The 122,835-nt window shown below is 36.6% G+C and overlaps 14 protein-coding genes and 1 non-coding gene across 21 annotated transcripts; 3 read left to right on the forward strand and 12 right to left on the reverse strand.

The window, feature by feature from the left end:
• Positions 1-3,558: 3,558 nt before the first annotated feature.
• On the reverse strand, positions 3,559-8,482 carry LOC103332386 (serine carboxypeptidase-like 27). Its single transcript, XM_008235120.3, has 10 exons — positions 8,342-8,482; positions 7,305-8,204; positions 7,111-7,206; positions 6,846-6,938; positions 6,640-6,725; positions 5,899-6,159; positions 5,033-5,160; positions 4,861-4,956; positions 4,323-4,428; positions 3,559-4,032 (listed from the first exon to the last, which is right to left on the reverse strand). Exons 2-10 carry the CDS (start codon positions 7,663-7,665, stop codon positions 3,892-3,894), a joined length of 1,368 nt encoding a protein of 455 aa, XP_008233342.1. The 5' UTR covers positions 7,666-8,204; positions 8,342-8,482; the 3' UTR covers positions 3,559-3,891.
• Positions 8,483-17,555: 9,073 nt separating this feature from the next.
• Positions 17,556-25,301, forward strand: LOC103332387 (Duplicated homeodomain-like superfamily protein). The gene is given in 6 exon segments (XM_089053310.1): positions 17,556-18,164; positions 18,693-19,556; positions 20,199-20,257; positions 20,260-20,988; positions 20,991-21,375; positions 22,049-25,301. Coding segments are annotated over 6 exon segments (5,166 nt in total). The 5' UTR covers positions 17,556-18,001; the 3' UTR covers positions 25,015-25,301.
• An 86-nt stretch (positions 25,302-25,387) lies between these two features.
• Positions 25,388-30,520, reverse strand: LOC103332388 (Pseudouridine synthase family protein). Of its 2 annotated transcripts, none has more exons than XM_008235123.3 (14): positions 30,279-30,520; positions 30,039-30,096; positions 29,847-29,874; positions 29,711-29,757; positions 29,509-29,599; positions 28,823-28,901; positions 28,205-28,292; positions 27,936-28,020; positions 27,425-27,500; positions 27,143-27,210; positions 26,725-26,794; positions 26,452-26,530; positions 25,740-25,833; positions 25,388-25,646 (listed from the first exon to the last, which is right to left on the reverse strand). In XM_008235123.3, the coding sequence occupies exons 1-14, from the start codon at positions 30,382-30,384 to the stop codon at positions 25,521-25,523; spliced, it is 1,095 nt and encodes a 364-aa protein (XP_008233345.1). In that variant the 5' UTR covers positions 30,385-30,520; the 3' UTR covers positions 25,388-25,520. The 2 variants fall into 2 exon arrangements, with proteins under 2 accessions (XP_008233345.1, XP_008233344.1); XM_008235122.3 differs by having other exon boundaries at positions 28,823-28,988.
• A 586-nt stretch (positions 30,521-31,106) lies between these two features.
• On the reverse strand, positions 31,107-33,683 carry LOC103332390 (uncharacterized). The gene is made up of 4 exons (XM_008235124.3): positions 33,451-33,683; positions 32,519-32,675; positions 32,097-32,375; positions 31,107-31,925 (listed from the first exon to the last, which is right to left on the reverse strand). The coding sequence occupies exons 2-4, from the start codon at positions 32,651-32,653 to the stop codon at positions 31,299-31,301; spliced, it is 1,041 nt and encodes a 346-aa protein (XP_008233346.2). The 5' UTR covers positions 32,654-32,675; positions 33,451-33,683; the 3' UTR covers positions 31,107-31,298.
• Positions 33,684-34,372: 689 nt separating this feature from the next.
• On the reverse strand, positions 34,373-37,556 carry LOC103332391 (Transcription initiation factor IIF, beta subunit). Its single transcript, XM_008235125.3, has 6 exons — positions 37,182-37,556; positions 36,584-36,692; positions 35,884-36,011; positions 35,707-35,781; positions 35,390-35,536; positions 34,373-34,821 (listed from the first exon to the last, which is right to left on the reverse strand). The coding sequence occupies exons 1-6, from the start codon at positions 37,437-37,439 to the stop codon at positions 34,702-34,704; spliced, it is 837 nt and encodes a 278-aa protein (XP_008233347.1). The 5' UTR covers positions 37,440-37,556; the 3' UTR covers positions 34,373-34,701.
• Positions 37,557-38,173: 617 nt separating this feature from the next.
• Positions 38,174-44,093, reverse strand: LOC103332392 (alpha-taxilin-like protein). 5 transcript variants are annotated; one of them, XM_008235129.3, is made up of 13 exons: positions 43,904-44,093; positions 43,176-43,392; positions 42,933-43,100; positions 42,714-42,802; positions 42,353-42,461; positions 41,860-41,927; positions 41,001-41,078; positions 40,492-40,556; positions 40,106-40,172; positions 39,812-39,994; positions 38,942-38,998; positions 38,717-38,812; positions 38,174-38,565 (listed from the first exon to the last, which is right to left on the reverse strand). In XM_008235129.3, the coding sequence occupies exons 2-13, from the start codon at positions 43,384-43,386 to the stop codon at positions 38,431-38,433; spliced, it is 1,326 nt and encodes a 441-aa protein (XP_008233351.2). In that variant the 5' UTR covers positions 43,387-43,392; positions 43,904-44,093; the 3' UTR covers positions 38,174-38,430. The 5 variants fall into 5 exon arrangements, with proteins under 5 accessions (XP_008233351.2, XP_088909438.1, XP_016649824.2 ...); XM_089053312.1 differs by having other exon boundaries at positions 42,933-43,097; positions 43,176-43,399; XM_016794338.2 differs by having other exon boundaries at positions 43,176-43,399.
• Positions 44,094-49,720: 5,627 nt separating this feature from the next.
• Positions 49,721-60,356, reverse strand: LOC103332393 (E3 SUMO-protein ligase SIZ1-like). 2 transcript variants are annotated; one of them, XM_089052040.1, is made up of 19 exons: positions 59,971-60,356; positions 59,790-59,889; positions 59,458-59,538; positions 58,687-58,729; positions 58,312-58,390; positions 57,925-58,087; positions 57,529-57,659; positions 55,503-55,571; positions 55,149-55,236; positions 54,952-55,027; positions 54,515-54,588; positions 54,046-54,153; positions 53,422-53,583; positions 52,830-52,934; positions 52,664-52,744; positions 51,442-52,570; positions 50,928-51,078; positions 50,694-50,826; positions 49,721-50,490 (listed from the first exon to the last, which is right to left on the reverse strand). In XM_089052040.1, exons 2-17 carry the CDS (start codon positions 59,811-59,813, stop codon positions 50,933-50,935), a joined length of 2,559 nt encoding a protein of 852 aa, XP_088908166.1. In that variant the 5' UTR covers positions 59,814-59,889; positions 59,971-60,356; the 3' UTR covers positions 49,721-50,490; positions 50,694-50,826; positions 50,928-50,932. The 2 variants fall into 2 exon arrangements, with proteins under 2 accessions (XP_088908166.1, XP_088908167.1); XM_089052041.1 differs by having other exon boundaries at positions 50,912-51,078.
• A 12,531-nt stretch (positions 60,357-72,887) lies between these two features.
• LOC103332394 (transcription factor GTE6) lies at positions 72,888-76,725 on the reverse strand. Its single transcript, XM_008235131.3, has 9 exons — positions 76,526-76,725; positions 76,315-76,440; positions 75,774-75,971; positions 75,365-75,442; positions 74,376-74,600; positions 74,120-74,218; positions 73,951-74,009; positions 73,569-73,719; positions 72,888-73,451 (listed from the first exon to the last, which is right to left on the reverse strand). Exons 2-9 carry the CDS (start codon positions 76,438-76,440, stop codon positions 73,224-73,226), a joined length of 1,164 nt encoding a protein of 387 aa, XP_008233353.1. The 5' UTR covers positions 76,526-76,725; the 3' UTR covers positions 72,888-73,223.
• A 936-nt stretch (positions 76,726-77,661) lies between these two features.
• LOC103332496 (transcription factor GTE1-like) lies at positions 77,662-79,594 on the reverse strand. The gene is made up of 5 exons (XM_089052964.1): positions 79,304-79,594; positions 78,832-79,044; positions 78,686-78,763; positions 77,989-78,207; positions 77,662-77,834 (listed from the first exon to the last, which is right to left on the reverse strand). The coding sequence occupies exons 1-5, from the start codon at positions 79,460-79,462 to the stop codon at positions 77,784-77,786; spliced, it is 720 nt and encodes a 239-aa protein (XP_088909090.1). The 5' UTR covers positions 79,463-79,594; the 3' UTR covers positions 77,662-77,783.
• Positions 79,595-81,210: 1,616 nt separating this feature from the next.
• Positions 81,211-82,222, reverse strand: LOC103332395 (uncharacterized). Its single transcript, XM_008235132.2, has one exon. The coding sequence runs from the start codon at positions 82,101-82,103 to the stop codon at positions 81,408-81,410; it is 696 nt and encodes a 231-aa protein (XP_008233354.2). The 5' UTR covers positions 82,104-82,222; the 3' UTR covers positions 81,211-81,407.
• Positions 82,223-85,375: 3,153 nt separating this feature from the next.
• On the reverse strand, positions 85,376-85,447 carry TRNAP-AGG (transfer RNA proline (anticodon AGG)). The gene has a single exon. It is a non-coding gene; the product is annotated as a tRNA-Pro (tRNA).
• A 104-nt stretch (positions 85,448-85,551) lies between these two features.
• LOC103332397 (uncharacterized) lies at positions 85,552-87,555 on the forward strand. Its single transcript, XM_008235134.2, is given in 3 exon segments — positions 85,552-85,710; positions 86,737-86,910; positions 86,913-87,555. Coding segments are annotated over 3 exon segments (723 nt in total). The 5' UTR covers positions 85,552-85,637; the 3' UTR covers positions 87,389-87,555.
• A 1,716-nt stretch (positions 87,556-89,271) lies between these two features.
• Positions 89,272-92,101, reverse strand: LOC103332399 (elongation factor 1-alpha-like). The gene is made up of 3 exons (XM_008235135.2): positions 91,965-92,101; positions 90,555-91,024; positions 89,272-90,456 (listed from the first exon to the last, which is right to left on the reverse strand). Exons 2-3 carry the CDS (start codon positions 91,014-91,016, stop codon positions 89,575-89,577), a joined length of 1,344 nt encoding a protein of 447 aa, XP_008233357.2. The 5' UTR covers positions 91,017-91,024; positions 91,965-92,101; the 3' UTR covers positions 89,272-89,574.
• A 112-nt stretch (positions 92,102-92,213) lies between these two features.
• Positions 92,214-115,094, forward strand: LOC103332400 (uncharacterized). The gene is made up of 2 exons (XM_008235136.3): positions 92,214-92,383; positions 114,146-115,094. The coding sequence occupies exons 1-2, from the start codon at positions 92,214-92,216 to the stop codon at positions 114,915-114,917; spliced, it is 942 nt and encodes a 313-aa protein (XP_008233358.2). The 3' UTR covers positions 114,918-115,094.
• A 933-nt stretch (positions 115,095-116,027) lies between these two features.
• On the reverse strand, positions 116,028-121,237 carry LOC103332401 (Noc2p family). The gene is given in 15 exon segments (XM_008235139.2): positions 116,028-116,325; positions 116,328-116,421; positions 116,717-116,809; positions 116,893-116,982; positions 117,448-117,654; positions 117,754-118,077; positions 118,254-118,556; positions 118,941-119,471; positions 119,632-119,697; positions 119,855-119,955; positions 120,055-120,106; positions 120,211-120,319; positions 120,511-120,574; positions 120,873-121,000; positions 121,126-121,237. Coding segments are annotated over 14 exon segments (2,217 nt in total). The 5' UTR covers positions 120,985-121,000; positions 121,126-121,237; the 3' UTR covers positions 116,028-116,254.
• Between the last annotated feature and the right edge of the window lie 1,598 nt (positions 121,238-122,835).

Genomic DNA, 122,835 nt, shown 5'->3' on the forward strand with positions numbered 1-122,835 from the left:
ATCGATGGGTTCAACCGAACAGTGCTCAGATTTTCAACATTATATCTACTTTAACAAATCAAGAGTCAATAACTAAAACCAATCAGATATAATTAAACAAAACCCATGTAAATTACTTTTTTGTTAAGAATACTAGCACCTATGCAAATCCTTCCTTGGTTACACTAGCCAAATTAACCCGGAGTCAAAATCAAGAACGATTAACATTATCCCAACAAAATAATCTCATAATTATACCAGAATTACCGTGATATAAGCAAAGGCTCATATTTTGCAAATATCAAGATTCAAGAGACACCTAAGATCAAAATCAGCAGCTACCAAATCGATGGGTTCAACCTAGAATAAGAGCTGTCACAGTGACAAAAACTATTTTGGAATAAATAAGTCTTGTGGTATTCAATTAAGACTTTTAAATAATCTAAACAAATTCAACCATGTCCAAATCTAATGGCCAGATTTTAAACAAGTAACAAAAAGTCTTTTGGTATTCAAAAACTTGCGATGGATTTTTTTTTAATACAGCTACCTCACCCTAACCCATAAGACTTTTCACGTGAATATCTGCTAAATGAACAGCTCTTCGTGAAAATACCAACAAGGTATTGCTTCTCACGCGAAACTTTATTTGCAAGAATTGTATATGGTCTGTGACTGTGCATGGTCTTCGTGGGTTTGCAATATCACCTGTGTTTGTACCATACAGACCATTAGTCTGCGCAATATACCAAATTTTGTAAGTTCAGCACTAGGATTTTTAAATAATAATTATTTGCTGATTGGCTAACTGAATTTTGTTTAACAATTTGCTATCACGTGAAGATTAAAATCAATGCCAAGGAGTCTACTTTTCAATAACTTGCTAAATCACCAATCAGATTCTCATATGATCTTGTCCCAACCAAACATTCTCGGTATTGGCCTGTATTTGTAAACAAAACCGAGTGGTATATATTTTTTCAACGTTCATGTAAATTACTCTTATTTGGTATGATACGTATTCTTGTAAAATAACTAATAAATTTCTTAATACGTTGTAGTAGTAATTTAAATGGGGGCAAGGAAATAATAAAGGAAAACCTATGAATGGACCATGGACGATACCAAATGCACCTCTTGTGTTATCATTCTACATAACTTTCTTGGAGTGTCGTTTCTTACACTAGCCAAATCAAACTCAAGAGCATCAACAAGAAGATGCTAATGAATGGAGGGCTAGAACCCGGATGTCAAAATCAAGAACGATTGAACGTTTGCTTTTATTTACATTTCTCTGTTATCTTATCATTGGCTTTTTATTTATGGTTCCATTCCATTTAATCAATTGACTTTCAAAACAACAAAATAATCTCATAATTATGCATGCCTCAAAAGAAAACATCGTCTATTGCATTTGTATGCTTGTAGTTAGTACAATGCTTAGGTTATCAGAATGAAGAAAAGTCAGATAACCAAGGACCGTTGGAAGTCAATTGGTTAAATTGGAACCACAAAGTTAGTTGGTTAGCAACATAAAAGAAAAAAATCCATGTGGTCCTTTCAAATCTTATAAATTCTTATGATACAAATGTTTTAAAATCCAAACATAAAAAATCTTGATTATAAAAATCTTTTAAAAAAAATGTTTTAAGTCATTACATTCATAAATAGTCTTTTAAAATCCACTGAACTTATTTATCTATAAATAGTCTTTTAATCTCAAAGTACACCCCAGCACAAAGCCACCTGGTATCGATGTGAGGCGACATCATTGGATCGTCGGAGTCGTTGTCGATAAACTCATAATCCGCAACTCCAGATTCGTCGCTGTCCATAGCGACGGCTGCGTCGTCGTCGCCGCCACTATAGAAATCCTCGTCATTGTCGCCGTCATCATTAGCGTCGAGCATGTCGAAGTCTTCGTCTGATTACATTTCGTGGGTTTTCTGATGAAGAGGATCAAAACCCTAATTGGGAATCAATCCTAATTGCATTGAACAAAGGAGGGTTGGGGTTGGGGTTGATTGGAAGAAAGACAGAGAGAGCGGGAAGTAGGTAAATTAGAGGAGAAGGGAGGGTGAAATTGCTAATTTACTTTATTTAAAGAGTATGGCCGTCCGGCTATACTATTTTTTGGTTTTTAAATAGTATAGCCGTGCGGCTATACTATTTAACTATTCGAATGCATTTAAAAAGTATAGCCCGCCCGGCTATACCATTTATGTTATACTTTTTTTTAAAAACAGTATAGCCGCTCGGTTATACTATTTTTTGGTTTTTGAAACAGTACGGCCGTGCGGCTATACTCTCTAAACAGTAGCCCCAAGTCTTTCCCTCTCTCGCCTATTCTCTTCTCTCTTCGCTCTTCGCTCTCTCCTGAACGACATGTTCACCTCATCACACCAACGACAATTCCTCCCTCTGCCAACTCCACCAATTCCAACTCAAGATCGAATAAAAAGTGGCCATTTTCACAGTCCTATCTCCTCTCCCTTATTTTATGCTTTGATATATTGAACAGAAGCAAGGAGATGAAAGCTTATATAAATATAAGTGCAAAGTGTACAAATAGGAGTGGTTAAATCGCTGCCCCTAACAAATGACTTTTGAATTTTAAACGAATTCCAATTAGGAAAATCTTTACATGTTTTGCAGCGTAACGCAGTTGAAAATAATCTAATTAAAACACAAAGTCCAACGAGAGAGGAGAGAAATGAACCTGGCCATGCCTGAGCATCTGTACGATGAGCAACAGGATCAGGATTTGTTGCAATGAAAAGACATCCAGGATTTTCACGTACAGAGAGTGTCCCATACCTTCCATCACATAAACACTGACTGCCACCAGAGAAGACCAAATGCAATACATGTAACAAATGCACAGCATATATAATAAGACCATAATGTTTATGTGGTGTTGGCACTTGTTATAGTAACATGTATATTACCTTCCATTAATACTTTGTAAACATGTATATTACCTTTCATTAATACTTTGTAACACAATGTTTGCATATACGCCTGAATTTGAGAAAAAGTACAGTCCATAAAAAAATAAAGAAAAAAATATAGTGAATCGTGGCAATGCGATCTAAATAATAATACCCGTCTTAATATTCGTCTTTCGAGATCAAAGAATCAAGTTCTGAATTCATAATATTAAAATTCAAATATGCTTCTATTGCAATGCAGGCATATGTATTTTCAACTGATAGACTGAATTGCTAGGGGGACAAACTGGCAGCTTGAACATGATCCTTCTTCATTAAAATAAACAATTCTAGGTTTTGAGAGACGAATAGAATTCTTAGCGTACCTCTCTTTTGACTTGTGTGTAACAAGTTGCATTGATATAAGCAACCAGCAAGCAAGTGGCCAATGCGGATTTAAATCATCTTAAACCCTCCAAAATATTATTCATTATTCGGCGCTGGCCGGAAGAAAAACGACACATTGTTTATTTCTTGGATCGGAAGATAACAACGCAACGTAAGCATCTAATCCGCCGTGTACTTTGGCCATTGCTTTAAACGACAGATTCTTTATCATCATTTTCTTTTTGCCAATTAAATAAATATATAAATAATAAGACCTTTATCATAAATCAAATACCAATAATAAAGAATATATTTCTTCAATAAAGAATCCACATAGATATGTATGGAAGAAGTCCAATTTTTTTACTCTTAACTAGTCAGTAATTTTTCTTCTCATGGATGGTATTTCCAGAGAGCAACAGCTAAATAAATAAAACTATAAAATGGTGCTGCCTGGGGGGCAAGAATGGAGGGGGCACTCGAGAGGAATGCTTGTCTTATTTTGCTTTTCCCAGATTCTGTGTATGAACAATTGCTGCAAATCCCATATGTTTGTGCTTATTCATCAAGAGTACGTGAATAAGATGGAATGAATCTAACTTTCCATGGGCTTGCCTTCCAAAAATGATCTGAAAACAATAAAAGCCTGGCGAGGTCGATGGAGCGGAACCTCATGCCCAGCTCCGGTCACGGTCACAAATGTCAGCCCCTTGTATATTTGGTTCCAGCCACCAACCTATATGACAAAGGAATGAGAGCGTTTGAGGAGACGAGAGATTATATAGTCGACCGCAGATACAACAAAAGGATACGGTAGAAAAAGTCTATATACAGTTAATCACGGATATGGTTGTCATAAGCACATAAAGTCTATGGCGCAAAGAAGAGTAAAGAAGGAATGTAAAAGGCTACCCATTGTAAGAAGAGAAACGAGCCGTGTAAATATGGACTGAAGTTACAATAGGAAAACATAAAATTGCAATTCGACTTAATGGTTGTGAAGAACATCTCTTCCATGGATCTAACCTTGCCATTGTCATACCACGGGGACCAGTTGGTAATTGTTGGTAGCTTCAGGGCATCTATGGAGTAGCGAGTTGCAGTCACAGGAACCACTGCATCAGTGTCTCCACTGGAGAAAGAGTTCATCAATAGCAATGTCAGCTACAGGAAGCAAAATTGAAAAACAGAAGTACAGTTCCAAAGAGTACGTCCATAAGTATATTCACGAAATTATACAACAAACAGTAACATCTTGTTCATTTTTTAGTATTCACACGCTACAAACTCTTCAACATGAAGTACAGTACAATAAAAACCTTTAGTGATTTTTGCGCAAGTAAATACTTAATGGAAATATAAAACAAGATTGCTTCTATGAACAATGCACATTCAATTTACCGCCACCATTACCATTACTGCTGCTAGTAGTGCTAGTTTATAACATCAAGTTCCCGAACAAAAAACAAAACATCTGTCACTTGAATTACAGAAATCCAGGGAACCAGAATCCTCGAAATTCAGGGACCTGAGGGAAAAAGGAGTTGCAGTATGGTGAGTCTACCTGTATACCCATATCCTAAGACCAGCAGCAATGAGCTCTCGATAAATAGGAAGCATAGACAGTGGAGAATCCGCCCAGTAGGTTCCAACTATATCACTGCAGAAAAACACATTATCTAAGAACTCTATTGCAAGACATGCAAGAAGTTAAATATTGAAAACAAAATACCTACCTGCATGTTTGCCATGGATAAGAAATTCCAGTTACATTGGCATGGAATGCCCTTTGAACTTCTGGATGGTTGAAGTACACTTCGGAATACCTCTCAGTGCAGGGATCATATGCTCTGGACATCCATGGCTGAGTTTAAACAGCGTAAGATTAAATAACACAGACCTTTCAAATGATTTTTAAAGAAAATATGCAACTAAGCAAATTCTAGACTGTGAGGAACACATTGATGCTAATGTAGTAATGAAATATAAGCAAGAAAATTTTAACTACTTGTACCACCAGTGACAAAATTCAGAATCAAAATTTTTCATCTTCACAAAATATAAAGATATTGCAAATCATAGTTTGAAACTTTAAGGGCAGGGAACTTAAAAAACAAAAGAAAATATAACTTTGCGTCTGGAAAAGCAATGCAATGAGATACATATGTTCTCAATAGAAATTGTTCAGAAGAATTTCGTATATCAAACAAGTATATGAAGTATTTTATATCTAATGTAAGGGTGAATTGAGTTCAAAGGTTAATTATATCAATTAGTTATTAAAAAGCCAAGTAATCCCTGGTACACTAACTGCATGGGGAAATCACCAAAACAGTGACAACTGACTTAAACCTATAAGCAACTAAAAATTACCTATTCCTTTATTACTTTTTTTAATTCCTAGGTCTGTTAGACAACCACAGTACCCTGGAGAATGGGTTAACAATGTATGTGAAGCTAACACCTTCCTCACGTGCAGTCCTATCTGACACGAGGAAAGGCAAACAGAGAGAAACATATACATGCAGGCTGCACCTTACAAGTTAACAAATAAGTAGAGAATGATGACTAGTGAGGAAAAGAAATGTTCAGTAGAACTTACGTAATGACCCCTCAAGTTGTGCTTTAGTGACTCGGTGCTATTGCAAGGACGGGTAAAAATGCTGTACGGATCAATGTTTCCCTGCTCCATTTCTGCTATTTTAAGGGCTCTCATACATTCCACTGATGGATGCTGAGTGGATCCAAAGTCACAGGTTACTCGTAGCATCCGATAGGTAGAATCAGAAATTAAACCATGGGTCCACCAGTATTGAAATGTGCCAACATAATCATGGTAATCATCAGTCACAGCATTTCCCACCTGGGAGAAAGAAATATATCAACAAGATAAATACACCCATGTAAATAGGTTAGTTGCCAGACATTTCACATGTTATAAGTTCTCATAAAATATATGGAAAACTACAACTGTGTGATTTAAATTAGTTCATGATTGAATGTACTTAATTTTAAGGATTTCCTTGTTAGCAATTAATATAATTTATTTCATTTTATGGCATCCTGAAAAAATAGAATAAAACAGTCTATCTACAGTTTAACTTCAGCTTATTTTAAAACAACATAAGTTGCTCAGTTCAACAGGTTGATAGACAATTACCTCAAAAGTACTAAAAAAATCAAACAATATTTCAATCGTGGAAAAAGTAAAATATCATTTGATATTGGTAATTCTTCGAACAATAAATAAAATCTTTTACGTTGTACCAAGCAACCCTTCAGGAAAGAGGCAGAAACTAAAGTTTGCACATAGTTGCAATTCAAGATAATCCTACATTCTTACCAAAAATCCCTTAAAATTTATAACTGGATTCTGAATTCCCTTGTTTCTCTCATAAACCAATTGAGACAACTGAGGAACATAGTGACCTGAAAGTGAAATTTTGAAAATGAACTCATTATCATCATATCAAATGTGCAGGGAAACCATAGTAAAGATAAAATTGGAAGAGGAAAAGGGGGAAAGTAGGCTGAGGAAGTAATTCACACCTGCGTAACTTTCTCCAGCAATGTAGAAATCTCGGTGCTTGTACTGTGGGAACCTTTCAAACCAATTGATTAGAAATGCATATGCATCTTCAGCTACAGACACAAGACACCCCAGTTATCAAAAATATTCAGCAATGTCAAAATAAACTAATTTGTAAACAGAGAAACAGTATTCACACAACCCATGAATCTTCCAAATGCTAGCCCCTACAAACTGAGAAAACTATAAATTCAATAAAGCTACAAAACTAAAGTGAACAACAACCTGTTCTCTGGTCTCCGTTTGTGTACAAATCTGTGGTCGTATTTGAGTATGAAAAACCAACACCAGCTGGAGATTCAAGGAACAGCAAATTTGCCACTGCCCAAATATTTGAAAATCAATCAGAATTAGATAAAATAAAAAAGATGACAATTTTGTAACCAATTAACAGAATATGCACCAAAGTTTATACATACAATTGTTCCAAGTATAGGGATTCAAGTAAAGGGTCTTCCCATCAGGTCTAATGCGAAAAGGTCCAATCTCTTCAGCTGCTCCATAAGCAACAGAAGAACAACCTGGACCACCATTGAGCCACAACACCAGCGGTCTAGACTCAGGTCCACGGTTTTTTGGGGATTCAATCAACCAGTAAAACAATGCTCTACCAGCTTTCTTATTCACCGTCACATAACCAGAGAACTGCGCAAACCCCACATTTGGCTGTCCTGGCAAATTTGTGATTCTATCCCTCACTTGATCTTGAATAGAAGCAAAACAAGCTCCAAAGAAAAGGAGCAAAATGCAAAGAAATGCAAATGGAGAGTGGTCACCCATTTCTTAACCAGTCAAGCAATAACAAAGACAAAGCAACAAAACTCTAAATCATAAGATTCAGAAGCTGTAAGCAGAAAGAGACTTAAAAAGCATTCAGTGAAGGTACTGCAACAATAGATCAATTACAACAAACTCAAATGAAACCCAGAAGCACAAATCCCAACACTGTTATGGGTTCCCAAGGAATTTATCTACAATGCACTAAACAATAAAACCCAGATCCCAAAATATATCTGGGTCTGCAATGAATTACCTAAAAAGACTAAAAAAATATGAGTGACAGAGAGAGACAAAGAGTGCTTGACATTTATGAAGACTTGGCCTCTCAGGCAGAATGCCAATGATTGTGATTAGTTGTAATGGAGTGTGAATGGTCTGCAAGCCATGCAATTTTTTTCTGCTTTAAAATTCCAAGCTGTGGAATTTATTTGCTTCACTCAGTCAATTGGCCGAACAGGTAGGATGCGCACATGGGGTTAGCTCTAGATTTTTCAAGCTGCAAACTTGAGGTCTGCAGCTAACACCTGAAAAAAATGAATCTAAACCAAAAAAGCACATGAGCTTTCCTATAAGTATCTTATTTTAAGCCAAATAAGGGAAAGCAATTAGTGACTAATAATGGTGAAAGAAGTTCATAAACAGAATCAAATAAAAAAGATAAGCAACAGCACTGTACAGGCCAAAGTGTTAAGTAATAAGAGTGGGTGGCGGTAATTTTGTTAGCTGCAGTGTCCTGTAATCTGTTGGCGACACCTTGAAAAACTCAGTCCAGGGATGAAGGAATCAAATTGGTTGTGGGCTTGGCTGCAGCTTGACTTGGTCTCAAAGCATTTTTTTTTTTTTTTTTTTTTTTTTTTTTTCTTTTAGGAAGTTTCATCATATCCTCTGAATCATGGACCATGGGCTATCAGTTGGAATTCTGATTCATATTTTCTTTTGTTTTAATTTGATCCTGCCAAAAATATCTTTTAAACAAAAACAGAAAAGTATTTGCGTCATTCGAGTGGGGTGTGTTATTCAATTTTAGACATTAAGTCATGCACTCAATTATAACTGAAAATTAAATCGTGCGTCTGATCCCATTGTAGACATTAAAAAATATACATTTAATCATGACTGAAAATACATCACACGCAACTAATGTTAGTACAACTCTTCACATAGTTGGTGATCGATTTTATATTAATAGCTTACTAAAACAATAATGAAGGATGACATTGAATTTATCTTACTTATACATATTTACAACTAACTTTTAATCTAGCGATATTTCTCTTTCGAATAATAAAAAAGGAGATCTAAATCACTTATGTGGATTGATTAAAAATTGTATCTTAGAACCCTAGAATTCAATGAATGGAAATATCCCATAAATTGTTGTTTTTTGTAAGTGCATGTGGTAGGTTACTCGAGAAGATAGGTTCTGTTGTAATGATGGCTGTGCATTTCAACAGTTGCGGCTTGGTGGAAGAGTCAAGTGTGAGAGTTCGTAGCATAGAGTTAGAGTTACGTACATAATCAAAGAGAGGGATAAGAGAGTTGGAAGAGAGGACCTACCATGTTTCGAAGATAGGAAAGTAGACCATGAAAATGATGGCCATTCAATTTTAATATACATATATAATTGGAGAGCATGGACCAAAACGTGGTTCCACACTCATTTCTTCTGTTTCTGACACTTTTTCTCTTTCAATTTCTCTATGTTCAACAAAGAGATTTTTCTACACGCAAGCCCTCGGGTGTAAGAATAACTGCTATTATCTAAGCTACAAGCCCCTTTCAACGATAGTAAATGCATTTGTAGAAAAAAATGCAACTTTCTTTGCTTGACCATCTTCACCTAAGATATTATATATAAGATCCGAAAAGGAAGAAATATGAAAAAAGCAAAGTCTAATGTGGAAGAGGTGCTTTTTACCGCTATAGTTATGAACCCCCTATTTGATTCGTTTTCTGGATTCGTATCAATATGAGACTTTTAGACATAGGGGCAGGGGAGGCCTTTTTGAATTATTAAAATAAAAATATTAGGGCCAACATGTAAATCCTTCTTGGGATATTTGGGTGATTCAAATGAAGTGTATTTTAATAAATAAAATTAGAAAAACAGAAACTACTATTTTACATGATGTGGTATGTTCAAATCAACTGTCACATCATATAGTATGAATTGTGGTATAATAATACGGTACAACTAGTATTATTCTAAATTTTAAGTGCGGATAGACATTTTTGGGTGCCTATAGAATCACCCAACATTTGAACCCAAAGATAGGGAGTGAATTACGTTGAACATGGACTCTACAATACAAAGCTTGGTTCTTAGACCTTATAGGCTTTATATTATGTGGTGCCATCACCAATCATCAATTACCTTTAGTTTTTTTATAAATAAATAAAAATAAGTAAAACTTAGGAAGTGTAATCCGACTCATAGAATTATTCATACCATAAGGGCGTCCTCAATAAAATCAAGAGCACCTCTACCCATACCAACGAAATCTCTTCAAACAAATCAAATTTTAGCAAGCCTATGTGCAACGCTATTGGATTCTCTAGGACTAATTGAAACGAATACTCAGAGATCATTTGTAGGAGACTCTTAACATCTTCAAAAATAGCCCTAGACATATCATTGCATCTTCTTCATCAATTACCTTTCTTTTTGCTTGGTGTGATCAAATTGTAGATGTATTTTTCATTAAACAATTACACGATATATACAAATTTTTCTCAATACTACTTAAAACACAAGAATTCTGAGATTACAAGTTACAATGAAAGCCAAGCGCCTTACCATAGAAAAAGCACTTATTTAGAATCATCAAAACACACACGACTTTTACTTTCTTACAGAAGATTTATCTTTGTGTTAGATGACAAGTCATTATGTAATTGTCTATTTTTACTTTCTTACAGAAGTTATGAACCCACCCACCCCTGCTCTGCTTCCGTGCATGCACTCAATAAACACCATGTCGACGTCTGATATTCCTTAATAAAAAAGATAAATGCAAGGAGAAAAAGAGAAAGAAAAAAATCAACTTGACCAAAAAGCCTTGTTGCTTTTTCACTGTGTTACCTTACTTCTCCCCTGGAATTTTCACTCCAAACAAAATCCACCATTAGAGAATTCTTTATTTGATAATTCCACATGCTCCAAATCCAGCTCATTTATCTAATGCGTATAAATATGCTTTTTTCAAAAGTTTCAACAATAAGCTTTTGACTTTTTGGGCAGTGGCCAGTTGAAAAAAGATCCTGTGCTTCTTTAAAGAACGATACTCTTTGATTGTGAAAACAACAAGGTAACCTTATTTTTCGCTCTTCTTGTCATCATCCCACGAGTTTAGAGGTTACATCTACACCATGATTTTTTTTAAAGAACCATCATACACAACGATTGAGCATAAAAGAATTGATCATATATTCTTTTATAGAGTTGAACATTTAATCCTTTTCTTTTTGTCAATAGTTAAACATTTGAACATTTACTACACCCCTTTCAATTATACGAAAGTTTTATTTTGTTTAATTGAAACATCAAACTTAAATTAACATGAATTTTTACGGCGTCATTTCATATTCCTTTCACTCTGTTAACTCTAAGTTAGGCTTCACATGCTTATTTCGTATACATTTTATTATTTTCTAATAAAAGAACGATAATATTTTATTGATAAGATTTAAATAAATTATAAATTAATTTTTTTTTTAAAAAAAAAGCAAGTACAAAGCAACTAAGGTGTTGAATATGGATACAACTTCTCCAGTAACAAAACACAACAAGTTGAATTGATCTAGATAGAATACGCATAACCCAAAAAATTATTAAAATCACCGAATCAGTAATCAAAAGCATATGTACTCAAACATCAATAAAGATTTGTCCGTATCAGAAACATCAAAGTATCAAAAGCCAATTATTATAAAAAAATAAAAAAAACCACATCAAACTCCTATAAAGTTCATGGGAATTATTAGACTAACACAAACTAAGAAACAAGACCACCACTCCACATCATCTCGGGCAACCTAAAGAAAGCAATAGTGTCATACTGACTAAACCTATAGTGTCGCACCAACTAAACCCGAACCTGACATTATCCACGCTTCGTAGCTTCAAATCTGTATGTAAGGGTAACGACTTGAACCAATCTTGTATGTCTAGGCCAAAAGACAATGACTATATTATGGCTATGACAATGTCTCATGATAATTGCTTCTACATCACAAAATAAAACAAAAAACAAAGAATCCATAGGAAAAAGTGTTAAATTCATAGAGACGAGACAACGACCCACTACTAACAATACGGATATTGTTCCCAATTTAATCACCTACAAAGCCCAGTAGGTGTGGAGTTTTATCACAAAGGGCATCAGTGATATTAGTAGTGGAACAATTCATTATATCTTGTATTTTATTTAGTCAAGTTTCAGATATGGAACTTATATTCTTCAACACTCTCCTCACGTGGGACCACCATATAGTGGGCCACACGAGGAGCCAAGTCAACATCGAAGTAAAAATTTAAGCTCAACACATGAACACCACATATTGGGTAAGGGGTATGGGTAAACATTTAAGCTCAACATGTGAACATCACATAGTGGGTAAGGGTAAAGGCCCAATTCAGCTTAGTCAATCAACTCGTTCGATACCATGTTAAATTTTAGAGAGACGGGCCTACAACCTCACTACTAACAACACCGATATTGTCTCAAACTTAACCACCTATAAAGCCCAGTAGGAGTGAGGTTTTATCACAAAATGCCTCGGTGATATTAGTAGTGAAACTATTCATTATATCTTAGATTTTATTTAATCAAGTTTCCAATATAGGACTTATATTATTCAACAAAAGGAAGGGAATTATAGGAAATGTGATGATAGGAAAGAAAATGGATGGAATATTATGGGTGGCCGCCAAGTTGACAACTAGGGATTTTGCTTTAGGGTTTTCTTCATATACGTCCAATTCTAAGTTGGCATTTAGAAATTTAAATTTTTGAAGTATGAGTTGAAATTGTGAGGTGTTCAATTTGAACAAGTTAACGTTCTAAATTGAAAAATTACCAAATTAATTCAATTTAAATTAAACTCCAATTCTGATTTTCTATTCTAGATTGATTCTCCAACTCTTCTGTTTAGAAATGACATTAGGAGAGGGAGAAATTAAACTTAAAATCGTATATGTAGGAATAAATAATTTTAACCACTTTCCATTACAAGTCCCTTTACAATCCTTTTTCACTCTATCCCATCTAACTTACCGAATTGCTTGTATAAAATAAATAAATAAATAACAGAAGGCACCCAGAATTTATACTATTTTTTATTCTGACAGCATGTGTTTGGTTACTATTATATCTCCAAACGAGCATTTGCCAAACACGACAACAAGTTACGTGCGTTGGCACGTGTCCCGGTTGACGTCTGCATTCCGTAGTTTACTGCTTTGACTCCGTCTCGACTCTCGCTCGCTGCCGCTGGCTGAACTCCACTGAGGTGGAAATGCTTGCTAGGCGACAAAGTTGGGTTTTCTGTATAAGCCCTTGTAGTTCTACATATTTAGGCAGAGGTCCTCTGGGACTGAGAGTTGAAATGTCATCACTTGGGTTTTCACTGATTAATAGTTATTTTAAATTTATTTTATATCAAATGACCGACTAAAATTAGATTGTACATAGTGATCACTCCACATCACAGTCTGCATCACAAAAATTTAGTCGTAATTTAATATGGTACTATTTTTCTAGCGTTTCAAGAGGTTTCACGTTCGAATTGCTCCCTCTTTCGTATATTTTTTAGTAACATTTATTCTCCGAATAATCAAACAAAAACTTCGGTATGTTAACTTGTGGTATTGTTGGACCAAATTAACATAACCATTTCTTTTTATGCGACTTAACGTAACCATATGCAACGAGTTAATTTGTTTAATTACCAAAAACTCCTCAAAGGAGGAGTTGGTTCTATGTTTGATGTATAAAATCAAACCACCATTGGTGAAACATTTTAAAATTTTAGACTATCGTCTTTTACAATGTAATTAACTAGCAATATTTTGTGAGTATAGATTTTTACACTTATATGAAAAGTTCATATCCATAAGTTAGGTATTGCATTCCCAACGAAGTATTTACCAAACAAGTGAATGCAATTCCATACCTATTCCAAAGCTCTAAATCTTGAACCAAACGACCCTTTAATTTTGTTCATTTATCCCTTATTTTTATATTTTGTCTTTTTTTTCATTTATTAAATTGCAAATAATAAATATAAAAAGAAAGGAGTTTCACTACTATGCCGAATATAGGGGTCCAAATTATAAAAGAAAACCTACATGAAATAGACTTTATAAACACACCCAAAGTCCATTTACAACATAACAAAGAGGCTTCAAACTTCCTATAAATTAAAAAATTGTCATCGATTTATAAAAACAAACACAACCCCAAAACCTCAAAAAAAAAAAAAACCCAAAACACTCGACAAGGCATCAAAGTAATTTAATAATCAAAATTAAATTCAATAGGGCAAGATGTCATTTTTTAGGTTTGTTTATAAAAATTAAATAATATAGAATTTATCTATATCACTAGTGCTAAAAATAGTATATAACTAAATACCTCTAAAAAGAATGAGTGCACATGCATAAAATATGAGTGAAAATCGCCATCCTATAAGCTTTGTAGTTAGTATCTTAGGTTTAAATTTCCAAGTTTCAATATTCCTTTTATAAAAAGAATGTAAAATTATATATCCACATATTGTTATATTCCTTTTTTTTTCCTTTTTCTTTTTTGGCTAAGAAGATTGTTATAAATATACTAGCCTCTCTGCATGCACTTTTGCTAGAGACATTTTTTTAAAAATAAAATAAATTATTTTAGAATTAAAAAAGATAATGGGTAGTTGTGTTCCATAAAAATATGATCTATTATCTGATTTTTCTTGTAATTTTAATTTTTGTAATATGGAAAAGTGAATTTACCATATTATCCTCATTTAATTAATAATTTCAATTCTTAATGTTTGTATTAACCAATGACATTTTCTGGTATTTTAAATATTTCATCATTCTATGCCTTTTGCTTTATATATATATATATATATATATTACGATATGACATTCTAACTTTAATTCTCAACATAGAACTTTATAATTATTTTATTAAATAAATGGCAGATGGTCTAAGAATTCGTCATTGTGGGGGTGTGATTTTGGACGTGCCAAGAACAAATAATTGTGTGGAGACAATCGTCCTTAGGAACTATGTTGCCATGCTCATAGAATCACGTGAACAAAATACCAAAGAAAATTAATTTTGCTTTTTATTTAAGCAGTTCAAAACAATATTGGTAAGAGGCTTGTAGTTCGAGTGGTTATAAACAGTTATTAACTCCTATTTGTGTTTGAATCTCTTATCCTTTAATATTGCTTGTAAAAAAAAGTTTATATCCATATTCTAATGCGCACTCATTTGGGAGTGCTTTTTAAATAGTTAAAAACGTTTTCTGACAAACAAAAGTGCTTCTAATGGCGTTTGACATAAAAGTTTAGAAGTGCTTTTGGGCCATAAAAGTGCTTTATGAAGAAACACATGTCATGTGCTTTTTTAAGAAGTACTTCAATTTTTTTATGAAAATTTCAACAATTTTATAATAAAAATGATTTTGTTAGAAACGTTTATGAACATAAGTGCTTCCTAAAGAATAGCAGTCACAAACGAGCCTAAATTGTTTGCTTTTGACAAAAAAAATAAGGGTTTATTTAGGAGTGCTTCTGAAAGGGCTAAAAGAGATTTCTGATAACTAAAAACACTTCTGATAACTTTTGGCAAAAAAATTTTAGAAGCATTTTCGGGTTATAGAAATTCTTTATGGAGAAGCACTTGCTAAAAGCACTTGGATTTCTTATGAAAATTTAAACATCTTTATAATAAAAACGCTTATGAGTAGAAGTACTTATTAGAAAAGCAGTCTCAAACGAACCCTAGATTATTAGTTAGCTATACATTTTTTGTTTCTTAGCCTCGTAAATGATCATAGTATAATAGTTGACTAAACATGAAATCACAAATTATGATGTTGTGATTTATTTATTTTTGTTCATTTACAATTGGTGTTGGGTACACTGCTTGCTTGAACAGTTGTACTTCTCCATGGACCCAATAAGGTGAAAATTGTAATATCCATATCCTACTATAATTGGGAGGCTCATAAAATTTACCTCCTTTATTTATTTATTTTTATAGAAATAAAATCTCTCCTTGTGTCGGCAAAATAATAATCATTTTGTCAAAATTTTGGTTGGGAAGGACTATTTGGTAGGTACTTCCAAAAAGGCTCCTATGACTCATCCTTCTCAGAATAAACATCACGCCCATATTTCTCAACCAAACCAACACCATGGCCATCAAAAACAACCTAACCAGGCAAAGACAAGGAAGAAGAACCCTAAAGCTGGTCTCCATTCAAACTTTGAAGCTGCCCAGGAAGAGCTTAATTTGAACAAAGAGAGAGATCAATATGAAGAAAGGAGCTCTTCCTCTGCCCTGCTGTTTGTTTGGTATTAGTTTAGAGAGAATATGTAGGGTTTGAAATTGCAGGATGGAGCTTACCTTCTTTGCGAAGTTCTCAGCAGCCCACCTTCCTTTTTAAATGCTTCTGCTTTTTTTATTGTTACATTTGCATATATCTGAGATTCCCAATTTTTTTACTTTGCTTTGATTCTTATTCCTAGAGGTTTTGATAAGTCATCTCTTGCTTACTTCATCGAGCTTCATAATGTTCTGCTTCGAGAATAATCTATTTTTAATTAAGCTCTGCTTTGAGAATAATCTACTTTGGAGGCATTACCATATATGCCTAATTTAGATTGTCTTGGTGGGTGGTGATTGTTCATTTTGGGATGGTTGGGATGAAGAAAGTATATACGGTGATTTTTTTTTATAATTGGTAATTTCATATTTCTCATGCATAGGAGATTTTCAATAATTCTTCTATTAGTTAAAGAACAGATTGTCGGTATGATATTGATAAGATGCCGTTATTATTGTCAATAACAAAATATATGGATACAAACTGACACAATATAATTACGATGTTTTTAGGAGAAATTAAGCATTTTTAGTTGAAATATAATTAGATGAAAGTTTAAAACGAAGTACTTCTCTACATATGCACAATCATATGCACAATCAACACAATAGCAAAACGTTTGAACTTTTTATTACATCAGAGATAAGAATTGCACTGTATATTTGCAAGTTGATGATAAGATGCATGTGCACCACCATAGCTAATTCAATTTGTTCTTATTAAGAAGATGCAAATAAATAAATTAACGTTTCAATTCGCAACAACCCACATTTTGCTGGGATATTATTAAGATAGAGGAGTCAACTCTAGGAAGAAAAGCTAAAAATTTAAAAATCACGGTCAACTGACCCGGCGTGACACGCAATTGTGTCATTCTGTAAAATGAGCAAGGGTAATTTCGTCATTTCACGTAAAGGAAAATACAGCAGGCAACCACCGCCCTTTTTTCCCGTAAATAAGGCCCAAACCATGGGCATTTTGGTCACGACGGTGAGAACACAGGCGGGGGCCAAAGTGAAAAAGAAAAAGTTTGATTGATTAGGGAATAGAAAAGTAGAAACCAACTAGAAAAAGTAAAAGATTTGATATAAATAGGGGTTATAAAAGAATATAAATAAAAAAATGAGTCACCAAAATAAAAAAAAGGATTTATTTCTAATTTAAAAAAGAAATTATATTTATTTTCGGACGTGAATTGAGATTGAAATAGAGTTTAATAGGGGCGTTGAGATCCGGATGCCAGTCTCTCTCTCAAGGCTCTCTTTGTCCCTTATCGGCTCACGGTTCTCACTTTCTCGCCCCACAGGCAGATTTTCTTGAAGCCAAGAAAGAGGAAGAAAGAGAAGGAAAATTTTCCTCAGAGGAAGAGAAGGCAGCCGAACGACGACGAGGCGGATAACAAGAGCAAACCCTAGGAGAGTCATCGTCTCCCATGGCTCACTAAACTCCTCCTATGTTTTGTTTCGTCCACGATCTGGTTTTGAAACCCTAGGGCAACCAACCGCGGCTGCGGCGCAGGCTCGAAAGGCTCTTCTACGATTTGGTTTGCAGAAAACCCTAGATTCAGTACGGTACGGATAGGCAGCTGTGAGTTCTGTTGTTTTTAGGGCGTGGAAAGGCGAAGACTTTGGTGGGCATACGGCCGAGGGAGATCTTGGCGGTGGTGTTTGGGGTTTAGAATTAGGGTTGTGAAGGTGTGGCTGCCCATGCGATTGGGTTGATTTTGATGCCGCCAGAACCATTGCCTTGGGATCGGAAAGACTTCTTCAAGGAGAGGAAGCACGAGAGGTCGGAGTCCCTTGGCTCTGTGGCACGATGGAGGGACTCGCCCCATCATGCACCTCGCGACTTCAATCGTTGGCCTTCAGCCGATTTTCGCAGACCACCAGGTATTTGTCTATCTTATTTTCAATAATCTCTCTTGTGCCTCTGTTTCTCTGCGGGCTATTTAGAATTAGAATTCTTGGCTTATGATAAATATGTATATGCACACAAACATATGTTTCATTAATTTGCTGTTCTAGGCTTGTAAATCACTTTTTGAACGGGTTGGGCTTGCTAAAACAACAAACAAAGAGAAGGGTCGGATAGACTTGATCTTTAGCCTTATGATTTTTTCATCCGTAAGCGGTTTTGGGTTTTTTCTTATGATTCAACACAGCTAATTTTGTTGTTTTAGTATTTTTTTTTGGATTTCATATCATATCCTTCACAAGTATCGTTTAGATCTGCCAACTTTCTGAGATCTGTTATGGGAAATATGTATTCTTTTTCTTTCCTTCATTTTTTCTGGAAAAAATGGTTTTTGCCTTCTTTCTGTTTTGTTCGAAATATACTCTACTTGAGTTTTGTTTGGTCTGAATACTTTGCTTGAGTTGATTGTTTTTCTTTCCTTTCCTTTTAAATATTTTCTGAAGGTCATGGTAAGCAGGGTGGTTGGCACCTATTTTCCGAGGATTCTGGTCATGGCTATACATCTTCTCGGTCTGGTGATAAGATGCTGGAAGACGAGAGCTGCCGACCATCATTTTCGCGTGGAGATGGAAGGTATGGTAGGAACAGCAGGGATAACAGAGGGTCTTACAGCCAGAGGGAATGTAAAGGTCATTCTTGGGAAACCAGCAGTGGGTCTCCAAACACTCCAGGCAGGCCAAATGACGTGATTAATGAACAAAGGACACAGGATGATATGCTGACATACTCATCTCATCCGCATTCTGACTTTGGAAGCACATGGGATCAGATTCAATTGAAAGACCAGCTTGATAGGATGGGTGGTTCTACTGGTCTAGGTGCTGGCCAGAAATGTGAGAGAGAGAACTCGTTGGGCTCAATTGATTGGAAGCCCCTTAAATGGACACGGTCTGGAAGCATGTCTTCTCGGGGTTCAGGTTTCAGCCATTCAAGTAGCTCAAAGAGCATTGGGGCCATTGATTTCAATGAAGCAAAGGTTGAGTCACAGCAGAAAAATGCCACTCCGGTGCAGTCTCCTTCAGGAGAAGCTACTACCTGTGTGACATCTGCTGCCCCATCAGAGGAAACGACTTCTAGGAAGAAGCCGCGCCTTGGATGGGGTGAGGGATTGGCAAAGTATGAGAAAAAGAAAGTCGAGGTCCCTGATGGAAGCATGAACAAAGATGGGGTTGTTTGTTCTGTTGGTAACATGGAGCCGGTCCATTCTCTGAGTTCAAATTTGGCTGATAAAAGCCCTAGAGTTACAGTTTTCTCAGATTGTGCATCTCCTGCAACTCCATCCTCTGTAGCTTGCAGTTCCTCTCCAGGTATATTGTTGCATCCTTACATTCCCTTCATGTGTTACCCTATCTTAAATTGTGACCTGATATGTGAGTGGATTTTGACAAGATTTGTGTTTTAAAATCTGTAATGTGGTGTTGGCATTATTGGTTACTTATTAATGCAAGTCAAATAGAAGTTAATATGAGATTCAGTTGATATAACTACTTGTTGCTAGAATGTGGGCGATGAAATCCTCTCCTTGATAAGGAACATCATACATGAAGCTTTTCTCATCTTGACATATTAGTATCAACGTGTTGGTTTAGTGGAATGGGAAGGGCCTGGAGGTAGAAAATTAGGAAGTACGGATTTTAAAACCTTTGGGTCTCCTTGGTTGTCCTTCTCAGTGGTTTTAGGTTGTAGTCTAAGTAATTATACTAAGTATTTTGCTTTTGTAGTATTATGTGTTCTTATTTTTTAATTTTTTAATTTTTGCTACCACACATTCTTTTTGAAACCTTCACATATCTTAGTTTTTACAAAAAATGCATTTTATATATTTTTCTGTTGGTAAGTTATCTGTTGTCTTGTTATTTTGATGCAATCCATATTGTTATGTTTATCTCTCCCTTACACATATATGTTATAGGTGCAGAAGTTTTATGATTATATCATTGTTGCAACAGGTGTGGAGGAGAAATCATTTGGCAAGACAGCAAATGTTGACAACAATAATAAAACTTTTGTGGTTCCCCTGGTCCTATGTTTCAGAGTCATCATGAGGGATTCACATTCAATTTGGAAAAGTTGGACTGCAATTCTATAGCTAATTTGGGCTCATCACTACGGGAATTGCTTCAATCCGATGACCCAAGTTCAGTGGATTCTGGTATTGTGAGGCCTACTGCAATGAACAAGTTACTTATATGGAAAGGTGAAATTTCGAAGGTGTTGGAAGTGACCGAGTCAGAAATTGATTCACTTGAAAACGAGCTTAAAGTATTGAACTCTGATTCTCGGGGCAGCTGTCCACGTCCAGCAACTTCTAGTTCTTTGCCTGTGGAGGACAATGATAAATCTTTCAAAGAACAGGTTACTGTCACAAATTTGATCACTCGGCCTGCTCCATTGCAAATTCATTCTTCTGGGGACACTGATGCGGAGAAGATGTGTCTTGGTAATGGTGACCAGGTAGAATTTTGTGGTATTGTTAAGGATGAGGATATTGATAGTCCTGGAACAGCGACGTCGAAATTTGTTGAACCATTACCTTTGGTAAAGGTGGTTTCTTCATCAGATGTGATGAGTCACAATGATTGTTCTGGGGATTTGGATCCAATTGAAACGACCAAAGGGGAAGCAAAATGCCTAGTGCCAGGAAAGTATGAAGAAAAGACTGACCTGTCTGCTTGTGGAAATAGTAGCATGCTTTTGGGTAGTGAGATAGTTGCACCTGTTTCTGGTGGTTCAGGTCTTTTTTTAGTGTAGTTGATACGATATGCGATTCTATATGTTCTTCCAATAAAGAATCTGCAAATAGATCTTTTGACGTATTTAATAAGCTGTTACCAAGAGAGCACTACAAGGTTGATATATCTGGAGTTAGTATTTCCTCATCTGGGAAGAATGATTCGTTGATCAAAGAGAAGTTCGCCATGAGGAAGCGGCGTTTAAGGTTTATGGAGAGAGTCTTAACCTTAAAATATAAAGCCTTTCAACACCTGTGGAAGGAAGACTTGCGTTTGCTTTCCATACGAAAATATCGTCCGAAGTCTCACAAAAAAATTGAATTAAGCTTGCGAGCAACAAATAATGGGTATCAGAAGCATCGCTCTTCTATTCGATCTCGTTTTTCTACACCTGGTAAGTAAATCTTTCTTCTTTATCTGTTTATTGTCATATTTTTCTCAACCTCATGTGTTCTTTCTATGAGATTGGAATAAAGTGCTTGGTTTATATGTGTTGAGTCTGTCAATGTTGATATGCTGATATCAGAACAAGAAAAATGAAAGAAAACAGTTCTGTTGTTGATGGATATGGGTGTAAGGGGACTTTAGTTTATATTTTCAATGCTGCTTAAGCTTTCTTGTTTTTTTGTTTCTGTGCTCTGTGTTGCATTTGATTTTATTTCTCTTAGTGTTTGAACATGGTTATGAAATATTAATTATGCTTGAGGAACTGGTAATGCCTCCTTTATGCCTTTTTTATGTTTCACTATTGTTGTCTTATGGTATGCTGGTACCAAAACAAGAGAAATGAAAAAAACCAGTTCTGTTCTTGATAGTAATCAAGTGATTAACTTTGACGATTAATGCATTATTCTTGCCTAGGCGGCATGCATGCTGACCTCTGGTGACATGGTTCTCACTAATTTTCCCTGTATTAACATTAGTGGTTAGTACTGGAAAAAAAAAAATAAATTTGATGCTTTGTGATTTTTGTTGGTGTAATCCTTTGAGAACAAATATCTCTGCATTTTTGTTGTGTTTTTCTGTTGAAACATTTTTTGATCACATTTTTCAATTTTTGTTTTCAGCAGGAAATCTGAGCTTGGTCCCGACTACAGAGATCATTAATTTTACCAACAAGTTGCTGTCAGATTCCCAAGTCAAGCGTTATAGGAACTCATTGAAGATGCCAGCCTTAATCTTGGACAAGAAGGAGAAGATGGTGACGAGGTTTATTTCTAGTAATGGCTTAGTTGAAGATCCCTGTGTTGTTGAGAAGGAAAGGGCATTGATGAACCCATGGACGCCAGAAGAGAAAGAGCTGTTCATTGAAAAGCTTACCACATGCGGGAAGGATTTCAGAAAAATTGCTTCTTTTCTTGATCATAAGACAACTGCTGACTGTGTTGAGTTCTACTACAAACATCACAAATCTGTTTGTTTTGAGAAAACAAAGAAGAAGGCTGATATGACTAAGCAAGGAAAGTCTTCAGCTAAGACCTACCTAATTTCAAATGGGAAAAAATGGAATCGTGAGATGAATGCTGCTTCCCTTGATATTTTGGGTGCTGCTTCTGCAATCGCAGCTCATGCCGATGGTAGCACGAGATCTCGACAGGCATATTCAGGAAGGTTATTTTTGGAAGGGTACAGGAATACTAATCCATCACGAGGTGATGACACCACTGTCGAAAGGTCTTGCAGTTTTGATGCGATTGGGAATGAAAGAGAAACAGTTGCTGCTGATGTTTTAGCAGGTATATGTGGCTCGCTGTCATCTGAGGCTGTGAGTTCTTGCATCACTAGTTCTATTGATCCTGGTGAGGGTTACCGAGAATGGAAGTGCCAGAAAGTGGATTCACTAGCGAGGCGACCTTTGACACCTGATGTTATGCAGAATGTTGATGATGAGACTTGCTCAGAGGAAAGTTGTGGAGAAATGGATCCTTCTGACTGGACAGATGCAGAGAAGTCTAGCTTTATACAGGCAGTGTCATCCTATGGCAAGGATTTTGCTATGATCTCACGATGTGTTCGAACAAGGTCCCAACATCAATGCAAGGTTTTCTTTAGTAAAGCTCGGAAGTGCCTTGGGCTTGATTTGGTACATCCTGTGGCTGGAAATGGAACATCTGTTGGTGACGATGTTAATGGAGGTGGGAGTGATACTGAAGATGCCTGTGTTCTGGAAACTGGTTCAGGTATTTCCAGTGATAAGTCAGGGTGTAGAATGAATGAGGACATGCCGTTGTCTGTCATTAACATGGATGATGAATCTGATCCTGCAGAGACCATGAATTTGCAAACAGGTCCACTTAGATCAGAGGAAAACAATGTAATGGGACAATTAGATCATGAAGGTGGTCAGACACTCAAATCTCTGGCGTCTGATGCATTAGAGGCGGAGGATAGGCCTAATCTAGTTTTGGAAGATGCCGATTGTGTAAGAGATGCCCAGAGAAGTCGAGTATTCTCTGCAGATGCTCTGAAAGATGATGTGGCTGAAAAGGGAATATTAATTGCAGAATCAGAACCTGTTGGTGGGGGAATCAACTTTGACCCAACTAATCCTGGCATGGATGGGGAAAAATTGATGGGTGAACATTCTTCTGATGGCAATACAGATACAAGCAGATGCAGCCTACCAGGTTCAGTACACGATTCTAATTCAAGTGGCAATGCTTCTGCCCTGGCTGGTGGTGGTTCTTGTTCAGGTTTCAGTCTTAACCCCGAGTGCCTGCATCAAGTTTCGGTGGGGCTGAATTCTATGCAAAAGCCTTCTGTCATCTCAATGCCGAATGAGAATCGTCATGCTCCTGCAGATTCTGTGTCACAAGATTCTGCTAAAATTGAATGCGAGAAAGCCTTTAACCAAGATAGGTTGTCGTCAACCCTGGATCTACAGGAGGGTAGAGAGCCTAAATCTGTTGGGATAGATGAGTGTCACCAGCACTTACCCGGTCTTCCAGTATATACAAATGTTGAATCCTCCCAGGTTCTCAAGGGCTATCCATTGCAAATGGCAACCAAGAAAGATACTAATGGGGATGTAACGTCCGGTAATTTATCTGAAGTTCAAAACTTTTCAAAGCCAGACAGGAAGATCAATGGTCATTATATGACGAAAGATGGCTTTCTGCAATTTGGTAACTGTAGGCCGCAATGTTCAGAGGTTGATTTTCCCCTTGCTCCCCAAAAGGTAGAACAACCAGTTGGCCCTCCAAAAGCCCATTCATGGAGTTCGTCAGATTCAGATAAACCAAGCAAGAATGGTGATGTGAAACTGTTTGGCAAAATACTCAGCAATCCATCATCCCTGTCCAAGTCAATTTCCAACATCCATGAGAATGAAGAAAAGGGAGCTCACAACCATAAGTTAAGCAACACGTCATCTAACCTAAAATTCACTGGGCATCACAATGCTGATGGAAATTCTTCTCTCCTGAAGTTTGATTGTAGTAGTTATCTGGGGATTGAGAAGGTTCCCAGGAGGAGTTATGGTTTTTGGGAAGGGAATAAAGTGCATTCTGGTTATCCATCTTTTTCTGATTCAGCTATCTTGCTGGCCAAGTACCCTGCAGCATTTGGCAACTTTCCTACTACCTCTTCCAAAATGGAACAGCAGCCATTGCAGGCGGTTGTCAAGAACAACGATCGGAATATTAATGGTGTATCAGTTTTTCCTTCCAGGGAAATTAGTGGCAGCAATGGAGTTGTGGATTACCCGGTTTTCAGTAGGAGTCGGGATGGTGCTAAAGTGCCCCCATTTACAGTAGATGTGAAGCAGCAGCAGCGGCAAGATGTATTTGATATGCCAAGACGAAATGGGTTTGATACAATTTCGAGTTTACAGCAGCAAGGAAGGGGGATTGTTGGGATGAACGTAGTAGGGAGGGGAGGGATCCTTGTAGGGGGTCCATGTACCGGTGTTTCAGATCCCGTTGCTGCCATAAGAATGCATTATGCAAAAACTGAACAGTATGGGGGTCAGCCGGGGAGCATGATTAGAGAGGAAGAGTCCTGGAGAGGAGGTAAGGGTGATGTAGGAAGGTAGTAGATGTTGCAGAGGGCCTTTGGAGAGGCCCTCAGTGGCAAATTATTTATTTGCTGCGCCCTGTATAATAGGTTTTTTTGTGTTCAGTCAGTGACATGATAGGGCAATGGACGGTTTAAAGTCCCCGTCTTTTTGGTAAAATGCTTTTTAGGTGCTTGTAATATTGCAGCAGCTTTGTATTTGTTGTATTTTATGGAAAATACAGAAATAAACTGCAAAAGTTGGGAGGGATGGATTTATTCCAGTTCACGAGCTCTCATCTGACGTCTTTCCCTTGTTCTTTTCTACATCTCTTCTCCATGTTTTGTTTTATGTGTTTTACTTTACTTGGGGAGTGAGACGTCACTCATTCTTTTATCAACCAACTTCAGGGTTTGGTAAAACTCCTTTTTAGTATAAACAACTCACAATTTGCTTTGGCATGGTTCTCTAAGGGAAAACTTAACTCTAGGCAAATACAAGGGAATGTATGCGTCTAAACTTCCAAGTCTTGGCAAGGAAAGTCTTCAAGGAAACCTGTTGAATGTGCACTCTCCATCTGCAGCATTCTTGGTATTGGTAGTGCTAACAAGTTCTTCGGTCTCTTGCTGAGTTCGGAGAATAGCCGGAAGTGGTGCTGTAACTTTGATTACCTGCAAATAGATACCAAAAACTTGACTATTATAAAAAATAGAAGATGCACAGCATCCTTTAATAGAAGTAGCAATCGTTGTTTGAACCTTTACCTCATTGGATGATGGGTGTGAGAGAATCACTTGATGAGCGTGCAAGTTGTAGCCACAATCTCCTGGAACAGGCTTTGTAGGCCTCAGGAACCCTCTGCATGCAATGTGAAATAAAATGCAACTCGTATCAAAATGGAGAAGAAAAAAAAATAACGTTATTTTAATATCAATATCCGTTTTGTACATTGACAAACACCAAAAGAAACCACGCAAATTCCTCCATGATAGTGTCTACAATAGGGTGAGCATCCACAATCATGCTCCTTATTTTTTAGTTAAAATTTAGCCAAAAACACTATAAAGCTATTTTAGCAGCTTCTTATAAAATTTCAACCCCAACCATGCTCTCTAGTTTAGGGAATCATAAAGATTTATTCTTTTTTTAGTTTAGCATAAATGCTCCCTCTTCATATAAAATAATAATAAAAAATAGTTAACATTAAATAGTTACTTAAAATAGCATTAAAGTAAAGCAACATTTAATTAAAGGGAGCCACTAGGAGTCCTTTTTCTCTCCTCAGATTTAGGAGCTCCTAAAGGTCCCCATATTTTAGGAGTTGGATAAAGAGCATGGTTGGAACTTGGCGATGGGTTTTCTCACTTCCTCCCTAAATTTTATCTAAGGAGGTGGTTTAGGAAGTCCATTGTAGATGCTTTAATAGTATGATGAAAAACCCAGAAAAGAATGCTCTATATCACAATAACTGCATACCCATCAACTGCAAAACTCTCATCTACAAAGTCAGAATCTAAGCACTTTGGTTGTCCACCAAGAACGTAAAGAGGATCTCCTGTTAAAAAGAAGAAGGGATTTCTTAAGCATTCAACTAGTCCAAGCAATAATACAGCTAATTCACAACTACAGTCGATATGTAGGTGCAACCCCAACCAGCACCTTGCAAATTAACAAATATGTGGGAAATGAGGATGTGAGGTTTCTCAAACCCAGGGCCTCCTAGAACCAGAGTTTGATTAAAAAGTTTACCTAACAAAGGATGTCCTATGTAAGAAAGATGGATACGAATTTGGTGTGGCCTCCCTGACTGAATCTCAACCTGTTAAACATATCAGTGCGCTAAAGTAAGTTCTAAAATTCCAAAAGAAAACGAAAAAGAAAAAAACACAACCTGACTTCCTTGCCCATCGTAAATTTCAGATATCTTTTTTGTACTTATCATAATCATTAGGTCTTGTGGTTAATAGAAAATCAAGTTGACTTTCGAATGTTGGTTTATGTTTCATCCCCAGATTCCCTCCCTTCCATACAATAGTATTGCTAATATGGTGTTCGAGTTAAGCCATCAATAAATTTATCATTCATGAAAACAAAACAGATGGATATAATCATATAAGAAAAGCCTATATATGTATTTCTGTAGTTTAAACTGGTAAAACTGGAGTACCTGGACCAGTGTTCGGTTTTTATGAATCTCTCTCTCAAGAACTTCAACTTTACTCAGAGCTGGTTTTCCTGGTTACGAGAAAAAAATTACAGAGAGGGATAAGTATGATGGGATAGAATAGATTGTTTTCTGCATGAGACACTCAAGGGAAAGGGTGACCAGTGCAAGATAGCACAGGCATGACTTAAAGATTGCCATTTTCTTTCTAAATCATGGTGTAGCAAATGGAGGGAGCTTACAGAAATCAAAATTCATTCAGTACATTAGAGAACGCAAATATACCTGTGGCAGAAGCAACATACAGCCCTTTAGCCACACCAGGATATCGCACCACTCCAATTGGCTGTTTGACAATTACCTATAGTAATTTCACATCAATCACACAATCTATTTGGATGTATAGTTAGAGTAAATATCCTTGAAGAAGACAGCCAAAAAATAAACAAAAAGGAAGACCACTGGTCCCAAGAAACCATCAATTTAAATTGAGACTAGAGACAACTAGAAGTCAAATTACTAATAAACATAGGATGTTAAGATTGGTGGGCTGCAATGGATAAGACAGGAAAAAAAATGGCATTAGAAGCTAATAAATAGATTTGCAAGTTATTATAAGCTACCATTGGTTGAGTCCTACCTGAAGACTTTGCCCTAAAGACCACTTAGAGTATTTTCCTAAGTCAAATAAGGTATGGAAACAGTATATGAATGCTTTCTTTGAGATATAAACCACGCACAAACTGACATTAGTCATAGTAGCTCACACTTCAGCAGTACTTCACAAGGATGTTACCTTATCTTCACAAAGTATCCCAGTCACTAGTGCCCGGTATATCTTTGAGATTTTCCTCACTGCATGCGCCTCCATGGAGGTATTACTGCATTGATATTGTAGATGTCATAGGCAAAGTCAAAAAGATTATGACCCAAGTGAAAGAAATCTTAAGTTTACATAGAGAATCGGATATTATCTCATTGTGATTACTCACAATGTTTTCATTCTTCAAAAAAGGGGAAGCTAAAAGCAGATGTGAGCAAGATGGAATAGGTCATTTCTCTAACCTGTCATCTCCAATATTAGATGTCCCATCAGCAAAGTATGCTGCAAGTTGAGTTTTGGCATGCTTCGTCTTTGCACAGAGTAATATTCCTAAAACCATATGAGACCAGTCAACAAGAAGAATATCAAGAAGTATAACCATTTCTGTTAGTAACCATAACAATGAACAGATTTGTGAGAAGAGCTGGAAAGTGAGCAACGCACAGTGTACAAAGGATTTTGTTATTTATAAATGTTATCTAGTGAGAAACAATGAACAAAGCATGAAGTTTTGCATCTTTACAAGTTAAAAATGGGCTCAGAAATATGACATCTATCTGCAATGAAGCCTAAAACAGAAAAAGCAAAGGAAAACTATGTATACTAACATGAAACTTCTCGAGACACGGTGATAAAACAAATTATGTCTAATGTTTTAATGAGCATTAATAGGTACTTATGAATATTTTCAAGGCCTTGATGAGTATGGGTTGTGAGCTTAATTCAATTAGTTAGATAGAGCATGCATCCAAATCATCTCATGTCCACAGCCATATATACGAAAACTTAGCCACAGTGATTGAAAAGAAAGAAAAAAAAAGGACCTCATTATTTTATTCAGCATTGGAATTCATGGGTACCTGAAGTGCCTCTTCCTAAGCGGTGAACAGGAACAGGATGTGGTTCTTGGCACGATAAGGGAGAGATCTTCTTTGTTGCCTGCCAAAGGAGCTGTGTGAGAACTGTCCGTTGCTGGAAAAGACCTCCAGGTAAAACTTGCAGGCCAGAAGGCTTATTTAGAGCAATCTGAATTCATTAGTACAACTTCACGTCAACAGCAGTCATCAAAAAAATGGATGAAAACAAACAATACACATTATATGCAGAGAAACCATACATAACTCCAATGCTTTATTTCATGAAAACAAAATTCTCAGACAAAAACAAATCTTGAATTATTTCAAAGAATCAAAGAAAATAATTCTTATGTTCGAACCTGTCCATTCCAAATTCTCATGCATTTATAAAATAAATAAAAAAATACCAGTAACACTGATAGCATTCACCTAAATCTTTTACAGTGCACAACTTCCATAATTTCAATTGTGGAAGTTAAGTCCATAATCTTTTACATTCCATTTTTTGCATTCACCTAAATAATATAAAATGAGTTGTTTAAAACAGTATTAAAACAGTGAATCTACTTGAGGCCAGTTGTTAAACATCACTAATCTTGATGAAAAGAAGCAAATATAGACACAGCAACGAAGATGAAAGATATGATCCAACACACAGAAACGATCACTAACCACGGTGAGACATTTACCATATCATCATCCTCATATAGAACCTCCAGCAAGTATGGCGCATCGGGCTCTCTCCACGGAAGCCTATGATAGACCAATTCCAAACCGACCCTAAATAAATTGATTATGTTGAATGAAAAAAAAAAACCATAAGAATCTTCTATATGCATAAGAGCAGACATAGAATATAAAGCCATATAGCATCCATCAAACAAACAACACCTGAGGATCGTACTGGGATCTTTAACAACTTCGCCATCAACTGTTATCTGTAGACCAACAAATAAAGCTGAGAATTTCCAAAGCATGCGTTTCCATTTCTCATAACAAACTTTTCCATGATTTTCAATATTCAAACCTGTCCGTTCCGAATTCTCTGCAACCAACTGCAAAACTATCATCAGCACAGATTTTTATATTGGTTCGTCAAAAAAAGCATATTTTTGATTGCTTAAAACACCAAACTCAATTCTCCAAGCAAACAACAGAGGATAGAAAGCAAAGAAAGCAAGAGCAATTTGGCAGAAGTTGGCATAGGCTGCCTGCTTACCCTTGTAGAGGAGCTGAGTTCTTATACTTGCTCGAGTAGAACTCGATCAGTGTCAGTTCTATAATTTACACCAACACTAGGAGTCAAATTCAGAGAAAGAAAACGACAGTGAAGTTTAAATCCAAAAAAGCATCGATTTTTAGAGCATGGACTGCGTTTGGATGCTGAGAAAATGCAGTAAAGGAAAAAATATATAGAAAAGGCTATCTTTATCTTTGAGAAGAGGGAGAGAAAGAGGACCAGAATCGGAGGCTCGAACGACGTCGTTGTAGAGCAGGCCGTGGTTGAGATCGGGCCATGGCAATCCGAATGTCTGAGGCTGACGTGTTGGTGAAGAGCTGGACATTGTAACTTATGCAATTCAATTTTCAACCCAGAAAGAAAGAAAAGAAAGTGACTTTCAGTGAAGAATGGCTGCTGCCTTTGCCCGACGTCGTTCCCGGGTCGGTTTCCGACCCGCCACTGAACTGACTTCTCCAAAAGTTTGTTGCCCGACTGTGACTAATGTGAAATTTTGAGTTTTGCCGGTATGACTTTTACCGCTACAAACGGAAAAAAAAAATATGGAAATTTCATTTGTTAACAATAAATTTTTAGGGACTCTTGTCTATTCAACCAGCTATGTATAAGAGCATTCACTTTGCATCTGAAGTTTTATGTTTAATTCTTTCCTTTGCATTTGCTTGTGCATTCGAAATTTTATGTTCGATTCTTTCCTTTTATAATAAATAGATTTGATTGCAAGGTTGTTACAAATTTAAATAAATGAAAATTAACTATTATTTGATAAATACTCTAGCCATGTGACCATTTTGATTAGGTCTTTCTAAACCTTTAATTTAAATCTCATGAACAATAATTGTTGATGTATAATGATTCAAACTTGTATGGTAGTGGATAAGAACCAAATTAACCAATATTGAATTTTCTAGTTTAGACTAGATTACCTTGTACAACTATTACAGCTCATTTCCATCCCATCTCTCCACTGGATACAGGTCACATAGCCAAATACATACTCAAAATGCAAACAAATTTGGACAGTTGACCCAAATTGGACGGGAACAATAAAAATAAGGAAATAACTTTGATAAACAAATAAATAAAAAAAATTCGTGATTCGCATGATACATTTATTCTTCTCTTAAGTCTTCAAAAGACAAAGACTCTGTTTAGAGGCACAAATGAACTTAGTACAGAGTAGTCTCTGTCAAAATACATTGAAATGATGGATCAATGCCATCAAAATTCCAATAACAATCAGCAGAACACATCGGTTGATGAAGAAGGACGCGTAACCTGAAGAGCAACTGAATTCCACTCCTCAATGTCATTGCAGTGACCAGTTTTCGCTTTAAGCACCTGTAACTCGCTTGTCCCACCAACAGAGGTTTCAGTCAGAGACAATTTTTTGGCAGCCACTGCCTTCAGCCGGTATCGCTCTGCTCTTGAGCCAATGACCTGTCCTAGCACTGATGCTGCAATGGTAAAAGCCATGGCTGATTTAGGCATCAGCACAGACTTCCGAAGTATGGCTATGAATGGAACAGCTGCATGCACAGCAGCAAACCAAGATGGTGAGAATTTCTTGGTGTGCTCCCTCCATACCCCTAAAGGAACATTGGCTGCCATGCCCAACGCTCCAATCACAAGTACTTTTTCAGGAAGGGGTTGTGGGCGGAGGTTCTTTGCAAATGCAGTTCGTGCCAGAGCTGCTCGGGCTGCAACTATTGCTGGTGGGCACTTAATTTTCATGCCTGGAGGGGGCTGAAAAGCCTTTGCAACAAGCGGAATTACACCACTAACAGCGCGGTATGACTTTGCAATTGGACAGCTTCCGGATTGCAGCCACTCATTACTTAAAGCCTCGTGATTAGAATTTCCTCCCTGAAACATCAATTCCAAATATAATAAGCAACGGAAAAAAAAAAAAAAAAAACTTGTCTAATGATATGAAGTAAAAAAATTCAACAAAATCACAAGAAATTTCAAAACTTATAATATGTCAATTACTCAGCAAGCTGGGAAATTTGTAGTGTGAAACAACAATCAATTTACCTTTGAAGAAGAATCTTTTTTGGAGGACCGTTTCTGATTCTTCCACTTCTCAGAGAATGCATCAAAGCTGAATGGCCCTCCAAAGGATGAGAGACTGATAGTGGCTGCCTTTGCAGCTAATGGATTAAACATGGATGGGGCTGGTTGAGGCTCAACTATGTTAGAATGCACAAATGATCTTCCAGAAAGGGGGACTACTCCATCACTCCCATGGAAAAGCCTAAATGCCATGTCAAAATTGGGACCATCTTCAAAAATTGGACCTTTGCCGCTGCGTCCCTGATCAAGAAAAGTAGAAAGTAGTATCAGAAAATGGCTCAATTTCAATCAAGCCAATAGGAGATGCAAATAACCAAAAGTACGCCTACAGTAGTATAGAAAACAATAGAAGATGCAAATCATCGAAAGGAAATATAACTTACAGGCACTGGGAAGGCCAAGGATGAGGCAAAGGAAAAATTGGTGGGCTCATTGATGTTTCTCAAAAAGGGGCATCTGAGAATATCTAGGTCAGAAGGCACACAATCTTCATTTGCAACTTTGAAAAAGGAATCCATTCCTAATGTGGAGAAAAGTAACCTGTAAAACGAGGTAAAATGCATAATCAATAACTCCTGCTTAGTACGAAGAGTAAGAAAACACATGCTTCTAAATGTTACCAAAAATATGAACATGCCTATCATCAGATATTGATGCTGCATCTAAGGTAAACAAATAGTCATCACATAATAAAGTTGTCAACATTTTCTTGCAAACCCGAGCATCCAATCCAGGTCTCAGTCAAGATTAAGAATCATCGCCAACATAAAAACCAAATTTTCTCAAAATTCTAAACCCACCCACAAGCCAAAATCGATAGATATGATTTGGTCAAATGGATAGTCATCGAAAAAGCTTATTCTGAAGTTGAGAAAATGCTATGCTTAGAACAAGAACTAAAAGAAAGTCAAGAACCACAGTTAATTGAAAATCAAAATCACGACTTTCCTCAATCTTTACTTAATAATACAAAATCTGTCACCAAAATAACGATCTTGATTAAATTACGGAAAATCCATCAATTTAGACCAGTTAAGACTCGAGTTCAACATCAATTGGAAATCGTCGGAAATCGTCAAGATTCCATTTCCCAGAAAAATATTATGCTGAAACAAATCATCCAACTCATGTTAAACCTCTTAAAACCCATCAATTTACTCCATCCAAATACATCAATTTAAACTGAAAATCAAACAAGATTACCAACAAAATCAAGAAAGACAACAACTTTGAAGAATACAATGCAATTCACGAAGGCGTCAATTCCAAACCAGAAAATTACAAGAACCCAAAAGCAACAAGATAGAAATCGTACCTTGAGAGAGGTTTTGCGAAGGGAAGATTGGAAGACAGAGAAAGCGAGAGAGAGAGAGAGAGAGAGAGAACAAGAAGAAAAGATGAGGAAAGGTATCGGTGGTGTTAGGTGGAACCGAAATTGACTTTCGTTGGGGAAAATGAGAGAGATGGCTCAGAAGGCTTAAGATTAAGAAGACGACGTCGTGGTGAGCACACGCTTTTTTACTCGGATGGAGCTCCCCAAGTTGGAATGGGAAAAGAATTCGGTTTCGGACCGGTTTTGGTTATTCGGGTCCAATCTATGACGTGGTAAGTTGTTGAACGTCTTTGATAGCGGGGCCCACCCGAGTCCAAGTCCAAGTCGCTGTTGGTGTGTACACCACGTGCCTTTTTTCATTTTTGTGTGGAGTGGATGAATTGCATTTTTGTTTTATTAAATAAATTAAAAAAACTATTTCATAATTTCTTGTCAGGGTTTTTTCATGGAAGCATGTGTTGGTGTGTTTAGCAATTGTGAGAGACGTGTTTCACAATTTTTTTGGCAAATCACGTTTTCACTAAAATTTGGAGCTTTATGATCGCTCACTTGAGTAGAGTCAGTTAAATCCCATATTGATTCTTAAGTTTTGTTTACATGTTTAATTTAATTACGATCTCAGATAAAAGAGTAACGCCTCTTAATTATTTGAGTTATAGAAACTCGTTTTTTTAATATAAAATTTAACATAGAGGACAACAACGAAGGCGTCCACAAATCCCACGTCACTGCTGAAGTAAGATTTGATTCTAACCTCTTCAATTGACTTTGTCATAGATTGTATTATTCAGGCAGTTATACTTTAAGTCATTGACCAAAACAATAAAGCAAAACAGATTATTTGTTGTTTTAAATTTTATAATCCCCAAGTCTAACCATTTTTACTGAATCTCAGTCAAACTCATACAAAAAGTCATCTGATAATGCCAGTGGCTGAGTGCATTTTCATATTACAAAAAGGAAATGTAAATGACACAGGAACGTCTCTAAATCATGTGAACAAAAGAAGGCTGACTGCTAATTGTATACAAAGATATGAAAGTGCATACTTCAAATGATGATTATATGCCCATGAAATCCTAAACCTACAATCTTAGACAAAAATTCCAGTTCTCTGCTAAAAAGAAGGGTCAGGTCAGTAGCCTAAGAAGAATGGAACTAGCAATTATCAGTAACAGAGGCCTTTGGCTGGGAGATGTCTGTGTCTGCAAAAGTTAACCTATATCATACAACCTATTCGGGAGTTGGCTCCTCGACAGATTTCCTGTATTCTGGTTTCAGCTCATACGTCCCTTGATTAGCTCCCTTGTTGTTGTAAACACAAAGTTCCTTAAGTATGTCTTTCAAGAATTGCTGCAAAGGGACAAATTCATAAGAACAGTCACATTTCCAAAAGTAGGAGTAGAATGATGATATAACGAAAAGCTTACAGTTAATCAAAGATCATCAGGTTATTAGTGTGTTACAAGTTCAAAGGATAAGTTTCTTATCTAGCTGCCTTTAAATTATGTTTTTCCCACTTAAATGTATATGGGATTTAGTTTCTTGATTCTGCTCATCTTCTATATTTAACCATGTGTAATGCATTCATCTCACTATCTCTCATACTTCCATTAGTAAAAGTAGCATTATGATTGCCTAATTTTGTGCTATTTAACAGGGAGGATGTCTTCAAATTTCCTCTGGAAAATTTTCAGCAATTTTCCTTCTCAATATTTAGTAAGGTGTCTGTACGAGGATATTCAGTAACTTTCCTTGTCAATAATGCGATGCATGTATGTATATTGTATATGCAAGTAACAAGATGGGTCTTATATTAATCTGGAAAAGGACAGATTAAGATAGTGATTTTAATATTAAGATTCAATGGGGGAAGACTTATAAATCATGCAGAAAGAAATAACCAGAAAACATAACATACTTCTGGTTGATCTGTTTCTTGGATCAGTTGTCTTAACGTCCAATTTGGTTGCCTTTCGAAGAGCTTAAACATAATGGCTTCCATTTCTCCACGGTCCCTCCTTGTTCTTTTCATGTCTGACCCCTTTGTTGGCATTTTCTTCTTTTCCTATATGAAAGACAATTCTTCTTATGCTTAATACTTAATGGTGGATAATCAATACTAAAATCAAATGCCAACATACAAATGCAGTCCCAAATAATGTGATTGTCCCATGGAAAGCATGGAACACTTTTACTCAGGAACAATATGTACAAAAAGAAGGTGGTTTTACGTACGCTGGGTCCAGGAGCTACAAAACCAATCATCCCTGGCATAGGCCTCATATGAGCCCCATTGTCATTGTCAATCACCTGAAAATTGGAAAAAAGGGACAAATTAGTGATTATACTACTGATAGCTATTAGATTACCGAAATAGAGTGTGAGAAAAATATATAAAGTAATCCAAGGAACCTGAATCTTTCTGTTTTTCATATACTTTTTCGTCCGTTCACGGCAAAGTTTCCCATAATTCTCAAGGTTCTCATTATGGGGCTTCATATCAAATTTGTTCAAAATTTTCCCCTCCACAGATAACTTTCCTACGGTCACAAAAGAATTTCACACATTCAGTTGAGAGTGCACAATGGACAGCTAAAGTTAATACGTGCGTGCAGCTCTGTTGAAGTAATATAACCCCAATCAATTTTTAACATATGTTTCTGATATCCAGTATCACACCTTGTAAGCATATCTTTCCGCTAAAATAAATTGAAGAGTTAGAACTAACAAGAACCTAAACTAGAAATATGTGATACTAAAATGTAGCCGAGAAGAAATTGAATTCCAATCTCAAATTTAAAAAGCCTAACCCAGAAACTTGGGTATTTTCATTTCTTTGTGGCACTAAAAGCTGATTTCCCAACACAAAACCATGGAAGCCAACAGTGTTATTCTTCTCTACCTATGATGCAACAATCTGTTGGATGTAGCATTTACCATTTTAACTGAAGTAAAAAACCATCAATTTTTAAATGCTAGCTTTTGACAAAAATAAAGAGCAGAAAAGTTTAGCATGATGTCAAGTGGATACCCAACTAGGATAGAAGCATCAATATGTCAAGCCAAATGCATTTCAGTAAAGAAAAGCCACAGAGGAAAGAGGCATACTTACCTTGTGATAACTCAGAAAACACAGACATTGGAATGAAGTCTTTAGACATATCCAAAGAGTAACACTTGGGCATATTTCCAGATTCAGTGGCCGCCAGTTCCATGGTGAACTGCATTTTAACAACTTATGTAAAGGAAAGGGCAACAAAAGAGGATATCTACATAGATGAGTGATACTATCATACTACAAAGATGAAGACTTTAACCCAAAACTTTGCAGAACAATAAAAATTGATAGAAAAGCCAAGACCTGGGTCATGAAAACCTAACTTGTAAATTGGGTTTGGAGATAAACACATAAAGAGCTGAACTCTATAAAACCCACATCATGAAAATTCTTAACCCCAAAATGAAAACTTTGGGAAAAATGATAAAGAAAGAAAAAAAAAAACAAGAAAATGAGCAACAAAACCCAGCAACAGAAAATCCATAGAAAAGGGCATGCATAGGATCAAAGACCGAAGCTTTATAAACAAGAAAATGCACAAGAATTACAAAGATTATGACTGAAACAACAATGCATGCACAAAAAAGTAAAAACCCAAAAGGGAAAAACGTCCACTTTTTGAGTTGTCAAGTAAATGGAAAAGAAAAAGTACCTGAGGAGAGGAAGAGTCCTCATTGGAGTTAAGGGGGTCAATGGAGAGAACGACCTTGGCCACAGGGCGAGAAGACTGCTGATCAGATGGAGAAGAAGCAGAGGCAGAAGTGGAGGAGGCGTCAGGCTTGAGACTTTTAGCGACGAGCGGAGGGCATTTCATGAGCCAAACAGCTCGCTCTGCTCTGGTCGTCTCCAAAGGCCCATTGGCATTGTTGTTGTTGCTGCCTTGTCGCTGCTGCTGCTTTTGGTCTTCCATGTTGGCGCCACAGCCACAGGGTTCTTTGTTTATTTGTTGAGCTTTTTAGCTCGAGAGAACGAAAACAAACGGTTTTTCCGGATCTTTCTCCAACAGTATGCTTTTGCTGCCTCGGAACTGGGGGCCATTGGGTTTTATTTATATAATATGAGATATGAAATGGACTCTATTTTCGTTTACTCGTAATTTTTTCTCTCTTTCTATTTTTGTTCTCGGGTGATTTTATTTGTGACAATCGATAGCTCTAAGTGACAATCGAATCGAGTTGACTCATCGATTCAAGTACTCATCGATTCAAGTCGACTCATGGATTCGTATAACTCTGTCCCAATTTATAGCACTAAGTGACAATCGAATCGAGTCGACTCATCGATTCAAGTACTCATCGTTCAAGTCGACTCATGAATTCGTATAACTCTGTCCCAATCCATAGCACTAAGTGACAATCGAATCAAGTCGACTCATTGATTCATCTAGTGTTGAAATCATATCATTTCAGTTAGTGTTAAATACTTTGATTTGTTTAAATAATCGTGTGGAATGGCCTAACCAAAACCCGACCTATTTATTTAATTGTGGACATGTGTTAGGCATTAGTCATACATGGTAGAGCATGAACAGAACAATATCCATTTTGCAAGGATATGGAGAGCTCCTCCCTTGCAAGAACATGCATTATAGAAAGAGGTACAACCCAAAAGAAAATATATAAAAAATGATGTAAAAAGCTTGAATTTTTGGAAGAAGAATAGTTCCATTCATACAAGAATAACAAAATGAACAAATCCGATTCCCGAATTTGAGATTTAACATGGAGATAGAGAGATCACAAATATGCTAAAATAATAGAGTATAAATTACACTCAACAACATCTTGATATTTTCTCCCGTTTCTTGAGATCAAGCCATAGCCAAAAATAGTATATCGGGTAACATTTGTAACGGTGATTATTGAAACCAGTTTAAGTTACATAGTTGAGTAGAGCAGTGTTCATGATGGAACTGAATCGGAGTTGTTGCTGCCGATGGAGTTCTGCTTCCTTTCTGCTTGAAGTGATCGGCACAAGGATTCAAGCTTTTCTTTCTGATTCTTTGTTTTCTCCAACTGTTTCTTCAACCGTTCACGCTGCACAGACCAACATAAAAATCTGTGTTATTCCTCATCTATGCTGTTTCTTAATAAGGCATCATAAAGGCATATGCCTGAGTTCAACGTTTACTGTTGATTGATGAGTAATTGAAAGAAATAGAAACAAAAAAGTGCATGCAAACTATACCTCATCTACGAGTTCTATAAGAGTAACATCTGTTTTCTCACATTTGCTCTTCAAGAATAAATTTTCCTTCTTGAGTTCCTTGATAGATTTTGCCATCTACGATTTTGCAGATGTAACAAACAGGGTAGCTTAGTTTAAAACAAACATATCATGCGAGTTACACCGTGCTAGAGAAATCAGGAAAAGTGTGTCTAAATGAAAATGTAATTTGAAGGAATAATTCACCTTTTCGATCTCCTGTTTAAATGTCTCAAAAACTTCATTGCTTTTCAACAATGCATCCTACACAATAAATATAATACTTAATTAAGACCAGATAGAGTTGTGTATTGATAACACAAACATTCAGCTTCAAGCACTTGTGAGGTGATCCGCCAAGTATCTGAAAGGTCCATTCTGAAAGAAGAATGCTCAAATTGAGCACAAAGAGTAGGTTGCCTTCTCTTCAGTATTGCCTAATGAAGACACACATTGGAAGGCTCTAAGCGCACTTTAAAAAAAATATTTGAATGATATACATAGAGCAAGGAGACAGATGGTGAATTCACTTCTGCCAATCAATTTGAAAGTTGCCAATTTTTGGCCCAACTCTCATCCTGTTAACAACTAGGACTTATAATTCCAAGTAACTCAAAGATACTCAAAGATACATAGAGCAAGGAGACAGGTGGTGAGTTCACTTCGGCCAATCAATTTGAAAGTCACCAATTTTTGGCCCAACTCTCACTCTGTTAACAACTAGGACTTATAATTCCAAGTAACTCAAAGATACTAATCACAGAATGATCATGAAATCACAAAGTTATTGATATATCCATTGATAACCAAGGTAATCTCTTTTCTTTGTTTCATGACATTGAATAACATATCAATTACGCAACAACCAACCTTCTAGAGTGTAATCTACGTGAGACTCAACCTACTATCATGGCTACATAACTAACACCATACAGCCTACAGGGAAAATGAACCAACTCAGTTTTGTACTCTCGAGAATTCTGCAGATAAATTTGACAGCCTCTAACTAAGTAGCTATTCATTCTGGTGACAGTTTCAAAGTAATGGTTTAAAGCAACACATAACACAGAAGTTGACCTGAAATTGTTGGAATTTCTCTCCATCAGCTGTCAACTGTAAGCGCAAATTCTTTTCAGTTGATAGTAACTGTGACACCTGTTCTGCATATAGTTTCATCTGGGACTGTTCCTGGATTAACTTCTCTTCATGCTGCTTAATCTTCAAATCAGCAATTTGAAGCTCCAGAGATTTCTGCTTCAACTGTTAATTCAAAACAAAGTCACTACAGAAAAGTTAAGTCCCTACCTAATAAAGTAAACAATCATTATAGGTAAACTAACGTCATTTGTACAAGTTACAGTTAAATTTTACCTTCTGTTCATATTGCTGTTCAGAAAGAGCATACTGATAGGTGAGCTGCTGCAGCTTAGTTCTTAACCTGAAGATGAATGAATGTCAATTTAACTAATTTTAACACAACGAAGACAAATTATAGACAGCCCAAAAAGAAATAAACCAATGATATCAATCAACCAAGTCAACAAAAAAGATACAGAATCTATGTTGTCAGAGATTTATAACAAACAATCCATGACATTATCCTATATAATAATATATGACACTTAGGATGAAATTAATCGAGTTCAGTCTCATTGACACATGCATGTGCAAGGGATCTCCAAGTTAAGTAATTCAAGTTTGCTTCAGTATATGCATCAAGATAGTAAGCACAAGTTTCCATGACATCTGGCTCTTACATTTCATTCTCCTTTAGCTGAGAGATACATTCTTCCTTTTGCTCATCTAGCTTATTGCTCACATCCTATAACCATAAGAACTTAATGTTAGAATATCATTTAAAAAAAGGCATTAAAAAAAAAAAGCACTGAACAGATAAATTTTGCTTTCAAAATAGAAAGGAACTAGTTCTGAGTTCCGATGTTTGGAAAGAATACAAAACTTGTTAGTTAACTGAACTCTTATTGCTTGTATGTGCTCTCTTGAGCATGTAAATAATCATGATTCATGACAGAACAGAAATCTTGTCTGTTTTTCCTTTTCAACACACACAGAATTGTAAGTTGAGGAAAAATATGGACTTTGAGTGTTTGGAGCTTTAAAAGATCTCATGTTTTGTAGTGTATAATAGGTAATGTTTCTTCAACCTTGGATTAAGTTTAACTTTTCAACTTACAAATTAATTAGCCAACAACAATAAATATTCAAATCCCCTGAGGAAAAGCTATTATATTATAAATTGTCAAACCTTTATTGCATCTTGGAACTTGACTGATAAATCTAATCTCAAGTTCTGCCCCTCTGTTGACACCCGCTTACACTCATCCTGTTTAAATGATCAGGAAGCCATCAATGTTTCTAGGTGGGTGATTGAGTATTGATCAACTTCACAAATTATCATATCAAATGGTAAGATACAGTCAAAGTAGAGAACATATCGACATAAAAATTGTAAAAGATCACAAGTCAATAATGTGAACTTATCATTTCAAAATGTTGAATATATTGGACATGATGATAACAGCAGATCTTATTTAGATGAACTGAAAAGTTTCACTCAACTCCACAAAAATTTATCCTTTTTTTCCTTCACCAAATATGTCTCAATAACTAATGACAGAAAAGAAAGCAGAATCACCCAATGCACCCTTACTTCGTGAAACAACCTAGGCTCAAGCTCAAAGTAATGGGAGAATGAAGAAAAAGATAATCAATACTTTCAGGTGCCTCTTTGCACATTTGCTATTTTACTTTAAAAAAAAAAAAAAAAAAACAGGAAGACATCGAGGGCAACTTGTCACAGGCCTGCAATGTAGTTAAGTGAGCTTAGTCATGGTATGAATAAACGGGAGCCGTACAAGGCCCAGGTATATGTATTAAGGGTACATCCAATGGTTGTAAAAACTAGTTTCTGACCTCTACTCCAATTCACCAATGGCTATTAATAGAAAGTAAGAATTAAGTTTGCATGGTCAAACGGAACCTAAACAAGTTAAAGAATTACACTGAGATGAAAATTATGATAATGAAGAACTAGGAAAATATGAAAATATGAAAGTTCACAAACAAATCATTTTAAGGATATGCAGTCAGTCAAGATAGCATACCATTAGCACTTTGTTCTGGCGTTGTAACTCCCTGCACAACGACTCAAGCTTATCTCGAACAGAAATGGCTAGAAAGAAAAGAGGATGCAAGTAAATAAATAATAAAACCATCTACAATACTGCTCATAATATATAAAAATCCATGCATATATACAATGAAGGTATGCCACTGCACTAAGACTTCGCAAAAGCTACATCTTTCCATCAGAAATTAATCTTAATTTAGGTTATCAACATTATCACATCTAGTTACTGATAATTGGCAATTATTCATACCCTTCGACTTCGTGAAAATTTGTGACACACAAACATCATATGCGTAAGTAGTCCATTTCTACATCAACTATTATACCACCACATAAATGCATTATACTTAACATTCACTGTTCCTAAACAAATATATGATTTCACCCACAATATTGGAGGTGTAAACATCAGTATATTAGTTATGGAAACACTGGGTGTAAACATTCACACAACTATCTCAAAATACCTGAATCTCTTTCAGCAAGAACTTGTTGATACTTCAAGGTGAACTCTATGAACTCCTTTTCTGATTTAAAGGTACGCTTTGCACTCTTACGTTTGGTTTCAGTGGATTCCTGAGGCAAAATTAGTCCACATTACTAACCTTACTGATGACTTACATGTATAACATATTTGTGTGATAGGTAAATATTTATGTGTGCGTGGGAATGTGGTTGCAGGTACACATTTTGAGTGAAGATTGCATCACAAATATCAGTCTCAACAAAGAAAATCACACACATGATTTCTTGCATAGATTGCAAGGATCAACAACTGTACAAATTGATATCATATAAAAAAGAGATCAAGTAATACGTAGTACTAACGGTCTTTTTGCTTTTCAGAGTTTCCACGCTCTCCAATGATGATGTTTCCTTCACACTGGCTGCTGACGCATCTGAGCCTCCTTCAGTCGCTGAAAAGCAATGAGAAATGAGGGTGGCAAACTAATGTCAAAAGATCAAACGAAAAAGACCAGATATAATAGTACACATTTTGACTTAAATTTTTCAAAAAGGGAAAATCACAAAGGTAAAGATAATTACGTCTCTCTGAACTTTGACATCTTGCTTCAACTTGTTCCTTTATCTCACTGCATTCAGGTACCCCAACCGAAGTCTCAGAAACAGAATCAGCTGAGTCGGGCATGACTAGCGTACCTCCTTCTTCTGTCTGCTCCGTAGAAGCCCTTTTGGGCACTTGAACTGATTCTACTGAAACATCAGAACTATCAGTTTCCGATAATGGAACAGGAAAGGTTCTCAGTTTCTGGGTCTTCTCTGCCCTACCCTGACTTGTTTGAAACTCATCTGCAGCCGATTCTTCTACAGGTTCCTTTGAACGATTAATATCTGAGGCAATATCATCCTCACGATTGTCCAGTGGCTTCTCTTGTTCAAAGGTTGGAGTTGGAGGAGCCAGGGGCTCTGCAGGGCTCTCAACAAACCCATCAGGCAATGAATCAACTTCAGGAAGCTGATTTGCTTCTGGGTTCTCCATTTTTACCTACAATCTTCATCATGCATTCTTAGAACCATCAACATTTATACCATCCTAAGAATTATAACAAAAAAGCCCATTCCTTTACAGAGGGATGAGAGAGTAAAAGCCAGAGACTACAATCTAGTTTTGCAGCTGCTGTCATTCAGGAAACGGCAACACTAGAACCCATTTGGTTGCTAAGAAAATTTGAAGAGAACCCAAGAGAAACTCAAAAAGATTCCATATTTAAGATGTTTAAGATATCCTAGAATGAGATTGAAGAAGTGCCCAAGTAAAAAACTACACCAACTATGACTAAAATCTCAACCTTGGGTTAAATTTTCACACTTTCTCTGGGAAACCAACCCAAAAAAGAAACAAATTCATTCTTACATTATCAAGAGAAAAATAAGAAAGAATACGAAAATTTCAAACACCCTAACAATCAACCATCGGCATCATTGAACAATCTGAACAGTAATCAACGAAAATTGAGAGAAAAAAAATTAAACAAAGAGAAAGAAGGAGACATTACCAGGTAGATTATGAGAGAGAGAGAGAGAGATTGAACTGAGACAATGGAAGTGATCTCTCTATCTGTGGAAAGTGTCCAGTGCGTGCGTTCCGTAGAAGAACTGATCTTTGTGCTGCGCTTTTGTCACTCACCTTCACTCCACCTAGTTGTTGTGTTAGACCGAGAGAACGACACTTTTCGTTCTCCTAATTTATTAATTTTCTCTCATATTTTTCATTGGTCTGAATTGAGCATTTTGTACCCCAATTCATTTTTATTTTTATTTTTATTTTTATTGTTTGGTAATATTTCCCATATATATAAAATTTTAAAAGTTAGAAAGGGAAGGGGGAATGTCACAGACACTAGTACCATGGCATTCACGATATATGTTTTCTTATATTGAAGCTATAGTCCATAACTCTACCTTTCAACATGTAGCATATAACGATTGTTGAGCCTGTCACGTAGATAGTATATTCTTATATCAATGACTATTTATGAAAATTATGAAATTTTTTCAAACACAGATAATTTTTTAAATGAAAAGCTTCAAGAAATGTTAAATTGAACAATAATTAATCTATTAAACAAATAAATTTCATAAATACCATCTGTATGATAATTATATAAAAGAAAAAAAAAAGGATATGACACTAGTCATAAGAAAAATATTATAGTTCCTTTTTTTTTTGTTGGAAGAAAATTATTATAGTTCAAAAGCAAAGAGTTTTAAATATCATAAATATCAAGGTTTACTACTATAAAGAGTTTTATTTTATTTGACATGTTTATTAAATGTGCTCGTCCATCTAAATTACAATACGTTAATTTTCATATTGATTGGAGAGTCATAAATGCTATAACTATTTTTTGATTGGTCAATCTCTATTAAAAAATAAAATAAAAAATAGTTAGCATTAAGTAAAGGTTTGAAATACTCATTAAATAAAACAACATTAAATTATAGGGAGCTGATCCTTTCTCTCTCCTCAGATTTAGGAGCTCCTAGAGGACTCCTTATTTTAGAAGGTGGATAGGAAGTATGGTTGGAGTTGCATTTTTATAATTCCTCCCTAAAATTTGTCTAAAAAGGTGGTTTACAGAGTTTATTGTGGATGCTCTTATTAAATATGTTCGTCTATCTACAATTACAATACGTTAATTTCCATAAAATATAAACCCAAAAAAACAAAGTTCCCGTCACGCAAATCAAATGAGATGATGGTTTGTACCATATTCAACAGCTATAAAATAAGAGTTTTGAAGGAGAGCTAGGCATGCACAAAACATTCCTGTACCATATGATATGGCTGATATTAAGAAGCTAGGTATGGTGGGGGTGGCTATGGTGCTAATTCTGTCCACCTTCGCTACAAAAACTGTCTTTATCGCGGCCGAAATCATTAACGGCAACAAACCTACTAATGGTAACGGCAACGATAACAGTAAGACTCGGTATCCCACTCTGATGAACAGGATAGATATGGAAGAAGGTGGTGGCGTGGGCAAGGGCGGTGATGGGTGTAAAGGTTCTATATGCAATATGCTGGTGCTCCCTTGCAAGAGTGGGTGTTATTGCATCCCCTTTGGAATTTTGCCAATTGGGGTGTGCGCTGGTATATGTTGTAGCAGCTAAATCAAACTCAATATACTTTTTAAGTTCATAATATGTGCGTGCATTCAATGAAATAATATTGGTAGAGAATGTCTTTCTGAATTTTCTGGAAAGATGAGAGCCTACACCATCCACAACAACAAACACAAATAGGAAAAGGGTTGCACAATGAACCAACTTACAATATACACAAGTCACCAATGTAGTTGAGGGATATTAAAATCATGAGCAAGGATATATAAATGTTGGATGCAACAAAATTCTTTAAGAAAATCTCTTAGGGCAGGAAAATGTTTCCACGGCCAGTCGATGGTGGATAACTCTTCGTCCCAAATTCCAATCTTTGCCACCCTTAAATTTGAAACTTTCACATGAAAATTGGAGTAGTTCATGTAACCATTGAAATGAAACTCAAATAGATTTGGAGTATCGATTGTGGCCTTCACACTTTCATGGCATCCATATAAAGAAATCGATTTGGAGTATTGATTGTCGACAATGTATCGAGTGTAAAAAGGAGGGGGAGGGACGAGTGTAAAAACTCGACCCACTTAGTCCCAAATGCTCCAATGCAACTTACTCATTCTAAGGCTGATATCTAACTCTTTGACGCTTCTCTCAAATGAGAAATTCAACAAACTTATCTACAATTGCTGCGTCTTTGCAAAAGTAGACCGTGCAAATTCTGAATTTGGCTAAGAGATCATTTTTGTGCTAGTCTTTCTCATGATATTACCAAATACCTTGTCATCAAGATATTGTTGATGAACTTTTTATGGCGGAGTAAGTTTTTGGCAAAAGACGACATCGTTGGGGGTAATAATCATCAGAGTTGCCGCCCTTGTCGAAATCCTTGTACATTATGTCATGTTAAAATAGGTTTATTAGTGAAATCCTCTTTTTTTTCTTTCATTCTTTTTTGTTTTCTCTCTCTTTATATTTATCCTAAAAAGTTTTTTTTTATTTCCTTGTCATATCAATTGTCAAATTAGCTACCAACCTGAAGCTTCCTTCAAGTTTCACTTTTTTTGCTACTTTTATTTTCCTGGTTTGTCGATGGGGTTTTTTGATTCGTGGGTCTAATGAGGTGTAAATATTTGGTTTAGGGTTTGAATGTTTTGGAGGACACAAAAAGATGGCGTGATTAGTTATCTATGAAACAAAACAAGGCACGAAATTAACATGAGTTATTTCTAAGTTAGGCTGCCGTATGGTACTATTTCACAAAAGACTAGGCAGATCCCAATGAGGAAAATAAATCATGCATATTGCATGCAATTGTTGGTTATAATAACTTATATATAAATTACTCGGAAGAAGTATTTAAACAAAAGCTCAAGAGAGAGACAGAGACAAAGGGGTATACGTAGAATCAAGATATTGGAAAACTATGGAGATGATGAGCAACAAGCTATGTTTTGCCGTGGTAATGACCATGGTGCTTACGGTGTCCACCTTTGCTCCAGCTGCCTATGGAAACCCTAGCAAGGACAATATTGCTGAAGCACCCGCCTCTGAGCCTGAAGCCAAATGTGATGCAAAAATCATCGACGCCAATAATCTCTATGATGGAAATTTTGGGGTAGCTGCTCCCATGGCTAGTCGTCTCAACGAGGAGAGCTTGGCGTTGATGTCAGGGAGGATGAAAGAGCTAGAAACGAGTGGAGGTGTGGGCACCATCAATGGGTGCAGAGGCAACCTCTGCAATTTTTTGGTGGCTCCTTGCCAGATCGGCTGTGTTTGCGTTCCCATTAACATTGGACCTTATGGGCTCTGCAGTGGCGTCTGTTGCTAGCTATGTAGCTACTCCTACTATAACAAATTAATGTATCTGCATCCATGATCCATCCATTCATGCATGCATGCATTTCATCTAATCATGAACATCTACGAACTGATCGATTCTTTAGCATGAAACAACGTCGATCGTATATATACACGTACGTGTGCACTTGTGTAAGGTTGTAATGTTGTTGTCTAGTATTATATATACTATATATTCAGACCAAAAAAAAAAAAGTATTATATATACTATTGGAAGGTACGGGTTCATCTCATGCTTCTTTTCTCTTAGTTTGGTTTTCTTCTTCTTTTCCTTTCAGCTTAATTTCATCTTTTTTGTGTTATACTGTGTTGGGTTAGGTACATCTCACCCCTAGCAACTCTTTTCACTTGGTAAATTAGGCTCAAATTTAAAATGTTATGCCACACCTAACATTAAAAAGAACACATATAAAAACCATATATTAAATAAAGTGTCCAAAGATCAACTTTGGGTTTCCATAGAATTACTCCATCAAAAATTGTCCTGGGCCTACATTTATGCTTACCCTCACCTAAATACCAAAATACAACCTATGTTACAAGAAAAATCCAAGGTTGGCAAATCGAATCTATGACCTCAGGTGCAGAGGTAAATGCTCTTAATCATTTAAGTTACAAGCCGCTTACAATAAAATAACAACTTTAGTAAAACTAGCTTTTTTACACCGATGAGAGAGAGAGGAAAGAGATTCATTAATTATGCTTATATATAAGTTTTGAAGAGTAAAGCTAGGAAAACCACAAGTGAATACATACGCATTTATATAAGCATAATCATGTTTTAATCAAAATACTAATTTAATACGTCAACTTGATCAAGTATAGTTGTACGCTACATACAATACAACGCAATTATCTAGGAAAATCTAAAGTGCATTAACATTTAATCAATCAATTCCAACATTACTCACCACTATAAATAAAGGTTCATGATTTCCTTAAAAAATAAATCATATTCTGATATTCATATAATGGAGGGTAGCAAAGTGGGGTTTGTGCTAATTGTATTAGCCATTTCTTTTGCAAAGTGGGGAAGGCAACAATTCTTTCTTTGTTTCTATACTTGATCACGCCGACAGAAATGACCCGAAGTACTATTATGAGCTTGGGTTGGCTTAACTCATCTCATGAGAACAGTTATTTACATTCCTGCAGTCTGCAGTCCAATGCAAGCTGCTGCTTTTCAAAGATGTCCCTGTATTTACTCAAAATTTAACTCAAAATTTATATATATAGCCACCCAATGAAGTTTAGAAACAGACAATCATCTACTGCAGAGGAAAAAGGTTAGGCATTTTCCGTAAGGCATTAACGGAGAGATTGCTTTCTCAACCTGTAATGGGCGTTGGATTGCATGCATAAAGAGTAATGTCATGAAGACTACGAGACAAGTGCACTAAGCGTGTTTATAAGCACAATGAATTTCTCTAGTGGGTTTAGGTGGCATTCGCGCTGGTATTATATATCCACTTTCCTAGCAAAGAGAGTACTTAGTTGGAGCAATTAACCTTGTTAAACCGAAAATATATACTAATTCATTTTTATTCAGCCCAAATAGTTGTAACTTGTATGCTACAAAAGTACTCTATGGAAGGAAATTAACTGTACATTCAACAGTACACGTCATTCTCCAAACCCAATTATGCCTATAAATAAAGGTTGATTTTATTTTATATATTTAATAAGTTAATATCATATATATCATATCATGGAGAGCAGCAGCAAAGTAAGTTTCATCTTCATGTTGATGCTAATTGTGTTAGCTGCAAGTATCATGACGTTGGCTCCGGTGGCCCTCGCTCGTTGTAAGCATGATGGCCTTCAGCCTTAGTTAGCCTCTGCAGGAGGAGGAGGAGGCTCAGAAATTATGTTGAGGGAGGAAAGTGGAGCCGTGAACAAGGACGATGGGTATCAAGATTCTGCATGCACTCTTATCGCCGACCGCTGCTGCACTAGCTGTCACTGCCTTCCTGTCGGTGTCTTTGTTGGGGTCTGCTACGGCGGCTGCTGCAAATCAAGTTAATCTTTGATCTTAATGCATGCACGGCCATTAGAGGGTTGTGTTATGTTATTGCACTCCCCTTCACAATAATCTCTCTCCTCTTTCTGTTTGGTGATCACTATTTTTGTTGTCTAAAATAAGGGTTGCCCCTGACCCAAAAATAATACCAATTTTATTTAATTTGCTTGGCTGGTTAAAATACATAATTCTAATGGCGGCCGAGGCCAAGTTTAGCCGGAAATAATGTCATCTGTATTACACTGCTCTTCAGCTTCACCCTTGTTTCTTTCCTCTATTTCTTTCAATTAATTTTTTTTCTCTTGCATTTTTTTTGTCTTACATATGCATGAGATAAAAAGGATAAAACAAGTAGCGAGGAACAGAACATGGAAAGTGGACAATAATACAAAATTAAATTCAGACCCAAATTCCTGCAGTCCAATTCAATTAGGGTGCTGCTTTTCAAAGATGTCCCTGTATTCACTCTGCTCATAATACAAATTTACAAATTCAAACTCATAATAAAGCTACACAGTAACATTAGAATTGCCATATTGCATAAACATGGAGAGTAGAGAGAGTAGTCTTTTTTTTTAAACAGTTAACACTTGCATTAACCATGGGCATTCTAGCATACTTCCCCCTGTTGTCCATCTCTTCTTCCCGTTTCTTTCTAAACTCTAAAGAAGCTGCAGAGGAAAAAGGTTAGGCGTGTATATACTGCGGAATCAAATACGCATAGGCGGAATTTCGCAATCATAACTATAACTACAAGACCTACGACTTCACCAGCACAATGCTTCCCCATTGAAGTCACCCCTCACTACTGCTACTCTCATAAAGCATAAAATATTATGAGTTCGTAAGAATGCATTCCACAACTGGCAACCCTACAGATCAAAACCTTATCTCTTTACATATACAACGTTTGCATGCTAAAACATCTAAAGGTTTTACACTTTGTTGGTCATGGTGGCACATAAAGAGCACCGTTGAATAAGTTACAGGGGTGAAGCTTGCACTATGCCCAATTGTTAATTATTGGTGGATAGAGATTGATTGTGTTTTATGAAATGGTATTTTCAGTGCAAAATCATTGCAGGAGGAGCAAGTCGAACCTGCACCTTCAACAATATCACCAAGTAGAAAAGAAAATACAGTTACCTGAGAAGAGAAAAAAAAATTGTCAGAAAATGCATCTGGTTTTAGGCTTGTCCAAACAAGCACGTCGCATGCAGGGACATGCAAATCAGCTGACTTAAACTTTTAGATGCAACCCTTAGTAATTCTGATATGTATGATCCCTGAACTTGAAATATTAGGATATAATGGAAAATGAACAGCAAGGTTTGGAAGTTATAGCTCACCACAAAATAAAGTGGTTCGAGAGCTGCCAATAAGATTAGTGAGATGACAGGTTATAACAACTAACTTTGCGGTCAATCGACTTTGCACATGGCTGAAACCTTGAATTTACAAAAATGAAGATGTTTGCTTCTCCTGTATAAATCAAAAAAGAAATATGAGACAAAACCCACATTCAGCATCATCAATCCAAGCAGATTTTGAAAATTGAATTATGCACCTCATGTCAGCACAACCTTTTCTATTCAGAGTTGGACTCTATCGATAGACACACTCGTTGTCTTGCAGACCTCGGCTGACGAGGAAAGGAGAAAGGTCCATCGGAAAATTTCCTTGAATTTTCTCTTTTTGACCGAGCTCCATTATTTAGACCCTTAACTAAAGCAACTGCAAAGGATTTATAATATGAAAGATCAGCCTCAATAAATGTTTAAAATATCAAAATCTTCATATTTTTATAATCTCAGTCAACATTAGTCTTCCATCACAATTCCTTAATTAATGGACATTCAAGTAAAGCAATTAAAAGAATCTAACAAATCCTTAATCACCATAACTTTGCCATTAAATTTCTAGGTGCGTCCAGGCCCCTTAAAGATCAAGATGAACTACCATACAATTTGCGTCAAAAGTAGGTGAATATAGTTGAAAATATGGGCAATGTTTATTATGATCAGACAAAAGACACAACAACAAGATTACGCATTTCATCCTTAAGTAAAATCTTGTTTAAATACATGAAGATTTTACCTTTATCTGATCCACATTGGTTTCTCAAACGTAGTTCATTTGTCTTTGCAGATTCAGTGCAGGCCTCAATATCATTGGGGACAATTTCACCAATACTACCAAGTCTAAGAGACATCCAATCCTCAGTATTAATTCCATTTGAATCTGGATGTTGTCCAGAATCAGAATGCTCCAACAAACCAGAGGGCTGAGTTGGAAGAAAATTTTGTAGTGAGCCGTCCTCACTAACAAAGGCCAAAGGATCATCAACCAAGCTGTTATCCAAGTCAGCATTCGCATGGGAACCAGACGAGTTTAAAACCTGTCTGCTTGGATTTAGAATTTCCTCCAAGACCAATGTGTTACCATTTGTTGGAGCTGAATGGGCAACTTCTGTCTGCTCCAAATCAATGAAAGCATCTGAAATATCTGAATCTGTACCAAATAACTGGAACCCAGGATCTGCTTCAGTGCCTGAAGGATATGGATACTGAGACATCCCAATATCATTTCCAGTTTCATTAAAGAGACCCAAAGAAGAGCTTGCACACACTTTCAGAGATGGATCTTGTGCATATGAGCGTGAAAAGCCAGGAGGTACAGACAGAGAACACCCACTGCCACCTACTGGCAAAGTATTGTAGACAGTTCCAGGAGAAACCAAGTGGACATCTTCTTCTTCAGAGTCACTAAGAATAATGATATCAGCATTCCCAGCTTGAGCAGAACCACCGTTCATAATTGCAAATGTTGGGTCAAAATTACGAGAAGCTGAGTTGATTTCGTTGTCATCGTTGGCGGAGACATTGCAGTTCTGGTTCATACCTTCATCATCTCTACCACTTCCTGTGGCACTGCTGCTCATTGTTATCACATTTTGACTGCAAACCTCAAACTCTTCCTCTAATGGGCCATGCTGATGTCCACTAACTTCCGTAACCCCACAAGGATTATGCATAAATCCACTATGTTCGTTTGTACAAGATTCCAGCTTGAACTGCCTTGAGGTTTCCAAATTCATACCAGCACATAAAGATCCATCAGGCAAATGCCATTGCGCAAGATCATTAAACTCGCCTTTGGTCTTTGCACTCCAAGAACCATCTGGCTTCACATTGATCTCTGTTATGTCTTCCCCACACTTTAGCATCTGTCCACCAGATAAACAGTAAGAAATGTCTCTGGTTCCATAAGATTTCACAGAAAGTACATAAACTCAGATAATGTTCGCTACAGGAACTACCATCATTGTAATGCGATTGAAGTAACGGTCGATGATGATGTCCTCCAAGGAGTAGTTCTTGAGGCATACAGGGCATTGCCACTGCAACCATAATAAACACTTGCTCATATTTGTAAATTTGTAAAGAATAAAAAAGAACAATTTACAGCTATATTGTATAACTTGCCTTCCTAGAGCGTTGGTTTAGCTCCACAAAAGTTTCAAGATCAAAGCAACCCATGTGGACACAAGGTTTGAATCTGCCAGCTACCTTCATTCGACAGCCACTCATCTGATTGTTACATGTAAACATTACTCCATACGCAGCATTATCTATGAGCTCTACACCACAAACATGGCTCTATGTACACTAAGTTCACTGATACTTTTCAGAAATTAACTTAAATGATATAGATAAGCCTTAACAAAATGACCAAAGAACATAAACCGTGACTTTGCAACCATGGGCTGTGAATTGCAGCTCATGGCTTAGGGTGGTTGTTTATATTTTTTCGCTGTGGTGACCCACCCGTTGACTGGTCGATGGACCAATGCTGGTTTTGGGCTCATATAATGGATTGGGCCGACCGGTTGAAAAGGCTTGTCAGTGTGTGGATGTAATGGCAGATAATCTTAGAAAATGTGTGTGTGGTAGGGTCGGATGACCGCATAGGACATCCCTAAGACCCAAAGCAGGAATAGCAACAAGTAGAACAGCATCAACAAGCACATGCAACTACAGACTACAATAATGTCAAAAGAAAACAACCATCACTTACAGGGCATCGGAGATTTACTGATACTGAGTCTGAAATCACTTCCAAATCACTGTCACTATCTTCGGGTGCCTTAGCAGGCCCACCACCAATGCAACGACAAACTCGCGCAAGTGCATCTTCAAAAAGCTCCCCATCTTCTTCTTTAGGAATCAAGTTGAGAACCTTGAGGATAAGTTGGGTAAAGGAGAAATGCAGTTGGTGAGATGAGATGCAATCCAGATTTGTAGCTTTCTTTCAACATCTTGAGTCATTTCTCAGAATTTTAGTAATTTTTACTTGAATGGCAAAGAATTCTCACAATTCTCACAATTCTCACAATTTTCAGATTTGATGTCATGGATCAACAATGTTTCCTTGATTCCAGGTTGGTCCCATTAAAGATATTTGTATGTTCATAATTATGGGACCATTCATGTACGTACTTTTTAAATTTTATGTTCCGTGTCGCTAGAATCAATTACCAAGGACAGCAGATTAGAGATAGATGTTCATTGCATGCATGCACAAGTACCATCAACAAAACCTATTGAGTAGATAGTGCATTAACCAGATGCACTTGCCATCATAAATTCCATGACTTAATTATTCTGCCAAAGAAATTTAAATGAAGAATCAGTGATGTACCTGCTGAACTGTACGTCGCTTGACAAGTCTGACACCGAAACAGAAAGCACGCTTATCACACCCTGATAATGAAATCTTATTGATTGCATACCCAAGGCATAATGTTATCTGCGATAAAATAATTTTTTTAATTGAAATTAAACTGAAACATATTTTCTTACAATGAATGGATCTAATTATACTTCTAAAAAATTAGATACTAAAGCAAAAAACTTTATAATATGTAAAAATTCTTGAACCACCACCTGAGGGGCCACAATCAAAGTTCACAACAATGAAAGATGTATAAACAAAATATTCTAGAATTTAACAACAAAATGAAGGATGGAACGCATGGTCACGCAGAAAATATATGCATACTTGAGCCTTAACCTCTATCAACAATGAAGCAAGAATTACAAGTGAAATGCCTCAGATTATGATATTAACAAACATATCAACGAATAAAAAGCAGAAGTAATAGACTCACTAATGCTCCATCATCACGACCATTAGCACCTAACAATTGATGTTCTGGTCTATTAACTGCCCTAACACTCATACCTGTAAATAGGGTACAAATCAAAATGTTAGTTGGTAATTGGGATTCATTTACTTTTAATGAAAATAAACAAGGCAAGAACAATAGTAGGACAAGCCAGCCTGTAGTGCAAAAGCTTAATTCCCAGGTCATCCAAACTGCCCTAAATGTCAGCTGAACTCAGTAAACATCATTAGTTTATTTCTTGGGCACATGAGTAGAGGATAGCTAGCGTAGATACGTATATGTGTTCTCGTGTATCTACAACTATTTGACTGTACAGGTACAACTCAATTAATTTTTTTTTTATAAGAAAGTAAGAAACAACTGTCCAGGTACAAATCATTTATCCCCAATTAATGGGAAGGGATCACCAAATTGCATACCGTTGACCTGTAAATCTGCAAACTGTGGCCATTGCATCCTAAATGGAACACTATCATTAAGAAGCATACACCAAGCCTGTACAATATATAGGTACCACTTATCAGTATCTAATTTTCAAAGTAAATCTTCAACAAGTGACCACAACTTATCAATAAATATAGCTATCATTTACCACACTGACCAAAATGAAACAAACCTGAACATCATATTCATTATCCTGAAGTAGATCTTTATTGGCTCTGGAAAGTTGAAATGTCTTCTCCACATTCTGAGTAGGATTTGCACTGAAAACATTGATAAATCATATTTTTTTTAAATATACCAGACTCCTTACTTAACAAGCATAAAGAATATTGCAACTGCTGAATATAATTAAACAGTTAAGAACAAAAGGCTCTGTTACTAACACTGGAATTTAACATCTATGAGCAGGAAAAGAACATGTGTGTTGCACTGATATGCAAAGAAAACTATAATTCTAGACAAATTCAGCTTCAATGTGTGCGTGTGAGAGAGAGACAGAGAGATAGATAGACAGACAGAAAGTTACCCATCAATTGGAATATTTGAAGCCACTAATTTCACCGGAGACAGTAGATCTACCTCAGTCACCCAAAAACTGCATGTTGGGACGTATGCAAAAATTATCAACCACCCCTCATTTGGGGGAACAGAAAATGAAAAAATAAATAGGATGAGCTCACCCACGAAAATAAACAAATAAATGAAAGTCTTACCACATTGAACCTAAAATTCCAATATAAAATTGAACGAATGGTAGTGTTCATATTCAATAACCTTCCTAATCTAGGAATTAGTAATTTAAGACATACTGAACACAAGTAATGCCTGTTTCAAACCATTCAATTACGTCTTTGCAAACCAATCTGATGAGGACATCTTTGTCAAACCCACTAGGGTTTACAAACAAAAGAGATGGAAGAGGGAATTATTAATAAGTTTCCTAATTTATTTGTTAGTTCTTAGGTTCTCTAAGTTTTCCATATTTCATTAGGATTTTTAGTTTTTCCAGATTTCAGTAGGATTTCTAAGTTTCCTATTTTATTTGGATTAGGATTTCTTTCCTAGAATAAGTTTAATTCTCCTTTTCACTCTAGGGTTAGATTATTATAAATACCCCGTCTATGAAATTCATTATGGAGTTGTTGATATATAAAGAAAAGCTTATTTCCAAGGATTGGAGACTACTTCGTGTGAAGCCAAACCCCTGGAGTGATTCCATACCTATCCCTTTTGTTATATTTTCTGTTTTCCCTTGTTTTCGCTTCCGCTAAACTACTAAATACCCAATTCACCCATATCCTGCATCAAATTTGGCTTTAGAGCCAGGTTTTCGTTTTCCTTGGGTTCGAAATTTTCAAATATCTTTTTCTGCACGTTGTATGTCGAATGTATGGCTCCAACTACGGTTGGTAAGACAATCATGCCAGCAAAGGCCTATGAACGGATTGTTCATATGCTGGAAACTCTAACAAAGCAAGTGGCAGATTCCGAAGAACGATTCAGACTCATGGAGAATCGTCTTGCAAAACTAGAAGCATCCAAGCACCATTATGTGGATAAGTTTGACGTGATCAATATATTGTTCAAAAAAGGAGTCTCAAGAACGTCAATTCATTGATGATTGGAAACAAGGAGAAAATTTTCAAGACAATACCATGGAGATTCAAGTAGAAGCTGCTGGTCAAGGTGAGTTTAAGGAAGAAGTGTGTAAGCCTGAACTTCTTGCTAGTGTTGTCGACATTAAGGTTGAATCTGGTGAGATTTTTCATCCTATGATGACACTAGTAAGTTGCCCATTTATCGAATCACCATTCAGCAAAGGAGGGAAAAGTGTAACTGAACAGTTGGCATTCCTAGAACTCATTGATTTTATCAGATTCGGGAGGGAGGCAGAGGATGAGTCTATATGTTTGCACACTGATTCCGACTTCCAGGAATGTTACTACAATTCTAACTCACCGGAGTCGAGTTCTTCTCAGCCAGGGAGAATTGATGAGGACATCTTTGTCAAACCCATTAGGGTTTACAAACGAAAGAGATGGAAGAGGGAATTATTAATTAGTTTCCTAATTTATTTGTTAGTTCCTTGGTTCTCTAAGTTTTCCAGATTTCATTAGGATTTTTAGTTTTTCCAGATTTCAGTAGGATTTCTAAGTTTCCTATTTTATTTGGATTAGGATTTCTTTCCTAGAATAAGTTTAATTCTCCTTTTCACTCTAGGGTTAGATTATTATAAATACCCCATCTATGTAATTCATTATGGAGTTGTTGAGATATAAAGAAAACTTATTTCCAGAGATTGGAGATTACTTGGTGTGAAGCCAAACCCCTGGAGTGATTCCAGACCTATCCCTTTTGTTCTATTTTCTGTTTTCCATTGTGTTCGCTTCCGCCAAACTACCTAAATACCCAATTCACCCATATCCTACATCACAATCCTAAAGTATACCCCAGGTAACAAAACTACAAAATAAGCTGTGCGACTGCAACTTTATATATCCTTTCAGAATAAAGACTCAATTAATTTGAAATTGATAAAGTAGGATGCATACGGATCTGCACGTTTGAGACGACACATTTCACAGTAGAAGAGAGGCTGGACTGGTAGATTGCAATCCGTTGTTTTCTCTGGCATAATAACACAGCGAATATGTTGCTGCACTTGACAACTTGGGTCCACACACTGCAGATAACATATACCTGAATTAGGCATGGCCCAATACTTTGTAAGTCAATCTAGTGAGGATTCAAATGACCTATGTGATATTTACAATTCACAAATAGATAATACAATGGCCCATAACTATGCGCTATGCAGAATTTCAAAGAGAAAACACAGATGGGAGAAATACACAAACATCCACAAGTAATTCTTATTAGAAGTCAAACAACATTCACATTCAGAAACATCGAGGGCAGAATATAAGATAATTTTCATGCTACAAAACCTGTATCATTGCCTCAGTGGACAAAGAACTTCCACAGGGACAGCAAATCTTCGCATTTGTATCACTAAAATTCTTAACTTCCTTTTTAGGCTTCACACTGCAGGTATCTGAACCACTCTGTTCCTTTGAAGCAGAATCAGTTGACAGTGTAATCTGCATTTTTCTGGACAAGACAACAGATATAACAATTCAAAAGACCATGAAATAGAGAGGAGAAAATAACTAAATTTCCAAACACAAAGAAAAGCGTACAAGGTTTAGAAGAAGGCATATGAAGGATTGAAACACCCCCCCCACCCAAATAAAAGTCACAACTTAGAAAAACGAAAAAACAAAATCTTAACAGGGCAGGGAAAACATATACAAGAACACTAACATAAAGTGCACCTGTAAGCTTCATTAATTATTTCTGCTACTTCTTTCTTCTCAATGAATTTTTCCTTTGACAAATGGCGTGTATTGGATGCTGCACAGAACCATATAAATGACAATCAATCTAATTTCTTATGAAGCATTCAGTGCATAAATGAACAATGGACTTGAGTCTGAACTTGTTCAATTATCAAGAACTAAGTCTGAAACAGCCTGGAGACTATTTTGCTAAACGCCTAACCTAAACAGCTATATGTGCCACCAGGATGTACTCCTTCTTGGGTTGTATTCATAGTCAAATATTGCAGTTTGGCAAGAGGGCCAGTGACCACAGAAGGAAACTGAATATGAAATTAATGGCGTGTACGATGACGTGTTTGAAGAACTTACTTTCTTCACCTGAAACTAATGCTAAGATTCTCTCGACCAGATCCTGCACAGGAAAGCGAAGTACAATAGACGGTTCACCTCATGTAACTATACTAACAAAAATATATGAAACAGAAACATTACATCAGTCAATGGATATATGTGAGCCAGGAGGTTTTAGATCAACGATGCTCAACATGCTGTTAAGCATAACTGAAAACATAAAAAAATTAAAGTAGACTACCTTAACTTTTTCCATCAATCAGCTAAATAAGTGGCTACAAGATGTCTGATTGAGAGCTACAAGCACAAGTTGACTAAACAAAATCTAAAACATATGTCGATGCAAGAATGTAGAAATATATGACCAACAAAAATAAATGATTTGCACGACATGTTTTCCAATAACTCAAAGAAACTATTCCAAGTCAGTTGGAATTGGTTATTGGAAGATGACATAGCACAAAGGCAGTGCCAGTATCCTATAGATGCAAAGCAACACTGGCCGACACATATTTCAAAACTGAGCATTGTACAACTAGCCAGAAAATCTCTCCTAAATGAAAGAGAACAAGATTGCATGCTACTGGAATGCTCACCCACGCCTCAACGGTTAAAGCCCATCATAGACAGCTATTCCTTTCAAAGTACATTCATACAGGTGACTAAATTCATAAGCAACTAAGAAGATAAAGAAAGAAGAAGCTAATAAATCACCAATCTACAGAGACAGACAACAATTGGAAACTACCCTAGCGGAATTCAAACCAATAAATATATCTAACAACACACCTGTTTCCTCCCTTGCTTTGGAAGACCCAGCTGGGTCAGAACATCCTTGAGCTCTTTGATTCGAAAAGATGCCAACTTTCCCTACAAGTTAATCACATATTAAATAGGGAAAAAAATCACATACAGTACACATAATGGCATGTGCAAATGTACAGAACAAACAACAATACACAAAAAGTAAAGACTGTAGCTAGCAATTTGACTACACAGAATGGGAAGCATCAAACTTTGACCATATTGAAAATCCCTCCAATTCAGAACCCAAATACAATGCCCACATTATCAAATCACATAATTTGAAGTTAAACTACAACAATCAAGCTAATTTTTACCTTACAGTGAGCTACCAAATCCATTTCTTTTTGCCCCAGAGCACCAAATAACAATTATTGAGCCAGTTAAATTTGCAAATTTCAACAAACTGAGCCCAACCTGAACCCAAAAACCAACAATAATATCAGTAAAATCAAATTCAAGTGAACCCAAAACCCGATGAACAAGTCAGGTACTAACACTGTGACAAGCCGAGTTGCTTTCAGCTGAAGACTCAGCCTTGGTGGACCGTTTCGTGACGGACGTGAAGGGGATTTACGAAATCGGCTTTGAACCCGGCGTACAAATCCGGGTTGTGATTGCGTGATTCGGTGCGGGTCTTACTGGTTTCGTTGGCGGTGTCTGATTGGACACGTGAGAGTTGTAGGTACGATGAGAAAACAATCGGTTGATATTGAAGTCTAGGTTGGGTGTTGAATATGTTAGAAACGATGATCGCTGAGGTTGCAGTATGTCTACTTGTTTGTTTGCTCGGCAGCTATGGAGTCTGGGCCGTACAACGTGCTCGTGGCGGCTGTTATTGACCTGCTTCATTCATTCTAATTAAATGGATCATATATTTCGTTAATTTTTTTTTTCTTTGATGGACAAAGAAAAGATGTTGTTAGGTTTTAAACTTTTATTAGAAAAAAAAAAAAAGGAGAGTAGATGATTCATTAATTTTCTATACACATATTATTTTTATATTGAGATTTTAAATTATTATAATTTATATAAGGAGGTTGGAACTCAAGTACAAATAACTTGACACATTATCTTAATAAATTGATTTAACTCATATTTGTAGATGATTCATAATCATTAATTGGTCGTATTCTGAATAAGTATACGTTCAAGATTTTTCATGTTTACTAATTTATAATTGAATTAGGTGGAATTGAATTGTGGAGTGCTAGATTTCCAATCCTCATTAAAGTTGTTTACTAAACTATATAGAATTGAAGTTGTTTATATTCATATGAATTGGAATTGAAACCAAATTCATTACTAAAATGCCCTTATTGTTGGGTTAAAGTAAATGTAAATTTTGGAATTTTTAAAATTATGTGAGTATATAATGGGTAAAAAATATGATTTGCTATGGGTTAGTTCTTCGGGAACCTACTCCCACTCTCCAAAATCAAGAGTTGAATTCTTGTTTTTGTATGAGTCTCACTCGCATTTTGATTCCTCCATGTTAAATAAACACCAAAAACCAGAGTGGTGTTTGTGTAAATAACTCATAAGAGATTATGTGTTTTAAGTCAATTTTCTTTTGACAAAATAAAAAATAAAAAATTGTGTTTCTTGGGGTTCATCGAGGGGTTCAAGAGCCCAAATTTATAAATTTCAATCCGCATGTGTGTGTGTATATATATATATATATATATATATAGAGCTTCCATTAAGGGATTCCTCAAATAAGTTTATTTGAGAGACACCTGTAGGCCCCACTCGAATTGTATTTCACTAATCAAAACCGTCTCTTTTGTACATACTTATTCAAAGATCATCTCTACAAAAAAATTACTTGAATCCGATATCATTTGACCACTCATTTGAGTTATTGAAATTTTAGTACTTTCTTGAAGCACTTTGTTCATTGGTTTTGTAAGACACAATTGGATGTCAAAACGATTTCCGATTTGTCTAATTTTTTGCAAGGATGATCTATGAATGAAGACCTTAAAAATAGATAGTTTGGATCATTAGGAAAAAAATTGTAGGGTACCCTAAAGGGCGTCCCTCAAATAAAATTATTTAAGGGATCCCTCAATAGAAGGGTACTATATATACACACATACACACACATACCCCTAAGTTTTTGTCATTTAAACTTCTATTTTAACTAGGTACGTACTAGGGTTTCTGCTGCTTCAAGGTTAGTACTTCCGTTGGAAGGAGAAGACGAGTGCGCAGGGCAATCCAAACACCAGAAGATCACAACCAAAAATGCCATGGCCATCAACACAAAACACAAGCCTTGCTTGCCTGACCTTGTTATCGACCAGATTCTCCGAAGTCTCCCCACCAAAGCTACAGTCCTGCCATGGCGAACCAAGTGTTGTTTAACAACCCAACAAAAGAAGCTATCGTCCCTCAATTGCCTCTGTTCTTTCAAGGTTTACACATTCCACCAAACCCAGAAGAAATGCCTCTGTGCTTTCAAGGTTTACCTATTTCACCTGTTTGTGCTAAAAACTAGACGAGTAGTAATGAGACCAACTTAAAGATGAGGTGGATGTTGAAGGTGATGACCCTTAGTATATAATAGCATTCGACAAGCAAATAGACATGCATGCAGAAGACAGATGTACTTAGTTCACCCGAATAATGGGCTACATCCATGGAGAAGTATGTTCTCATTATGATAATGTGTGTATACATTGTACATGGGGTTAGACCCAAAGATAAGAGGAAGAATGCTAAAGGCTGAAGGCTGAGGGCCAAAGGCCAAAGGCTAAAGACTGAAGGCTGAAGGATCTGGCTGAAGACAGATTTGTGGGCCAGCAAATGGACACATGGGTCAACCTATAGAGGCCCAATGAGCCATATAGAGCCCTAGTAGCCTGCCAAGCTCTCCTATTTCTTACAGGAGAAAGGTCTTCTTTTATAATTGAGGGGAAGTCCACTTTTCTTATGTTTTGTTGATGTGGGACTCCATTCCCCTTGCTTGGAGTGGCTTGAGAGTGCTTGACCAAATATTGTACAAACATCACCAAACCCAGAAGAAATGCCTCTGATTGCCCTAAACCTAATGCTTTGTTTTTTTTAAGGTTTTGCCATCGCCCCAAACCCAAATAATGCCTCAGTTATGCCATCAAACAACTCAATATAAGAACTATCGTGCCTCAATTTCCTCTATTCTTTAAAGGTTTACAAATTTCACCAAACCCATAAGAAATGTTTTTACACTTTCAAGGTTTACCCATTTCACCAAGCCCAGAAGGAATGCCTCTGCAATTTCAAGGTTTACTCATTTCACCAAACCTAGAAGAAATGCCTCTGCTCGCCCCAAACCCAATGCCTCTGTTTTTTCAAGTTCCTGTCATCACCCCAAACATAAATAGTGCCTTATTTATGTGATCAAACAACCTAACATAAGAACCTATCGTCCCTCTATTTCCTCTGTTCTTTCAAGGTTTACCCATTTCACTAATCCAAAAAGAAATGCCTTTACACTTTCAAGGTTTACTCATTTCACCAAACCTAGAAAAAATGCCTCTGCTTGCCCCAAACTCAATGCCTCTATTTTTTCAAGGTTCTGTCATTCCCATTGGTATATATGGTGACCCAAACCCAAATAGAGTCTTCTTCGTGCCATCCAACAAATGGGTATATGGGTTCCTTTGAACTTTTTTTTTACATACGTCGAAACGCAACTCTTAACGTTCAATCAGATTGTTTGTGCTGGACATAACTTATGCTAATGTCATTGCTCCGTTAGAAACCATATCAAGTTTCTTGCCCAATCAGAATTTCACCATATTCATAACCTTCTCAAGAAGTTATTCAATTCCAAAACAGCTTTGTCGTGACTTTCTTTCAAGGTATTTGATTTTTCTTGAGAACATTGGGGTATTCGACGTTGCGAAGCCACACGACGTCATCCAGGGCCTTGGAAACCTCTGGAATTCGAAAAGCCTTATTAGTCCACTGAATCCCACTCCCAATCCCCTGCCGAAACTCCACGTCCTTGCGAACCACCGAGCCAAGTGCCCCAAGTCCCCTAGAGCTCACACCTACTTGCGCGCTTGCTCTTTGACGTCATTTTGGAGGCCATCGTTGAGCTCAGCACGCACGCCGGCTTAAACGACATTTTGAGAGTAAAAAAATGATGAGAACTTACATTTTTATCTTTTTACCCATAGTAAAAAGATAAGACAGTAGCCTTGGCTCCTGTTCACACCAGGCCTAGCTCCATGTATAAAGCAAGCATACAACACAGTAGAATTCAAACAAATCCAATTTTCTTACCTTGAGAAAGAAGATGGGGAAATCAAAATTGCAACGTAGAGAGAGAGAGAGAGAGAGAGAGAGGGTTTCGACTGCAGCCATTGTGATCACATCTTTTAATCAAAGAAGGATGTCCAGAATCATTACAAGGTGCATAAAATCCAAATGAGAAAGGGAAAGAGCAGGATCTACAATTCATGTAATGGTTGCTTCAAAACCATTGTGGACTATAAGAATCATCTTACAGCTGAGAAAGACAGGGTGTGATATATTTTTTTCAAGTATTTTTTGTTTTCATTTTTTAAAATTATATTTAATAATTCCTACTCTACTTCTACTCTAGATCTGGATGTAGTACTCTGGTGTGCTCAAGAAGAAGGAGAAGGAAAAGAAGAACGGTGAGCACACCACCGTTCTTCTTTTCTTTCTTTTTGAGCACATCTCCTTCCTTCATACATGTTTAATCGTGCTAACCAAAGACACAACTCATGGATGCTTCCATTATTGAAAAATACATTATAGGAGAAAGGTAAGGAAACCTGCAATGGCTACTGAATACATGCCCTTTACTTTATTAATAAAAAAGCTCGGAAGGCAAAACAAAAAATTGCCCCTATGACTCTGGTTCTAGTGAAAGCGATGAAAGTATAGTTGTGCTCCAGTTTTTTTGGTAAACTCATGAAGACCCACCCAGAGGGTGACCCTCTTATATAATAGAATGAGTGGGTTGATAACGCAAGTCTGTATTGAATTCCTGAAGTAGTCGTAGAGCAAAGATGTCATTGTTAAACCAGCCATGCCCATATCCTTTGGGAGATGCACTGTAAATTGCCCAATGGCCTCCTACTTCACCCATGTGCTTGTAGATAGAGTTATTGACATCCTATGTCGTCATAGTAAAAGCATTCACAGTGGAGGGGGTTGTATTTTCGGGGGTGTAATGCCACTTTTACATCCCCTTTACACCTCTGGGAGTTGTAAATGTAGGTTTTTGCTCCAGTGAGGAAGATGTAAATCTAAATATGCATAATTGATTTTTTTTTTTTTGTCTTAATTCATTTTTGTGTTAAATTTTTATTTTGTATTAAATTTATAAAATTATTTTTTTATGTATTAGGTTAATTTTATTTTTTCAAACAAATAGACCTAAAAATATTTAAATTCAGAGATGTATAATTGTTGCACATGTTGGATCTAATTTCATTTTGAAAAAATTAAAGTTGTTGCATAAATGTTGGATGTTGGCTGTTTTTGAAAATTAAAGTTGTTGGTTGTTGTAATGTAGCCGTTGTTGTGGGGAGGGGGGGAAGATGACAACCAAAAAATGGGTCCGCATATGAATTTTGGTCCATCAACTACTGTAGATGCGAGTCCCACCTTTTTGCTAACTTTTCTCCACTTTGTCTCACATTTTCTCAGCTAGGTTCCACCTGCAAGAGATGTAAAAAAAGATGTACAAGTGCATCTAAATTTGCATATCATGGTGGTAATGCAAATTTACACTCGTCTACATCTCGGGTAATTCCAATAACAAAATGTGTATATTTAACATACACCCCATTATACACCCCATATTATGGATACTCTAAACAAACACACTCCTACTTCACCTCCCCTCAAAATTATTATATAAGTAGTTTCTACAATACAAGAAACAGAGCACAAATACTTACCTCCCATTTTCTGTTATTTCTCTTGCCCATAGAATAACCACATTCTTCATCTTTTTGCAACCAAAAAGATGTTTGGTCCTAATTTTCCTTCTTCCTCCCAACAGAGACCAGGACAAATGCCATTATCTTTTCAAGGTCCAGCCATGGCAAACCAAGTGTTTTTTAACAACCCAACAGAAAAACCTAGCATTCATCCATTGCCTCTGTTCCTTCAAGGTTTACACATTTCACCAAACCCAGAAGAAATTCCTCTACACTTTCTTGGTGCTAAAAACTAGACGGGTAGTAATGAGACCAACTTAAAGATGAGGTGGATGTTGAAGGTGAGGACCTTTAGTATGTGAGAGCATTTGGCAAGCAAATAGACATGTATGTAGAAGACAAATGTCCGTGGTTCACCAGAATAATGGGCTACATCCACACAGAAGTATGTTCTCATTATGATAATATGTGTATACATTGTACATGGGGTTAGACCTAAATAGGAAAAGAAGAATGCCAAAGGCCAAAGGCTGAAGGTTGAAGGCCGTAAGATCTGGCTGAAGACCAAGGATCTGTGGGCCAGCAAATGGGCTCTTGTTGCCAATGGGGCCTAGTGAGCCATATAGAGCCTCAGTAGCTGGCCAAGTTACTCCGCTCTTGAAGGAGAAAGGTCTCCTTTCATAAGTGAGGAGGAGTCTCATTTTCTTGTGTTTTGTCAATGTAGGACTCCCTTCCCTTTGCTTGCAGTGGCTTGGGAGTGCTTGGTCAGATATTGTATAAATAGAAGTCCCTCAAGTTCTTGATTAAAAAGGTACTTCTTGATTGGGGACTTGTAGTCTTCAATACACTAGTCGAGAAATACTTCAACTTCTTCTTCACTTTCTCTCGTATGCAGCATCAATACGGAGTTGTTAAGCTAATTCTCAGTACCGGTCGATTGCTGAAAGTAAGTCTTGAATAGAGCGTCGAATAGCGAGTAAGGGTATCGAATAGAGTGTCGAATAGCAACTGCTAAAAGGCACGAAGCCTGAATCGCATGGCGACTGCTGAAGGTGTTATAGGCGTTGCTGCTATAAGTGTCAATGTTTGACATAGGTGAGGTGACATATGTGTCGGAAAAAAGATGTGTCTCTAAAGTACCATTTGTGAACAATGTTGTGCCGTTAGCGTCGTAAGGAGAAGTGGTATGTGTGGTGACCTAAACCTAAATCGAGTCTTCTTCGTGCCATACATTTATGCAAACACAAACCAAAAAGCTCTTGTCTATAGTATGGCTCTAGACATATCCATACCACATATGGGTATATGGGTTTCTTTTAACTTTTTTAACATATGTCGAAACGCAGCTGTGGGAGTCTTATCATCATTGGTGTTCAATCAATTTGGGCCAAACACAACTTAGGCTTAAACACTGTCGTTGCTCATTTAGATACCATATCTGGTTTCTTGCCCAATCATTATTCCACCATATTCATAACCTTCTTAAGAAGTTACTTAATTCAAGAACAGTTTCTTCGTGACTTTCTTTCAGGGTATTTCATTTTTCTTGAGTTTTATGTTTCTCGCAAAGAGTCTTAATAGGGTTTGCTCAATAAATGTTAAGATTTATGTTGGTGCTAAAAACTAGATGGATAGTAATGAGACCAACTTAAAGATGAAGTGGATGTTGAAGGTGAGGACTCTCAGTATTTGATAGCATTTGGCAGGCAAATAGATATGCATGCAATAGACAAATGTATGTGGTTCACCCGAATAATGGACTACATCCATTGAGAAGTATGTTCTCATTATGATAATGTGTATACACATTGTACATGAGGTTAGACCCAAAGAGAAGTGGAAGAATGTCGAAGGTCGAAGGATCTAGCTAAAGACTAAGGATCCGTGGGCCAACAAATAGGCTCTTAGGACAACCCATAAGGGCACAGTGAGCCATATAGCATCCCAATAGCCCTCCAAGCTCTCCCATCTTCTTGAATGAGAGAGGTATCCTTTTATAACTGAAGGGGAGTCTCATCTTCTTGTGTTTTGTCGATGTTGGACTCTCTTCTCTTACTTGGAGTGGTTTAGGTGTGCTTTGCCATATATTGTACCAATATCATCAAACCCAAAAGAAATGCCTCTACTCATGCCAAACCCAATGCCTCTGTTTTTTTTAAGGTTCTGTCATCACCCTAAACCCAAACAGTGTCTTAGTATGCCATCAAACAACTTAACAGAAGAACCTATCGTGCTTCTATTTCCTCTGTGCTTTCAAGGTTTACAAATTTCACAAAACCTAAAACAAATGTCATTGCACTTTTAAGGTTAACCCATTTCACAAAACCCAAAAGAAAAGCCTCTCCTCGCCCCAAACCCAATGCCTCTGTTTTTTCAAGGTTCTGTCATTGCCCCAAACCCAAGCAGGTCCTTAGTTATGCGATCAAACAACCCAATAGAATAACATATCGTGCCTCCATTTCCTCTATTCTTTCAAGGTTTACCCATTTCACCAAACCTAGAAGAAATGCCCCTGTTCTCCCCAAACCCAGTGCCTCTAATTTTTCAAGGTTCTGTCATTCCCAGTGGTATTTGTGGTGGCCCAAACCCAAATCGATTCTTCTTTATACCATACAATTATGCAAACAAAAAACCAAGATGTTTTTGTCCATAGTATGGCTCTAGACACATCCACACCACATATGGGTATATAGGTTTCTTTTAACTTTTTTTACATACGTCGAAATGCAACTGTGGGTGTCTTACCTCCATTAGCGTTCAATCATATTGTTCGGGCGGACACAACTTAAGCCTGAATACTGTCCTTGCTCCGTTCTACCATATCAGGTTTCTTGCCCAATTAGAATTCCACCATATTCATAACCTTCTTAAGAGGTTACTCAATTCCAGAACAGCTTCTTCATGACTTTCTTTCAAGGTATTTGATTTTTCTTGAATTTTCTGTTTCTTGCAAAGCGTCTTAATAGGGTGAGCTCAATAAATGATAAGATTTGTGTTGGTGCTAAAAACTATACGGGTAGTAATGAGACTAACTTAAAGATTAAGCGAATGTTGAAGGTGAGGACCTTAAGTATATGAGAACATTCGGCAAGCAAATAGACATGTATACAAAAGACAAATGTATGTGGTTCACCCGAATAGTGGGCTACATCCACGGAGAAGTATGTTTTCATTATGATAATGTGTATGCACATTGTATATGAGGTTAGACCCAAAGAGAAGATTAAGAATGCCGAAGGCTGAAGGCCAAAAGATCTAGCTGAAGACCAAGGATCCGTGGGCCAGAAAATGGGCTCTTAGGTTAACCCATGGGGGACCAGTGAGCCATATAGAGCCCCAGCAGCACGCCAAGCTCTCCCTCCTTCTTGAAAGAGAGAGGTATCCTTTTATAACTAAAGGGGAGTCCCCTCTTCTTTTGTTTTGTCGATGTGGGACTCCTTTCCCTTTACTTGGAGTGGCTTGAGAGTGTTTTGCCATATATTGTACAAATAACACCAAACCCAGAAGAAATGCCTCTGCTCACCCCAAACCCAATGCCTCTGTTTTTCCAAGGTTTTGTCATCGCCCCAAACCCAAACAGTGTCTTAGTATTCCATCAAACAACTTAATAGAAGAACCTATCGTGCCTCTATTTCCTCTGTTCTTTCAAGGTTTACAAATTTCACCAAACCCAAAAGAAATGCCATTGCACTTTCAAGGTTTACCCATTTCTCCAAACCCATAAGAAATGCCTTTGCAATTTCAAGGTTTACCCATTTTACGAAACCTAGAAGAAATGCCTCTGCTCGCCCCAAACCCAATGCCTTTGTTTTTTCAAGGAACTGTCATTGCCCCAAACCCAACAGGTCCTTAATTATGTGATCAAACAACCCAATATAAGAACCTATCATGCCTCTATTTCCTTTGTTTTTTCCAAGTTTACCTATTTCACCAAACCCAGAAGAAATGCCTATACTCGCCCCAAACCCAATGCCTCTGCTTTTTCAAGGTTCTACCATTCCGAGTGGTATCCGTGGTGACCCAAACCCAAATAGAGTCTTCTTCGTGTCATACAATTATGTAAACACAAACCAAGATGCTTTTGTCCCTGATATGGCTTTAGACACATCCACACTACATATGGGTATAAGGGTTTCTTTGAACTTTTTTTACATACGTCGAAACGCAGCTGTGGGAGTCTTACTGCCATTAGCGTTCAATCAGATTGTTCGGGCCGAACATAATTTTGGCCTGAACACGATCCTTGCTCCATTAGAGACCATATCATGTTTCTTGCCCAATCAGAATTCCACCATATTCATAAGCTTTTTAAGAGGTTACTCAATTCCAAAACAGCTTCTTTATGACTTTCTTTCAAGGTATTTGATTTTTCTTGAGTTTTCTGTTTCTCGATGTTTCCCTCTTTTAGGCCGAGGCGGCCGACAAAATGAACTTTTGGTCCTTCTTTAATTGAGGGTAGGGCGTGCCCCCACCAAGCCACGAATTACTTGAATGGAATGTGAGTATATGATGCTACCGAAATCTTACTTTAATCAAACGATTGTTCGGCCGAACAAGGAACCTCTTCACGACCTACGTTCTTTCACTAAATGATGTGGAGTGGGTGGATATGAAGATTGAAGGTGAAATGTAATGAAACGAAGAACTCGTGCGTAAAGTAAAAGTTGCTTGAATTTATATATAATTGAAAGACAAGTGCGGAAAGTAAAGTGTGTAAAGTAAAGTGCGTAAAATAAAGAATGTAAAGACGAGTGCGTAATGTAAATTGCGTAAATTTAATAATTGAAATTCGAGTGCTTAAAGTAAAGTGTGAAAAGTAAACTAGATTACGAAGAACAGTAACGATTAAGCGAAGACATGAATTGAAAGAATTGCAATTAAAATACAATTGAAAAACAAGAATAAGAATGTAAAGGCATAATTGAAATCTACGGAAACTAGAGTGAAAAAAAAAAAAAAAAAGGTTATGGCTATATTATGTTACTCCTATGATAGAAATTGAAGAGAATGTAAAATGACAAGTTGTGTGTTGTGTCGAGGGTTCTCTCTTTCATATGTTTGGTATTTATGGGGGTTTCGGTGCATCTCAATTTGATCGGTCATCAATTGGCCTTCAAATTAATCATAATTGCTCCAGAATATCTTCAATCCCTTGTCTCATGCATGTGATTTAATGTGAATAATAATATTTGATTGGATTTTCCTTCCATCTTGAGCTCTCCCACAATAACTTCAGTTGACCATTAAGCTAGCATAATTCCTTCTATATTTGAATTGTAACCTATGAGAAAATCCTCATACGGATTATCTCTCTTCTTATTTAAGCATTGGCTGATTTTATGTATTCGGCCGCTTTTAGTCTTTCGACCGTATCTACATTTTCGGCCGCATATAGGCTTTCGACCGTTTTTATGCTCCCGGCTAGATTGGTGTATTCCACCACATTTAGATATTCTACTATATTTATGATTTTGAGCTTCTATCCGACCTAATTGACTAGGCCCATTGAAATATAGCTTGGGCTCACTATTAGTTTAATTATCGGATCTTGGGCCTGACCCGGTCAAATTTCAACTAGGCCCAAACACTCACAAAAAGTCTTAATAGGGTGAGCGCAATAAATGATAAGATTTGTGTTGGTGCTAAAAACTAGACAGGTAGTAATGAGACCAACTTAAAGTTGAACTGGATGTTGAAGGTGATGACCCTCAGTATGTGAGAGCATTCGGCAGGCAAATAAACATGCATGCAAAAGACAAATGTACGTGGTTCACCCGAATAATGGGCTACATCCATAAAGAAATATGTTCTCATTATGATAATGTGTACACATTGTACATGGGATTAGACCCAAAGAGAAGAGGAAGAATGCCGAAGACTGAAGGCCGAAGGATCTAGCTGAAGACCAAGGATCTGTGAGCCAGCAAATGGGCTCTTAGGTCAGTCTATGGGGGCCCAGTGAGCCATATAGAGCCCCAGTAACTTGCCAAGCTCTCTGTCCTTCTTTGGGCTAAAAGGAACCAAAAATGAGCTAGGGACGACATCATAGCTTCGTTAAATTTCATAGAGATTGGCTTGCAGCCCACTACTAATGACACTGATATTATCCCCAACTTAACCACCTACAAAGTCTAGTAGGTATGGATTTTTATCACAAAAGGCATCGGTGATATTAATAGTGGAACCATTCATTATATACTGTATTTTATTTAATCAAGTTTCCGATATGGGACTTATATTCTTCAACAAACTCAACATACCAAAACCATTTATCTGAACTTTCATGCTCGTATCTCAGAAATAGAGATAGTTGACTTCTTTACCCGGTAAGTATATGGTATATTGAAAAGGAAAAAAATTATGTGTTTATTTTTAATTATAAATCTCTGTTAAAAAAAATTCAATTATAATTTTGGGAATTTCACTAAAACACCCAAAATGGGGGTTGAAATTATAAAAAAAACACAAACACTATTTAAACATAGAAACACACCCAAAACCCATCATTACACACACTCAAAACTCATTTATAAACACACCAAAAAAGTTGACTTTGGGGTTGATTTTGGGTGTGTTTCTATGTAAATAGTGTTTGGATTTTTTTATAAATACATGCCTAGGATTTGGTTTTTTTATAAATTTGTATATAATTTTTGTTGTTTTATTTGTTCTCTAATTAAAGATCCCTTCCTCATTGCAGGACCTTTTCTGTTCTTGTTGAAAGCATCGACATCCAAAAGGTACAGCCCTACCAAATTTCTCTACATGCAAATCTGATTTTGGGGTCTGCATCATCCGTTGCAGTGGTACTTGGCGCAAGCAACAGACAAAAAATGCTTATCATAAATGGAAAAGTAGTCGTCGCAAAGCCCTTTCTTTAGAACCATCATCTTGTAATATGTTTTTTCAAAATTTTCAGTGTTATCTGTAATTCAGCCTATGTGCAGGAAAAGAAAATGTGTGTTGTACTGATATGCAAAGAAAACTATAATTTATCTGGGGTATACTTCAAGAACCCCTCATTTGTGGGAAAAGAAAATGAACACAAGTAATGCCCCAGGTACAAACCAATTACAAACCAATCCTGAGGTATACCCCAGGTACCAAAACTAAAAATAAGCTGCGCGACTGCAACTTTTATATCATTTCAGAATAAAGATTCAATTAAGTTAAAATTGATAAAAGCAGGATGCATGTGGATCTGCACGTTTGAGACGACACATTTCACAGTAGAAGAGAGGCCGGACTGGTAGATTGCAATCCGTTGTTTTCTCCGGAATAATAACACGGTCAATATGTTGCAGCACTTGACACCTTGGGTCCACACACTGCAGATAACATATACCTGAATTAGGCATGGCCCAATACTTTGTAAGTTGATCTAGGGAGGATTCAAATGACCTATCTAGAATCACTCCCAAACGAGCTCTTAGTGTTTATCATGCTCATCTTAACATCATTTGCGTGTTAAAAATTATATCGAAATCAACATGGTACACATTCTACTACTATTGAAGTTAGCTGGCCTCACATTTTGAAATAATCGTAATTTCGACATTGGAATTAGATTAGACAACTTAAAAGCCAAAAGGAAAATTAGAAAGACTCAAAAAAGATAAACTAAATAGATAGACACTAATTTTGACTATTTAAGCTTAGTGTGCTAAAGAAGATCTCCTAGTCTACAATTTGCTGTAAATCTGGCAACCAGTGCAGAGCACCACCATCAGAGGCAGACTTTGGTTATTGTATTGAGAAACAGCACCTATAACACGATTGCCTTCACAATTTTCCCAAACATACAACCTAATGCTCTCCCGTGGCATGAGTCACACGACATGATCAAGGAGATGGCTTTTTATTCTTTTTCTTGGCAGTTTTGACGATGGCATCAGAAATCTCTCTTTTTCGCTTATTTGTAGCATTGGTGAGATTGTTATTAGTTTTGTTGCCGCTGTTGTGGTTATTAGTGTTGGTATGGGTGTTGACGCCCATGCTCGCCGAACTCTTGCCTTGAGCTTCTAGAGCATCCTTCACAAAAAACTTCAACCTCCACAAGGTAGACTCAGTCTGCAAAAGATTATTTATCGCAGTCAACAACAATTCGTTACCCAGCAATGTAGGTATAAGAACAGGAAATCTGAACAAAGGAGAAGTTAGAGAATGATCAATGATGAAAATGATTACCTGAGCATCAATGTCAAGGTCCACCTCATCAGCAGTAGCCTGGAAACCTGGATTATTTTGTGCAACAATATCTAATGCCATGCTGAGATCCTCAGGCGACAATCTGGTAAGGGCTACCCCAAGTTTTCTCTTCTCTTCAGTCGACATTTTTCTGAAACAATGTTCTCAAGATAAGATATGGTTGCTGGAGAAGCATTCATATGCAACTCTATTCATGCACAAAAACACACAGAGTCGCTCTTTCTATCCACATGCACTCACACATGGCCATAGCATGCATACACACATCAATAATACAGATTTTACAAATAAATTTTTATTTCATTGCATCAACATGTAGATGTAAAACATATTAAACTAAGATACAATGTTACTGAACAACCTGCACTTCTGAACAACCATTTCTCGGAGTTCTTCCAAATGCATATCAACCTCATAAAGCTGAAAACAAGAGATCATAACGGAGTCCATTATAAGTTTAGTCTTTAAAATAAACTATATCCATTCAATGTTAATCATATGTATAAGAAGGTTGTTGATTTCTAAAACACCTCGTTACTTAAATCTCTAGCCATTTTGGCACGAGCAGCCTCTTCAGCAAGCTGCATTTTTAACTGTGCTTCAGCCTCCTCCTCTTCTAGCCTTTTTTCCTGCACGTATATTGCTTTGAAGTCATAAATCAGCAACAACAAAAAAGTTAAACAAGATGCTTTAGTTTATCTCCATATACCAAACAAACAACATTACTGAACCCCATATCACATTACACTATCTGTTCAAGAAAGAGCACATCATGCTGGGATATACCTCTTCAGTAACTTTAGGAAGAAGCTGCAGCCACTTCTCCTCAAATTTCGCCAGCAAAGTTTTGGCCATAACATGAACATCACTTCTCTCGTCATTATATTTCATCGCGTTTTTGAAGACTAACCTCACATCAGCACATATCTCCCGAACGTTTTTATATCCAGTACCATCCTTGGCCTCCATTTGGTTTTTAATTGTACTGAAGTCCATTGGCTTGTCAATAACCTAGAACATAACGTGAAACATATTATTTGTACACATATGCGGAAGGAAAGTGTATTTGGATTGAGAAAAAGAGGGAAACATTAGATAGGCTGAATTTTGAAATGCTTCTCATTTGGATTATGAAATGTGAAGGAAAATGGAAAGAAGAAAAGAAAACTTTGAGCCCTCACTCTCTCCAAAACTGTTCCAAATAAAAATAAAAATAAAGCAAAACTAAGCCTCATCTTTTCTCTCATGTCATTTCTCCTCTCTCCTATCGTACTAAAATTGCCAAACACACTGGAAATATTATACAAGGAGCAAGAAGGCAATAAACAACAAGCAGACGGAAGTCAGTAGATAGGATCTTTAATAACAAAGTCACAGCATGCAGGGGAACTAGCATAGTTAATAATTATTGTGGAAGGGTTTGAAACCCAAAATTCATGCATCGGATGAATCTAGCCTTTTACTACTGACCACTCATGCATAGCCCAACAACTGGGCCAAGAGACCATTGGCAAGATATGAACCAATATAAGGTCACTATTTGATGCCTTAAAACATACTGAGTCCCCAAAACATCCAAGACACTGATCACAAATCTTCGTGGGGCTAGATAACATTATTATTTACTGGATTATTATTAAATTCAAACCCATAAGTTCTTTGTTAGACATGATACATGAAAATGCATGAACTCTTCCTGGGCGTATCCATGCCAAACCTATGAAGACTGTATTAAGATCTCATACTCGACATCTACAGGTTGCAATAAACTTTACCTTGTAATAGTCATGTAAACCAAGACCTTCTACATCTACAGGTTGCAAAAAGGGCCATGCCCACTTGTGTTGTGTAATCTGACAGCCAAAGTATACATCAGAAAATTAACTTGAAACCCACTGATCAGAAACTCCACACAAACACACATACACTACTTTTAGATAAAAGCATTTATTTAAGGGTCCCAAGACAGTACATATAATCATGTTACAGTGCAAATGAATGAGACTAAGATGATAATCCTGCTTCCAACATAGAAGAGATGTTTTCAACAGCACATCAATTTGTACTAACATAAATATTTTAAAGAAACAAAACTAAAAAGGAAAAATCAGTTCTTGAGATCTCTAACAGGAATCATACACACACGTGCGGAAAACATAACAAGATGGGTAATGAAATTATTGCCTGACGCAATATTGTGCCAAAATGGCGCATAAGTTCTTGCATTCTCTTTGCAGAAGCTGCTTCCCTACATGCTGCATCCTGCTGCTGCTTCTTCATACTTGGGATATGTTTGTCTTTATCCTTCACGGTTGAGCTACTTTTACATGCATTCGGCTGTTTTTTACTCGACTGCTCTATCTCATTCACTCTTTGCTCAAGCTGCAAAACCCAGAAGAAATATGGTACTAAGAACATTATAAAATATTAAATGTCTGTACCTTCACAAACAACTACCAATTTAAGTTCAACCCAACAAATACAATCATAGAAGCATCTTTAAACTTGAAAATCAACATGATTTCTACCAAGTATCATAACACATCAGTATCTAATTAACATATCGAGCGGCCCCAAAAAAGTTGGATGTATAGCTCCAACAATCACTCATCATAAATTGGTAAATTTGCGATTATGAAGACAATCTTACATGGGTAGTGTGAAACATGTTAATGTGTTATATGCCATGATCAGAATGAAACAAAAGGAGAGAACTTTCGATTACCTTATCAACTTTTACGAAAATTTCATCAACCCGATGCTTGAAAGACTCTGCTTCTGCACCATTGTCAGTAAAATTTACAGCTCCACCATATATGGCATCTAAAATTGGTGCCTCCATTTGCTCCATCTGTTGGAAAAGACAGATATAAAGGTCATGTTGTGTCACTAAATTAGTATAATTGCTTAAACCATGAAAAGTTGAAAACACGAACCAGTACGTAGGAAAATAAAACTTCGCTACAGAGATGAAGACGGAGCTGAAATTGGGTTTGGAGAGAGAGAGAGATAGAGAGAAAGAGAGAAAGAGAGCCTGGGTGTATAAGAAGAAGGTTTCTGCTGCGAAGCGAAGCTACGGCGGCGTCCGCTTTGTTTCACCCTCGTTCGTTTGGATGGTTAAAAAGTCGGTTCCTCGTTTACTTTCTTAGCTTTTTAAATTTTCTCATAAAAACGGTTTTTTTGTTTGGGTTAAAAACATACATCAATAAATAAGGGTAAAATTAGATTAGATCAAACGGGCATAGTGAAAATGCAAATTTTTTTAATGAAAAATTCTATTATTATCTTAATGTAGAATGATAAATAAAATAAAATAATTCCAATTATTTTATTTAAAAAAAATGAATTCCTTTTTCATGTCCAAATGTTAGCTACTAACCTAGAGTGATTAGAGCTTAAAATGTGGTTTTGCTCTTAAAATGCGGTTTTGCTCTTAAAATGCGGTTTTGCAACATTACATTAGTGGTGCAAACATGCTCCGTCACAATAATCGTTCAAGGCTAACTTTAAAGAATAAAATATTAGGGTTACGCCGTCCTTCAGTTAATTATATTTTTTATGCCATATTTATTTATTTTGTAATGAGTATTAAAATTATTGTGATTCCTGATATCTTGTATATTTAGTAGTAATTTTTCGTTTCTTTTATAAATGTTAGTAGAAGTTTCAAATTTAAATATGTCCCTCATTCATTAAAATTATCATTTTCCTTTTTTGTTTATATCCATATAATAATTGAATATATTTAATAGATTAAACTTCAGGTAATGTGTTGCTGCTGTACCTGTAACTTGCTATTTAGTGTGTTTATCATGCTCATCTTAACTCCAATTGTATGTGAAAAATTATATCCAAATCGACATGCTACACATTTTGAGATAATTATAATCTCAACATTTGAATATTAGATTAGACAACTTAACAGCCAAAAGGAAAATTAGATAGACCCAAAAAAGATAAAATAATTAGATAGACACACCAATGTTGACTATTTAAGCTTAATGTCCATACACACTTTGATTATAAAACATAAATAATAATAATAATAAGTTTAGTGTGACGAAGTTCTCGCGTTGCATAACCTTCTTATTAACTTCGTTAAAAAAAAAAATACTTCACCGGGAAAAAAATAATTGTAGAAAAGAATATAAAAGCCCAAGAAAAATAAATTATTTTAAAAAACTCTTCAGCAAGCTACATTTTCACATTGCTGCTGCATGCGTCCCCCAGTCCTAGCCATCTTTCCTGCAAGTGAAGTTATAAATCAGAGAAGAAATAGTTAAACAAGATGCTTTAATTTATCTCTATATACCAAACCAAACAAACAACATTACTGAACCTCAAATCCTATAGACTATATCAATTCAAGAAAGAGCACATCATGTTGGAATATATGTACCTCTTCAATAACAACTTCAGGAAGAAGCTCCAGCCACTTCTCCTCAAATTTCTCCCGCAAAGTTTTGGCTATAACATGAACATCATGTCTCTCATCATTATATTTCATCGCGTTTTCGAAAACGAGCCTCATATCTGCACACATCTCCCGAACGTTTTTATATCCGTTGGCTTTCATTCGATTATCAATTGTTCCGAAATCCATTGGCTTCTCAATAACCTAGAACATAATGCGTAACAGATTATTTTTGTACACATATATGGAAGAGAAGTGTGTTTGGATTGAGAAAAGATAGCTAGAGTAACTTTTGAAATTTTTCTCATTTGGATTATCTAAGAGAAGAAAACTTTGAAGCCTCACTTTCTCTCCAGAAGTGGAGATAGTACAATTGTGATATTCAGAGAATGTGCTTACTCAAAGATTTTCTCTCTGTTTCTTTCCTCTCTATCCAAATAAGAAATAAGCAACACTAAGCTTCATCTTTTCTTTCATGTATTTTCTCTTCTCTCCTAGATGGTAACTAAAATTGCCAAACACATTGGAAACTTTCAACTGGGGAGAGAAAAAAAATTCCATTGAATAAGAGTCATTGGATCATCAATGAAAACATCATAAACATCTTTTCGCAGAAGAACACGAATTAATACTTAGAATACCAGCCAGAATATAGAGTTGAAGAAGACGTAATAAACTTTACCTTGTAATAGTCATGTAAACCAAGACGTTCTGCATCTACACGGCAAGCAAAGACCCATGCGTACTGATGTTTTCTAATCTGATAGCCAAAGTACATATACATCAGAAACTCCACATAAACACACACAAGGGGAGCCATGAACTTACCTCACGAAATATTGAGCCAAAGAGGCGCATAAGTCCTTGCATTCTCTTCTCAGCAGCTGCTTCCCAAGCATCCTGCTGCTGCTTCTTCTTAATAATTTGGATATCCAGCTGCTGCTTCTTCAAAATACTTTGGATATTTTTCTCTTTGTGCTTCACAGCTGAGCTACTTTCAGCCGTACTCGACAGCTCTATCGCATCGACTCTTTGCCGAAGCTGCGAAATCCAGCAGAAAAATGTGATACCAAGAACAATAATATAAAATTATAATAATGTTATAGATGTATGGACCTTCAAACAACTACCAATTTAAGTTAAACCCAAAAAATACGATCACATAAGCATCTTTAAACTGATAATCAGCATGAAATAAAAAGCTGACAAATTTTACATTGGTAGTGTGAAATTATGTAACATGTTAATGCGTGTATCTGCCATGATCAGAATCAAACAAAAGGAGAGAACTTTCGATTACCTTTTCAACTTTTACGGAAATGTTATCAACCCGATGCTTGAAAGACTCTGGTTTTGCATAATTGTTTGGAGAATTGACGGAACTTTCAGTATGTATGTCATTGTCAACCTCCATTTGATCCAATTTTGCAAAGACTGAGTCAATGGCATCTGTCTCCATTTGATCTATCCGTTGCAATTTGCAAAAGACTGATATGACGGTGATGTTTTGCCACCAAATTAGTATAATTTCTTAAACCGTGAAAAGTTGAAAACACGAACCAATACGTAGGAAAAGAAGACTTTGCTGCAGAGACGAAGACACAGCTGAAATTGGGTTTGGGGAGGGAGAGAGTCTAGGTATATATATATCTAAGGAGGTGATAAAACCCTAACCTAATTAGGATTCCTTAATTACCACTTAATACATGTTTATTTAGTTTTCTTCTTTACTAAGGAATCTTATTCCTTCCAACTTAAGGGCTTGTGATGTGTATTCTCTCCCTCATGGCTACTTCGTCTACCTTCTCTTCCTCCTCCCTCCTCGGCTGCGAAGCGAAGCTATCCACCAGCCCTGGCTCAGGGTCGAGAACTGAGGGGGCACAAAAAAAAAACTAAGTCTTCTATCTTTCTTGTTCATTTTGAAGAGAATGAATTTTGCAGTTTTGATTTTGTGAAGAGGTATAACAAATCAAATTGAATTTCATTAATAATAATTGGTGGAAGTTCATGTTGTACCCTCTCAAATAGAATGCAAGATCATTGATGGTCAAGTTTGCTCTGAAAGATATATATGTATGCAAAACAAGAAAGTAACACCTATAGTAATGTTTTTAGTAGCACTACTCTTTTTTTCTAAGAACTTCCGAAATTAAAATCTGCACCTTATTGATTAAAAATACAATTGCTTTATTTTCATTGTTTTAATCCACTTAATAATGAAATATATTTAACTGATTAAACTGCCGGTAATGTGATACTATTTTGCCTATAACTTGATAATTAGTGTGCTGAGAAGAGAAGGAGAGAGAAAACGCTTTAGATCTGGGGTTTTTTTTTCCAAAGATCCGACGCAAAGAGAGAGAGAGTGAGAGAGTCGCTTTAGATTGAGGGGGATTTCCTTGGATCCCGTCGGATCTTCAGTGTTTTCAGCTTTTGGTGGACTTATGTCGATCTATTCTTTCTGGACTTTATGGTAGATTCACTGCTCATTGGTGCGTTGAGACGATAGAGTAACTAAGTGACACTCTCTATGTCATGCGGTTAGTTTTCCTTTTGCTGGCATTGTTTTAGTTGTTCAATAAAGTCCAAAACCTCTATAAGTTTTGTGTTTTTCTCTTATGATTCCATAAACTTGGTTGAATTTGCTCGGTGTTCTTAGTATCTTTATGAGAGTCTTGATGTTTAGCGGCTAGCTTTTGTCCTTAATGTCATTGGATTAGATTTAGGGAAATTATGGCGATTGAGAGAGATTATAGAAAAGTTATTTTCGAGAGTGATTCTTTCTAAATCGTTTCAACTTTTTAGCTGACTTAGGTCACTGGGAAAGTTTTACCCATGTCTGCCATATTGTTATTGGGATGGCTCTCTTTACAGTCTATATCATTTGTACTATTATTCCTATTTATCTAATAAAATTATATCGCATTTTTTATAATTTTAAAAAAAACTTGCTAACTTAGTGTTTGTCATGCTCATCTTAACTTCATTTGTGTGTAAAAAATACTATTGAAATCAACATGATACACCCTCATTCTACTACTATTGTAGAAGGTAGATGGCCTCACATTTTGAAAAAAAATTGTAATTTCAACGTTTGAACTAGATCCGACAACTCAACGGCCAAAAAGAAAATTAGATAGACCCTCAAAAAAGATTATATAATTAGATAGACACACCAATTCTGACTATTTAAGCTTAGACCATACGTGACCAAGGAAATTATCATTCCTATTTGTTTATTTTTTTATATATAAATAAATAAAAACTTAGTCTATACATCACCAAGCAAAAATATCATTGTAAAAAAATAAAAATAGCAAGAAAAAAGTACACAAAATGAATAAACGGAAAAATCCTCCAAGTGTGAAATGAAGGACTAAGTCCACGCGCGGGAATGGTGTTTTTTACACGGGCTTTGGTGACGGAATGCAACCAAACGACGCCTTAACCAACGCACTCACGAGGTGGGCCCTGCACCTGAGAGGCCGAAGCAGGCCCTTGTGGTGGGCCCCACCGCCATCGGCGGGTGCAGCGGCAACCAGTTCGGTTCCATTAGCGACCGGGAACATCGGCTTCGGGACCCGCCGGCTCTGCCTCCTCTTGATATCACGGAGCTCCATTTTGGGCTGGGGCTTGACCAGCGACCCGATCAGAACCATCTTATGCTTGCGGGACCTGCTGCTCTGGTACCGGCAGCTCCCGGTGGCCGGTGAGCTGGGCTTGAACGGCGAGGATATGGCCAGATCGAGGGCCGATCGGAAGCTGTGGGACCTCTTGAAGGAGTTGGTTTTGAAGAGGAAGAGGCCGTTTCGTGGGTCCCTCTGGACCAATTTAGGCTGCTTTGGGTTTTGGGGGGCATCGTAGGCGATCGTTTTGCCGCAGAAGACGATAGCGTCGAGCGTGGGGCCCACTGCGGAAGAGTCAGGTTCGAAATCCGGGTCGACGAGGAACTCGAAGAAGCTTTCCGGGGTGTCCGGGTATTGGCTGGGAGACGGCGAGTAGTTGTCGTAGTCGTCGTTGTTGAGGGAGAAGTCGCAGAAGGAGAGGGTGTCGTCAGTGTCGTCCATTTGTGGGACTGCGTTGTTTTTTATGTCGTCCATTTTTTTTCTTAAGGGAGAGAAGAAATGAATGAGGTGGTGTGAGAAAGAGGATGAGGAAGTGGGTTTTATATATGGTTGATTGGTGTTTGGAGGAGGAGGATGTTGAAAATTAGTGAGAGGAAGAAAGAGAGGAGGGTGGTTCCTTAAGCAAGGTAATTAGCATAATTAATTACTTAATTAGCTGAGGATTTCTAGAAGTGAGTGACTGTGAGAGAGAGAGAGGGAGGAAAAGTTTGCGTGGGTGGGGCTAAGGCTTCTGGAAGGAGGGAAAATCAAATACAAATATAGCTGACAAAGTGAATAGGAGCTACTAGAAGAGTGCACCTGAGTCAGCTAGAATCTTTTTTCCTTTTTACCAATAAATAAATAAGATAACGTGGAATTGTAATTTCATTTGCGGAATGGATTGCAATTTTTTTTTGGTTTGTTGTGGGAAATTTATGCTCTTCAAAGTTACACCTATAGGTTTTTAATTTTTGGTGGGATAAGGATGAAATGTCCTATGCATTATATATATTCGAGTTAAAATGTGACATGAGTTACAAATTTCCAATTATAATTTAACTTTTATAACAAATTTGTTTTTTGGTCGAAGTTCTCCTTCATTGCAATCTCTCAAAAGGACAGAAAACAATACAAACAAAGTCGGGCAAAAATACTGACTAAAAAACTAACAAGAAACAAATATGAACAAATCTAGCTAAAACCATCACAGTATAGCATGAAGATCATGTTCCGAGTAAAAAAACTAAAACGGCAAAAGCCCACATAAAGGCATTTAGCCCATGTAAAGGCATATAGCCCACAATGAGGCATTACGCTCACATTCGGCATAAAATAAAACACCGGAAACCTAGCCGCCACAACCAAAGGGAAACTTTAAGCCGCCACCAACAAAGAGAAACTCCATGACTGTAGATGGACAAACCACCAATCACCACCATGAAGAACAGAACACTCGTACATCAGCAAACCAAGTCAAATATCCCTCAAAACATAGCCTACCCAAGATTCACTAACATAACCAGAATTAACTCAACCAATACATCCAAAAGACAATGACCAACAAAAAAATGAATGAAAAAACCCATTTCACAGCCAAGAGAAAAAGACCCAAGAATTAACTTTTATAACATGTTACAATTTATTAGACGATATTTTCTATTCAATTTGTCACATGACTACGAACTCCAATTAAAACATCTATCAAAGCTCTCCATCATTAGGAGGAGAATAAAGATTGGCCATAAAATAAGGATCAATCTTGTTTAATGATCCAAATGGGAAGTTTGGCAAAAGGACATTTTTTTACCAATGAAGGAAACATCACCTTGCCTAATTTCTTGTGCTCATTGCCCTTTCCAATCATTTCATCACTGCCCTTTCCAATCATTTCATCACGGTAATCATACTTAAAGAAAACATTATAGAAATATTGAGTAATTCTTTAAAACATAGTACAAGCTATAGGAAGAGAGGATTTCACACATACACACACACACACTACTACCAAAGTGTCGTGGGTATTCGAACTTAAGATCTACGATATGCAAATCAAGGTTATCTTCTTCTAGGCTAGATCTCGTTGGCAAATAACGAGTAATTTTATGTCTAATAACAAGGGCAGTGGGGGTGATCGCCTTCACTTGCCTTCACTTCCCTTGTTGCATATTCACCAAAGATCATATGTGTTCTTGACTCATACCTTTAAGATTCATTCATGAATTATAGTGAGAAAAATCAGTCCAGTTGAATGTTGTTTAGCAATTTGATAATCATTTGTGTATTTACTGAAAATTGTGTTTTTATTTATATATGTAACCACAATTTTAAGATGAGAGTTTCAAGTTTGATTGATTTTTTTTTTTTTTTAACGAATGATCCTTAAGATAAAAACATAACTTTTAAGATAAACTCAGTGACTAAACGACGTAATTAACTGAAGTGACCATTGTGTTAGGCTTCTTCCACTTTCTTTATGTTATTGTTTTTTCTTATCAACTTATAGATTGATTTCGGGGCAGTTTTACAAAAGGTTTAACCACTAACCATGGAACTAATTCACACAAAATAATTACTAATAGAATAGAACCCAAAAAATATGTAGATTGATAAAATTTGTTATGTACATGACGAAGCTTCAAGCTAGGAACCAAAACCAATAAACAAATTTAATTATCAGCCGCCCAAATAAGACCTAAATCTCACACAGTGACACGTGGCACACACCCAAGAGTCGCCTTGGCCAACGCGCTCAACAGGTGGGATGGACACCTCAGCTGCCTCATCAGACCCCAGTGCCCTTTCCCGGACCCACTCTTTCCACCGACTACAGCCGATTGCTCCCCACCGTTTATCACCGGGAACATGGGCGCCGGAGCGCGCCGACTCTGCCGCTTCCTTATCTCACTCAAGTCCATCTCCGGCTGGTACTTCACCAACCCTATCAACACCTTGTGCTTCCGCGAATTGCTCGATGGCGACCGGCATTTCCCGGTTGCCGGTACCGGATCCGAACGAGCTGGAGAGGCAGAGGCCTGTGAGAATCTGAGAGACTCGGATCTGGAGAAAAAAGGGTTCTTGATTTGAGGCTCTGGGGTTGGAAGGGTGATGGGTTTTGAGCAAAGTATGGACTTTCCGCAGAAAACGACGTCCATGGGGAGATACCCACAGATTGGGTCGACGCAGAATTCAAAGAAGTCTGCTGGGTCAGAAGAAGGAGAGGCTTTTGGGGTTTCTACTGATTCATCACCATCATCATCGAGTAATAGATCACAAAGGGAGAGTGCATCTTCTTCAACCCCTTCTTGTTGTTGTTGTTGTTGTTCAAAATCAGAGAAGTTTTCCATTTTGATGATTTGGGTTGGGATGAAATTGATGCTCGTTGCTTACTGCTGTTGGTGTTTGATAATTGGGACAGAGGTTATATATATATATATGGATGGATCATGGATGGAGTGAGAAAGTGGGCCTTCCTTCTAGAAATGGAGGGGGGTGGTGGCAACGTGGCGTTGTGGCGTTGTTGTTGATGGTTTTAAAATTGTGAAGCTTCTGGATGAACTAGGAAGAGGTAGTAGAAAATTGATTGAAAAAACAAGACCAACTGGAAGTCTGCATTTGGAAGAGCAGTCAAAGTAGAAAAAGGTTAAACAAAGAGATGGGATGAATGGAGCTGAGGAGGGGTTCATCTAGAAACACTAGAACAAAATGGTGGGTGCGTGAAGAAAACGAAACCTGAGCCTAGAAACCAAACCAAAAAAAAAAAAAGACATGGGGCATTCCGAGAATTGAACTCGGGACCTCTCGCACCCTAAGCGAGAATCATACCACTAGACCAAATGCCCGCTGTTGTTCTATTGGCTAACTTTATTAACTATATATGTATTTGTATGGAGGGTTTTTTAATTTTTAATTTTTTTTGAGGAATCAATTTTTTTAATTTTTTTATGGGTCGAAATTTGAGGAATCAATGTTAAACCCTGAAAATTGGTTTTTGTGTGCAGCTGAGAATTAGAGTGGAGAAGTGGAGCAAAAATGACGAGGGCGGCACTCTTTCACTTACTGCGATCACAGTCCAAGCAGCTCGCATCCTCAAACTTCCTTTCAGGTTCTTCTTCATTCCTTCCTTATATGTTGGCTTAATTTCTCTATCTATTGGGGTTTAGGGTTTAAGATCTCTCTATCTGTCTACCCCTGGTTTTCATTTTTCATTCCAAAATTGTCGAAATGATTGTAAAATATTAAGAATCGAATTGACCAATTCACAAGTGTTACAACAAGAAGCTCAATTTACCCAATTTCTTTATTTTCATTTCAATAACGGTTTGCACAGAGACCATATTCTGGATCTTCTACTTCGGTGAATAATTTGGCACTTTTGGCTTAGCTTCTGGTTTAGGCAAACTCGGTTTGGCAAAAAGGATGTGCCTTTGGTCTCCTTCAGCCTTGCCTCAACCCTGTAGCTGTTGTAAACTTGTTGATAGAAAAACATCTTTCTTTGCACTCAAATGGTGCTTCACTATTGTTCTTGGAAACCCTTTTTCCAAAATCAATTAAGAATGTCTTTTTTTCCCTTAAACGATATTGTTTTCTGGCAATTGGACAATTTTCTTGGGCTAGAGGCCAAGAATCAAATTTTGCTCTTCCGAGCATAATTAACTGTTTTGTAGTGTATAACTGCTAACACACTGTTTTGGATATGGTAACTGTAAATGATGCTCTAGAAACAATCTTCAGTCTCCTAACTTTTTCTCCTAGTGTAGCAACGACTTAGTTTAGTTTTCGGTTTCATGTTATGATCATAGTTATTAATCTACTCTCTTTTCTTTTGATTGAAGCTTATGTGCATTCGTTGTCGCATTTTGAAATTATATTTGATATGCCAAAATTGTAGCATCTGTTTTTGCTAGCCTACTGTTCAACCCATGAGATTCCAATGTCTTTTTTCAGTAATTTGCATTGTCCTTAACTTGTGTCTACCTGTAAATCCCACTCTCTCTGCCCTTTCCTATTTTTTTTCTATAGCCCCCTCTTCTTGTTTTTTCAACTTTTTTTGTTCTGAATTCTTTTGCTATCCGAAATTCCATTTTCCGTCTACTTCTTATACCTACATTTGTTACTATTATTGGTTCAGGTTATCAACCTTGTAGGTCTGGAGCCTTGGCACTTGGCCTGAACACCAAACCCTGTTTCAACTCTGGCTTTGATATCAATGCTTCCCAGAAAAGATGGGCTTCTCATGCCACAACAAAAGAGGATGATGGGAAAATCAGCATTGGACCACGTAGAGGCGGCGAAGTTGGGGAAGATGGAAAGACTCTGGGGTTGTCTACTATGGTCCGATCTCATCTACTATCAAGAAAGTGAAACTTCTCTCGCTTTCAACCTGCTGCCTTTCTGTCTCTTTAGGCCCGGTGATAACCTTTATGACATCTCCGGGTATGAATGTGATCTTGAAAGGTGCTGTGGCATCTTCAGTGATATTCTTGAGTGCTTCTACCACAGCTGCCCTTCACTGGTTCGTGACCCCATACATCCACAAGCTGAGATGGAAGCCTGGTTCAGACAGTTTTGAGGTGGAAATGTTGTCATGGCTTGCAACATACATTCCAAGGACCATTAAGTTTTCTGATATCCGGCCAGCAGAAACCAATAGGCCTTTTGTGACTTTTAAGGCCAATGGAAACTTTTACTTCGTCGACCCTGATCATTGCCATAACAAGGCTTTGCTAGCAAGACTGACTCCACAGAAAGCAACTCAGGAATCAGCTTTTAAGAATTTATGATCATTTGATGCTGAGTTCTCAGAAGTTTTGCTCTTGGTGGCTGAATTATGTTATAGAAATCATGTAGTGCAATGAGCCTTGGCGGCTTCTACTTGTTTTTTCATCTGTTTATGCATGAGACACCAGTTTCAGGTTTTTTGATAAAGAAATAATTAATGTTTGGGAAATATGACCCTCCATATCCCTAATTTGGAGTATTGCATGATGTTCTTTTGTGAGGATTAGTGCTGCATGGCTATGGTTTCAAACTGTTAAAACCACATTAACAGTTAGAAACTTAATGAATGGTCTATATTCTTTGCTTAATAACACAAGCATCTCATATTTTTAGTCCATCTGACAAAAGAAAATTTCTCATATAGCTAGTATCTGTGCATATGTGCTTGATATGTTTTGTTTTATTCGTCATTTCAAGTTATCTGTGCATGGCAAACCAGATTTCTCTTACATTGCCAATGTGGGGCTTCAAGCATGAGATTGGGGTCATATCAAGAAATTATACCAAGCATGAAGCTATCTCTTGTTACTGTCATACTTCGAAACGCAAATTCTGTAAACATATCAACAATGATAAGGTTTTTTGATGGCCTCGAAGAAAATTCCAACCAACTATACTTGAAAATTGTTGAAAACCACAATCAATATAATTTTTCGTGACAAGCCCCCCATATTTCACAATTCTAATGGAAGTAGAAACAATTTTTTTACTAGTTCAAAACAAAGTAATTTAAGATGATAAATAATTACCACTTAATCAATGGAGTTAGGAAGAGGCCAGATTCTGAAACTCCTTACAAATGGAGATCATCCAGTGCATGGATTTTGTGGCTTTCAAACCCTTTACAATGATTATGAATGAAAATTGTGAAGGCAATAATAAATATATATTTTTTAAATACACAATATATTGAGGGACAGAGAACAGAACATAAGATTTCAACTTTTTATGCGACGTATTGATTTGAGATTCTGTGCAATTCAATGTAGAGATGATTTAACATCAAGAGAGCATTGCCAATTCTTGGCTTGGAGGTTGAACAAATCAATAAAAGAAATAGTAAAACATCAAAATATTGAAAGAAATCTTTAACCATTTTATATGAAATACTCTTTTTCTCTTGATTCACTCAAGAATTAGTGCAACCGACTCTGATGAAACGAGAACCATATAAGAGAGCTTTTGCCACCTTTGTACCTTTTGCACATGGAAACCTTCCACACCAAGCGAAAAGAAAAACTTTTGCACAGAAGAAATGAACATATAATTAGAGAAACACATTAGCCTTTATGATGATTATACTTCATGACTTTTATAATTGGTGAATATACATTTTAGTTTCCTCCAACATCTTATATAAGACTTGATTCCACATATGTAATTAGTGTGTACCTAAGTATTTTCAAATGCTCAAATCTGCTCATGTATTTATGGTTTATTATCATGAGCAAGCAGACATGTTCCTACTAAATTGAAACCAATGAGATTTGTGCACATAACAAACATGAAACTTATTATCATGAGAAAGTAGCTGTTTGTCATACCTCACACATATTCAAATGTTCCCATACCTATGGTTTACTCATACTTAAAAAAACTAAAAGAGTAAACAAAAACGCCATGGCAGAGGCTAGGGAAGGGAAAGGTGGAAAAAGAGACGAGGAACATAATTATCTTCCAATTTTTCATTTCTTAAAATTGCATAACCAAGTTTTTAACAAGTTTTTTTTTTTTCCTTTTTCCATTTAAGTCTCAAAACAAGTTTAAGCTAGACCTTAAATTTGGGAATGAAACAAGTAGAAAAGTGACCTTAACCAAAAAAAAAAGTAGAAAAAAAAAATCTTGTAATCAGAAATATAATGAAACCACTCAAAATTTGACGCAATTATGAGTCAATACTAATTATATATATTTTTTTAAAGGTAACAAGATCCGAGCAAAGTATAGCAACAAATTCTAAACACACCACAACTGACACGAATTAAAACCACAAAACAAAACAGCAAAACGACGCCAGATTATAACCCCGCCACCGCCGATCGAGCACCCAGTTCTGCGAACAGCAGCCAAGAGACGACGGAGGAGACTTGAAATTATAACCAACAAGACAGACGACACCTAAGCACCTACCAGAAAAACTAGTAGCAACAACCCATGCTTTATTGTAACCCTTCTCAAAGCGCACAATTCACTTCTTCTTTGCTGCAGATTTGGTCACCTTGGCTCCACTTGGATCCTTCTTCTCCACACTCTTGATCACTCCCACAGCAACAGTCTGTCGCATGTCCCGGACAGCGAAACGACCAAGTGGGGGATACTCGGAGAAGGTCTCCACCACCATTGGCTTGGTAGGAATCATCTTAACAAATCCAGCATCACCATTCTTCAAAAACTTGGGCTCCTTCTCGAGCTCCTTGCCGGATCGTCTGTCAATCTTGGTTAGAATCTCATTGAACTTGACTGCAATGTGGGAGGTGTGGCAATCCAGCACAGGGGCATAGCCATTTCCAATCTGGCCGGGGTGGTTCATGATGATTACTTGGGAAGTGAAGTTGGCTGCCTCCCTGGCTGGATCCTCCTTAGAATTCGAGGCAACAAAACCACGCTTGAGATCCTTGACTGCGACATTCTTCACGTTGAAGCCAACATTGTCTCCTGGAAGAGCCTCCGTAAGAGCTTCATGGTGCATCTCCACAGACTTAACTTCAGTTGTCAGTCCAGAAGGGCCAAAGGTCACAACCATACCAGGCTTGATGATACCAGTTTCAACACGTCCAACAGGGACGGTACCAATGCCACCAATCTTGTAGACATCCTGAAGTGGGAGGCGGAGGGGCTTGTCTGTGGGCCTCTTGGGCTCATTGATCAAGTCAAGGGCCTCAAGAAGGGTAGGACCCTTGTACCAGTCAAGGTTGGTAGACCTCTCAATCATGTTGTCACCCTCAAACCCAGAGATAGGAACAAAGGGGATCTTGTCTGGGTTGTAGCCAACCTTCTTCAGATAGGATGAGACTTCCTTAATAATTTCATCATACCTTGCCTTCGAGTACTTTGGAGTGGTAGCATCCATCTGTGAACAAAAGCAATTGATGTTAAATTATTGATCACAACAAAGTAAAATTTAAATCAAATATAACAACGTACTAAAGCAAGATGTCCCAAAGGTACCTTGTTGCAGCAGCAAATCATTTGCTTAACACCAAGGGTGAAAGCTAGGAGAGCATGCTCACGAGTCTGACCGTCCTTGGAAATACCAGCTTCAAAACCTCCAGTGGTGGAGTCAATAATGAGGACAGCACAGTCAGCCTGGGAAGTTCCAGTAATCATGTTCTTAATGAAGTCACGATGTCCTGGAGCATCAATGACAGTGCAGTAGTACTTGTTAGTTTCAAACTTCCAGAGGGCAATATCAATGGTAATACCACGTTCACGCTCAGCCTTGAGCTTGTCAAGCACCCAGGCATACTTGAATGATCTCTTGTTCATCTCAGCTGCCTCCTTCTCGAACCTCTCAATCACACGCTTGTCAATACCTCCAAGCTTGTAGATCAAATGGCCAGTGGTGGTAGACTTCCCAGAGTCGACATGGCCAATGACCACAATGTTAATGTGAATCTTTTCTTTTCCCATTATAAAAGCTGTTCATGAATTAAGAGAAGAAGAAAGAAAAATGTAAGAGTCACAAATTACAGAAAAAAGCCACCACTGATAAAAAAACTTCAATGACAAAGCAAGGTAGGCCTGAAAACCATATCAATATCAAAATACAAATTTATCACCACAAAGGAAATCACTACAGTAAATTAACCGAAGCCAGTTGCATTGGTTAACAGAGCAAACATTTTAAGAACAGAATTTAAATAATAAAAAAGATTTACGAAAAACTTAAGCAGAGTCAGTCAGACATCCTAGCAGATTAAAATTGAATTTAGGATCGCAAAAAATTTAATTGTCAGTAGAAACAATCAATAAGATTCAGCAGATTAAAACTGAAACAGAGTACGTAAAAAAATCGTATTTGGCAAACAATTGTAAATCAACCAAATCCAATTGCACTGGTTTGCGAAGAAAAAACAAAACGACGAATGACAAAAACCTGAAGCAGAGTTGGTAAATCTAAGTAGATTAAAATCAAAATTGAGAACACAAAATTTCACCAATGTAAAACAGATCAGATATACTAAAAGAACATGTACGACAGAAAAAACCAGCGGCAAAGGAAGGCCCATTGATAAAACATGTGCAGTCCTCCTCAAAAGAGTCGGATCTACTACTTAAAAAAATATTACAGAACAAAACATGCAAACAAAACACGCTCACAGACGATCAAAAGCAGAATTCAGAGTTTGATTATTAAGATCAACCATAACGAAATCAGATCCACAACACAAAATCTAAAATCCAAATCACTAATTAGCAATAGCATTCCAACACTAACCAAAACACAAAGATTCAAAGCAGAAACCGATTTCAAGATCAGAAACGAACGTATAAAAATAACGAGAGAGATTGCTAACGACGATCAAATGCCATTGATATTAGACGCATAGCAAAGAGGAAAAGGAGAGAGAATCGAACCTGGAGAGAGATCGCTGCGCTAAAACCCTAGCGACGAGAGAGTGATAGTGACGGTGAAAGAGGCACAGATGCAGAGGCGTGAGAAGTGAATAGGGTTTCAGTGTGTTTATATAACAGAGCAATTTCTCCGTGTTTACGAACATGCCCTCGGCACCAGCAATATTATGACGGTGGCGTCCTTGAGTTTAAAAAAAATATTTTATCGGTCTGACGTGGCGCCTTTTGTTACTATGTTTGGCGGATGCCGAAATGCGCGCGTTTCTCTTTTTTGCTTTCCAAAAGGGAGTTGGGTTGTTGTGGGGATTGGCACACGCGCTAAAGAGGAGCGTGAAAGGGTGCTTTTGTGATTGGGTCCGTGAGGATTCGGCGGATAATCCTAGGACGACGCGGGAAACGGGAAACGCTCTCATGCACAGCAGGTGATGGCCCATCTTGTCCACAGAAAACGACGTCGTTTTGTTTCTCTTGGGTCTTGGATCTTTCCTTCTTTGGGTTTTTCAATGAGATGGATTTGGGTTTCTCCCAAGGCCCAAGTTATAAAACTTTAATAAACAATTTAGACCCTTTTTTTTTTTCTTCTTTTTTTGGAATTTATACCCTTATTAAAAAAACCATTAAGAAAAACTATAATTTTAGGGTGGTGATTTTCCCACTCTCCTTTTGTCCATTTACACTCCATTTTGTTTTAATACTTTTTACTGTCTATAACAAAACAATGAGTATAAGTGAACAAAAGAGGAGTAGGACCGTACAATTTCCAACAAGGGAATATAAGTGGGCAAAAGAGAAGTGGGAAAATCAAATCCCTAACTTTAAAACATTTCAATAATTTATTCCCAAAACAACTCATTAAGTATTAACAGTTCTGTAACTGAAAAAAAAGTATTGATTTTTTTCTTTAAAAATTCGTAAGTTTTAGGAGTGAATATATTTTTCCAGATTTTAATTTTTATATCCATATTTATCTATCCATCTATCTATATATATATATATATATATATATATATACAGAGAGCTTTCATTGAGGGATCCCTTAAATAAGCTTATTTGAGGGACACCCCTTATAGGCCCCACTCCGGATTGTATTTCACTAATCCAAACCGTCTATTTTATAGATACTCATTCAAAGATCATCTCTACAAAAAATCACTTGAATCCGATATCATTTGATCACTTAATCGAGTTATTGAAATTTTAGTACTTTCTTAAAGCACCGTGTTCATTGATTTTGTAAGACACAATTGGATGTCGAAACGGTTTCCGATTTGTCTAATTTTTTATAAGGATGATCTATGAATGAAGACCTAAAAAATAGATAGTTTGGATCATTAGGAAAAAAATTGTAGGATACCCTAATGGGCGTCCCTCAAATAAAATTATTTGAGGATCCTCAATAGAAGGGTATATATATATATATATAAAATAGTTGAAACTGATGCCTTTGACATAGGTTATGGTGGCATCAGTTTCAACTATTTTGAAGAAATCAATTGAAGGTATACCAAGACAGGGAAGTGTCTTAACATGGGCTTTTATTTGTTTGACTATTTCTGTATGGGTGTTTGACCATGGCGGAGGACTTTTAAGATGCGCGGATCACTAAGACTTACAGTGAAATCTGGGTAACAATCAAAGTGAACCGGACCATTACACAGACTAGACTCAATGACTCATAGAGTATTATCACCTGAATTTAGTGAATCTGGCATCACGCAAAGCAGAGAAGGATAGAGGCTTGTAATCCTAATCTGGTTAGCGGCTTGACAAAGAACTTGAACTAGACCTATATGCAAAAATTATTACCATCGGACTTATGTTTTCTTACAGACTCAAGATTCAGCAACTAGCGAGGTTTCGTGTTTTTACTTAAGGCGTATACTTGTTCAACTGTTTTGACGTGTGTGGTACTATTAAAACTGGAAGGCAACCAATGTTTCTTATAAATTTTTTGACTTGGGACTTTAGGGATATTCCAATCTCTAAAATCTAATTGTTCTTTGTTATTAGACTCAAATTCAAATTGTTCTTCATTAACTATCTCAGGAAGTCGGCTTATATTGGTTTTAGAACTGCTTGAACTACAGGAATTTGTTCTAAATAGGACGACTCATGACTACTCAAATAATGGTAAAACTCGAGGAAGAAGATAACAGTGGCTTCCTAGACTGACCGTTTTCTCTACAAGAAACTTATTAACCTCTCTCGGTTTTGTCTCGCCTCCACCAACGCTGCCCACTACTCGGGACTTACAAGAAGAAAAAGGACTCACGGGTCGGACCTTAGAGAAAGATCAACAAATAACTCGAAAGAAAAAAGGAAGAGGAAGAAGACAACTGAGAAATTCTACTCGAAGCTTAAACCACCACTTGGGCGGGATGAGTAGACTTAGACAAACGATCAGTAACTCTTAGGGCTCGATACCAAAACAGGAGGAGGAACCAGAGATAGAAGAAGAACAAGGAAGAAATGCAATGCAAGCAACTGATGCAGTTAAAATAATGCTTATATGAATTTAATAAAAATAGAGATAACTGAAAATAGCAATTTTATTTATATACTCACAAAGTACTCTCACAACAGCAACTAAGCAACTCTTCAAACACAATCTCTCCTTGTTTACAAAGATGATTCTTCTAAGAATGTTTTAGAGAGAATCTCTAAAAACTGAAAGAGTAAATTGCATTCTGATTACAACTGAGGCCGAAGCCATCTTAAATAGAGGGAAGCAACTATGGTTACCAAGAAAGTAACTTGGGTAACCGAAAGTAACTCGGGTGGTGAAGGCAATGATGAGAGCGTGGGGATAACCCAATTCAGTTTGTCAAATTTGTCTTCATGCAACTTTTACTGCTTTGCAACTTTTACTTTGGGTGAAATGTCGGGCAACTTTGCTCTTACTTTTACTCGTGGCAACTTTTGCTTTAACTTGGGTGAACTGTCGGGAATCTGACCGGAGAATCACGGAAAGCGGGCGCTTGCTACGAGATGCTTCAATCATTTCACCACGGGGCAATTATTGTGTCAAGAATCGCTTAGTCGGACCCTTACACTACAACAAAAAGTGAAAAAGACGAGAAAAACACGACGGTCTAAGTGAAAACCGTCTGTTTTTAAAAGACGACGGTTTTATAAAACCGCCGTGAAATAACACATTAGACAACTAAAAATGGAGTTTCAAATAGCTGTTCATAAAACACGACGTACTTAATTTAAAAACCGACGCCTTATTGAAATAGGATTTTCAAGAGGTAAAATCGAAGCCAACAAATAACGGAAGTTATGAACCGACCGACGTAGAAAGTAAAGACGACGGTTTCAAAAAAGCCGTCGTTTTACCCGAAATTAACACGATCAAGTTTTCGTATAAGGCGCCGTATAATTACAAATAAATCCACGGCGGTAAAATATAAAATACCGCCGTATTAAATTAATGTACAACTACGGCAAAGGTAAATATAACGACGTCTTTCTCGTATTTCTACGACGACATCTTTAATTCTTACCAAGTTGGGGTTTTCATATAACGACGTATTATATAATTTAACGTCGTATTTGTCCACTTTATACGTCATACATTATATTTAAACCGTCTGAATAAGAATTGTTTTTAACAATTTATTTCTTGGATTTTGTTATCCTACGTCGGTAGATCTACTTAACGACAAGAATTGAAATAACCACGACGGTTTATATAGAAAACCGCCGACATAATCAGATTATTCTGAGATCACAAGGGTTAGGAAATCTTACAAGATGGAACTCTGTTGCTCATCATCATCTTACCAGAAGACAATATTTTAGAGGTTAATGATGTATGTGTATTTGTGTCTTTGAGATACACAAACGCACATACACATTAACATCCAAAAAATTGCATCTGAAATTTGACGACAATTGTTTGCATCTGAAATTGCATCCAAAAAATTGCAGCCTCAGATTTGCAATCGGAGAGACAATTTTTTGGAAGTGAACATTCACATCCAAACAATTGCCTCCTAAAACTTCACGACGGCAGCCACAGATTTGCAATCAGCGAGACAATTTATTGAAAATTGGTGATTTGCAATCAGAGATGAGGTGAGAAGAAGTTGAAACCCTAATCGAATACTTAAACCTGAAAGAACCCGTGGAAAAAAACCCTATTTATAATTAAAAAACCAAATCCACGTCGGTTATATTACACATAACGACGTTTAACAAAAATAATCCTCGTCGGTAACAAATACATTACGTCGTTTTCTTCTTACTTAAGACGACAAGAAACAACGACGGTATAACAAAAACAGTCGTTGTTTTATATTTTTATTTGATTTAAATCACCACCTAGAAAAGAAACTTTATAAATTCTAGAACATTAATTTCCTCGGGAAAAAAAACTATATGTATAAGGCAATCGTTTTTGAAAAATAAACTATAAGAAAAAGGAGAAAAAATTATATTTATAATAAAAAAATAAAATCCACGTCGGTTATATTACACATAACGACGTGTAAAAACGAATCCACGTCGTGAAAAATAATACGTCATTTTAGTTTAGTGTTATCCACGTCGGTATATTACAATAAAACGACGTATATTATGAAAATAAACGTCGTAACTTTAAAATAACCGTCGTGTTAAATATTTCTACCATGACGCGAGATATTGAGTTATCGACTTTTATTTAGGAGTTTACTACGGCGGTACCTACAACACTACTGTCGTATTATGTACCACGTCATAAGTTCAAATTAACGTCGTAGTTTGTCTATTAATACGCCGTCGTTATATGTAAACCGCCGTCTTATTACTATGAAACGGTTTGTATACATATACAACTTTTCGTCTACGACTTACACATGCATCTGTTTCCAAACCCGAGAAAAATTTCAATCTCCCAGAAAACTTTTCGTCTTTTTCCTTGTCGAGCATCGCCGAGTATCTCATCGTCTTCCTCTTGTCTTCGCTGTCGCCTCTGAACTTAAACACCAAAATTAGAGAAAGCTTTCATTGCACGCAAAAGGTAAGCTTTCATTTCTCTGCTTTTGTTGCTATTTTTGTTGCTATTTTGCATGCTCATACTGCTTTTGTTTTGAAAATCTTTTACCTTTTTTCTGGCGAAAATCATTTTTACTCTTTCAAGTTTGATAAAATACACAGAAAGAGAGGGAAAGTTTCAACTTTGAACACAACTAATTCAACTAAATAAGACGACGGTAGCTTTGTATTTGCGTGGTTAAATATGTAGACCACGACGGTTCGTCAGTCGTCCTAGCGTCGTCTTAAAATTGATCTAAGTTGTTTTTAAACAGACTGTCAAATTTTTATTTGCTTGTTTAGTTGCAGGTTTGATTTCTCTGAACCATGGTTTTCGTTTTCCTAATTTGATAAAATACAGAGAGAAAGAAAGTAGGGTTTGTATCTTATATAGACGACGGTATCTTATTATTGACGCCGTGTGAATGTTCATACCACGACGTTGTTTTAAGATACCGTCGTCTATAAAAAGATGCCAAAGCTTTTTTTCTTTCTATTTTATCAAATTAGGAAAAACAAAAACCATGTTTCAGAGAAATTAAACCTGCAATCAAACATTCACAGAGAAAGAAAAATGTTTTTGGTTTCTTATAAATACGACGGTAGCTTATTATTCACGTCGTGTGAATATCCATAACACGACGGTATATTAATATTTACGTCGTGTTAATATGAATATCACGACGTCGTGTAAATATCGCCGTAATAAGTTCTTTTACGTCTTATTTAATATTGTTTCGTCGTTGTTTAAACATTTGTATTGTTTCTTCTTTAAACATTTATTACGCTCGATGTTATGTTATTACGTCGTAAAATCTTATCATACGTCGTAGTTTATAAATAACCGTCTTGTGTTCTAATTTTTTCCCGAAATATTTTCACTTGCAGGTTTGTTTATTCTGTAACCATGGTTTCTCAAGACCAAAGTAAGTACTCTGGCTCCAAAAAATGGAGGTAAGGAGCTTGGAATGGAAACTCCTCAAGACAAGCCCTTGAAGAAGATGAAGTTTGTTTCATCTGCTGAGACAGAACCAAGCAGCCCGACAACAATTTCTGAGGATTCAAAGTCAGGTCGAGGTATGAGCACAATGCCTCGTGTTGTGAAGAGAAAATTGCAGAAAATCAAGCCAGTTGTTGAGTACAATAAAAGGGGGAAAGGATGTGGCCCTGCACATACTGAGATGCAGTCCTACATTGGTGTGTTGGCACGCTCCAGAGTCCCACTTGTGGACAAGAAATGGGCTGAAATCCCCAATGATATAAAGGAGCAGATTTGGGAAGCCGTTGACATGGCTTTTGTGGTAGGTCAAGGGGGCAAGACCTCGGTGTTATCTTCTGCTGCCAAGAAATGGAAGGATTTCAAGTCTACACGACAAGGCATTATATCCTTCCATATATCAAGGAGAGGGAGAAATTAAGCCAACCCCAAGTATATAAATTCATAGAGAAAGCAGAATGGGATGCCTTTGTAGCTTCAAGGTTATCCAAAGAATTTGAGTCTGTGCATTCTCAACATGCACAGATTAGGGAGAAACTTGAGTACAATCATCGATTGTCTCGAAAAGGATATGCTGGTTTGGAGGATCAATTGGAGGAAACCATGCCTAGGGTAGAAATTGATCGATCTACCTTATGGAAGAAAGCTAGACAGGACAAACATGGTAACATCCCAGATCCAAAGGTGGCAGAGAAAGCAAAATTAATTGTAAGCCTACACACTCTGTTTTAAATTTTTATTAAACTGTGTATATATAATTCTTATTACGTCTAATGTTATATTTTTTCGTCGTGTCAATGATTTTACTACGTCGAAATATTTTAAAAAACGTCGTGAAAGATCTAAAACCTGGAATCACAACTCGCTCTGTAAGTATAGATAAGACGTCGGTGGTTAATTTTTTCGCCGCGTTTTAATGTTATTACTACGTCGAAATGTTTTCAAAAACGCCGTGAAAGATCTAAATCTGGAATCACAACTCTGCTTCTGTAATTACGAAAAAGACGCCGGTGGTTTATAACGTCGAGTTCTATTTTTGCGCGTTTTAAACATCTAACCACGTCGGTTTTAATGAACGTCGTTATAAATATATTATAACGTCGAGTTCTATTTTGGTGCGTCGTGTGAAATTATATACTGCGTCGTTTGTTTATAAATAACCGTCGTGTGTTTTCTTGTGCTGACTTTTTTGTATGTCTTTGTTTTAGGATGAATTGCAAAAACAAGTGGTGAAGGCATGAGTGTAACTGGCAAGTAATGATGTCTTGACCTTGGCTTTGGGTCCCGAGCATCCAGGGAGAGTAAGAGGGGTAGGTGCTGGGATTTCCCCTAGGCAATTCTTCAATTTACCTAGACCACAGAGGGTAAAGTTTGCTGATCAATTGAAGGAAAGTGTAAGACTTGTCCTTCAAGAGGAGACTAAGAAGATGGAAGCTAGAACCAAACAATTAGTAGAGGCTGAGAGGGAACATTTACTAAGTCAGCTTTCCCACCTCATCCCCAATTTTGATCCAAGCATGCTTAAACCGAAAACTAGCCCCTCTCAAAACCAAGGTCTACAGCAAAGCCCCATAAATCCAATGTCTGATAAAGCTAGCTGTTCTGGGGCTGAAGGGAGATCCCAACATTTAGAGGATGATACTGCCAAAAATGGGGAGCAGCAGGAAGAAACGGTAACATAACTGAACTTTGAATTCTCTGTTTTTTTTTTACATTAGACGTCGTTATTATGAATAAACCCGTCGTTTTAAAACCATACCACGACGATTTTATAAATAACCCGTCGTTTTTATTTAAATATCACGTCGTATTTAGTTTACTTGTTTTACACGCCACTAGACGTCGTACTTTGTGGTTTTTAGACGACGGTTTTAGTCCTTAACGACGTAATATACAATTACCACGACGTTTATTATTTACCATCGTTTAATAATTTTAAGACGTCCATAATTCTTACATACCGTCTTAGGTTATGCCTTACCACGACGTTTTGGTTTAATTTTTGGTTTATTAATAAATTTGTATTAATTTTTTTACTCTCTGTACAATCTGTCTTATATATATATTTCTTTATTATTTAAAACAGAAATCTGGGGCTTTAGATAATCAAGATGAAGAGAAGAAAGGAGAAAACAAAGATGAAGGGAAGAAGGAAGAAAACAAAGATGAAGGGAAGAAGGAAGAAAAACAAGAGAAAAAAGATGAAGGACAAAAGGAAGAAACAAATGATGAAGAGAAGAAAGAAGAAGAACAAGAAGAAGAAAAGCATGACGAGGAGGTATATTCTCATAACTTTGCCTTTTTAATTTGTTTTTCACATTTCAGACGTCGATATTTTTCTTTAAACCGTCGTTTGTTTTCACATTAGACGTCGGCATTTATTTTCTACGACGTCTATAGTTATATAAAACGACGGTATTTAATTATCGTCGTTTAAATTATAATAAGACGACGTTTTTTAATTTAAACCGTCGTTTTTAATGAATTACCACGTCATTTTATTTTGCTTTATTTCTTTAAACAGGGTATGAAGTAGTTGATTATTCGAATGTGGAGGTGCCATCTTCCTTACAATCCTTTGTCGTTATGTGGAAACGACACTAAAGCCTCAGGAGAAGATCATGACCTTCAACATTGAGAAGGAGGTGTTTGGTGCAGCTCGAAGTACCTTCATCTTGCATGAAGATATTACACAGTTTGCAGGCATGGAAGAAATTGGGGCTACTGTGGTTGCAGTATATATGAGGTTTGTCATAATCAAATATCAAACATTATATCATAAGACGTCGGTTGTTTAATTATTACGTCGTTTTAAACCACTAAAAACGTCGTTCTTTTTCTACCGTCGTGATAAATTAGTTATCACGTCTGTTTCTATTTCATTTCGTCGTGTGAAATTGTATAATACGTCGTTTGTGTATAAATAACCGTCGTTTGTTTTATATATTTAGGTGCTTATATGATGTTTTGAGAGACGCAAATATGTGCAGCATGGTTGGCTTTATCGACGCCTGCTCAAGTTAGTGCCAATTTGGGTCACTAATCGATGATCACGAATTGTAGCCAATCGACTTCAAAAACAGATGGTGAACAGATTTTCATGATGCCTTACAATCCAGGGTTAGTCTCCTTAAAAGGATTTTGTTTGTATGATTTTCACTAATTGACCACTTATAAAACTGTTTAACTAATTCTGTGTCGTTTGAAACATCTAACCACGTCGGTTATTTATTTATTGAGTCGTTTGAAACAACTAACCACGTCGGTAGTTAATTATCGTCGTGATAAATTTATAATAACGTCGATGATTAAGTTATTACGTCGTGTGAAACTATATAATACGTCGGTTTTTATATTAACCGTCGCTTTTTATTTTATTTTTGTGCAGCCGTCATTGGGTCTTGCTGATTGTGAGGGCAAAGAGGGAAACCGTCTATTTTGGATCCTCTGCCGAAATCGTGTGGTTGATGAGGAGGGCAAAAACATCGTGAAGGCTTTAAAATTTATAATTCTACATAGGCGACAGGCCGTAAAGCACCAATCTGGAAAACTCGCCAGGCACACCAAAGCAACCCAGCAGTGTCGAATGCGGGTATTATGTGATGCGCTTCATGAGGGACATCATCATGGATCCTTCCTTGGAGTTTGAGAAGAAGGTAAGAATAAAATTTTCAGAAACATTTTTTGTGGTTTTTTGTATTATCAACGACGGTCATTTAAAATTACCGTCGTTGAATCGATATACTACGTCGGTTATGATAAAACAACGTCGTCTGTCTCTGAATTTCTTTTTGTAAAGCTTAATAATCATTGTTTATGGATTGCAGTTTGCCAAGGGAAAAGATCAAGCGCCATACCCCCAAGCAGCCATTGATGAAGTCAGGAAAGAATGGGCAGAGTTTGTTTGCCTTCATATGGATTAGATGATTGTTGGAACACTTGATATTTTTATATAATATATAATTTTTTCTATAATATATAATGTCCAAATTTTGTTTATAATATACATCCTTTTTTTCCCTGAAAATTTGTTGAGGTTTTCATATTATAAAAGAAAAAACAAATTATGCGTGAACCGACGTGTAATAACTTTCCAACGACATAATTATGTAAAAACCGACGTAAAATGATATTTAGACGTGATGGGGCGTACATAAGACGTCGTTTTGATGACAATTTCGCCATGGTTTCGCTTTTAAACGACGTGCTTTTGAACAAGTAAGTCGTTTATTAGGGTTTAGGTTAATACCTTATAACGACGGTGATTAGGTCGTTGAATATGTATTTTACGTCTGATGGTGAAACATCCGCCATGGTTTCTCTTTTCAACGACGCCTTTTTACATGTGAGTCGTTTATTATTATTTACAACGTCGTGGTTTGTTGTTGACATAAGAATATTTTATTATTTTTAATTCAAAATTTTAAAAATAAATTTAAAATAAATTCAAAAAATTCAACTTCAACTCCTATGAAGTCATTGATATATTTTCTTCCCCCTAAAACCCAAAAAAATGCAGTTTGTGTAATAAAAGATTAAAATGTCCAACCTAAATAAAATTGTTTTGATGAGTCATAGCATCACTTACATAGTTTGATGGTTTAGGGTCTAGGGTTTGGGGATTAGGGTTGTTATTTATTGGGGTTTATGGTTAAAGTATAATTTTTGGGGTTTAGGGTTTATGTTTGTTATTTCTTAGGATGTAAAACCATAAACAATTTTATAAAATTAAATTTTACAAATATATAATTTAGGGTTTTAAAGTTTAGGGTATTACTTTTAACGACGGTGATTGAGTCGTGGAATATGGAGTTTACGTCATATGGAGAAAAATCCGACGTCGTTTCTCTTTAAACGACGTTTTGTTTACACGTGAGTCGTTTGTTATTGTTTACAACGTCGGTAGTTAATTAACCTCGCCGTGGTTTGTTGTTGACATAAGAATATTTTATTATTTTTAATTCAAAATTTTAAAAATAAATTTAAAATAAATTCAAAATTCAACTTCAACTCCTATGAAGTCATTGATATATTTTCTTCCCCCTAAAACCCAAAAAATTCAGTTTGTGTAATAAAAGATTAAAATGTCCAACCTAAATAAAATTGTTTTGATGAGTCATAGCATCACTTACATAGTTTGATGGTTTAGGGTCTAGGGTTTGGGGATTAGGGTTGTTATTTATTGGGGTTTATGGTTAAAGTATAATTTTTGGGGTTTAGGGTTTATGTTTGTTATTTCTTAGGATGTAAAACCATAAACAATTTTATAAAATTAAATTTTACAAATATATAATTTAGGGTTTTAAAGTTTAGGGTATTACTTTTAACGACGGTGATTGAGTCGTGGAATATGGAGTTTACGTCGTATGGTGAAAAATCCGACGTCGTTTCTCTTTTAAACGACGGGTTGTTTACACGTGAGTCGTTTATTATTGTTTACAACGTCGGTAGTTAATTAACCCCGCCGTGGTTTTTCATAGTTTTAACGCCTCTTTTGATTTTGCGTGGTACATATTTTACCACGACGTCCTTAATGTAATTAGCGTCATGTTTAATGTTAAATTTTAACGACGCGTGTTTTTTCGGTCGATGTTTTAAAAAGCGCGTTTCTTAAAATATTCGCGGGACCTAAAATTTTCAGATTTGGCTCTTATTTTTATACTTCTAACCCTGAACCCTAAAATTGTTAGATTTCGCGCAACATAACATTTCGCTCTCTCACTTCATCTCTAATTCAAAGTTGGGCCAGGCTGTGTCAAATCCAATTTGGTCATAATCTGTGAGCTCTGCCAACCTGTAAGTACAAACCCTCTCTTCCCCTTGTAAATTCATTGAATGATATATTACGTTGTTTTGTTAAAGGGTTTTAGGTATATGTTTTGCGATCTGTTAATAATGTTGTTAAAGGGTTCATGGATTTTCTGTTTAATGTTTTCTTGATCACTCTCTGTTATGTTGAATTGGGAATGGATTTCATTTTGTCGGATCTTTTAATCACTCTCTGTTATGTTGAATTGGGAATGGATTTATTGTTTTCATGCTTAGTATATGTTGGTTTCACGTATATGTTAGTTTCTTGCTTGGTTTCATGTCTATGTTGTGTTGTTAATAGGGTTTTCGGATCTTGAAAATAAACTGTTTAACGACGCGTTTTCAGGATACAACGACGGTTTTTACTTTAAACCGTCGTTGTTATTATTTATACACGACGGTGTTATGTAACTACCGTCGTGGTTATAATTAGACGACGTAAAATCCGTCGTCTATAAATGTCAAATACGTCTGTTTTTGTTTAAAAACCGTCGTCTATGTTGTATATTACTTGCTATTAGACTTTATATAATCTGCTATAGTGATGGTCATTGCTTTCCTTTTCACTTTATTATATATAATAGGGTATAGTGTCGGAGATGGATAAGTCATGGATGCACTCGGATAGAAGATCGAAGGCATATGAGTTAGGGGTGGAAGCATTTTTGAACTTTTCTGTAGAAAATCTTCTAACTACCACACATATCCGTTGTCCATGTGTTAAATGTGTTAATTTGAAATTGTTTGGGGTTGGAATTATAAGGGATCACTTATACTTTAATGGAGTTGACCAAAGCTATAAGAATTGGACATTTCACGGAGAACCTTGGGAAGCAGCTACTAATGCTAGTAGAAATGTTGAAGAAGATGATGACCATAGTAGGTACAGTTTTGTGTCCAAGAAATAGAGATGGATGATAATGATTTTGGTGATTTTGGATCTGATCCTTATGAGTTTGCCAATGTGATTGGGGATGGAGATCAACCATTGTACCCTGGTTGTAGAAAGTACACGAAGTTATCGGCATTAGTGAAGTTGTATAATTTGAAGGCAAAATATGGGATGAGTGATGGCTGTTTTACAGAATTATTGATACTTCAAGGCGATTTGCTTCCAGAAGGAAATACAATACCGGCCTCTATGTATGAGGCAAAAAAGACTTTGTGTGCATTGGGGCTGAGTTATGAGAAAATGCATGCATGCCCCAATGATTGCATCTTGTATAGGAAGGAGTATGAGGATTTAACTCATTGTCCTAATTGTGGTATCTCAAGGTGGAAGGAAGGCAAAGATTCAATCTTGAAAGAGGGTGTGCCAGCGAAGGTGGTGTGGTATTTTCCTCCAATTCCAAGGTTTAAAAGGATGTTTCGATCACATGAGACTGCTAAGAGTTTGACTTGGCATGCTGCTAGAAAATCAATTGACGGTTATATGTCTCATCCAGCGGATTCCCCGTCTTGAAACTTCTTGATGATAAATGGCCCGAGTTTGGTAATGAGCCGAGAAACTTGAGATTGGCTCTGTCATCCGATGGATTCAATCCCCACAGCTTCTCTAAGTAGCAGATATAGTTGCGCCGCTTATCTTAGTTACATATAATCTCCCTCCATGGTCAGTGCATGAAACGAAAGTTCATGATGTTGACCTTATTGATTTCCGGTCCTAAACAGCCCGGAAATGATATAGACGTCTACTTGGAGCCTTTGATTGATGATTTAAAATCTTTGTGAGATGGGATTGGAGGAGTGTATGATGCACATAATGGAGAATACTTTACACTCAGAGCTGCATTAATGTGGACAATTAATGATTTCCCCGCCTATGGAAACTTATCTGGTTGTGTTGTTAAAGGATATAAAGCTTGTCCAATATGCGGCGATGATACACCTAGTCACAAGTTGAAAAATGGCCACAAAATTTGTTACATTGGGCATAGAAAATGGTTACCGATCAATCATCCATATAGGAGGCAACGTGCAGCTTTTAATGGGAAACCTGAATATGGCACGCCTCCTGAGCCATTAACTTAGAAGAAGTGCTGCATATGGTTGAAGATGGTGACAGAGTTTGTTGGAAGAAGAAATCAATATTCTTTGATCTCGAGTATTGGAAATACCTTCCTGTGAGGCATGTCCTAGATGTTATGCACATTGAGAAGAATGTTTGCGATAGTATCATTGATACATTGTCTGGAGATCCCTGGAAAAAATAAAGATGGGATTGCTGCTCGATTAGATTTATTGAACATGGGGGTCAAAACTGATTTGCAACCCGAGTATGGAGAAAGACGTACTCGTTTGCCTCCCGGGCCTTGGAATTTGTCAAGAGCAGAGAAGAGAGAGGTTTGCAATTCTTTCTATGGTATGAAGGTCCCTGAAGGTTATTCTTCAAATATAAAAAATCTTGTATCTTTACAAGATTCAAGACTTCTTGGCCTTAAATCACATGATTGTCATACCTTAATGCAACAATTGCTCCCTGTGGCAATTCGTTCTGTTTTGGAGAAGCCTGCAAGGTATGCAATAACTCGTTTGTGCTTCTTCTTCAATGCTATATGTGCAAAGATCTGTTGATGTTTCCAAGCTAGATAAGTTGGAAGAAGATGTAGTAGTTACTTTGTGTTTGCTTGAGAAGTACTTTCCCCCTTCATTCTTTGATATCATGGTTCATCTAGTAGTACATTTTGTCGAGAAGTTCGTCTGTGTGGGCCAGTATATTTTAGATGGATGTATCCGTTTGAAAGATATATGAAAGTGCTAAAGGGGTATGTTCAGAATCGTACTCGTCCCGAAGGTTGCATTGCTGAGCGGTATATAGTCTGAAGAAGTGTAGAGTTTTGTACCGAGCATTTATCGATGTTAGTACAGTTGGAGTGCCTTCAAGCCAAAAGATGGGAGTTTCAAAGCCATTATCAGGTTGCACAGTGAGCGTAGTTGATCGGGACTTGTTGAACCAAGCACATCTATATGTCTTGGAGAATACGGAGGAAGTCCTACCTTATATCGAGTACGTATGAGTTTTATTCTTTAAGTTTCCATTTTAAATTATTTCTTATGTTTATCTTATATGTTTGGGACCGTAATACTTGAATTTTGTGTGTCATGTAGGCAACATATGATTCACATCCAGACCACTTATCCAAAATTTAGAAAGAGAACAAAGTGGCTGCAGGATAAGCACAATAGCACTTTCATTCAATGGCTACGCTTCAAGGTATATGTTATTGAATAACATATTGGACTTTTAATTTTCTTCTTTCTATGTTAGATTGAATGAAGTTATATGATTAATTTGCAGGTTCAAAGTGAACTTAATGAGGAAGACAATCATGGCGTATCAGAAAATTTAAGGTGGCTAGCAGCTGGTCCAAACATGGCAGTGCCATTATATAGAGCTATCTCATTAAAGGTATTAAATTCAACATCAAGGCACAAGATGATGTGCGGACAACTCAAAATAGTGGAGTTTATTTACTTGCACATACTATGCAAGTTGCTAGTGCCAAGGATAAAAACCCAATTCTCTCAAATATGGGTTTCTATGGTGTCATTCAAGAAATTTGGGACCTTGACTACCAAAAGTTTACAATCCCAGTCTTTAGGTGTGATTGGATTGATAATACTTCTGGTCTTGTAGTGGACGAACTTGGATTTACCCTTGTAGATTTGAGTAAAATTGGACATAGGAATGACCAATTTGTTTTGGCTTCTCAAGTCAAACAAGTATTTTTTGTTGACGACCCGATGCATCGTGGTTGGTCGGTAGTGTTATCAATGCCTAATAGAGAATATAATGATGTTATTGGTGATGATGTCTTAGGTGATGTGAGAATTGAGTGTGAGCCATTTACTAGGGGATGCCAAATGTTGACACATTTGATGAAGTGGTGGTTGAGTTAGGAGTCAAAATATTCGAGATGGGTGTGAAGATATATGGGTTGAATGATGCTTTTAATTGGCAAGTGTATGACATTAATTTTGTAATATATTGTAATGTGATTTCTTCACTTTCATTATACAGTTTTGGCCACAAAACAATCGAACAAAATTACTGGTTCCAGATTACAAAACACGACGGTTTTGATAAAAATGTAAGAAAACGACGTCTGTTCTAATAAATAACGACGTTTTGGAGCATTCAACGACCGCAATATATTTACCGACGTCTTAAAGCAAAGTAACAATGAAGAACCACGACGCTATTGTGAAACAGTAATCCAGGATAACACGTCGGACAAGCATAAAGAACCGCCATGTAATTCAAAATAACACGACTCCAATCCCATAATACCGACGTCTAAAAGATGAGAATTTTAACCTGAACGTTACAAAAGACGACGTCGTCATGAATTTACCACGTCGTAAGTTCTTTAATAAACGAAGTGGAAAAGGATGAATTCACGACGGTATTTGAAGTCCATTAAATTCGTCGACGTTAAGATGAATTAGACGACGTTAATTTTTTTAATGAAGACGTATAAATTATTAAACACGACGGTCTTTTTCATGGTACCGACGTTGTATATAACGACAACGTCGTCCTTATAAATTACTGTGTCGTAATTAATGACCCCATCATTTTTTCCACGTCGTTTATTTTCAAAATATGACGTATAAATTCTGTAATACGGCTCTCATTTATTTGGAACCGACGTTGTTTATTCATTTAAACGTCGTCTAAGTAAATACATACGTCGTAATTAATTAACCTGACATCTATTTCCACGTCATAATTCATAAAAAATCGAAGTGGAAAATTTATTTTACGACGGTTGTGGGAAATGTTGTGACGTAGTAGGTGTCAATAACGTCGTCTATTATGATTGTAAAGACGTCGTATTTATATTTGTCATCCTGTTTCCTTTTAACGACGTTTTTTTTGTTGGAGTTGGTCGTCTATTCTCATCCTCGATCGTTTTTATGTCTTTTTGCAGCACAAAGACGTCGGTTTTTATTTTTGATGACGTTTTTTGGTTTAACAACGACGGTTATTCACCGTCGTGGTTTTGTTATGGAAAAGATGTCGGTGGATTCCACGACGATTTGAAAACAGAATACACGACGGTGAATACCCGTCGTGGTTTTCCTTTTGTAGTAGTGCTAAGTCGTAGGCATCATAGGGTTGCCTTGATCGCCTTCATACAGGCTGTCTTCATACCAAGATTTCTTCTTGGGCTTGGGCTTATCTAGTTCGGATTCTTGCATGGGCTGGCAACTAGACGACGAGGGAGAATCATTGTCCTCATCATCATCCATTTGAGAAGCTTGATGAAGCAACTGGAGGGCAATTTCTCGATGTCGGCTTTGGACTTTCCTTCAACCGAGTATGCCAAGTAACAGATCCATGGGGAGACCGAATCGAAGCAGGCGCGAATCGATCAATCGGAAGATCATTGTAGACATATTTGGCAATTGTCAACTTCAAATTTATCCCACCATTTGATCGAAAATTGGCGGCAAGAACTCGTATCAATAGTGACCTGTAAGACCATTTGAGTATCCAGAGAACCTTGTACTGCGAAAAACAGATCTGCTTAGGAAAGAATAGATCAACTTTGGTGAACTTGGCTTTACTGTAAAGTTGCGGATGAGCGCTAAAACCGCAATCGAGAATTTCATCAATCGGGCGTGCTTTTCCCACCAATGGAGGAACCAGAAGGGAAAAGGACTTTTAAACTTATTGTCAAAATTAATGAACCAGAATGGCTAAAATCCTCTGACCTGGTGGAGGAAGATAGTGTACTGTGCTTCAATATAATCGAATAATTATATTGTAATTTTGACGATTGGAGGGTTTTCAATCTGGTAGGGATGACTACTGAAAGACTCTTGGCTTATAACTCTGTGTATGTAAAGGGAATGATAAAGGATTATCTCAGGATGATCTCGGTCCCTTATCGGCTTAATTTCAACTGATTGGGTCTCAAGCAATATATCTCTATAATACTTGAGGGACTTATATGGGCTGGGAGGCATATAATGAAATCCAGGAGGGAAATAATGTTTAGCAATGGCAACTGGATCAGAATGGATATCATAGTTTGGCTCAATTATAAATAAATGGGAATTACTCTTAGGCAGATAGGGGGACGACTTCATGAATGCAACTGAAGGGCCTGCAAATGGGTCATAACTGGAGACTAATGTGGACTTGTAACTAGGACCGACTTGGCCGACTGTTGAATTTTACAAAAAGAAAATTTGGTTAAATTTTCAATCAACTTAAAATTATCCTCATTTAAGAAAGATATCTTAAATATTTTGTTCTAAATAGATAAAGGATATTGCTTGCCTCTTCCAAGTAAGGAAATACTCTTCTTTCCTGAATCATAGTTTGATACATATACAAAAATAATTCATCAATTACATAAATAAATAATTTTAAAAAAACTTTTGCACACAAGTCACACTTCTATTGACTGGAATGTTGAAACTCCTACTTACATGGTAAGGATGGAAGTATTTTTCATACATGAAACAATAATCTAAATAACATTCGAAATTGATTGACAAGTGCGTGAGCGTGGATTCAGAAACTAGTACTCTATGTAGAATAGAATTACTACTTAAAAATGACATATAATTAGAATAAGATTACTAGGTATGCACGTGTCAAATGCATTTGAAATCTAAACTTTGAGAATTCACTTTTGCCTTTTCAAAGTTCGAATGGGAGCTAATTGTTTTGCTTCTAAAGTGGTATATATATATTTTTCATCCATGGAAAAATATTAAAGACACCAAATACTGGTCTTTGATGGAGATCAAAGAAAATAGACAAGAAATTAAATAGTAGAAAAATGTAGTTGTGATTTATTTGTTTTCATTATAGGTCCACTATAAACCTTGTTTATTTACAATAAATAAAAAAATTATCACGTTAATTAGTGTAATAAGTCGACGTGTCTAGAATTATTGTTTAACACATATCGTTTCGTTCACGTATTAAGACACCAGAAGCAGCTGAAACCTAAAACATGTGGTAATTAAACAACGACTACTTTTTCAACTATGTCAACTTCTGGATCAGTAATTGGGAGATTAATTCATATTAATGTTAATGTTAATGCTAATGGACCACCACATCATATACGTATAAATATATGGTTGGCAGGTTGGCAGGTTGGCAGGTTGTCTGTGCATGGTCACTGCTGACTGAGCACCTGTCCTCTCCTTTCAAATCCCAAAGTTTGACTTGGGAACTACGATATTCTTGCTTGCTTCTGGAAGCAAAATAAGATATTAACATGAATACAAGAGGAATGCTGGGCATGCAGATGGAGATGAGGTGGACTAGCCCTGTGAAAGTTTCCAGCACAAGGCTTTAGGCTTATTTATATGGAAATTTCACTAAAACACCCAAAATAGAGGTTGAAATTATAAAAAAACCCAACACCCAAAATACTTTATAAACACACCCAAAATCCATCATTACACACACTCAAAACCCATTTATAAACACACCCAAAAAGTTGACTTTGAGGTTGATTTTGGGTGTGTTTCTATGTTTAAATAGTGTTTTGGTTTTTTTATAAATACATGTCTAGGATTTGGTTTATTTATAAATTTGTATATTTGTATTCATGGGGCACACCTTGGTACACTACAACTAATATATCTTCAGATTTTTGTGCTCGTTAAAAATTATCAGTGGTTGATGTATGTGAAAATTATAATTGTAGATTCATAGTTGTAAATTTACGTGGATATCTTTCTGTAAAATCTACGTACAATTACAATTCAAAACTTTATATATGTGTCGTTTTTGAGATTTTGAAGGCCTTGTGCTAAATTTAAATTGGGGTCTCATATAATCTAATGCAAAAATACTTATAACTAAAAGTCATCAAGTTTATAATGAAAAAAACATATATTATTATCCAAAAATCATTCACATTGTATTTGTTATCTTTATTTGAAGAATTAAAACTTATTACAAGAGTTTTTTCTCCAAAAGAACAAAAATACACAACCAACCATACTTAATGTCTGAAAATTGATCTTCTTGAATTTTTAGAAGAAAAATCATTAATCAAATATGTTCATAATCAAGTTTTTCTAGAAGTTTACTTCCAATACGTAGAATGACTTCAATGAGACTCAAACACGAACCCTTTTATTAAAAGATATGTGCTACAAGCCAGCTTCGCCACACATACTTTTGTGATAATATGCAGCACGCTAAAGTATATATAACATTCCTATAATATTAATATATATATATATGATATCAAGATTTTTTTTTTTTTTGAGGCCTCAAAAATCAGGGACTCTATGCGGTGGTGCCACTTGCACCACCCAAGGCCGCCCCTGGTTGGTTGTTATATATGCGCTGATGTTACGTAATAAAACTATGTGACATATTGACTATTGATAATGTTAATTTTGACTCAAATACGTGTGATTTAAAGGCATGTTGTGACAATTGCGTTAACGTTGGGGCAACTGAAGCAGTGACAAAAGTAATAGTTACTTGAGGACCACGCAACATGAAGTCATGAGTTAAAACCCAGTAAACAAGTTAATGAGCCACTAATTAAGCTATAGTAAAAGGGTTGAACTAAGACCTGCTCAGCGGCTTCACTGGGATATACTTTGCTGGCCTTTGATTTGATTAATTTATAAACTTGACTGGTCTCGTTCTCTGGATTTCCCGTTGGATAAAGAAAACAAAGACAAATCCGACCCAATTTTGAAAATCAAACCAATCAAAAGATATATTACGACTTGTTTGGACTTTTAACAGTTGAATGTAATAGTTTTTGCTTTCTTGATGAAGATGTCTTTGAACCTTCCTTTCTTCATTCACATCCACTGTCAATATCTTCTGGAACTTATTTGCAAAATGAGAAAATTTTCGGGTTTTTTTCTTTTTCCAAGTTTTTAAAATGCTTCTCATTTTGGGTTTTTCTTCTTCTTTTTCGGGTTTATTGATCATTTTGGGTGCTTTGAATTATGACAAATTCATTCAACAATTAATGGGATATGTTTCTATTTGAGCTCAAATTCTTGCTTATCATATTCAAATTTTAAAAAATAAATTCTGTGTGTCGTGGATTTATGTCACCCCTGCAACTACTTCTTCACACGCTACGAACCTTATTGATCATTTTGAGTGGTTTGAATTATGCCAAATTCATCCGACAATTGATTGGATGTTTCTATTTGCGCTCAAATTCTTGCATGTCATATTCAATTCTTAAAAGAGAAAATCGGTTTGGAGTATTTACTCTCTTAGGTAAGGTTCTGAATTCGAGCCCCAAGATTCTCAGAATTCGTGAGTTTAGTATGCTATCGCCCATCTCAATAAAAATGGTCCTAAAAATAAAAATAAAAATAAAATCTAGAAATCCAACGTTATACTGACTGACTAAACCTTTTATTTTCTTTGGAAATTTTAATTATTGTTTATTGCATAAAATTTAAAGAAAACTGAAAAACTGGTTTATTTGTTTATTTATATTAGATAGGCCAAAAGAGTGAGTGCTATACTACCATCAAAGTGGGACCTGTACACACAAGTCGCACAGAAAAATCTAATATTTTAGCTGCAAAACACATAATAATAACAAATTAATCATTTACTAAAACAAAAATTCAAATAAAATCAAATACTTGGTGGTACGTACTACGTAGGCTACCTAGCCTCCTTCCTCTATGTTGACCCAAAAAGAATCAACCACGTGGTGACAAAGAAAAGCAGCCCCCACAAGGAAGCAAACACAAAGCTCCAAAAAAAGGTTCGAGCCCATTGAACCCATCTAGAAGACTCAAACAATTCAAGTCCCAATATTCACCCAGCCACTCAAAACTTAAGAGAGGCTCTCTTACAACGGGAATATTATCTTTTATCATTTTTAATCAAGAATACAATGACATATAAAATAACTTTTTCACTTATTATTATGTTATTAACAGGCGAAAGCGAAACAGTACTAACACCGTTGCAAGAAAGTTTTTTTTTTTCCCCAAAACCTTCTCTCTGCAGAAGCAGGCTGCTCTTCTAGAACACCAAGTAAATTAGACATCACTGTCACACCGTCCTGGGCCTCCCTTTTATTCATTTTCTATTTTAAATTCTCTGCTGAAAATTATTTTTCTGCTTTCTTTTGTGCCTCTTCATCTAGAAGCCATCCCCACCAAGCCTTGCCCCACCGAAAGGGTTAAAGATTCTCTCTTTTGTTACTTGAATATGAGCTTATGACCCTCTTATATATATTTGGGTGCTCTTGCTCTCTCTCTCATCACAAACTACCCAACAACAATTTCATCATAAACTACAGAGCTTTTTGGTTGTCTTTCTGTACATCGAAAATGGTTGCCCAAGAAACCCACCAGAACCCAACTGTTCTTGAAGAAAAACCGAGCAGTTTCAAGATCAAGATCCATATGAAGCAGAGGAAACACTCTCACTTTGTGATCTTCCCACACACAGTGACTCAGCTCATTGGGATGACTGCTCCAAGGAGTATCAGAGCACATCATTTGACAATGATGAAGACAACTTCTTTGAGTTTTTCAGCGAAGAGTTCACAGCCTCAACGTACCCATCATCAGGGAAGGACATCATCTTCTGTGGAAAACTCATCCCCTACAAGGAAGCACCAAAAAGCTTTGAAGCAGAGAAAACCCACCACCAGGACAAGGAAATTGGCAGCACAAAACGCATCAGAAAAGGGTTTTTCAGGTCATGGAGGTCCTGCTCTTTCCACAACACAATCAAGTCCTCCAACTCCAAAATCTCAAAGCCTGCGCTGCAAGGCAAAGACCCTAGGAGCATGAATACCTGTTTGTCATTTCCCACATCGAAAAGTTACAGAAAGTGTGAGCTTTCTAAAGTGTCCATACTTTCAAGCACCCCATCGAAGTCAAAGTGGTATCTCTTTATGTTTGGCATGGCGAGGTTTCCAACGGAGATGGAGCTCAGGGACATTAGAACAAGGCAGAGCAGGAGGAGCCCATCAACCATGTTTAGGTCTTGTGATGAAGGCAGTGATCAAGTGGAGGGGCAGAAGGGTAATATGGGAAGGAAAAGTAGTAACAAGGCCAATGGATTGTGGGGGCTGCTGAGAGCTGTGGGGTGTAGGATTAGCCAGCCAAACGCTGTAGTAAAGGCATGCTTCCTTTAGCTGAGTTCAAGATCAAGACATGCCAAGATTGACTTTACTTAATTGCTCACATGTGTCTAGTGGATAGAATAGAAGAATATTATAGTGACTCTCAAAGACATTTTTGCAATATTGGGTTCCATATTTTGTAATTTAATTTTTTTATGGAGGAAATGAATATGATCAATTTAGAACCTCGCTGTGAAGAATGTGACTATTATCAGCTTCTTTTTTTTGCTACAAAGGTCAATAAATATGGTAGAAATAATATTATTGATTGTGAATAAGAGTGTTTTTTTCAAGTAATCCAACGACTTATAACATGTGGTTGATTTTGCGGAGGCTTGTAGTCTATCGCTAGTGTGTATTTGACCTTTGGAGGAGGAAGATTAGAACATAGGATCTCAAGTGCATGAAAAATTGTTCTAATCACTAAGTGACAAGTCTCTTACAAAGTTGTCCTTACACCTAGATTAGATTTCGATATATCGTCTCACTTGACATCTTTATAACCAAAGAAAAAAAGGGGGAAATGTGGGGGTATATCAATGTCCTTTATTGCATTCTGCATTTTGTCCTCCACAATCAGTGTTCGATAGCTTGATTTAAGGTCTGGCACCAAGTTAATAATAATATAAAAGAAAGATTGAAAGAAATTTACAGAGTTCACCAAAAATGCGCGTTATGTGTGCCTAAATACTCGTAACATGAATTATTAATAATAATTTTAATATAATTACGGAAACACCAAAGGTTAGTGGTTTTCATGTCGGCAAAGTATAATTACGTCAAGTAGCTTCCCTTTGCTCAAGCCAAAGCCAAATGCCGGCCTTCTTTTCCTTTTGCACTTTTGCTTTTCTAGAATATACGGCTATTGGGTTGGGGCGCACACAACTTTGCAGGCTAGAGTGATGAACCATTAAACTTGCCAAAAAAAGAAAATTAGTCAACCATGAAAATGAATTTTTATATTCAAACTAAGATTCTCCAACTTATTCTCAATTTAGATCTCTTTCTCCCTCTATTGGGTTTCACAAATCAAATCATTTTTATATCAATAAAGAAAATAAAAATTATTACAAGAAATGCTTCCTTGTAATGAATAGTTCACCTCTGCATTGCACGTGTATGTTAACAAAACTTTCCTTCTGATGTTTCAAGAAAAGCAAATTTGCCATGGTTCAACAGACTAGATTTCTTTGTTGATACAGAGAACATTTGACCTTACCTTACATGTCTGTTCTGTAATAACATATCTAAATGAGACATCAAAACTGGAAAGGATTATCAATAGGATCAAAATTTGCTCAGTGAATCTGATAAAGGTCCAGAAATTGTCATTTCACGCGATTTAGCAATCAAGATTTTTCTTTTCTCCTCATCTTTCCCTCTCGGCTGCAGTCAACAGACACAGTGCCTTTTCTTTTCCCGAATGTCTACCATTAACACCTTCAGTCACCCTCTCTTTCTGAGACTGCTTTATTTTCTTTTGTGCTTTCTTGGTGATTTCCTCTGCTCCAGAGAACTGCAGCAAGTACCATAACAGGAGTAAAGATTGATTTGAGTTTGCTAAACTTCTCTCTCTCCCTCTCCCCCTCCCCCCCACTCCCACCCCACCTCCCCCACCCCGGGTTGTTGTTAATGTACATTAGAGGGGGCTGGGATAGTTCAATCCCGCATATAAAGTTTATTTATTGATTCTGACTGTAATGCTATTATGCAATCGCTAGACTACCCCCATAATTAACAAACAAGATGCCATGCCCAGTCAAATCATAAATGATAAAAATAACACAAAAATATGGTTTGCTGTGTTGTACCTTCTCAAAAAAGGCCAAATTTCTAGAAGCAGCCTTGTCCATGATGCTTTTGTAATATTGTGTAAACGAAGTATTGCCACTGTGCTTTTCAAGCTGCACAAAATAACCATCTAACAGATCAAAAAACAAGTCACATTCATCAAGTTCCGAAAATAATGACCACAAAGAATGCAGACCTGGAGAAATGATTCTACAGATTGTTGATCTTTTGGTGAAAAAGGCACCTCATCTCTCTTCTTCCGCACAAATTCAATGTTTTGCTCCACCTGCAGTTCAAGAATCAGAGCTTTTTGGTCACATCAGAAAGATAATTCCTATCACATTAATTACATTACCAGCCAGCCATGGAGGCAGTACAAGCAGTCTATTAACAATGTTGGTGAGTTCACAAAAGCCTATAAAGGAGCCATTACTGTGCCAAACATTCTTTTCCATATAATAGTTTTATTCGAATTTCCCTCACACAACTTTGGAAATACGATTTTACAAGATGGTTGACCAGGCTGGACCCAGGCATGAAATAATATCAGTACAGCCTGCATTTCAATTTGACAGCCTGAATATTGAGACCACACATGCCTCCCTAAATTTTTTAATGAGCTATGGCCTACTAATGAGGAAATTGGTAGATAAGAGACCTATGTCTCAAGTGTACCTACCTCCGGAAAATAAATTCCTTTGTCAAGTAGAGAGATGCAAGCAAACACTAAATTCTTCTATGATAACTGTACCTGATCAATAAAACGCTTCACTATACGCTTGAAACTCTCTATAGTGGTTATCTCATGAAACTTCCTCAAACGGACAAGGGGAATAGTCGCCAGATCAGGAAAAGAAATATGATGACTCCACTGAGCAAAGTGCGCTGCAAGCAGTTCGATAACAGATAGAACACACTGTTCTTGGAAGTTCCTTGATTTTAACCAATGCTTTGGAAACTGTACCAAAAATATTTAATAACAAAAATAAGTAAAACCAGACCAAATTGCATAACCAAATTGCACACTTTTTATTTTTTAACGTTAATAAGTCCTAACCTTTACAGAACATAAAATATTTGTGTCTTTTCCAGGTTTTCCGACATCCTTGCCAATTTTATATTCCAGAATATCCAACACCACGGAGGCAACAGGAATGAAAATGCCAGTGGAAGAGGAGAGATGATTCAACCATTGAATGCATTTGATTCTTAAAGGCAAATATCTGGGTCCAGAAAACAAGACAGCCACTCCATTTATAATCTGAATGATTGTAAAGAGCAATGGATGAAGATCATAATCATGTATGTTGGCTGATATAAACATAACCCATAGATCAATGCAACTAGTGTACTGCCAACTGCATATCTTCTTGACCGCTTCCTGGCCATAGAAAATGAGCAGAATTTCAGGGAAAATATCACTGGTAAATTCTAAATACCATAATTTCTTGTCCCACACACACATAAACTAACTTGAAATAGCAAAAAAAAATTATCTGCCTGAACTGAATTTAAGGAAACAAGCAGCTGAGAGGATTGTACTAATGGTGGCAATACCTTCTTCTTTGTCAATAAACCCTGCTTCAGTATCTTAGCAAGTTGCTGGATGGACACCGATGCTTTCCTTGATGCTTTTTGCAGATCCACAGAGCATAGCTCCACAAAGGAATTTCTTAGAAATTGTATATGTTGAAATAGAACAGGCTCCAAAAATTGGCAATGACCAATAAAGGATTTATATGTATTAACAAAGCAGGTGTCAAAGCAATCAGAGCGAAACACAGAAGCCACATCACGTATGATGAGAGAGGATAGAGACGATATATTCCCTCTTCCAGTTGCCCACAGATGAACGGCAACCTGCATTTTCAATTTCAAATGTTAGGCATGAATCACACAACATGACCTGGCACAAGATTGACATAAAATATAAAACTTGTGTAGCTATATAATATAAATATGGTTATAACTAGCACTTTAAAGATTACTCAAACTTGCAGGATGCCATAAGTTAAACTCACAACTGCTCTGTTTGTGTGTGTTCTTGCATGCATGCACAGAGAGAGAGAGAGAGAGAGAGAGAGAGAGAGAGAGAGAGAGAGAATTCTCCATATATACATAAACAAATGCATGATAATTGTATAAAACATCTGTATATGGGATGATACACAGAATGATTTGATGTTAACACCAATGCCATTCATTAATTAAATTTGTACTATCTTGTCATTCATATAGATATACCTTGATGAGTCTGCGGAGCAAAGAAGGAAAAGCAACAAAAAATGTCATAGAAGCTCTGATCCGTGCTAAGGAGAAGGCCAATATCTCAGAGTCATTAACCTCATTCAGAAGAAAAAGGGTACTCCTCAAATAAGATTTTATCAGTGGCTTAAGAGTATTCCATTTTGAATTCTTGGTCAAATCCAAATTTTTCTCTTTCTTGGGATTGGAGCTTGACATGCCCATTAGCCCCCTAAATATATTATCAGCCTCATTAAGCATAAATATCAGTGTCTTGCAAAAGGTTTCACTGTTCTGAATTCCATGGCATGAATCAGCATCAATGACCCTGGTTGATTCAACTCCATAGTGGCAAGCAGCCCGGTACCCATTTAATAGACTAGTAAGTGCAGGCACACTTTGATGCTCCCTGACTAGTTGACACCAAGAATCAATGGTGGAGCTGGTCAACAACTTGCCCCCATTAAAATTCACACCACCTACATTATCTGGCTGCATATCCTCATCGCTGATCTCATCCTCATCAGCATACTGTAAAGTGCATGAGCATAATCGAGAAAAAGAAGGGACATCAAACAGCCAAACCAGATGACAGACACAAATTAACTTTTCAATATAAACGGTAGACATCTTTGCTGCTATAAATGATACTCAAAAATTGAAGCGCAATGTCACAATAGATATTACTTACAACTTTGTTTCTGAGCTGTTCAGACCCCTTATGATAGCTTTTCAGAAAGTTAGAAAATTCTGGATCCTGAATTTTTCCAAGCAAGCATGATCATAAAAAAAATGAAAATATATATATATTTAATGGGAGGTGGAGAAAGATAGTGGTAGGATGAGCAAAATAGGGGAAACAGAAGCAATCTTCTTAAAAACATGTACTTTAAAGTAATATCCATGACCATTACCTTTTCCTTCAATTTGTCTAATTTTTTTGTTTTCTTCACAAGTTCCAATTGAATTTCGCTGTTCTGCACAGATAAAGCACTACTACTACTACCAAAGTTGCCTGCATACAAATTTCATAAAATGTAAAATGGAGGGGAGAAGAAAATAAAATTTGATAACAGAATGATACAAAACCAACAGATGGTAGTACTGCCCTCACCTTCTTGAGAATTCTCATTTTCACTATGAGCTAGATGCAGATGGCTTGAGTCCTAATCATAGTAAGAAAAAAATAATAATAAACATTTAATCCAAAAGGTTCCAGTAGAGTGACTGAAGTTAAGAAGACTTCCCAGGAAAATGTATTTTTTAATACCTCCGAAAGATAGCCATCACTGTCTGAATCATCTCCAAACACATCACTGTCATCTTCACTAAATATTGTATCAAGAGGATTGTCTTCTATGTATTCAGCTTCAGTATTTCTGAGAACAATTTTTCAAATTAATGTTTCTGGAATCCTTTTAATAATGCAGTTTCAGATGGTATAACACTTATAATGCCGATAGAGAAAACTACCAAATGAAAGCATATAGTACTAAAAATAAGAGGAGAAGACAATACAAGTAAATGAAATGAAAAAACCATTAAATGAGAAAAACGTCCCTCTTCTTACCTTGCATTAGACAACTCTATTGCGTCCTTTTTTTGTTCTTTAGCAGTATCTTCTTGCCCACCTCCTGCAACAATTGAATTAGCATTTTGCCAATACAGAAATCAGAGAAGTACACTACATGTAGTTAAAGCTACAAAATTCAACAAACCCCAAAATTACATGCATTCAAAAACCAAAGCTTTCACAACATACACCATATTCCACATAAGCATATATAAATTCTAAATGCAAATGCAACAAAAACCCAAGTTAAGAACAGACTAAAAGAATCAAATCAACTGCTAATTACTAATTATTGAAGTTTCAAACTTTCAATAACTATTCCCATATCGAATTATTAAAATATGCGAGAGTGAGCTTACTCTTAGAAGTTTTCTTTTTGTTGAACTTAGAATTCAACTTGCGGTTTCTTCTGAGCACAGACTGAAGATTCTTCTTTGAAAACTTCCTGGCCTTCTTCCCCAGCTTCCCCATGTCGCTCACAAACTTGCTTTCAAACACATCAACTTCATTAAATAACGAAAACCTCCAAGGAAAATGAAAGAACATAAAAAATACTCATGAACACAAATATGTTGTATGCATATATATGTAGGTGTGGGTGTGTCTGCTTACTTATCGTCTTCAATGGAAGCAGCTTCTTTTCTGCTCAGGCGCCTCAACTGTGACAAAAACCAACTCCCTTCGTTTAACCTGATTTGGCTCCCCGCTTCCCTTGAACCCAAAACCCAAAACTACATCGTTTTTGTCCTGTTAAAATGAAAGCCTTTACACCTTGGGCTTAGCCTAGCCTAAGACTCGCCCAAAAATTTGGGCTTAAGCTCAAGTTTGGATTTAGAATGGCACTTTTTTGCCAATTGAGCTAAACCCTATGACCACCATAAATGTATATCCGCGCGGCTATATTATTTTAAAAAATAAAAATAAAAAACTGTATAAATTTATACTATTTTATAAATAAATAAAATAAATAAATAAAAGACGGGTATAGCCGCACGGCTATAATATATATAAAAATAATAAAAATAGGATCCTCTTGGGGCCTAGCGAGTAGGAGACCACGTGTCAAAAATAGTATAGCCGTGAGGCTATGATATTTTTAAAAATAAAAATAAACAAACCCCGAGTATAGCCAAGGCTATACGATTTTTTAAAACTAAATAAATAAAGACAGTAAGCACTGTCTACCGCCTGGGGATTAGGAGAGGAAAAAAAGGATAGCCATGCAGCTATACTATTTATAAAAAATTAATAATAATAAAAATACAGCCTGGCTATACTATTTTAAAAACTAAATAAATAAATGAAGTACTTTTTTTTTTTTTTTGGGTAAAGGATCTTCCTAGTTGCATTAATTTACATATATTAATTTGCTAGTTTCAACATATCTAAAGCATATATTGAAGATAGAGAAATGTCACAGTGAATCAATCTTAGAGTTCAATTTTTTCTTCTTCTTTTTTTGTGGGAAACATAATTTGGACTATAAATGTATGTGTTTTTCTGAAAAACAATTGTATTACTCTCACTTTTCTTGATTATTTTTTTGTAAATTGGATTCCCACATAATGTATGTGTCTTTTCTTGAAAAGAATTGTATTACCCTTATGTATGTTTTTTTTCTTTCTAAATTATATTAAATAATTAGTCTATTCTTTAAACGTAGATATCAAAATTTGAAAGAAAAAAAAAACTTAATTAAAAACTACTTTTGCTAACTTTTTTTGTTTTTTTCCATCAATGCGTGTGTACTGCTTATTGGATAAATCTATGAGCAAGCATCAAATTGATGCGGTAGGTATTCATTACTTGGTTAATTCGATTTCGATCTAAATGTGCATGCCTCATGTCCATCTATGCTGTCTATAAAGGGGTTCCACAACCCCATAACACACTCCAAAAATAATGATGAAATTTGAATGTCATGTTTTCTAACACAACCAAAATGTTATGAGATTTCAAATCTAATATCTCTGGTTTATAAATCGAAACCTTTTTAAATAGGCTAAATCCCGTATATAAAAAAAAAGGTATTGATCTTGACTTATGGTATATATTTATGCCTATGAAAATGCTGCTTATCTCAACTTTTCTCCCCTTCCTGGCACATTGTTTGACACCAGGTCATTACATTAAAAAGACAATCATACAGTAGAATTCAAAGTGAAAATGCCACGTATGTTGACAATAAAAGAAAATTAGGAAAATAGTTGGACTGATCATGGATATATTGCTTATAAGGCATGGCTATTGATTTGTCTAGCATCGTTGACAAAATGTGATTGTTAGTTGAAAGCTACAAAGAAATCAATTAAAATCACACAA

This window comes from Prunus mume, linkage group LG5 (genome assembly GCF_029339155.1).
Source record: "Prunus mume cultivar Tortuosa linkage group LG5, ASM2933915v1, whole genome shotgun sequence".
Taxonomy (NCBI): Eukaryota; Viridiplantae; Streptophyta; class Magnoliopsida; order Rosales; family Rosaceae; genus Prunus; species Prunus mume.

Coding starts and splice junctions, on each gene's coding strand:
- LOC103332390 (XM_008235124.3), bottom strand. CDS start 32,653: ATGGATTCCTTTTTCAAAGTTGCAAATGAAGATTGTGTGCCTTCTGAC. Junction 32,376..32,518: donor CCTTGGCCTTCCCAGTGCCT/GTAAGTTATATT, acceptor TTTCTTGATCAG/GGACGCAGCGGCAAAGGTCC. Junction 31,926..32,096: donor AAAAAGATTCTTCTTCAAAG/GTAAATTGATTG, acceptor TTGATGTTTCAG/GGAGGAAATTCTAATCACGA.
- LOC103332400 (XM_008235136.3), top strand. CDS start 92,214: ATGCGCGCGTTTCTCTTTTTTGCTTTCCAAAAGGGAGTTGGGTTGTTG. Junction 92,384..114,145: donor AACGCTCTCATGCACAGCAG/GTGATGGCCCAT, acceptor CTGTTCTTGAAG/AAAAACCGAGCAGTTTCAAG.
- LOC103332496 (XM_089052964.1), bottom strand. CDS start 79,462: ATGGAGACAGATGCCATTGACTCAGTCTTTGCAAAATTGGATCAAATG. Junction 78,208..78,685: donor GTTTACATGACTATTACAAG/GTAAAGTTTATT, acceptor ATTATGTTCTAG/GTTATTGAGAAGCCAATGGA. Junction 77,835..77,988: donor CTGAAGTTGTTATTGAAGAG/GTACATATATTC, acceptor CTTCACTTGCAG/GAAAGATGGCTAGGACTGGG.
- LOC103332391 (XM_008235125.3), bottom strand. CDS start 37,439: ATGGAAGACCAAAAGCAGCAGCAGCGACAAGGCAGCAACAACAACAAT. Junction 35,782..35,883: donor TGAAAAACAGAAAGATTCAG/GTTCCTTGGATT, acceptor TCCAATTTTCAG/GTGATTGACAATGACAATGG. Junction 35,537..35,706: donor TTGTAGCTCCTGGACCCAGC/GTACGTAAAACC, acceptor TCTTTCATATAG/GAAAAGAAGAAAATGCCAAC.
- LOC103332386 (XM_008235120.3), bottom strand. CDS start 7,665: ATGGGTGACCACTCTCCATTTGCATTTCTTTGCATTTTGCTCCTTTTC. Junction 6,726..6,845: donor TGCTGGAGAAAGTTACGCAG/GTGTGAATTACT, acceptor TTTCACTTTCAG/GTCACTATGTTCCTCAGTTG. Junction 4,033..4,322: donor CGTGGTATGACAATGGCAAG/GTTAGATCCATG, acceptor TTTGTCATATAG/GTTGGTGGCTGGAACCAAAT.
- LOC103332399 (XM_008235135.2), bottom strand. CDS start 91,016: ATGGGAAAAGAAAAGATTCACATTAACATTGTGGTCATTGGCCATGTC. Junction 90,457..90,554: donor TGATTTGCTGCTGCAACAAG/GTACCTTTGGGA, acceptor TTTTGTTCACAG/ATGGATGCTACCACTCCAAA.
- LOC103332395 (XM_008235132.2), bottom strand. CDS start 82,103: ATGGACGACATAAAAAACAACGCAGTCCCACAAATGGACGACACTGAC.
- LOC103332388 (XM_008235122.3), bottom strand. CDS start 30,384: ATGTCCAGCTCTTCACCAACACGTCAGCCTCAGACATTCGGATTGCCA. Junction 28,989..29,508: donor TATATGAGGATGATGATATG/GTAAATGTCTCA, acceptor TAATGAATTCAG/ATTGCTCTAAATAAGCCTTC. Junction 25,834..26,451: donor GAGAGTTTTGCAGTTGATGG/GTATGCAGTTAT, acceptor CATTGCATGCAG/AGGGTTCCTGAGGCCTACAA.
- LOC103332394 (XM_008235131.3), bottom strand. CDS start 76,440: ATGGAGCAAATGGAGGCACCAATTTTAGATGCCATATATGGTGGAGCT. Junction 75,972..76,314: donor TTTTCGTAAAAGTTGATAAG/GTAATCGAAAGT, acceptor TGGGTTTTGCAG/CTTGAGCAAAGAGTGAATGA. Junction 74,010..74,119: donor CTAGAGATTTAAGTAACGAG/GTGTTTTAGAAA, acceptor TCTTGTTTTCAG/CTTTATGAGGTTGATATGCA.
- LOC103332393 (XM_089052040.1), bottom strand. CDS start 59,813: ATGGATTTGGTAGCTCACTGTAAG. Junction 58,730..59,457: donor CAAAGCAAGGGAGGAAACAG/GTGTGTTGTTAG, acceptor TTTCCTGTGCAG/GATCTGGTCGAGAGAATCTT. Junction 54,589..54,951: donor TGCAGATTTACAGGTCAACG/GTATGCAATTTG, acceptor CCCTATTTACAG/GTATGAGTGTTAGGGCAGTT.
- LOC103332392 (XM_008235128.3), bottom strand. CDS start 43,386: ATGGAGAACCCAGAAGCAAATCAGCTTCCTGAAGTTGATTCATTGCCT. Junction 42,462..42,713: donor CTCTGAAAAGCAAAAAGACC/GTTAGTACTACG, acceptor ATTTTGCCTCAG/GAATCCACTGAAACCAAACG. Junction 41,079..41,859: donor GCCAGAACAAAGTGCTAATG/GTATGCTATCTT, acceptor TCATTTAAACAG/GATGAGTGTAAGCGGGTGTC.